At 34.9% G+C, this 144,179-nt stretch overlaps 5 protein-coding genes across 6 annotated transcripts; 3 read left to right on the top strand and 2 right to left on the bottom strand.

Annotated features, from left to right (window-relative positions):
* The first annotated feature begins 15,036 nt into the window (after positions 1-15,036).
* On the top strand, positions 15,037-16,945 carry JMJD4 (jumonji domain containing 4). The gene is made up of 7 exons (XM_090159641.1): positions 15,037-15,424; positions 15,493-15,661; positions 15,732-15,863; positions 15,929-16,014; positions 16,074-16,267; positions 16,333-16,476; positions 16,536-16,945. The coding sequence occupies exons 1-7, from the start codon at positions 15,151-15,153 to the stop codon at positions 16,797-16,799; spliced, it is 1,263 nt and encodes a 420-aa protein (XP_090015767.1). The 5' UTR covers positions 15,037-15,150; the 3' UTR covers positions 16,800-16,945.
* beta'COP (coatomer subunit beta') lies at positions 16,922-21,821 on the bottom strand. The gene is made up of 15 exons (XM_090159640.1): positions 21,676-21,821; positions 21,201-21,425; positions 20,859-21,134; positions 20,648-20,794; positions 20,122-20,364; positions 19,847-20,046; positions 19,577-19,776; positions 19,255-19,505; positions 19,068-19,198; positions 18,797-19,004; positions 18,626-18,736; positions 18,338-18,552; positions 17,986-18,259; positions 17,640-17,924; positions 16,922-17,054 (listed from the first exon to the last, which is right to left on the bottom strand). The coding sequence occupies exons 1-15, from the start codon at positions 21,676-21,678 to the stop codon at positions 17,016-17,018; spliced, it is 2,808 nt and encodes a 935-aa protein (XP_090015766.1). The 5' UTR covers positions 21,679-21,821; the 3' UTR covers positions 16,922-17,015.
* Positions 21,822-22,070: 249 nt separating this feature from the next.
* Positions 22,071-30,564, top strand: Alg3 (Alg3, alpha-1,3- mannosyltransferase). Its single transcript, XM_090160999.1, has 9 exons — positions 22,071-22,340; positions 22,401-22,500; positions 22,569-22,716; positions 22,784-22,944; positions 23,011-23,131; positions 25,377-25,579; positions 29,094-29,149; positions 29,245-29,380; positions 30,275-30,564. The coding sequence occupies exons 1-9, from the start codon at positions 22,118-22,120 to the stop codon at positions 30,420-30,422; spliced, it is 1,296 nt and encodes a 431-aa protein (XP_090017125.1). The 5' UTR covers positions 22,071-22,117; the 3' UTR covers positions 30,423-30,564.
* Positions 30,565-65,745: 35,181 nt separating this feature from the next.
* On the top strand, positions 65,746-90,692 carry AstC (Allatostatin C). Of its 2 annotated transcripts, XM_090160663.1 has the most exons (3): positions 65,746-65,866; positions 65,947-66,176; positions 90,015-90,692. In XM_090160663.1, the coding sequence occupies exons 2-3, from the start codon at positions 65,952-65,954 to the stop codon at positions 90,213-90,215; spliced, it is 426 nt and encodes a 141-aa protein (XP_090016789.1). In that variant the 5' UTR covers positions 65,746-65,866; positions 65,947-65,951; the 3' UTR covers positions 90,216-90,692. The 2 variants fall into 2 exon arrangements, with proteins under 2 accessions (XP_090016789.1, XP_090016788.1); XM_090160662.1 differs by having other exon boundaries at positions 65,746-66,176; positions 90,015-90,691.
* A 16,941-nt stretch (positions 90,693-107,633) lies between these two features.
* AstCC (Allatostatin double C) lies at positions 107,634-128,243 on the bottom strand. Its single transcript, XM_090160819.1, has 3 exons — positions 128,150-128,243; positions 125,305-125,509; positions 107,634-108,094 (listed from the first exon to the last, which is right to left on the bottom strand). Exons 2-3 carry the CDS (start codon positions 125,437-125,439, stop codon positions 107,921-107,923), a joined length of 309 nt encoding a protein of 102 aa, XP_090016945.1. The 5' UTR covers positions 125,440-125,509; positions 128,150-128,243; the 3' UTR covers positions 107,634-107,920.
* Positions 128,244-144,179: the final 15,936 nt, after the last annotated feature.

Below are 144,179 nucleotides of genomic sequence, written 5' to 3'. Positions count from 1 at the left end.
TTCCCACAGCATGAAGGGATTCAAGGAGACGCGCATGGGGAATCGAGTTGAAGGCTTTTGAAAAGTCTAAGTAGATAACATCTACGCTAAAACCCTCATCGAGCCACATAGACCACAAGTTAGTGGCCTCCAGGAGATTGGTAAGACATGACCGCTTGGGCAGAAAACCGTGCTGGCGCCGAGAGAAGAAGTTGATTTTAGCCAAGTGATTGGCAACCTGATCGTACACAAGGCGTTCACTCAATTTGGGGGTATGATTAAGGTTGCTAATCGGACGGTATTTAGTACGGTCGGTACGGGAGCCGGACTTGTGAATTGGCGTGATGATCGCTTTTTTCCAGGAGGCTGGTAGTTCACAATGGGAGAAAGAGGGAGATATTATTAGGTAACCGGGAAAAGCAAAAACATCCACAAGCGAATTTAGTAAGAAAGGGTGAAGGTCATCCGGACCAGGCGACTAAGTAATTTTTGAAGTAGTGAGGAGTCTGAATAAGTCCCAAGGTTCACCGGAGAATCGAGTTAGCCTCGCTTGTGAAGCAGGTAGGGGTGGAAGGTCAGCTGTAGTCATATGGCATTCAGGTAAGATACCAGGGCCCGGGGTGCTGACAGTACTAGCAAAGAAATCGTTCAGGAGGGATGTAGCTTCCCCAGTGGTGGCAGGGCCGGCTCAAGAAATATTTTTCCCCGGGCAAGGGGAATTTTTGGCGCCCCTCTTATTTTGAGACTAAATAAATTATAAATTTACCGTTTTCCTAACAATAAATAATCCCTTTAATCCCTTTCTAAATACTTTGTGTAAACGTATTTAATACCTTCTTTATGGTACAGGGTCATTTTACATGGAGCTTGAAACACTAGGTAAGGTGGCAAGACTAGTATACCTTAAGTACATTAATTATAATGTCCATACTGAATAGTATGACGGTTAATATGTGAAATAAAAGAATTAAGTTTACGAAGAACCCGTGAGTTAAAGATAAAAATAATCCCTGGATATTTTTATTTTTAACTCACGGGTTGTTCTTAGTAAACTTAATTATTTTATTCATTACATTAATTGCTTTAACAACTTAATTAAGAAACTTTTTACGGGTTTTTTTAAGGCCTACACTTATGAACTTTTTAAAAGCTGTCGCTTGCTTTTCTGCTTTAACGGCTTCTCTTAATTTACTTTTTTTTTATAAAAAGAACCAGAATGCTTCTATTTCTCGGACATCTTAATTCAATTCAACGTGACTCTAATTAATATCTATCTAACAAAAACTATTTAACTGAAAGTAATAAATGGCTTTCTGCGCGTGCGCGTAAAATAGAAGAGACTAACGGTAACCACGAACACACGACAGATTAAATCGTACCGATAGACTGCTTAAGAACTAGCCATCGAAAACGATTTAAATGCATTTTAGAATATTAAATGCAGGTTCATAATAGTCTAAGAAACAAATAGAATTCTTGAAAATGGCCTGCTAGTTTATTTATCATAAAGCTGGATAAATGACTACGAAATAGCAAGCAAGTACATAGAAGTACTGTATTACTTTGGGCTTCCTTCTATTCTTGTGGCCCTAAATTGGTTAGAGTGTGCAATAACTGGTGGGTTTACCGGAGAGTCGGGGTCCGGCTCTTGTAACCCATAAGGGCGGTGGCGCACTGAGAGATGTTAGCTCTGATCAAATGGTCCTATCTTAACCTCCGACTTCGGCCAGGTTTGGCAGGAAACTGAGCTTCGACTCCGGCTAACGGAGAGGGTCCGTGTAAACTAGCCGCCTCGGTTGATTGGGTAGCCTGCTGTGGGGTGGCGGGCCTCCGTGTGAGGGCACGTTGGTCCTGTTTCCCGGCCTTAAGGAGTCACACCGCGATCTCCGTGGCCAGCTGTGCCGGGTTATGTGGACCGCTGTGTCCCGTCGTTCCCCTTTAGGAGCTCTCTACAAAGGGTATGACTCTTTACCTACGTTGGTAGGGTGTCGGAAGGAGTTGCTATAGCATCCACTCTTACTCGCACGGCTGTGTGCGAAGTGAGAATTGGTCCACCCATTGCTGCACCTTCTGCTGGGTTGAGTGGCTTGCGTCAAAGGTCCGACCATAAGTAGTAGGGTACTACTACCCTAGGGGCTATCGTAATCGGTGTACACCCTAACTGTAATGATTACGTATTCTTCTGTAATCTTTTGTACTTATTTTTAATCCCGTTATCATTTGTAATCTTCGTACTCATCTGTAATCACCGTAATCATTATGAAATAACGCGTACTCATCTGTAATCACGTGTAATCATCTGTAAAGTGCGTAATCATCTGTAATCACGCTTATTCATTGGAATTATCCTGTACTCAATTACTCATCTGTAACAATTTTAAAGTTTTGGGTTGCCTGTGTACTCATCCTAATCATTATCTTCTCATCATAATCATTCTGTACTCATCGTAATCATCTGAACTCATTAATGATTACGTAATCGGTGTACAGGCAAATTCTTACTGGCTAGCCCCACGCTACTACCCATGCTGGATTTGTCACCTGTCCGGGCTTGGGGACGATGGCGTAGGGCACTATGAGGAGAGGCCTCCGGTGGTATGCCCCCTGTTGCTAAAAATTCTGACACACTTCTATTCTTGTATCGCCCAACCACTTTTTCTTCTTCATATTATATGCCCTGGTTTATAATGAAAATCCCAGGAAAATGCTTTATCCGTCAGAACTATGCACCGTCATTTTATGGTTTATTTACTATTTTAAAATAAATAGTCGCAAAAAAAAACGATCATCGACGATGTTGGACATTTTGGTTGGGAAAACGGTTTGTATTTCTAATTAGCTCAAGATTTTTCAAATTATGTTATGCTTTCTTTAAAAATTTTATAAACAAATCCAATTCTTGTTAAACTAAAAAGGCGCACAATTCAATTTTGGCGCCCCTCTCAAAACGGCGCCCCGGGCAGTTGCCCGGGTTGCCCGGCCCTTAAGCCGCCCCTGAGTGGTGGTAGTGAATGTTCCATCAGGCCGCTTAAGTTCGGTGATACCCACTCTAGTTGAACGGAACCCGTTAATGTGAGACCAAAAGCCTTCTTGATATTGGAAATCAAGGTCTGCTCAAATTTTCGCCGAACGTTCCGGCAGTGATTAGTGTGGGCGTTTCTAGCCCGGAGAAAACGTTCGTGGACCGAGGACAGAGCTGGCAGGGGGACAGATCGCTTTTCAGCTGACATGAGTTTAGTCCACGCGGAATTTTTGAATGCCCAACTACGAATAGTATGTGAGTCGGGCTTAGGGGAAGACGGCGGTTTACGCAACGGGACATAGAGGTCAATACACGATTTCACGACAATATATGAAGGAAGAAAACATTTTATTTATAATTTTAAAAGAAATATTTTATCGGAAATTAACTTAACATTCGGTTTTCTCTGAAATTCATTTTCGTCCACAAAAATATCATAATGTTTATTTTCTTCAGCATCAAGTAAACTGATTAGAATATTAGCTGCCATTTTTATTTTTTAAATCCCCCCTTTTTGACCAAGACAGTGAGAATGCTCGGAGGCATTCTCACTCTTCTCAAGAGAACTCGTGAGAAGAGATTACTTCACCTCCTGTGAGAAGGACCGTCAAAATTTTGAGAAGTGAGAATTTTCACAATCAAGGGAAGAATTCTTAGAATTTTGACGCGCCTTTGGTATCAGTTTCTATTGTACAAAGAGTAACGTTCAAACCTAGGAAGATGAAAACTACGGTGCCCGCTTTCATCCTCCTAGTTCAAACCATTGGGAATAAATAGAGGTACAATTGAAATCTGGACGGTAGTCGCGGGACAAAAATTGTGCTTCAAATCTGAAACGTTATCACTCCACGATGTTGCCATCTATCTCTAGCGGTAGGAATCATTAAAACCTGAAAGCAAAATCCATGTATATCATTCTGATTTGCGTATTTAGTTACGTGGATTTTACTTTCAGACGACGTTGGTTCGAGCGAAATTGACGCAAAATTTTAAACGGAGAATTAGGCAAACTAAACGCGTCTCGAAGTTTCAGTGATTTATTAGACAAAGTAAATTAATGTAAAAAGACTATTTTTAATAGGCTATTGTAACTGTTTAATAAGCTATTGTAATTTTTTAATAAACACCATAATGTTTCGAAACGTTTTAGCGGTGCCTCCGATATTATCAAAAGTAGCATAAGACCCAAAAGTGTGTCAGCTGTACCTTCGTGCCTATTAAATTTTCTAGTGACACCTAGTCACACTATAGACTACATAACCTACTAGTTGGAATAGTACTAGCAAACTTATATTTAGTCTATAGTCTGGCGCAATTTTCTCTGTTCGATTTTCTCGCCCGTAGACATACGTTCTAAAACACCACACTCGGCGGCGCTGGAATAACTCGGTTTTGATGACGTATTTTCCGACCCCCCTCGTTTCCCCTTTTTACTTTGCGATAAACTCTCATTAACTTCTATACCGTTCTGACACACTTTTGGGCCTTATGCTACTTTTGATATTATCATACGTAACATAATTACTCATAAGTGTGCCAGAAAGAACGTTTTCGCAATGAGACCTTGTTGCAAGGATATGACGTAATTGACGTCACTTACCAGTCGATGACGGTTTTATCGTCATCAAAACTAGTTCTGGCGGTTCGTTCACAATGTATCTTTTAAGTAGGTGAAAATTTTAAGGCGGTGAATCTTGCCCCTCTGTTTAATCTACCACGTATTTTGAAACAGAAAAACCCGATTACTATCGTTAAATGATGGCGAACGCTAATTGTAACACGAAACAAATAACGAAATCACGTGGGATTTTTGTCGTTAATGGGACTTAATATTTTAGAGAATCTACGTATAGAAAAGGTCAAGCTCATTTGGTAGGCAATCGTATATTTAACGCAGTGGCGGCCTAAGGGGGGGGGGGGGGCGGTCCGCCCCGGGTACCAGGGCAGCAGGGGGTGCCATCGGCGAAGCTCGAGGGGGGGGGGGTGCAAATCAGAACGATTAAACTTGAAGAAGACGGACCCGTGAACACTTCTGCACGGTCCTGTGGGGGTCACAAAACACTGCCGCCGCCCCGGGGACCCAGCCTTCTTAAAGGGGCTCTAAGGTTCGGTGGCAAAAAAAAAAAGAAAATTGAGTATGCTTTTCCTTCCCCCCAACCAATCACTCGGCCTTGGCAAAGGCGGGCAGAGTTAACCGTAAATTTCGCACTTTACTGACTTTACACACATTTTGCTACCGAACTTTGGAGCCCCTTTAAGCCGCCACTGATTTAACGTTAGGGAAACAGTTAACGAAGACAGCTCAGTAGTTCAAGGGTAATGCATACGAGAGACGTTGGTGACTAAAAAGGTCTACGATATAACAATTAATGTAAGTAATTAATTTTAATTGTCATATAATTTCTATAAAATATTACTCTAGGTTGTACAAGATAGAAGTATTTAAAGGGGCTCCAAAGTTCGGTGGCAAAAAAAAAGAAAATTGAGCATGCTTTTCTTCCCCCAACCCCTCACTCAGAGTCAACCGTAAATTTCGCACTTTACTGACTTTACACACATTTTGCCACCGAACTTTGGAGCCCCTTTAAATTCACCAGGAATCACCGCTCTCTCCCTAGATGTATATCTAGGCATACGCATGAACTTTGAGCCCGCCTATTTCGAAAATAAAATGATAAAATATATCTTAAAGGCTTTTTTTTTGGGTTTCTTTTAAATTCATTTATTATGGAAAAAAGTTAATCAAATATTTTTTCTAAAAACGATTTGTTAATTTACTTTAAAAGTTTAAATCATCACTACATTTACATTAGCGCCAACGGGAATTGTAGTTTATTTTTAACCTAGTTACGCGAGCTTGCCCCTAGAGGCGCTGCACGTCAATCGCTCGTACTCTATAGAAGCGATTTATCTGATAATCTGAAGCAATGATTTAATATTTAGATTCCCAATTAAAGACAGACTTTAATAAAGAAATAGCTTGAGGCTATAAGGCAACTTGATGCGACACCTGGTCCACAACAGGAAGACGCGATTTGCGGGGTTTCATACTGTTCATTTTGATCAGTCTGCTTATCGTGAAAACGCGAAAATAAGAGTACTCTCAGGTAAAATGCCGTGCCAACTTTGAAATTTTATTTATTTAATGTTAAGACGTTCCCGGCTTGTGTACAAACATAACAAAAAGATACAACATAATAATACATTCATAAAGGAAATCAAACTGAAAGAAAAATAATGTTGATACATGAAAATTGCAACAAAAAATGCAAAGTAGATTTTGAAAAATAGTAAAGCACGGGGCAAAGGAATCCAAAATACAATTAAAATATAAACCAAATTACAAAACCTGGGAAAAATTAAAATTAAATTAAATGGAAAATTTATAAATTAAACTTACATTTAAGGATATACTTTGGTCATTGGTAATGTTGCTTGAGCTGGTGCAGGAAGAAAGGATAAATATCGCCAACATGATTATTGATTAACAACGAAAGGCCTAATAATCCTACGGAATCATGAAGGGTTATTTTATCCATCTGAGAGTGTTATTAAAATTCTGCAAATAAAGGAAAAATTCATAAGAAGTATTAAACTGGAAAATCAAGGGGCCTCAAATAAACGCCTTACTTTAAAAATTCAGTTACTGGTTCGAAGGTGCCTCAACCATGATCATATTTGACCTTGATGAAACACTTCTCCCAGAAGAATATTAATTAGGAAAATAATAAATTGATATTGTTCAAAGGTCAAAAGTTATTTTCATTCCAACAGTTTGGAGGTATGTTAGAATAATACAATATTTACTTTTTATTATAATCCGAATATTAAACGTTATTTTGAGTTTCTTCCCAGTAATTTAAATATCTAAATACAAATTACCACATGAACACGTGCAAAAAAGTATATAAACAGACGATATTTGCAAAAATATAGTTTTTTGAAAAAGATAGAAGGCGCCACCGCGAATGATAAAGTTTACAGTCAGTGAAGAATTTGTCCCGCGAAACCCCGATTTCTGAAGCCGTAATTGTATCTCTAGTTATATATTCCCAACTCAATGGTTTAAACTTACAAGGAGACTACCCGAGGTGTAACTCATCGATTTTGTTTAAATTCAGGAATTAAGTAGATCTTCATGTAACTTAAACAAGTTGGCAAGCCAAAATATACCTCTCCTCGGAAGAATTGTCCCTAGTGGTATTAATCTCTCGAGATGACCCTTAAAGATATATCCGCAATTCAGAGTTATTTACTAAAAACGTAATCCCGGTTCAATCCCGCCCGGTATAAAATTTGTATTTTTCTCACCCAGGAAATCAACGACAGCATTAGGAATCGACGGGGGTGTGCAAATACCTTTTTTTGGGGACCAAATCAAATATCAAATATTTTTTTTTAAGATCATCAAATACCAAATCAAATATTTGAAAAGTCAAATAATTTGGTCAAATAGTATTTGGTTAAAATATTTGATCAAATACCAAATAGTATTCAAATATCAAATACTAGATCAAATATCAAATAATTTGGTTTTCAAATAGTGTCAAATAGTTGTCTACAACCAGTTTCAATTTAAATAAGTAAAATAACTTAAAGGGGCTACAAAGTTCGGTGGCAAAAAAAAAAGAAAATTGAGCATGCTTTTCATTCCCCCCACCCCTCACTCGCTTGGCAGAGACGGGCAGAGTCAACCGTAAATTTCGCACTTTACTGACTTTACGCACATTTTGCCACCGCACTTTGGAGCCCCTTTAACCTCCATTTCATTTATATTTAACAATAAGTCAATTACTCAATGAAACTATCTTAATTATCATTAATCAATTAATCATCAAACTATTCAGTTTAACTATTTATTATTATAGATAATAAAATTACGATCCATGGTTTTAAAATTTAAGTAATAGAAATTAAAAAGACCGATACTTTATTACCAAGTCATAAAAAAGGTAGCTTTCGGCCCAAATGTTAACAATACTAGCACTTACAATATTTACAATTACATCGCTGACAATAAAAAATAATATCATCCCTTTTTTATATTTTTTTTATACAACCTATTTATAGGTTGTTAATTATAAAGTGATTCCATTGTAATATCCAATAACTAATTTTATAGGTTTAATTTCCTTTATCTAGATTTATAAGTATTAAGTGACAATTAAGTCTAATAGAAATGGAATTTTAAATTGTTTCTTACCATTAGTGTAAGTTGTTCAAGTCTTAATCTTGAACTTTTCTAATTAACTTAAGTCTCAAACTATTTAAATAAAAGCATTTATTAATGCCGGTTTAACATAAATAAATTTAAATAATAATAAATTTAACTAAAACAATAGACTAACTAGTAGTAAAGAACCAAGTTTCTTTTACACTGGTCCAGCTTATAATGCTTCTTGATTTGTGTTTTAGTTTCGCTTTCATATTTCAATTGTTCAGTCAATGGCCAAAGCGCGCGAGCTTTAAAATTTTTGGCGGGAAAACCCAGACAACTTCTAGCGGTTAATTGATTATTTGACTAATTTATCTAATTATAAATACTAAAATTTTGTTCCATGGTCGAATATCTTAATGTAAAATTTAATAAAAGTTCTGCTACTGCATGGAGGTCAAATAAAAAAAAATACATTTTATTTTATTTGACCTCCATGTAGTAGCAGAACTTTTATTAAATTTTACATTAATTTATCTAATATTTGAAATCAACAAATTCTATTTGAAGACACCAAATTATTTGATTTTGGAACTATTTGACCAAATACCAAACTATTTGATATTATCAAATACTTTTTATAGCTATTTTCAAATATCAAATATTTGGTCAAGAAATAAAATATTTGACAAATAGTTTTAAACACTATTTGATTTGGAAAACCGGTTATTTGATTTGGTATTTGGTCCAAATAATTTGGTGGTTCCAAATATTTTGCACACCCCTAGGAATCGTAGATATCCAAATTTCCACACCAAATGTATTAACAAGAAGCAAAAACCTTACCATCAACAATGCACAGAGAGCCACTTGACGAAACGACCGCTCTTACATCAATACACGTTAAATAAACGCTTTTGCATTATTACAACTTTTTTAAAGACGATAATAGAACTCGTAAATAAATAATAAAAAACCCACAGGTTCTACCCTTTAACCCTTTTATCTCTGCTGACTGCGCTAAAACAAGATTTGACCTTTAAAATTTCATACGTAACAAATGTAGACTTTAACAAGTTGGCAAGCCAAAATATACCTCTCCTCGGTAGAATTGTCCCTAGTGGTATTAATTTCTCGAGATAACCCTTAAAGATATATCTCCGCAATTTAGAGTTATTTGTTAAAAATATTAACCCATTTCTATCCCGCCCGGTATAAAATTTTAATTATAATTAAAATAATTGAGACGAAACGACCAATTTTAATTTATTCAGAATATCATAAGTTAAGTAGTTACAACAGTAAGTTAGACGTACTATAACAATGCACAATTGAATTAAACCCTTTTACAGAACAAGTTTATCAGTTAAATATAATACGAAGCAAATTTTAATGAAAGAAATATCTACAGAGGCTTTTCGGAATTACTCGCTTACGAAATACTTGCCGCATCTTTAACGCTCATTTTATTTCAACACTCGCCCTTGATGAAGATACCGTAGATATCTGGTAGTGGACGACTCGTTCACTTCCTGTTGACGTTGTGACGCATACCACATGAAAAAGACCAATGCCGTCCAATTTCCAATATCATATAATGACTCGCACACCCAAGAAATCATTGACTGCGTTAGAAATCGTAGATATCCAAATATCCACACCAAATGTATTTACAAGAAGCAAAAACCTTACCATCAACAAAGCACAGAGAGCCACTTGACTAACCGCCACCTCTTAAAGCAATTAACGTTAAATTATCTCCTTTGAATTAACAGAACTATATATAGGTCGTTAAGAAAGTGGACCACCCACAGGGTCTACCCTTTAACCCTCTAATCTCGGCTGACTGCGCTAAAACAAGATTTAACCTTTAAAAAATACCAGATTAGGCCTTCATAAATTCATTAATAAAAAAAGACTTTATTACCTATTATGCTTACGATGCCTGTCTTAATTTCAGTGAATCTAAGCAGCTATCGGTGGTTCTGTGGTAGAGCGCTCGACTGCCAAGCCGAATGGTCTGGGTTCGAAACCTGGGTGGCGCATTTGTTTTTAATCAATAGAGAAACGCTAAATTAGAATTTCTTCGATGCAATAATTTCAATTTCAATTCTATTTCAATTAAACCAAAATTTCGTACTCTATTAAATACGCTTCCGATAAAACTGAAGGTCTAATTTTCAATAAGGCGTAACAAGTGTCGGTGGTTCTGTGGTAGAACGTCCGCCTGTCAATCAGGAGGTCTCGGGTTCAAATCCCGCCCGATGCGATCGCAAATTGATACTAAGACGAATACCGTGTACAACTGGTGGAAACCCTGCCATTGGACGTTGAGAGGTAGCATTACACTCAGCACTCGGTCCGTCCCAAAGTCATTAAGAAGAAGTTGGAGAGAAAACGCCCATATAAACACAACAGACTCAACATGCACAACCATCAGAACGCAAACACAACAAATTCAACACTCACAACCTACGCATAAACATTACAAAAACGTAATACACCAAACCGTCACGACGGTGAGCGAAAAAACACCATCCAAACCAAACCGCAAATGCATCCGTTAACGCTCACCGTCACCCGGTGGTTTTGCCAACCCTTTGAGAAACTGCGTACGCAGTGATTACACTTTGCACCGAAAATGCGAACGCGTTCGCAGTCCTGACAGACAGACACACCCACAGACCCACCCACAGACCCACCCACAGACCCACAGACAGACACGGTCGTTGTATAACCCCTCCTAGGGGACTTTGTCCCCTCGGAGAGGTAAAAACCATTAATATACTCTTCCGCTAAGCTGAGTTTATAATTTTCAAATAAATGTTACATGTATCGGGTAGAACATTCGCCTGCCATGTAGAAGGGTTCGGGTTCTAAACTTGGGCGGCGCATTCTTTTTAATCAACAGAGAAGACGCTACATTATAATATCTCCGATGCAATAATTTAAATGGAACACGAAATTTCGTTCTATTTTAATAAAAACCGAAATTTAATACTCTGTTAATTTGTAATAAACGCTTCCGCTTAAAGGGGCTCCAAAGTTCAGTGGCAAAAAAGAAAAAGAAAATTGAGCATGCTTTTCCTTCCCCCCAACCCCTCACTCGGCCTTGGCAAAGGCGGGCAGAGTTAACCGTAAATTTCGCACTTTACTGACTTTACACACATTTTGCCACCGAACTTTCGAGCCCCTTTAAGCTGAGCTTATAATTTTCTGTGAACTGTAACATGTATCGGTGGTTCTGTCGTAGAACACTCGCCTGTCATGCAGGAGGGCCCGGGTTCGATCCCAGCTTGTGGCACTGGGTGAGAACTCGGAACAACTCCTTCTGCGTTGAGTTTGCAAGTTCTCCCCCCACTGGTTTAAGGGGTTTTCCCCCGAGCTCTTCGGTTTCCCCTTCCATAAAAACTTGTTGAGGTTAACGGTAATAGTTAGTGTAGGGAGCTGTTGGCTCGATCGCGTGGCATGCAGGGCTTGCCACCACCCTCCTACGCATTGTAACCCGGCCACCTGAATTAAAGGCTATAAAAGTCGCTTGATGACTTCGGCCTAAGGTGCCTTGGGTATTAGCCTAGCTGATTATTATTTTATTATTATTATCCCGCTCGATGCTATCGCAAATTGAAACTAAGACGATTACCGTAAACAATTAGTGGAAACCCTGCCATTGGAAGTTGAGAGGTTGCCATAACACTCAGCACTCGGTTTGTCCCAAAAGTCAATAAGAAGGAGTTGGAGAATACGCACTTATAACAAACGTAGCGACCGTCACACGGTGGTTTTGCCAATCTTTAAACTGCTGAAACGGTTGTTCGACTGCGTACGCAGTGATTACCCTTTGCCCCGAAAATGCGAACGCGTTTGCAGGCCACACACACACCCACAGATGGACACGCTGGTTGTATAACCCCTCCTAGGAAACAATGCGATGGGCTTTAGTTTTACCATGGCAACCGAAAACGTTTTTGACAACTAAAATAATATATTTATCTATGTAAATTAACATGGCAAAATCGAAGATTCTTATGAAATTATTTAAAACAAAGGTGGTTAAATTTGGGTAAATATCTAATTTTGGGTAAATATCTAATTTTGGGTAAATATCTAATTTTGGATAAATATCTAATTTTGGGTAAATATCTAATTTTGGGTAAATATCTAATTTTGGGTAAATATCTAATTTTGGGTAAATATCTAATTTTGGGTAAATATCTAATTTTGGGTAAATATTTAATTTTGAGTAAATATCTAATTTTGGGTAAATATCTAATTTTGGGAAAATATCTAATTTTGGGTAAATATCTAATTTTGGGTAAATATCTAATTTTGGGTAAATATCTAATTTTGGGTAAATATCTAATTTTGGGTAAATATCTAATTTTGGGTAAATATCTAATTTTGGGTAAATATCTAATTTTGGGTAAATATCTAATTTTGGGTAAATATCTAATTTTGAGTAAATATCTAATTTTGGGTAAATATCTAATTTTGGGTAAATATCTAATTTTGGGTAAATATCTAATTTTGGGTAAATATCTAATTTTGCGTAAATATCTAATATTTCGGGTAAATATCTAATTTTGCGTAAATATCTAATTTTGGGTAAATGTCTAATTTTGGGTAAATGTCTAATTTTTGGTCAATGTGTAATTTTTGGTAACTATCTTTTTTGGGTAACTATCTTTTTTGGGTAACTATCTTTTTTGGGTAACTATCTTTTTTGGGTAACTATCTTTTTTGGGTAACTATCTTTTTTGGGTAACTATCTTTTTTGGGTAACTATCTTTTTTGGGTAACTATCTAAATTTGGTTATTTAAAATTGGGTATTTAAATTTGGATAAGTATTTACATTTGAGTAATAAATTTTGTAAATATCTAAATTTTGTAAATATTTTAATTCAGGTTAATATGCAAATTTGGTAAATATCTAAATTTTGTAAATATTTAAATTTTGGTATATATTTTAATTTAAATATTGAAATTGCATTTAGGTAAGTATTTTAATTTCGGTAAGAATTTAAATTTGGGTAAGTATTTAAATTTGAGTAAGTATTTAAATTTGGGTAAATATTTTAATTGAAAATATCTGAATTTGGGTAAATATCTAAATTGTGTAAATATCTAAATTTTGGTAAACTTCTAAATTTGGGGTCATTCCACGACAAATCGATCAAATTTTTTGGAATTTACCACCGTACCGTACCTTTTTAGATTTGGATAAAAATTAGTCTTAAGGGTTATTCTGGTCAATAAAGTCGAATAAATTTGGGTAAAAATCTAAACTCAAATGGGTAAATTGGGTAAATTTACTATAAATAACTAAATTTAGGTAAATTGGTAAAATTCATATCAAATGTCTAAATTTGGGTAGTTCAGGTACTGTAAATTGGGTAAATTCATATCTAATGTCTAAATTTGTTTAGATTTATCAGGTACCGTAAATTGGATAAAATTTTCATCAGCTACTGTAAATTGGATGAAATTTTATCAAGTTTTTAAATTGAATAAAATTTGAGCAGGTTATGTAAATTTAATTCGAAAAGCTTTATTAAAGGGGCTCCAAAGTTCTGTGACAAAATGTGTGTAAAGTCAGTAAAGTGCGAAATTTACGGTTGACTCTGCCCGCCTCTGCCAAGGCCGAGTGAGGGGTTGGGGGAATGAAAAGCATGCTCAATTTCTTTTGCCACCGAAATTCATATAATTTAGATAGTGAAACCATTTTTAAAACAAATATTATATTTAAAGTTAAACCATATTGTTTCAGATAATTTTTAATTGAAGTGAAATATTAGAATGTATTTATTATTAAATAGAAATAAATTTAGACATTGACCAGAAATTAGATATTTACGCAAAATTAGATATATACGCCAAATTATATATATACCCAAAATTAGATATTTACCCAAAATTAGATATTTACAAAAAATTAGATATTTACCCAAAATTGGATATATACCCAAAATTATATATTTACCCAAAATTATATATTTACCCAAAATTAGATATTTATCCAAAATTAGATATTTATCCAAAATTAGATATTTACAAAAAATTAGATATTTACCCAAAATTAGATATTTACCCAAAATTAGATATTTACCCAAAATTAGATATTTACCCAAAATTAGATATTTACCCAAATTTAGATATTTACCCAAAATTAGATATTTACCCAAAATTAGATATTTATCCAAAATTACATATTTACCCAAAATTAGATATTTTCCCAAAATTAGATATTTTCCCAAAATTAGATATTTACCCAAAATTAGATATTTACCCAAAATTAGATATTTACCCAAAATTAGATATTTACCCAAAATTAGATATTTACCCAAAATTAGATATTTACCCAAAATTAGATATTTACCCAAAATTAGATATTTACCCAAAATTAGATATTTACCCAAAATTAGATATTTATCCAAAATTAGATATTTTCCCAAAATTAGATATTTTCCCAAAATAAGATATTTTCCCAAAATAAGATATTTACCCAAAATTAGATATTTACCCAAAATTAGATATTTACCCAAAATTAGATATTTACCCAAATTTAAAGGGGCTCCAAAGTTCGGGGCCAAAATGTGTGTAAAGTCAGTAAAGTGCGAAATTTACGGTTAACTCTGCCCGCCTCTGCCAAATTTTTTTAATTATTTTTTTGAATTTTGCCATGTTAATTTACATAGAGAAATATAATATTTTAGTTGTCAAAAACGTTTTCGGTTGCCATGGTAAAACTAAAGCCCAATTCATTTTTCCCTTTGAGGTTATTTAAGTTACATGAAGTCCTACTTTAATCCCTGAATTTAAACAAAATCGATAAGTTACACCTCGGGTAGTCTCCTGGTAAGTGCACAGTGTTGCACACTGATACTCCAGCATAGTAGTAGAATAACTCCAAACGGGAGCTTTAATTCATTCATACTATTTATTGTTTAACTCTTCTTTTTAGGCAGGCTATTTATTTAAATCCCTATTTTCAGTATGGCTAATGTAACTGAGATTTCTGTAGAATCCAGCAAATTGGCAGAATTTTCACATTGCAGAATTAATTACAAAACATATGAAGACGATAAAATCCACAAACTTTCAATGAATGAATTAAGTTATCTAGATTTTTTTAAAAAGTTCATGATAACAAATAAGCCTTGCGTAGTTAGACAGAATGGGAATGCACAAAGCCAAATAGACTGGGAAATTAAAAAATGGGTGACAGATGAAGGAACACCGAATTGGAGGGCAATTTTGGAACAATTTGGTTTGAAAATACTAATACTATAATAAATGAATGAAAAACACAAATTATAAAGCATGTAAACACTTTAGGGCAAGCAATTGTACCTGTTGCAGACTGTTCGGTAAAGGAATACAACTCTCAGAAAAAGGAATATGTACTTCTTTCTCAGTATATCAAATACTGTCAGAAACTCGTTGAAGGAAATTACGATTTTTCCAAAATGCCTTGCTTATACCTGAAAGATTGGCATTTACGGCGGTAAATATATTCTGCAAAGATAATACCCACTTTTTACTTCATAAAAATTAAATTCAATCAAGATTAACAGAACTCACCCTGACTTTAATGCTTACAAAACACCAGAGTACTTTGAATCGGATTGGTTAAATTCTTTCTACATATCTCAAATGGATTTGCAAGATGATTATCGTTTTGTATACATTGGGCCAAAAGGAACTTGGTACAAAATTTCTATAAAAGTTACTTAAAATTAAATAATGAATAAAACCTATTCGGTAAATATAGGACTCCTTTTCACACTGATGTTTTTGGTTCGTACAGTTGGTCAGCAAATGTTTGTGGTCGGAAACGGTGGCTACTATTTCCTCCTGGTATTTTTTTTAACACACCTTTTTTTCACCAAATCAACCCAATTTTTTTGTTTTCACAGGAGCAGAAAAGTTTTTCTTAGATGTAAACGGTAAACTAGTTTTTGATATTCAGTCACCTGACCTAGAAGATCTTTCAAAATTCCCTAAAGCGCAAGAATATTTTGAAAAATATGGAAAAGGAATCGAAGTAATTCAAGAAGCTGATGAAATTATATTTGTCCCAAGTGGTTGGCATCACCAAGTTTGGAATTTAGTAAAAATACGATATGCCAATTTTTACATTATAAAGTGACTTACTAAATAATCGGAAAATTATAGGAAGATACTATATCTGTGAATCACAACTGGTTTAACGGATGCAACATAGATTTAATATGGAGGAACATGTGCTTCGCTTTGAAAGAAGTAAAGGATGAATTAGAAGACTGCAAAAACGATGATCACTGGAATGTCACTTGTCAAGTAAGATGTTATTGGTATTAAAATTAAAACCAATTAACATTGAATTTTGTCCTCCGTAGTTAGTTCTTCACGCTCACCATGGAATGAACTTTGCAGAATTCATATCATTATTAGACTTCGTAATCAATGAATGTAAGGAAACCTTGATCCAAATGAAATGTCAGAAAAGGATATTTGATTTGGAATGTATATTGTTTATGACAAAATTGTTAAGAGAAAATCACGAAGAAGAACTCGGAGATTTAAACCTACTAGTGCGGGTAGTTGAAATGGAAAATAGTACAAATTCCTTCCTATCAGAAAAGGGAATTATAATTACGTAACACCAACCAATTTATGCAATTTATTTACCTTGTTTGACTCATAGCCAAAGTAAATTTTGGTTTAAAAAACTACTTAAAACTAATTTTAACCTAATAAAAGCCAGTAAAAAACGTTTCCTAAATAAATCGTGTTTAAATTATTTATTTCTGCAACTTGTATCCTCCAGAAATATTAATTTGTATAATATAAATTTTGAAAATAAAAAAAAACCTCAATTAGTCATCACTTAAAAGATCTTCATCCAAATTTAATTCCTAAAGATAAGTAAATTTTGTGAATATACTATTTTGAAATAGGACTTACAAGTTTATCTCCGATTTTGTTCAAACTCTGGTGATAAGTAGACCTTGGTGTAACTTCCTAAAAGGCTGGACAAGAATGGCCTTTCATTTTGCCATGGCAAACCAAAATGTTTTTTACAACTTAAAACCTGAGTTTCTCTACGAAAATTTACATGGGAAAACCAAAAATTTTAATATTTCTCCAAAATTTAAAAGATTAATTAATTAGAAACATAATTCAGAACATGGATAAATTGTGGTAAATACACATTCAATGGTAAATTTGGGTAAATAATAAATATACTTAAATTGGGCGCAGGTTTGGCTAAATAATAAATATTGGTAAATTTTTTTAAATATGCGTAAATTAGTACACGTAATTTCCGTAGAGAAAATTTGTCTAAAAAATTTACAGTTATCACGGCAAAACTAAAGCCCATTCTTGTCCACCCTTTTTGAGATTTTCAAGTTACACTAAGGTCTACTTACCACCGGAGTTTGAACGAAATCGAATATAAACACCTCGGGTAGTCTTCTTGTTAGTTTTAAGTGTCTTACTGATATATCAATATTGTCATCAAAAGCAACGTTGTTCATTTCGAAGTCCAGTTCATCCTCCAAATTGGAGTCTTCAATGGCGGTTGCGGTAATGGAAGAAGCTACGCTTTCAATTGTTTCTCCTAAGTTTTGAGGAACCAATGGCTCGCTTTGAAGAGGAAACAATGGCTCACTTTGAAGAGGGCCCATTGACACTGAAGGAGATTGAATTAATTCAGTTTCAAAACTTAAAGATGATGGATCAGCATTTTTCATTTCTTCAACAGGGTTTCTTTCATGAGCAGCCTAAGTTAATAAATTAATTTTTATGAAAAATAAACGATGAAAAAATAAATACAATACGTACTGGCACTTTAGTATAATCGGAAGCTGGCAATTTTCCGAGACGTTCAGCTTTTAAATACTCCTCAGTTTTTAAAGCATCATTCATTCCAGGAAACAAGTTCTCGTATTCTTCAGGGTCAGCTAAAGCTTGAGCGGTTTTTTCATTCACTTTAGCAACGCTACTTTTCCATAACTTGACCACTCGCGATACTTGACTGGGTAGGTAGGTACGGGCAAAAAAGGCTGCCTCTGGTATACGTCCCGTACTTATTAAGACTTCCAAAGCCTTTTCACTTCTGAAGTGTTAAAAATATAGTATAAAGTACATTATATTTATAAAATTTTAATTGTGCGCAAAAAAATTTGAAGCTTACTCTCCAAGAAGGAAGTAAGAAAGAAACGAAACGTTGTTCTTTCCACTGGCTTCGGCACTTTGACCCAAACGGTGAACCATTTGCGCATCACCGGAAGAAGTTGCCAAAAGTAAAAGCCCACCGTAATCCTGGGCATTATGTAAACATTCCTGTGCTAATTGAAATTCGCAACGAGACATGGCCAATTCCGCTATTTGTTTCCATTTTTGTTCAGTCTATTTTGGGAAAAAATAAAGTTAATAAATCTGTTTTTCCTTTCCTATAAGTTTCCCAATGTAAAAGAAGTACCTGAGCTTCCTGCGCTAACTGATACGAAGTTTTTAAATCTCCTAGCTGAAGAGACAATTCGAATCGGTGCTCCGGATCAGTAGATACGGCCAAAGCTTGAGCTTTGAAACCCTAAGTTCAGGAAAATAGTGGTTAGAATTTAAAAACAAATAATATTTAAAAATATCCTACTTGTTTTTCCAGAAAATGGGCCACCCTGGTCCTTTGCTCTTTTGGAATGGTAGGTAAAACTTTATCGGCAGTTTCAAAGTCTCTTCTCATGACTGCAGTTTGATATTCCAGAACAGATAGGAGCAAAGAAAATGACACAACGTTCAATTCTTTGTCACCCAAATACAGTCTGTTTTCTTTGGGAATGTAACCCAAAAGATACATTGTTCTATGAAAGATAAAACATTGGTCACTGCAATGTTAATAATAGACGCAAACGTGAAATAATTACCTGTCCAAATGGGCTATGGTAACAATTTCTCCTCCAACATAATAATTTAAACGATTAACGCTATTAGTATAAATAAAACAATCTCCGATCCAAAGACCAGTCTTAACACATTCTTGCACTTCACCCAGTACCTATATTTTAAATATACTTAGTTAAATAAACAAAAAATTTAAATAAAATAATTTACATCGAAAGATTCCTCAATGCCATCTTCCGTTATTCCTTCTTTAGTCTCCTTGCTTTTGTTAACAGCTTCCGCTGAATATTTCAAAATGTAGAAAGAATCTTCCGTAGAAATGCAAGCCAGTTCACCATTTTCGGACCAAAAAACGTGTTTTGGTGTTATTTCAATTCTTCGAATAAGCTCTAACGAGTCCCACTCGTAAAAGGCTAAACCACTAACGGATTTTACACCCAGCATGAAACCACCATAGATACCTACAATAAAAACAAACAATTTCATTATTAGTGGATTGAAACTATCATAACTTCTTGAATTTTATCCTTACTTTCAGCCCCAAATTCAGGCTTGAACGCCTTTTTTTCTTTAAAGTTCTTGAAAATTTTTATTGAAGTTCCATTTTCCCGGACAGCGTACTCCGAAGAATCTAACGCCCAAACAAATTCTTGGGCCGAACCAAAACTTTTATTCCTCAATGCCATTGCGGTGTAAATAATGTATTCTCCATCTCCACAAACAACCACAAATCTTAGGTAAAAACATAATTTTCAATTAACATCACTTCTCTCGAGTATCTAAGGTCGCAAAAAAAGAATACCTTCCATTTGGATTATGAGAGATAGTTTGCGGGTAAATTTCGCAACTGCCCATATCCTTCACTTGCAATGGGAGTCGTTCTCCATCTTTGATATCAGCATCCGACATTGCTTTTAAGTTAGCCTGTTGAATTTCAGAATGTTTGGCCCAAATAATTTTCCCAGAAACATCCATGGACATGGCTGGTTCTTCTCTACCCAACTGGAAACAGATTTAAAAAATAATAATAAATTTAAAACTAATATTACTCTAAAACTAATATTACTCTAATTTCACCTTAATAATAATGCTTCCTTCGTCGTAACCAAGGGCAATGCTGTTTGAACCTTTCAAACAAGAAATGGTCCAAACTCTTTCTAATCCATAATTCAGAGTACTTTCGAGTCTATATGTATTGGCATGCCAAATTTTGACAGTTCCATCTTCAGAACCAGTCATAATTATGGGTAATTCCGGGTGAAATGTCACGGATGATATATTCTGAGCATGGCCTTCCAGGGTTTGAACGCAAGTTTTATTCTATAATTAGAAATAAATTAATATTCCAACACCGGATCTCTTTCGGAACAAAGCTTCCAGTTATATACATGGCAAACACTTGGGGCCCTCTAATCTCAATTTAGTTTTAATTTCTGCTCTTGTTTTATAAAATATTAAAATATAATTACTTGGCATTAGTTATCTCATTACTTTTTTTGTATTTTGTACCTGTTCATATCATTCTGTACCGATGCTCAAACATAAGCCGTGTTATGTCTTTTTGAGCTTCTCTCTTGCAATAAATAAAATAAATAATAATTACCTGATAATCCCATATTTTTACGAGTCTGTCATCAGCTCCCGAAATCAAATAAGGTTTTTCACCACCGTGATAATAATCAACGCAATTGACACCTTTCTCATGGCCATCTAATGTGAAATTGGGACTACTCGAACCAAGTTGCCAAACCTCAAGATAAAAGAGGTAAGATTAGAAAACAAAAATTTCACCAAAAAGTGACTAACAAATTCACCTTGACAGTCCTGTCTAATGAAGCACTGGCAAATGTATTGTTATCTTTTGGATTAATAATTATTTGCATGACATAATGGGTATGGCCGTCAAAGACTTGACTGCAGACCCACTGACGCTCCCAATTCCAGAGTTTAATCAGCATGTCATCACTTGACGTTAAAATAAATGGTTGGGTAGGATGTACCGCTATGGAACGTATATAATCTGAATGGGCTTCAAATACGTGAACTCTCTCTAGAGTGTTATAATTAAAAACTCTAATTTGCATATCATCCTAAGAAAGCAACATTACATAGTTTAGTTAAAAAATATGGGTTATTTCTAAAGATTCAATACTAACCGAACCCGATATCACCCAGTTTTTCCTCGGAACAAATTTTGCAGCTCTGACTGGTAGATCACACACTTCAAAGGTTTTGACTAATTGCTGGGTTTCATGGTTCCAAACATGAATATTGCCATTGTATAAACTAGCCAACATCCATGGTTCTGTAGGATGAAGATCTACACACTTTACACGATCAGATCGCGCAAGAAGCTTTCTTTTGACATCAAGTTTCAAGGGCTGTAAATGTAGAGTGTGACTTGATTTGACAATTGATTTACAAAATTAAATTTAATAATGAATATTATTATTCTTAGTTAAATTGCTTAGGTTTACATTACATTAAGGTATCAAGTCAAGTAGGCTTACATGACAGGTACTACATTAATTTTAGTATTAAATAAACACAAATGGCTTTGAAATACCATTTTTTAGAAGAGTACGTATTTAAAAAATATCTATAATATATTTAATTATGAAAAATACTTACCATTTTCAAAGTTAACCCTATTTAAAGCCAACTAACAATTAATTAACTCTCAGGCATTCAATCATTGACACGCTAACACTAGTGACGAGCCACTTAATTTAGTGTTGCCAACTGTTTCAACTAAATAGCCCAATTTTAAAGAAATGTAGCCCAAATTAAAATAAAGTGTAGGTTTTTTGCAGGTCAGTACAATTCTCATACCTTATAAATTGAATTGAAAGTTATTAGAAGAGAAGCTTTTCAAAACTTAAAAAAATAGGCAAAGAAAAAACATGTTTCGTAATTTTTTTATATTTAAAATCTAAGTTTTGGTGTTTAATAGCCAATGGGCGGTTAAGGGGCGAGCGATAGCCCGGCGATGGCTCGCGAAGAATCGTCTGAAGATCGGTCTGCTCGATTCATTCTCTTTGCGTACACCTACTTTTAGTGTGCGCCAGTCGGCATGGCTCCTGGTGGTGGAAAACGTGGTATATCAACTTCGAAACAAACGAAAATTGGGAAATTAAAAAAATCTTTAAATTCTTATTGGAAAAAATTTAAGATTTTAGGTACCACATATTCCCCCACCAACCTCCTTTGCAAACCACAACATACATGGCTTGTCGGAGCAATTTTACTTCTTTCAGAATTGTTTCTCAACTTCATAATCATTAAAAAAGTGCCATGTAAAACTAATACACACTCACATTTATAGATTCGATTAAAATAAAGCATTTCTAATTTAGACACTGAAATTGACTGGAATGCGTATATGCAACAAGTTCAGGGCTTTGTAAATGGCACACACAACTACTCCCAACTGGAAGGTGGCACTGGACCATTGGTGTAATTACGATTAATAGTCGCAGAATACAATGGATACAGCAGACCCTACATTCAAACCTATTTCTTAGATATCCAGCTGGACACGTCTACATTTTCACAGCCCTTTACTATCTCACCAACCATGGCGGAGATTTACTTCGAGCTCAGTACTGTTTCGTCTTATTCTACCTACTAACTCTAATTTTAGTGTTCAGGATATACATAAAGAGTAAAAATGCAAGTTTATCCAGCCCACCTTTACATGAGAATTCAATCAGTTAAAAACGGCTATTCTTCTTTGTAGATACCACCATATTGCTTGGTTCTCATGTGTTGTACATCGTACAGAATTCATTCCATATTTCTACTCAGACTATTTAATGATCCTATAGCAACATTGCTCCTTTTGGGTGCAATAAACTTATTTATTTCCCAGAAGTGGACACTTGGATGTGCATTATATAGGTTGGTACTTGGTTGTTTGTTTATTCTTAAATCATAGCAAAAGTTTTAATCCGGAATGTTTTTTAGTTTCGCAGTGTCTGTGAAAATGAACATCTTGCTGTTTGCTCCAGCGTTATATTTTGTTCTTTTAAGTGCACAGGGTTTCAAAACAACAGTCCAACACATACTTCTCTGTGGATTTATTCAAGTAGGAAATTATTACATTTATCAAATATTATTTATCACACCATTTTTTAACATTACATAATTATAACTATAAGTTCCATAAGTGCGTCAGTTAGTTGAAAATATTAATGAATAATGGCGTACGTCAAATGGACAAGATTTCTTGAGATCTCGTGAGCTTGACGGAGAGTAAAAACTACGGACATCAAAGTAATAAAAATTACTGCACGTACGTTTGCGGGGTAACAATACAATTTTATTTAAATGTACTAAATTGTTTATTAAAATTAACGGTACTTTGGTCAAGTGAATTCTTTTAAAATATTCAAGACTTGGGTCTAATAACTTAGTCCAAAGTTTACTATAAATTTGAAAATATTTAACATTTGGAAGATAGGGAACTGACGCACTTATGTGAAGTATTCGCGACTGAAAACTATGACTACGCCCTCTTTATTTTGCCATTGAAACCTAGATAGGTATCGGCTAAAGCAGACACTATTAGTTTTTCCTCATTGTTAATTCATAAATTTGACTTAATAAATAATGGTACTTGCGTTTTAACATAATTTTTGCATTGTTCGATTAGATTTTGATATAATATATAAGTATATTTAAGAAAAAACGTTCTTATGACTTTTTAAATTGTAGCAGATGCTAGATCATAGGCGCAACCTCGGAGAAGCTAGCGCCGTTAAGCCACCTAGACTCGTTTCAGTCGCTATATAGTCTTCGTGCTTACTTAAAATTTTGGTTACAAGTATGGCTGCCTTCAGAAGTTCTGACCCAGTTTTAAATTGAATGTATGAAAGCTGTCTCCTTGTTCAAAATTCTCTCTGTTCAACCTAAAAACATTGAAATTCAAAAGTCGTCTGTTATTTCTTCACATATTTAGTTGACGTATATTAAAGCAGATGGCGCTATATTTCCTAAGACACGAAAAAGAGTTGACGCTAAACAGCGACGAAGCACGCTATATAGTCTTTGTAGAGTCTTGGTGAATAACCCTCAGTAAAAATTGGGCATGGGTAGAATGTGAATAACGACCAGTTACCAAATAACCAAATACGACAATTATAACAAGCCGTTAAAGGGAGTAGAAACTTAATCTAAAACCCGTAACGATTTATTTTGAACGTAATTACCGCCAATCACCGCTATCTTCTAATAAACATGGTGGCAGAAGTGTGAATTTCGTTAGGTGGCGTAACGGTGCTAGCTTCTCTGAGGTAGCGCCTATGATGTAGCGTCTGCTGCCGACAAATTAAAAAACAAACTTATCAAAATATAAGCAAACGATGCAAACATTATATTAAAATGCTAGTCTCATTATTTATGCAGTCAAATTTACTAATAACGACGAGGAAAAATCTTGGAGGAATAAAACAAGTATACAGGAGTTGCGGAGAGCTGCGAAATCGGTTTCGTCAGTGACCGTGAACTCGCGCGAGACGGAGGGGTTCAAACGCGACTAGCGCCAACTGCATACGGAATTTTGGAACTATTCTCATTTTATATCATTGTTTTCGCGTCGTCTGGTTTGTTTTGAAACATTTCTAAATTTTTTGCGCCTTTTTCCAAAATGACTCGTATTTGTTTGGAGGAATAAAACAAACCAGACAACGCGAAAACAATGCAAAAAAATGAGAATAGTTGCAAAATTCCGTGTGCAGTTGGCGCTAGTCGCGTTTGAACCCCTCCGACTCGCGCGAGTTCACGGTCACTGACGAAACCGATTTCGCAGCTCTCCGCAACTCCTGTATACTTGTTTTATTCCTCCAAGGAAAAATTAATAGCGTCTGCATTACCGCTATCTATCTACTTACCTTTTCGAGAGGAGAGCAGGGCCGTGCAGAGGGGGAAAAGGCTCATAATCATGCTTTTTAGGGGCCCTGTACCATAGCGCACTATGCCTTGCCTTTGGAAATTTCATATAGAAGGGCCCGCGATGGAATAATTTGCCCAGGGCCCAAAATATCTCTGTACGGGCCTGAAGGAGACTACCTCATTTGTCCGAATAATGAACTATTTTACGAAAATTTTGTTATTTTTGGAATCTGAATCATATTAACGGCATATGACTATAGGCTTCGAGCTTAGGAATTATCCTTGGTTGAAACTTTCAGCTGTTGTGCAGAGATAATTTTGAACGAGCAGACGGCTTTCATATATTTAATTTAAAACTCGGTCGGTAGGCGGCGATACTTATGAAAAAAAAAAACTTCGCACGAAGCCTATAATATTATCGAACAACTTCTTTGACACAGATTATATTGGCTTTACCATTCTTACTGTCCGATCCGGTGGCCTACGTCAGCAGGGCGTTTAACTTTGGACGTGTTTTCCTATTTCAATGGACTGTCAATTGGCGTTTCTTACCCGAGGACATCTTCACCAACCGTTATTTCCATGTCTCCTTACTCGCCTTCCATTTGCTTCTATTGCTCATCTTTCTTTTCAAATGGAAAAAGTAAAAAAAAAACCAATTTTTTTTTAATTAAGTCTATCTGTGCAACAATACTCCAACGCGTTTTAAGCCAATGAGGAGTGAAAGTGAACTGGCCACCGAATATCTTTGGTATCGTATCGCTATGAATATTCAACTGGAATACCCTAGGTCACCTCCGGCGACGCGTGAGGCGGAGCCAATTAATAGTAACGTAGTCGAAGTAGGGCTGCGTTCAATAACTCTAAGGCCGCGTTCAGTGACGCTCAACGGAGGGGAAATGGTTAATTGACCGTTGATCTCCGTTACCAATCGTGACGCCACGTCTGTTGAACGCTTTTTTACGATTGTTGTAAATTTTATAAAATATCGTCTGCAACTAGCCTTCCCGCGTGCTGTGACGTCACGATTGCGTTTATCAACAAAAAAAGCGGCTCTTCCAGACGCTTATTTCGTTGACTCTCCGTTTGCAAACGTGACGCCAATCCCGGAAGTGAAAAAAGTTGTACAGTAGCGAATGCGCATTCAACGGTCCAACCGTTTGCTGTTACTGAACGCGGCCTAAAAAATCTCAGCGCTGAGCTCAACGGTCAGCGATTTTTTACTGAACCGGTTTTTGGACTTCCGGTTTTGACGTCACGTTGCCCGTCCGTTGAGCAACGAAGTCATCGGCTGTAAGAGCAGGGGTACGTTCAGCAGAGCTAATCGGACTCACCGATCTCTAATCGGTGACATCGGTTTCCTACTGTACGCTTTGTCGCGTTTCCGGTTTTGACTCACGATAGTCATCGGTTACTCACTGAAGTCATCGGCTGGAGGAGTCGGTTTTTCCGATGACTGACGTCATTTCTGACGTAAAACTACTATAAAAGCTACGACATTTTAAAAAACACCGATGACTGATAGCGTTTTCCATTTGACTGCTCTCGAGCACTCTAGATCACTCTGATCAACATTTTATGTTCCATTAGCGTGCTCGGATCTGCCCCGATCAAGTTTCGCGTGTTCCATTTCGCGCTCTCGGGTACTCCGAGATCGCCCAAAACCGATCTGCCAATTTCGACAGATCAACGGATCGAGATCGAGATCGGAGCAAATTTTCGCGTGTTCCTTTAGATTTTTTGGCAAAATGGCAGACCAAGACGCGAAAATTCAAATTACTAGCAGACGAAAAACAACAAAGTGCGGGAATATGTTCATGGAATGTTCCATTTGCGGTTTTACTCTAGTCGATTGGGGCGAGATCTATGACGTCAGAGACAGATTCAGAGCGAATCTTGAGCAATCAAATGGAAAACGCCATGAATAAAAGCGTTCAGCAACTTACGACGTCATAATGACGAAAAAGCTCATCGGTGGAAAATATCAAATCCATCGGGTTTTTTTCCGTTGACTGCTGCTGAACGTAGCCCAAGTTTTTCAGTTTCTCAATGGTCACGTGACGCCGCAACCATGCCGCAACAAACGATATTTTACAAAATTTACAACAAGCGTGAAAAGCGTTCAACAAGATCCAGTCGTAGCGTTAGTTCCTAAAATGGGCATGGCGCGTTATGGTTAGCTTTCCTTTTTACAGTATGTATAATTAATCTATTGAATTGAATTATTTAATTAATAATATGGCAAACACTGATTCAGGTTTTCTTCCAAAGTATCACCGAGGCTTAGCTTATCAGAGAGAGTTTGTATGTTTAACCTCACAGGCACTCGATAGAATCGCTTTCAAAAGATCGGAGTTACATTCCTTCATTTTATATTTTTATTATAGAAATGTTTATAACTTTAAACCTTATTTTTCACAAAATAACGCGGTAATTCTGCCCTCGTGAACCATGGATTAAACACCGTGAATTATCTTGCGTTAGAATGACATCATTTCCGAATTCGTTCTTATTGGCTTAAAAAAGTAAATCATTTGTGTCACGCGAAAATAGGCTCCGCCCTACGTTATCTCCGAGTATACCGTGGCTAATGATAGAATTGAATATTCATGGGTTAAATCATAAGCCTATCATAAGGTCCCCATAAGCAAAGGTCTACCATAGGGGCCCATGTTAACGGCGTTGTCCTGGAGATAAAAAAATTTACGTACGACGATAGGGTAGTAGCGCCATCTTCGTTTTCAAAATTTCAAAATCTAAAATATTATCTTACTTGGTAGAGCAGCCACGCTCTTGTTGATAAATGCCACACAAAACGCGTCTAAATCTCAAATTTGGAAAATAAATACCTTCAGAAACAAATTCTCTTATTTCTAAAAGCCAGTTTTAGGTTCCGATGAATCATTTTGCAACGATGAGTGTTAATTTTAAGTTTGAAAGTGATAAAATTGTGAATAAGCCTTGGCTACGGTGTTAAGGGCTAGCGGCGGAGATTTTCTCCCGCGTGGTTCCAAGTTTAAAAACGTTCGCGCACGCCTTCTGCGCATTCATCATGCAACGCGCGAAATTCATTTTGGGAAATGCCTAGTTGATGATGTGGCCACTAGGAGGCGCAGATTTTGAATACCTATCTCTTAATAACGGGTATGTGATCGTCAAAAATTTGACCTAGACCTTTGCTTATGGGGACCTTATGATAGGCTTATGTTTAAATAGATTCATGGTATATCCCTATCGGGGAAAATGGCCGTAACAATGTCTGCGCAAGTGCAAAGGAGTAGCGGCCATTTATAAAAAACAGTACACGCTATTATAGCTTCTCGTTTTATAAACATGGCCGCTCCTTGTTATACCTTCGCACATGCGCAGAGTGAGTTACGCATTTTATAGCCATTGGGATTCCAAGCGTCAACCGACGAAGAATATTATTCGTATTTCTGATAAAAAATACCCATTCAAATGCGAAATTTGTTAATTATCATTAACAAAGGTGCGTAATATTAATATTTTCAATTATTTTTCTTCAATCCAAAAAGATTCGAGTTATAATTTAACGAAATAAAATTTAACGCTAAGCCTTGCCAATAAAAATAATCAGGTTGAAATCATTGAGTTGGGAATATTAATCTAGAGATCCAATCAAAACGTCGGATTTCAATATTTCGCGAAACAAGTTTTTAAAAATAAGAATACTGTCGTCTGCTCCCAAATGACGAGAAAACGTTATCATTCTACCCGTGGCGCCGTCTATCTCTCAATGGTTCTTTCAAATAAGACGCGTTTTCCAGCAAAAAGATTTTTTTTAAATAATGGATGGCGCCACGGGTCATATGATAACCTTTTCTCGTCATTTTAGAGGAGACGACACATTCGTAATTTTCAAAAACTTGTTTCGCGGGGAGCAGATTTGATTGGATCTCTAGATTAATATTCCCAACTCAATGGTTGAAATAAAATCGTTTGGGAAGGCGATACGTTACCATCGTTACAACAAACAAGCCCCGCCCATGTCTGACTCAGTGGTCAGACTACCTAATGTAGTGAGATATTCGTGGTAGTTTGTGCTTATACGTAATCTTCGTCTCAGACCACTTACGTTACACGAACCTCTCAGTTGGAGGTTGAAAGCCTTTCTAATATTTTCCTTGACATCGAAGGTTACTACAACTGAGAAGCTGGTTTCCAGTAGAGACCAATGACTTGAGCGTCAACCGTATCCTCATTTTAATTTAATACTCGCGTTCATTTCAGTTAACATTTACCATTCATCCTTGGCGTTTTTTAATCCTTAATTTTAAATATGTAAAGAAATTGTATGGCCCATGTTCACTGCGAATTTAATAGGAGTCGCTTGTAGCCGTTCTTTGCATTACCAGTTTTACATTTGGTACTATCACTCTTTGGCCTACTTGATTTGGTCAGTTCCGATGTCTTTAACCACGAGGTACAACGCATTCATTTTCCTCTCTTTAACATCTAAGCTTGGTATCTCGGACATTCGTAATTAAATACACTTGGAAAAATTTAGAAATATAGAAAACACTTTGAAAGTCTTAAAATCTGGACGAATATAGATTCATAATCTCAAAATCACTATGAAAATTCGAAATTTGGGCGAAAATAAGTGATACAAACACTTTGAAAATAAGAAAAACAGTTCGAAATTAAGTGATAAAATCTCAAAATCACTTTGAAAATCCGACAATCTGCGTTAAAAAATGTTCTAAAATCTCTAAATCACTTTGAAAATTCGACAATATCCGTTAAAATTTTTTCTAAAATCTCTAAATCACTTTGAAAATTCGAAAATACGAGCGTATGCGTTAAAAGAATTTCTAAAATCTCATAATAACTTTAAAAATTCGACAATCTGCGTTAAAAATGTTCTAAAATATCAAAACCACTTTGAAAATCTGACAATCTGCGTTTAAATATTTTTCTAAAATCTCAAAATCACATTGAAAATCCAACAATCGGCGTTATATTATGTTCTAAATTATCAAAATCACTTTGAAAATCCGACAATCTGCGTTAAAAAATGTACTAAAATCTCAAAACGACTTTGAAAATCAGACAATCTACGTTATAATAAGTTCTAATATTATCTTTGAAAATCCAACAATCTGCGTTAAAAAATGTTTTAAAATCACAAAATTATTATAAAAAACAGGAAATCAGTATGAAAATCATACTTTGAAGTATGAAAAATCAGATCCGGATTTCGTAAAACACTTTCAGATTCAAAATTGCGTGTGCAAAATTGACGAATGTTCGAGCCTTCGATTTTAAGATGGATTATTTTTAATAAACGTTTCTTTCGTTATTCCCGAAATATTAGATTTTGCATTTTGGGCCTGATCGAGTTGGCTTGGAACACTTATCCGTCCACCGTTTGGAGCAGCAGTTTGTTGCATTTGAGTCATATTATTCTATTATTTCGTTTATATTTGAGGCCTGATTCTCAAGATGCCAAAAAGGTTTCTTAATAAAAATGACTCCCTCCCCATCGGCCATTTCCAAAGAAAAAACCCCCAAAGAAAGGCTTAAACCTATTTGGTTGAATGTTTGGTTCTGATTTTACTCTCTCCTTGGATTGAAATAAAAACATGATTGTTGCTAAAAAACTAACTACGCTGCAGTTTCACTTTCCTCTTTTGGTACATTTAATGGAAGCAGAAATAAATAAACCGAAGTTATCAGCCCGCGAACTCTCTCATACTAATTAAGTGCATTAGTCTAAAAATCAGAAAAATGTCAGGGCATTTTAAAACCTAGTCTTAAAATCAGGGAAATGTCAGGGCATTTTAAAAATTAGTCTTAAAATCATTGAAATGTCAGGGCATTTTAAAAATTAGTCTTAAAATCATTGAAATGTCAGGGTATTTTAAAACCTAGTCTAATAATCAGGTAATTGTTTTAAATTAGTCTTAAAGTCAGGGCATTTTAAAAATTAGGGAAATGTCAGGTCACTTTAAAAATTAGTCTAAAAATTAGGGAAATGTCAGGTCACTTTAAAAATTAGTCTAAAAATCAGGGAAATGTCAGGGCTTTTTAAAACCGAGTCTAATAATCATGGAAATATCAGATCATTTTAAAAATTAGTCTAAAAATCAGGAAAATGTCACGGCATTTTAGTACCTAGTCTAATAATCAGGGAAATGTCAGGTCATTTTAAAAATTAGTCTAAAAATCAGGAAAATGTCAGGGCATTTTAAAACCTAGTATAATAATCAGGAAATTTTAAAAATTTGTCTAAAAATCAGGGTAATGTCAGGGCATTTTAAAAATTAGTCGAAAAATCAGGGTAATGTCAGGGCATTTTGAAAATTAGTTTAAAAATCAGGGAAATTTCTGGGCATTTTAAAAATTAGTTTAAAAATCAGGAAATTTTAAAAATTAGTTAAAATCCAGGAAATGTCTGGGAATTTTAAAAATTAGTCTAAAAATCAGGGAAATGTCAGGGCATTTTAATAATAAGTTTAAAAATCAGGGAAATGTCAGGGAATTTTAAAAATTAGTCTAAAAATGAAGGAATCGTCAGGGCATTTTAAAAATTAGTCTAAAATCAGAGAAATGTCAGGAAATTTTAAAAATTAGTCTAAAATCAGAGAAATGTCAGGGGATTTTAAAAATCAGGGAAATGTCAGGGGATTTTAAAAATCAGGGAAATGTCTGGAAATTTAAAAAATTAGTCTAAAATCAGGGAAATGTCAGGGAATTTTAAAAATTAGTTTAAATATCAGGGAATTTTAAAAAATAGTCTAAAACCAGAGAAATGTCGAGGGATTTTAAAAATTAGTCTAAAATCAGAGAAATGTCAGGGAATTTTAAAAATCAGGGAAATGTCTGGAAATTTTAAAAATTAGTCTAACATCAGGGAAATGTCAGGGAATTTTAAAAATTAGTCTAAAAATTAAGGAAATGTCAGGGCATTTTAAAAATTAGTCTAATAATCAGGGAAATGTCAGGTCATTTTAAAAAAATCTAAAAATCATGAAAATGTCAGGGCATTTTAAAACCTAAGTCTAATAATCAGGTAAATGTCAGGGAATTTTAAAAAGTAGTCTTAAAATCAGGGAAATGTCAGGGCATTTTAAAAATTAGTCTTTAAATCAGGGAAATGTCAGGGCATTTTAAAACCTAATCTAAAAATTAGGGAAATGTCAGGTCACTTTAAAAATTAGTCTAAAAATTAGGGAAATGTCAGGTCACTTTAAAAATTAGGGAAATGTCAGGTCACTTTTAAAATTAGTCTAAAAATCAGGGAAATGTCAGGGCTTTTTAAAACCGAGTCTAATAATCATGGAAATATCAGATCATTTTAAAAATTAGTCTAAAAATCAGGAAAATGTCACGGCATTTTAGTACCTAGTCTAATAATCAGGGAAATGTCAGGTCATTTTAAAAATTAGTCTAAAAATCAGGAAAATGTCAGGGCATTTTAAAACCTAGTATAATAATCAGGAAATTTTAAAAATTTGTCTAAAAATCAGGGTAATGTCAGGGTATTTTAAAAATTAGTCTAAAAATCAGAGTAATGTCAGGGCATTTTGAAAATTAGTTTAAAAATCAGGGAAATTTCTGGGCATTTTAAAAATTAGTTTAAAAATCAGGAAATTTTAAAAATTAGTTAAAATCCAGGAAATGTCTGGGAATTTTAAAAATTAGTCTAAAAATCAGGGAAATGTCAGGGCATTTTAATAATAAGTTTAAAAATCAGGGAAATGTCAGGGAATTTTAAAAATTAGTCTAAAAATGAAGGAATCGTCAGGGCATTTTAAAAATTAGTCTAAAATCAGAGAAACGTCAGGGAATTTTAAAAATTAGTCTAAAATCAGAGAAATGTCAGGGGATTTTAAAAATCAGGGAAATGTCAGGGAATTTAAAAAATTAGTTTAAATATCAGGGAATTTTAAAAATTAGTTTAAATATCAGGGAATTTTAAAAAATAGTCTAAAACCAGAGAAATGTCGAGGGATTTTAAAAATTAGTCTAAAATCAGGGAATTTTAAAAATTAGTCTAAAAATGAAGGAAACGTCAGGTAATTTTAAAAATTAGTCATAAAACCAGGGAAATGTCAGGGAATTTTAAAAATTAGTCTTTAACAATCAGGGAAATGACAGGGAATTTTAAAAATTAGTCTAAGAATCAGGGAAATGTCAAGGAATTTCAATTACAAAATATTGGTACAAAATAAGTCTGTAAAGGTCAGGAAATTTGAATGTGAAAAAATGTGTCCAATGAGATACCGGTTTGATTTGAGGGGGAAGGAGCTTATACTCTTCGGGCGTGAGGGGGGATTATGAACAACGCTCAAAATTGTCTCCACATAGTCCCAAAGTTGAAATAAAACATTCTTGAAGATACAAGGAAAATAGGCATATTTTAATGTACGTTTAGGCTCAGTGGTGTAGTCGGGGCAGGGCGTCGCCCCCGTGCTTTTTTCGAAGGCCTTGGTTTTTCCATTTTTCCAGGGCGCGCCCTGCCTCTTTTTTTCAACTTGCCAGGGCGCGATTTGCTTCTATTTCGTAAATTATTTTTCTCGAATAAAGGGTGTGTGAATATATTATAAATTTTGCCCGCAGGAAAATACCATAACAATTTCACCTAGGTACGGCCAGCTTCGAACACTCTAAAAATCGAAGTTGTATGTACATTTATAACGGCCGGTACAGCCAACTTCGATTACGCGTGAAATCGAAGTTTGCTGTACCAAGGTAGCGCCCCGGTTCTTTTTTTTAGGACTACACCACAGTGACTGTTTAGGCATCATAATTTATCCTGACTTTAATTAATAAAACAAAGATAAATATTCTGTTGGCGTATAATGATTGAGAAATTGTTAAGGGAGACGAGATATAGGCATGTCATGAGTATAGGAAGGGCAACTCAATAGAAAAAGGGGGATATTAGGCCACCTGTTATTCAGATCTGGTACTACAAAATCATATACAATAATTGTAATTTTTTGATTGGCCGGAGGCAGATTTGGGCTTTAAAATGGCGGACTCCATATCGCCCACGAAATTGAATACGCAAAGATGCGCGGCTCATTCTTGCGAAAATTCTAGAATTAATTACAACTATTGTATATGATTTTGTAGTACCAGATCTGAATAACAGGTGGCCTAGTCTCCCACTTTTTCTATTAAGTTGCCCTTCCTATACTCATGTCATCCTTCTTCCATGATATAGGACCAAGTGTGTGAGGCTAGCGCAAAGATTTACCCCGTCCAAGGCCTAATGTTTCAACCTCCAGAATTGAAAATACTAAACTGGCAAATAATTTTATTCGAAAACATTGTTAAATCTAAAATATCAACGTCAAACTCTCGGAAACTAACCCCGTTCTTTTCTCCATAATAAATAATTTAAGCTAAGCCTAAAACCCTGGGTGCGTTGGTCGTGAGCTAAGGAAATTGAAAAATTCGCGAATGAGAGCGAAATTGCACCGCGTCGCTACACCAATGAGAATAAGGTTTTCGCGCGGTATAAAATCCTCCTTGCAAAACCAACTTACTACTTGTAGAAGAAAACATAGTTCCAAATCGAGCCACTTACATGGCCACTTGCGTTACCCTTTAATTAACCATACTATTTCAGCAACCTTTTATTCCGCCGGTGACGTCACGATAGGTATCGGAAGGGGTATCAAATTAACCTTTTCTATGAGCAAGTTTTCTGATATGTATAATTCTGCTTGCCGCCATTTTTATTTATTCATTGTAAACGTGTTTTTAAGAGTTTTGCCGTTCAACAACCATTAAGCAATCGAACCGAACGGTAATGCAACTGGTTATTCTGATATGTTTAATAAATGTATGATTGTTGAGCGCTCAGGAAGAAAATTTCTGCTTGCCCCCATTTTCATTTTTTCGTTTTTAGTGTGTATTCTTGTGACTTATTAGTCAAAGCCACGCCTTATACGAATGACATTTGATGACGATGAACGACCGAATTTTTTTATCGCGAGTTGTGCCGGTGGCCATTTTGTCTAACACAATTTTGGAAGTTTAGCTGTGTTTCTAAGCCTTGGCAGATAACTGGTGAAAATGTTTAAATGTGCAATACAAGGTTGTGGTAATAGAAATATTTTTCGCATATACCTAATTTTATCACTCCCAGAAATGCCTTCGGCATATCCAGCACAAAATTTATCCTTCTCGTTATTTAAATTCATTTTAACATTAATAGCATTAGCACCACGATTAGCGACTAGGAGATATCACAGACAATATGGCCGCCCGACGTTTTTTAAAACCATTCCGATCCGAGATGGCGGTTTGGTCTTTACGCGGGAAATTCGAAATTGGGACTAATCTCCGCGTCGTGAATACACGCAATCAGAAATATAGGATTATGGTACGATTTCAGTTATTGAAGGTAGCCATAATTACCTCAAGATATGAAGAAATTAGGTGGTTTGTTTTCGCTTGTTCCGGGATATAGGAGTAGGGTAAAACTATGACGTCAATTTACTCCGACTGTCTGATGGTGAATAGTTTGAGTCGGAGTAAAAACTATTTGGTGACCTTTTTCGGCTTTTTTTAGCGGATAAATTCTGGCTAGCAGATGAAAAAATCCTATTTACTCCTTTGTACCTCCTTTTCTAGTGCTCGGAATTGTTTATTCATTATCCACAAACTTTTCGCTTTATTTAAAAAACGTTGGTAAAAAGAATATCATTTTAACTTATTTAATTATGTTTTTTACGCAACCAAGCATGTATTTGAATAAAAGTGGCATTTATTTAAATAATTGTTTGTTTTATTTAGATAATAGGCTTATTCAATTTCGATTATTTAAACATTTTACAATTTTTATTCAACTATTGGTTATTTAAATAATTATTATTTAAGTATCATCCCCGGAACAGGCGAATAAAACGTTTTAGGGTAAAAAGAGTACACTTTTAGTCCGAGAACAAGTGAATAAAACGTTTTAGGGTAAAAAGAGTACACTTTTAGTCCGAGAACAAGTGAATTAAACGTTTTAGGGTAAAAAGAGTACACTTTTAGTCTGAGAACAGGCGAAAAGAAACCACGGATCCAAAAATTGATTTGAATTTCTCTTATAATAATCAGCTAGGCTATTACCCAAGGCACAACCTTAGGCCCCAAGTCATCTAGCCACTTTTAAAGTCTTTATACAGGTGGCCGGGTTAAGTTGCGTAGGAGGGTGGTGGCAAGCCCTTCATTCCACGCGAGCCAACAGCTCCGTACACTTACTATTACCATATGTAACATAATTACTCATAAGTGTGCCTCTGTTTGACATCTCTGTATTAAAAATTTAAATGAGACCTTGTTTCAAAGCCACCAAAGAAAATACGGACTAACGTCGCGTAAAACTGGTTTTAACTTCCATCCCTCCCCGCCAGAACTAGTTTTGATGACGAGAAAACCGTCATCGACTGGGAAGTGACGTCAATTACGTCATATCCTTGCAACAAGGTCTCTTTCTCCCCGAGGGGCAGGTCACTTCCTTGATTAACGACGCACCCCTCAAAAGATTAAATCTGATTTAATCGTGATTATTTTGATTAAATCTGATTTAATCGTGGTTATTTTGATTAAATTCAATTTAATCACGATTAATTTGATTAAATCACGTTTAATCATGATTAGAATGTTTAAATCTGATTTAATCATGATTAGAATGTTTAAATCTGATTTAATCATGATTAAATGATTAAATCTGATTTAATCATGATTAAATGATTAAATCTGATTAAAATGATTAAATCCTGATTAAAAAAATTATATCGTGATTAGTATGATTAAATCGTACTTTAGTTTTGATTTTAATGATAAATTCTCTATTCGACCGATTGTATTGATTAAATCGTGATTAAAATGATTTAATCTAATTAAAATGATTAAATCTGATTAGAATGATTAAATCTAATTAAAAAGATTAGATCATGATTAGAATGATTAAATCTCGTTTAAATTATTAAATCCTGATTAAAAAGATTAGATAATGATTAGAATGATTAATCTCGTTTAAATCGTGATTAGATTTTCTAATTTAGATTTTCTAATCTTGATTAGATTTTTTAATCTTGATTACCCTGATTTAATCATTTTACTATGATTAAGACGCACCCAAAATGGAAGTGACCTGCACCTCGTTTCTCCCACACTTATGAGTAATTATGTTACATATGCTATTACCGTTCACCTCAACAAGTTTTTATGGAAAGGGAAACCGAAGAACGTGGTTGAAAAACCCCTTTAACCAGTGGGGAGAGAATCGGCAAACTCAACGCGGAAGGAGTAGTTCCGAGTTTTCACCCAGTGCCACAAGCATGAATTGAACCCGGCTCCTCTTGCTGCGAGGCGAAAGTGCCAAAATAAAACGCTTAAACGTATCAGGCCGCTGTGCTGATTACGTCTGTACGGAACTGTTCAATAAGTAGCGGTTTTTGGGGGGACACCAGCCGTTTTATTACTTGTCACGCCACGGAGCAAACAAGGAAGCCAGCGATTTTTTGTTTGACTTGGGGAGCGGATCTTCATTAAGAAGAGAGCCAAATAAAAATTGTTGACAGCCTAAACAGGCTCGTAACAGTGAACCTCGCCTTTTTGTCTCACGGAAGAAGCGAAAAACGTGACGTTAAGATTACGTCAATATTTTTTTCAACCACAAATAATGAAACGCCAAAGAACGATTTCAAATTTCGCTATATCAAAAGTAACGTATTCACTCGCAAGGAGAGTACCCGAGGTGTGTATTGCCGATTTTGTTCCAAGTCGGGCGTAATGTAGACCTAGATGAGATATGAAGTTTCCCAAAAGGAGACGTTGCACTACCCATTCGATTTGACATGGCGACCGAAAATGTTTTTGACCTGCACTTAAAACAAAAAAATCTCCATTTTCTCGGTTTCGCAGGGTCCTAGCTACGAATTTTTTTAAATTTTAAAATCACGAAATGTGTAATTTGGACCACATTTAGGTAAATTTCATCAAGTTTGGGTAAATTGGAACATTTTTGGGGTAAAATTGAAACATTTTTGGGTAAAATAAGGAAAAAATCTTATTTTTGTTTTATAATAATCAGCTAGGCTAATACCCAAGACAAAAGCATTTTCGGTTGCCATGGCAAATTGAATGTGTAGTGCAACGTCTCCTTTTGGAAAATTTCATATCAAATATAGGTCTACATTACACCCGACTTTGAACAAAATCGACAATAAACACTTCGGCTACTCTCCTTGTCAGTGTGAAATACTTGGACGCCATTAACCAACCCTAATATTTTGTCCTAATGTTTTTCGATTTTATCTCAAGCATTGTTTTTTGCAAGCTTACAATGGTCATGGATCAAGAATCTAAGGGGACATCACTGTTCCCGATATTTTGACACGGTAGGCGTGGCCTAAATCGGAAGGCTTACTGAGGTACACTTTCCGCTTTGAATCGCCTCTAGAATTCGGTTCAACCATAGACCAATAAAAGATTCTGCAGGACAGCTATCCTTTTCAAAACGCGTCTTCTCAACGTAACCCTCGACTACTAGCGCCACCTTTCGAAAAAATGGTGAAAGCGTAGAATTAGTTTAGTATTGAAATGGATTCCAGTTAATTTGATAAAAAAACTCAGCCATACGTGACTTACTGTTAATTTTTATTTAACACAATGGTTAATTACCATTACTTATACTTTTAAAGAACCAATTTCAAAAATAAACGGTCTAAAACTTACTAAGCTTCATCATTTAACCGACAACAACGGCGCCATTTTGTCAAAATTGAACGTAGTCTCTACAAAATTACGCCGGAAATCGACTTTAGCGACGCCAATTAGTTTGTCCACATTGAACTAAAATGACCCGGGATTTTCCTATTCCCAGTATTCTCGAACTAAAAGGGCACTCTTTTTAATCTAAACCGTTTTGTTCACCTGTTCCGGGGATAATAATTACTCCGGCCCATAAACTATTCGCTGGTTCCGGAATATTAGGGCTACTCTTTTTACTCCTTCTGAAAAGGAGATGTAAAAGAGTAAATCGGATTTTGTCGTCGGCTACTCCGACTCAAACTATTCGCCACCACAGAATCGGAGTAAAATGATGTCCTAGCGTTACTCTTCATGGGGTGGCGGAGTTGGTTAGCACTTTCGCCTCGCAGCAAGAGGATAGAGGAGCCGGCTTCGTTCCCAGTTTGTGGCAGTGGGTGAAACCACTCCTTCCGCGTTGAGTCTGCAAGTTCTCTCCCCACTAGTTTAAGGGGTTTCCCCCCGAGCTCTTTGGTTTCCCCGTCCATAAAAACCTGTTGAGGTTAACGGTAATAGTGAGTGTTGCGAGCTGTTGGCTCGCGTGGCATGAAGGGCCTGCCTCCACCCTCCTACGCATTGTAACCTGGCCACCTGAATTAAAGGCTTTAAAAGTCGCTTGATGACTTAGGCCTAAGGTGGTGCCATGGGTATTAGCCTAGCTGATTATTCTTATTATTATTCATACCCTACTTCGAGATCCCCGAACAAGCGAAAAGAAACCACCTATAGATTCTTGGTCCATGCAATGGTTTATCGCTGTTAAAACGACCTCAGACCTGTTGCAATGCCAGTTATAAACATAGCTTATTATTGTGGGTGTGATTTGTGTTCTTTGCCATGGTAACGCGTATAGGTCGGCCCTGAAATTAAGACGCCCATGGCGGTCACGTGAATATTTCTCAGGATAGTGTGGCGTTTTAACTCGTGACCTTTGAAGTCAAATTTATATCATGACGGCCGTTTCAAGGCGGAGCTTGGCTACGACGAGTAAGCTTTCAACAAGGCTGCCATTAATTTTTCGTTCTAATTTATTTATTTCACATTGAAAATGTACGATAAAGGGATTGGTTATTTATTCTGTTAAATAAAGCGTTATTTTTATTTTTGAATGCCTATAATTTGCCAGTTAGCCTAGGCGGATCGGTCCAACCGTCTAGCTGCGGTGATTTTCCCGGCAATCTTATCTGAGATTTATATAGACTAATACAATGTATGTCCTTATCCACTTAATGATTTATATGGCCATTTGGCGAAACTGATAGGTTAAACCCGCGTAAGATTAAAGCAAAGAATATAAAGCCCCAGGAATGGAAGGATTGATATTATTGGCCGCGTGTTTTGGTTGCGCTAGAAACTTCCGAAAATCAGAGTAACAGGAAACGGTTAACGCAACCCGGTCTCTCTTTAAAAACGAGAGACGCAAAAGTTCCAATAGACGGAGCTACACCTTCCATTCCTTGGGCTTTATATTCTTTGATTAAAGTTAGCCTTTATCAAGCACAGACTGTTTACCCTACGCGTTTTCTAGCGCTGGCTTAACCGGTCTTTTGAGTAAGAAGTGTCTTAATTGGTAATTATTTTTTACACAGTGGTGAAGTCATCCTTGTAGCATTACCAGTGTTTTCCTTACGTAGGAATAACAGGGGTGACGTCAGTCAGAGAGAGATTGAATTATGTTTTCAATCTATTTTTACGAAGAATGTATTTATTTATGGTCAGGGGTAATGATGATGTTGAGCCAATTTTTTAGCTTGGCTTCCAATTCCCTCAAGGCGCGTTCACACTTTGAATTGATGCCCCGTTCACCCTTTGCATAATTAATCAAAATTAATCCGATTAAATGTATTAAATCGTGTTAGTCGCGATTAAATTTGTAATCTGATTTAATCACGATTTAATATTTTGACCTCTTAATCTTGATTTAATCTCTTAATCTTGATTTAATCTCTTAATTTTGATTTAATCTCTTAATCTTGATTTAATCTCTTAATCTTGATTTAATCTCTTAATCTTGATTTAATCTTTTAATTATTAATCTTGATTTAATCTCTTAATCTTGATTTAATCTTTTAATTATTAATCTTGATTTAATCTCTTAATCTTGATTTAATCTTTTAATTATTAATCTTGATTTAATCTCTTAATCTTGATTTAATCTTTTAATCTCTTAATCTAGATTTAATCTCTTAATCTAGATATAATCTTTTAATCTCTTAATCTTGATTTAATCTTTTCAATCTTGATTTAATCTTTTCAATCTTGATTTAATCTTTTCAATCTTGATTTAATCTTTTCAATCTTGATTTAATCTTTTCAATCTTGATTTAATCTTTTCAATCTTGATTTAATCTTTTCAATCTTGATTTAATCTTTTCAATCTTGATTTGATCTTTTCAATCTTGATTTGATCTTTTCAATCTTGATTTAATCTTTTCAATCTTGATTTAATCTTTTCAATCTTGATTTAATCTTTTCAATCTTGATTTAATCTTTTCAATCTTGATTTAATCTTTTCAATCTTGATTTAATCTTTTCAATCTTGATTTAATCTTTTCAATCTTGATTTAATCTTTTCAATCTTGATTTAATCTTTTCAATCTTGATTTAATCTTTTCAATCTTGATTTAATCTTTTCAATCTTTTTAATCTTGATTTAATCTTTTCAATCTTGATTTAATCTTTTCAATCTTGATTTAATATTTTCAATCTTTTTAATCTTGATTTAATCTGTTCAATCTTTTTAATCTTGACTTAGTCACAAACTAATGTGTTTAATCACGATTTAATCAACTTAATCGTTATTAAATCGATTTAATTGACTTAATCGTGATTGAATCGATTTAATTGACTTAATCGTGATTAGATCGATTTAATTGACTTAATCGTGATTGAATCGATTTAATTGACATAATCGTGATTTAATTGGCTTAATCGTGATTTAATCGGCTTAATCACTAACTCAATTTAATCGTGATATAATCATGATTTAATCCATTATTTTAATCATCTTAATCATGATATAATCGATCAAGAGTGCATACTTAATCATTGAAGTGAACTGCCCCTCGTACAACCTGACTCAAACCACTTAACAGCAGTGGCGTAGCCAGGGGGGGGCACCGGGGACACATTCTACCCCCGAAACGAAGGGTCGTACGTACAAATATTTTTATTTTTTTACTTTTTTTTCAATGGTGTGCCCCCCCCCCCCCGAAACAAAATCCTGGCTACGCCACTGCTTAACAGTAAGCTACTTCCACCTGAAGGCTAAACCAAATCAAATCAGCCAGCGGACTCATTAGGGTGGCAGAGTGGTTAGCACTTTCCCCTCGCAGCAAGAGGAACCGGGTTCGATCTCAGCTGGAGACACTAGGTGAAAACTTCGAACCAGGGGCGGATTAACCCTTTCGGCGCCTCTAGGCACAAAAACATTTGGCACCTATATAGGCTTCGAGCTTAGGAAATATAGCGCCATATGTTTTCATACCCGTAAACTAAATATGTCAAGAAATTAGCAGACACCTTTTGAATTTCAAGGTTTTTCCGGTTGAGCTTTCAGCTGTTATGCAAAGATAATTTTGAACGAGCAGGCAGCTTTCATATATTTAATTTAAAACTCGGTCGGTAGGCGGCGATACTTATGACCAAAATTTGAACTACGCACGAAGCCTATTGGAATTGTCTAACGGGTTGGTCAGTTAAGTAGGGGCAAGCCAAGTACTTGGACCGTGGGGCTTTATCAAGGTTTTGGTGCCCCTAGAAAAATGCCGCCCTAGGCACGTGCCTACTCTGCTAATGGTTAATACGCCCCTGCTTGGAACAGCTCCTTCCGTGTAGGGAGCTGTTGCACGAAGGGCTATAAGTCGCACGAAGACTTGGCCCTCTAATATCTAAGAAAACCAAAAAACAATAAAAAATATATGATTTGATTTGATTTGACCCTTCTACGCAATTTAACCCGGCCACCTGAAGTAAAGAAAATAAAATGTCACTAGATGACTTGGACCTAGTATGGTGCCTTGGGTATTAGCCTAGCTGATTATTATTGGTACCCTAAAAACCGACGTCTTCCAACTCGATTGAAGCACAAGCTGATGACGTGAAAAATTATCCTTAAAGGGGAATTGTCACCAGCCTAAAATTGGTTAAAAACCATTTAAATGGATAGAGGATGTCCGAAAATGGTTATACAAAAAATTTCATGTTAATATTTCCAGTATTTGATTTATTATTAGCAACCAAATTTCGTGTTTTATCCCCCCGACTCGAGAATCTCAGAACCGCTTGGTTGAACCTACCTGCAGTGCCATCTCGTGAACGAAATATTATTTTTCTGGTTTTATCGTTTTTCGGTCGGAACTGCCGTCTGCTACGACATCCTCCTTGGCTTTTTAATTAATAAATATTCGTAGATTGTAGTTTATCGTGTTTTTAAAATGCCTTACACGCCGCACTTTCTCAAATTTTTGCCGCTTCATTCTTTTGGCGCTGCATGTAGGTTCAACCGCTGTTTCTGAAATTTTTGGAGCCGTTTGATGTAGGTTGCGGAAAAAGTAGCGTAACTTTTTAATTACTTTTCCAATAACTATAAAATTTCAGGGACATAATCATTAATATATTTTCTATCATTCTGTAAAAAAACCTCGGAAATTTTGGTTTTGGTGACCCTTTAAGAAACTACATTATTATTTTCATTGAAGTGGCTGACCAACTATTTCAGGACTTCAATTCCTGGTTTTACTGCCTATACGAAACCTTGGATTCCTCACACGTTCGGAATGGCTGCAAGATTTCCAATCTATATACTATTGGAGCGAAGTGAATTTAAATAAATAAGGCGTAATTTGGAGCGTATTGGTAAGAAAATACGGAACAGGCTAAATCGTCCGAGGTAAACGAGTTTCATTTGGCTTATTAGAAAGTGGTGGTTTGGGGATAGAAAAAGCATCTTCTATCGCTAAAGAGAGAATTAGTCTCTGCCCATAAATACGGTGCCGTCGCTAGAGAGCCAGTGTGCAAATTGTAATCGGCTTCTTTGAAGCAGCTCCCGCCCTAAACTATAGAATGTCGTCTGGCCCCTACTTAGTCTAACAAGATTTTGCAGTTTACGTCTTTCGGGAGGACGCGAAGCCGTATGTTAACCGCTCTCCCCATTCATTAAGCCTTGCCATTCTCCAATGAGTAATGAGTCCCTCCCCAGGCATTATGAAAGTGGAAGCGACGTTTGTCGTCGCTGGAGATTCGAATTAACCGTCCGTATCGCCTCCAAAAGCTGTTTTCTAAGAAGAAATTTTCCTACTCTCCAAAACAAGCTTCTATAGAAATTTATCTACGGCGGAAAAACACGCTCGCTAGTTTTAAATCGAATAATAGAATATACGGCGGAAAGTAGGATGGGGAAATGAATTCACGATCTCCCAAGAAGCGCGTTCAAATCGACCTTTTTCGCGAACACAATCGCGTTTCTTGATAAATCGAAATGTTGTTTGCTAGTTTACTCAGATTCAGAGGTCTGTCGAATTAAATTCAGGCACGCGTCTAACGTAACGCGAAAGATGACTATTTTAATGGACTGACTTAATCGATGGGCTAACCGCTAGTGACAAATCTGTACGGATATTACGAAGATTACAGCTCAATCGTAATCGGTAATTACGCCTTATTACAATTGGACCAAAAATAAATGACATCGAATAAATTGAAACGTTTACTCAACCAGGCTAAGTTCCGAAGTCTAGAAATTTCAAAAATACCAAAGTATATGTGCAAATTATTCGTCACGAAAATAATGAACAACTCTACACGAATTGTTTTTTGGCACGTTTAATATTCCGAAAGACAAACTTCAAAAGATATTTCAAGAAAAATTGCCAATGACACAATTTAATTCGTTCAATTTTTTGCGTTTCAAAAGCAGAAGGGTTTAACCACGAAAACGACCGATTTTGAAATGTTCCCGCGAAAGATGGAAATAATAATTCAGATTGTTCAAAAAATTAAAATTATAATTCGGGTTATCTGAAACGGGCAATAATTTAGATTATTCGAAAAATAAAAATTATAACCTAGATTTTTCCAAAAAACCAATATTAATCTAGATTATTCGAAAAATACAAATAAAAATAAGATTATTCGATAAATACAAATAATAATCTAGATTTTTCGAAAAAGGCAATAATTCGGATTATTAAAAAATACAAATAATAATTAAGATTATTCCAAATTTCATATAATAATCTAGATTATTCGAAAGACATTAATTTATATTATTCGAAAAATACAAATAAAAATTATGATTGTTCCAAAATTCAAATAATAATCTAGATTATTTGAGAAGTACAAATAATAATTAAGATTATTCGTAAAATACAAATAATAATTAAGGTTATTCGAAAAAGACAAATAAAAATTATGATTATTCGAATTATACCAATAAGAATTAAAATTATGTGAAAAATAGAAATTATAGCTTAGATTATTCCAAAATTCAAATAATACTCTAGATTATTCGAAAATGCAAATAAATATTAAGATTATTCGAAAATTACCAATAAAAATTAAGATTATTTGAAAAATACAAATAAATATTAAGATTAGTCGAAAAATACAAATATATATTAAGATTATTCGAAAAATACAAATAATAATCTAAATTATTCGAAAACGACCAATAATTCAGATTTTTCGAAAAATACACATAAAAATTAAGATTATTCCCAAAATATCAATACTTATCTAGATTATTCAAAAAATACCAATAATAATCTAGATTATTCCAAAAATACCAATAATAATCTAGATTATTCCAAAAATACCAATAATAATCTAGATTATTCCAAAAATACCAATAATAATCTAGATTATTCCAAAAATACCAATAATAATCTAGATTATTCCAAAAATACCAATAATAATCTAGATTATTCCAAAAATACCAATAATAATCTAGATTATTCCAAAAATACCAATAATAATCTAGATTATTCCAAAAATACCAATAATAATCTAGATTATTCCAAAAATACCAATAATAATCTAGACTATTCCAAAAATACCAATAATAATCTAGACTATTCCAAAAATACCAATAATAATCTAGATTATTCCAAAAATACCAATAATAATCTAGATTATTCCAAAAATACCAATAATAATCTAGACTATTCCAAAAATACCGATAATAATCTAGATTATTCCAAAAATACCAATAATAATCTAGACTATTCCAAAAATACCAATAATAATCTAGACTATTCCAAAAATACCAATAATAATCTAGATTATTCCAAAAATACCAATAATAATCTAGATTATTCAAAAAATACCAATAATAATCTAGACTATTCCAAAAATACCGATAATAATCTAGATTATTCCAAAAATACCAATAATAATCTAGATTATTCCAAAAATACCAATAATAATCTAGACTATTCCAAAAATACCGATAATAATCTAGATTATTCCAAAAATACCAATAATAATCTCGATTATTCCAAAAATACCAATAATAATCTAGATTATTCCAAAAATACCAATAATAATCTAGATTATTCCAAAAATACCAATAATAATCTAGACTATTCCAAAAATACCAATAATAATCTAGATTATTCAAAAAATACCAATAATAATCTAGACTATTCCAAAAATACCGATAATAATCTAGATTATTCCAAAAATATCAATAATAATCTAGACTATTCCAAAAATACCGATAATAATCTAGACTATTCCAAAAATACCAATAATAATCTAGATTATTCAAAAAATACCAATAATAATCTAGACTATTCCAAAAATACCGATAATAATCTAGATTATTCCAAAAATACCAATAATAATCTAGATTATTCCAAAAATATCAATAATAATCTAGATTATTCCAAAAATATCAATAATAATCTAGATTTTTCCAAAAATACCAATAATAATCTAGATTATTCCAAAAATACCAATAATAATCTAGACTATTCCAAAAATACCGATAATAATCTAGATTATTCCAAAAATACCAATAATAATCTAGATTATTCCAAAAATACCAATAATAATCTAGATTATTCCAAAAATACCAATAATAATCTAGACTATTCCAAAAATACCGATAATAATCTAGATTATTCCAAAAATACCAATAATAATCTAGACTATTCCAAAAATACCAATAATAATCTAGATTATTCAAAAAATACCAATAATAATCTAGACTATTCCAAAAATACCGATAATAATCTAGATTATTCCAAAAATACCAATAATAATCTAGATTATTCCAAAAATATCAATAATAATCTAGATTTTTCCAAAAATACCAATAATAATCTAGATTATTCCAAAAATACCAATAATAATCTAGATTATTCCAAAAATACCAATAATAATCTAGATTTTTCCAAAAATACCAATAATAATCTAGATTATTCCAAAAATACCAATAATAATCTAAATTATTCAAAAAATACCAATAATAATCTAGATTATTCCAAAAATACCAATAATAATCTAGATTATTCCAAAAATACCAATAATAATCTAGACTATTCCAAAAATACCGATAATAATCTAGATTATTCCAAAAATACCAATAATAATCTAGACTATTCCAAAAATACCGATAATAATCTAGATTATTCCAAAAATACCAATAATAATCTAGATTATTCCAAAAATATCAATAATAATCTAGATTTTTCCAAAAATACCAATAATAATCTAGATTATTCCAAAAATACCAATAATAATCTAGATTATTCAAAAAATACCAATAATAATCTAGACTATTCCAAAAATACCGATAATAATCTAGATTATTCAAAAAATATCAATAATAATCTAGACTATTCCAAAAATACCGATAATAATCTAGATTATTCAAAAAATACCAATAATAATCTAGATTATTCCAAAAATACCAATAATAATCTAGATTATTCCAAAAATACCAATAATAATCTAGACTATTCCAAAAATACCGATAATAATCTAGATTATTCCAAAAATACCAATAATAATCTAGATTATTCCAAAAATACCAATAATAATCTAGATTATTCAAAAAATACCAATAATAATCTAGACTATTCCAAAAATACCGATAATAATCTAGATTATTCCAAAAATACCAATAATAATCTAGATTATTCCAAAAATACCAATAATAATCTAGACTATTCCAAAAATACCGATAATAATCTAGATTATTCCAAAAATACCAATAATAATCTAGATTATTCCAAAAATATCAATAATAATCTAGATTTTTCCAAAAATACCAATAATAATCTAGATTATTCCAAAAATACCAATAATAATCTAGATTATTCCAAAAATACCAATAATAATCTAGATTATTCCAAAAATACCAATAATAATCTAGATTATTCCAAAAATACCAATAATAATCTAGACTATTCCAAAAATACCGATAATAATCTAGATTATTCCAAAAATACCAATAATAATCTAGATTATTCCAAAAATATCAATAATAATCTAGATTATTCCAAAAATACCAATAATAATCTAGATTATTCCAAAAATACCAATAATAATCTAGACTATTCCAAAAATACCAATAATAATCTAGATTATTCAAAAAATACCAATAATAATCTAGACTATTCCAAAAATACCGATAATAATCTAGATTATTCCAAAAATATCAATAATAATCTAGACTATTCCAAAAATACCGATAATAATCTAGACTATTCCAAAAATACCAATAATAATCTAGATTATTCAAAAAATACCAATAATAATCTAGACTATTCCAAAAATACCGATAATAATCTAGATTATTCCAAAAATACCAATAATAATCTAGATTATTCCAAAAATATCAATAATAATCTAGATTTTTCCAAAAATACCAATAATAATCTAGATTATTCCAAAAATACCAATAATAATCTAGACTATTCCAAAAATACCGATAATAATCTAGATTATTCCAAAAATACCAATAATAATCTAGATTATTCCAAAAATACCAATAATAATCTAGATTATTCCAAAAATACCAATAATAATCTAGATTATTCCAAAAATACCAATAATAATCTAGACTATTCCAAAAATACCGATAATAATCTAGATTATTCCAAAAATACCAATAATAATCTAGACTATTCCAAAAATACCAATAATAATCTAGATTATTCAAAAAATACCAATAATAATCTAGACTATTCCAAAAATACCGATAATAATCTAGATTATTCCAAAAATACCAATAATAATCTAGATTATTCCAAAAATATCAATAATAATCTAGATTTTTCCAAAAATACCAATAATAATCTAGATTTTTCCAAAAATACCAATAATAATCTAGATTATTCCAAAAATACCAATAATAATCTAGATTTTTCCAAAAATACCAATAATAATCTAGATTATTCCAAAAATACCAATAATAATCTAAATTATTCAAAAAATACCAATAATAATCTAGATTATTCCAAAAATACCAATAATAATCTAGATTATTCCAAAAATACCAATAATAATCTAGACTATTCCAAAAATACCGATAATAATCTAGATTATTCCAAAAATACCAATAATAATCTAGACTATTCCAAAAATACCGATAATAATCTAGATTATTCCAAAAATACCAATAATAATCTAGATTATTCCAAAAATATCAATAATAATCTAGATTTTTCCAAAAATACCAATAATAATCTAGATTATTCCAAAAATACCAATAATAATCTAGATTATTCAAAAAATACCAATAATAATCTAGACTATTCCAAAAATACCGATAATAATCTAGATTATTCAAAAAATATCAATAATAATCTAGACTATTCCAAAAATACCGATAATAATCTAGATTATTCAAAAAATACCAATAATAATCTAGATTATTCCAAAAATACCAATAATAATCTAGATTATTCCAAAAATACCAATAATAATCTAGACTATTCCAAAAATACCGATAATAATCTAGATTATTCCAAAAATACCAATAATAATCTAGATTATTCCAAAAATACCAATAATAATCTAGATTATTCCAAAAATACCAATAATAATCTAGACTATTCCAAAAATACCGATAATAATCTAGATTATTCCAAAAATACCAATAATAATCTAGACTATTCCAAAAATACCAATAATAATCTAGATTATTCCAAAAATATCAATAATAATCTAGATTTTTCCAAAAATACCAATAATAATCTAGATTATTCCAAAAATACCAATAATAATCTAGATTATTCCAAAAATACCAATAATAATCTAGATTTTTCCAAAAATACCAATAATAATCTAGATTATTCCAAAAATACCAATAATAATCTAGATTATTCCAAAAATACCAATAATAATCTAGATTATTCAAAAAATACCAATAATAATCTAGACTATTCCAAAAATACCGATAATAATCTAGATTATTCCAAAAATACCAATAATAATCTAGATTATTCCAAAAATACCAATAATAATCTAGACTATTCCAAAAATACCGATAATAATCTAGATTATTCCAAAAATACCAATAATAATCTAGATTATTCCAAAAATATCAATAATAATCTAGATTTTTCCAAAAATACCAATAATAATCTAGATTATTCCAAAAATACCAATAATAATCTAGATTATTCCAAAAATACCAATAATAATCTAGATTATTCCAAAAATACCAATAATAATCTAGATTATTCCAAAAATACCAATAATAATCTAGACTATTCCAAAAATACCGATAATAATCTAGATTATTCCAAAAATACCAATAATAATCTAGATTATTCCAAAAATATCAATAATAATCTAGATTATTCCAAAAATACCAATAATAATCTAGATTATTCCAAAAATACCAATAATAATCTAGATTATTCCAAAAATACCAATAATAATCTAGATTATTCCAAAAATACCAATAATAATCTAGATTATTCCAAAAATACCAATAATAATCTAGATTTTTCCAAAAATACCAATAATAATCTAGATTATTCCAAAAATACCAATAATAATCTAGATTATTCCAAAAATACCAATAATAATCTAGATTATTCAAAAAATACCAATAATAATCTAGACTATTCCAAAAATACCGATAATAATCTAGATTATTCCAAAAATACCAATAATAATCTAGATTATTCCAAAAATACCAATAATAATCTAGACTATTCCAAAAATACCGATAATAATCTAGATTATTCCAAAAATACCAATAATAATCTAGATTATTCCAAAAATATCAATAATAATCTAGATTTTTCCAAAAATACCAATAATAATCTAGATTATTCCAAAAATACCAATAATAATCTAGATTATTCCAAAAATACCAATAATAATCTAGATTATTCCAAAAATACCAATAATAATCTAGATTATTCCAAAAATACCAATAATAATCTAGACTATTCCAAAAATACCGATAATAATCTAGATTATTCCAAAAATACCAATAATAATCTAGATTATTCCAAAAATATCAATAATAATCTAGATTATTCCAAAAATACCAATAATAATCTAGATTATTCCAAAAATACCAATAATAATCTAGATTATTCCAAAAATACCAATAATAATCTAGATTTTTCCAAAAATACCAATAATAATCTAGATTATTCCAAAAATACCAATAATAATCTAGATTATTCAAAAAATACCAATAATAATCTAGACTATTCCAAAAATACCAATAATAATCTAGAATATTCCAAAAATATCAATAATAATCTAGATTATTCAAAAAATACCAATAATAATCTAGATTATTCAAAAAATACCAATAATAATCTAGATTATTCCAAAAATACCAATAATAATCTAGATTATTCCAAAAATACCAATAATCTAGATTATTCAAAAAATACCAATAATAATCTAGACTATTCCAAAAATACCAATAATAATCTAGATTATTCCAAAAATATCAATAATAATCTAGATTATTCAAAAAATACCAATAATAATCTAGATTATTCAAAAAATACCAATAATAATCTAGATTATTCCAAAATACCAATAATAATCTAGATTATACAAAAAATACTAATAATAATCTAGATTATTCAAAAAATACCAATAATAATCTAGATTATTCAAAAAATACCAATAATAATCTAGATTATTCCAAAAATACCAATAATAATCTAGATTATTCAAAAAATACCAATAATAATCTAGATTATTCAAAAAATACCAATAATAATCTAGATTATTCCAAAAATACCAATAATAATCTAGATTATTCCAAAATACCAATAATAATCTAGATTATTCAAAAAATACTAATAATAACATTTTAGAATTTTGGGAAAATACTACTACTAATAGTAGCTTAGGGGAGCTCGTGTGAAAAAAAGAGCGTCCACCTGTTGGATGTATCCAATATTCGCGAATGCTTCTCAATAAGAAATAGACTGAACCCTACGGGCGGCAGTAGCGAGTTAGCTTGACGAATCGTTGGCGAAGTTCAAACGTCTGCGCATTGTTTTTAGGGAGTGGGCGCCATTCCCGGCCTTTATTGGGACTCGGAGTAAAGTAGAAAGTTGTGTCCAATGGACACAATTCAATTACCTCCGGAGCCCGCCATATTTGGATAATGCCCTGTCAACGGCTGAAATATTTATCGCCGGATAATAACGCGTTCTTCCTTCGGGACAATTGACCCATTCCAACCCTCGAGGAATATCTTCCGAACCCGGAGACGCGATTGTTTTCGTGGTCGCTCATAAATAAAGATCAGAGGATTCGCCCTCCAGAAAATAACGCGACTCTCAAATCCAGACTAAGGCTATCACTCCCAGATGGAATCCATTTTGAATTTTGAGCAAAGTCCTATCTCGCAATGTTAAAAACAAGATGTCAAGGACATTTAAGTACACACAATCACACGATGTATTAATATATTTTAACAGGAATCTTTACCTTTACTTGGAATGATTATCCTGGCGTATCGCGTATGGTAAGATCACTCTGACGGCATTGACCCCGCCTACGATAGAAAAAATCCCCTCTGCGCGCGCTCCCCTCGCACGTTGTTGTTTGTTAAGTTAACATAGTGACGTCAAAAAACCGTCAGCCACATCGAGACGAAAATCTGCCGCGATAAGCATTTCAAGTAGAGGTATGGATTCCTGATTTTAAATATTAAATTTAAATTTGAACAAATTTTCCATCCACTTTTACATTAACTTAATAAACCCAAGAGGAATTTTAACGAAAATGAATTTTTTTAGTTACTTAGTTTTGGAAATAAAGTAGTGAAACGCAAATGTTTTTTGGAGTTAGATGGCGTCTGTACAAATTGGTATGAAATTCAAATATCACAATAGTGCGTATGTGGGTTTGGGGTCCCGCGAATTGGCTAGACATCTCATATAAAATTAAAATTTCTTAATGCGAACGACAAAGTAGTTCAGAAATTATCAGTACTAACTAAAAATATAATTTTCAATTAAGTCGGTTCTAATTTAAAAAGTATGTAGATTTAAAAAGCGCTAGAATGGGAAATGACCAACTTCAAGACCCCGATCAACCAACTTGTGGACCCACGAGCACCAAAATTCATAGCGACCTACCGGGGGCATGCTATTTCCTTTCGATTAAGATATTACAGGCCCTTCTAAACCTAATTCTAGGAGAGTTATGTGGAATACGGCGTCGGCGGCATCGGCTACACTGTACGTGAACCCAGTACACACAATCCCTTCGGATTGTATGTAACAACATTTTATAATTCTACATAAATTCATTTTAGTTTATTAATTATTAGTTATTTAATAGGGTTCCCATTAGTGTATTGAAGATATTTTCTAAGATGACGTTAGAGTGTAACCTGGATGCTGTGACGAGTAAGGATAAAACATTTCCACAACGTGTTGGCCACCGAAACGCTGAATTTTTGAGGACGGTCACTTTTCTGACCGAGGCGTATAGTTCCAATATTTCAATCTAATAATTTTCGTAGTCGTTCTTTTGATTGAATAAAACGAAATGAAAATATTAATGGTTTTAGAATTACGAACAATTTGGTCAAAATGATGGTCAAAGTTCAACCGAGGTAGCTTTTTACTACAGAGATAACTAAAATGTACGTGTTTAAAAGTGTGTAAATTGAAATTTTAAGTCTAAATGTGTTTTACCCGATGCAAAACACCATGATGAAATCCTTTCAAACTGTATTCATTTCTCATGAGTTAAAGGTCATCCGAGTTTTCAAATTCTAAAGACACCATACCAAATGAGTATGTCTATCAAATTTTGATACTCTAGCATGAGTATTATTCGAGTTATTAGCCCTTCAATTTGGCCTCTGGTACATTATTTTCATCACGATCTTCATGTTTTTGTCCTAATTCTGTCGACTTGTCATTGGTCAAATAAGGAAGAATCAAAGTTATTTACACCTAAAATGTGAAGGGGAACACTTTTCTAATTGAAAGCAATTTTGTACCTCTAATGGTTCTCGAGATAAATTTTAAATGACCTTGAAGACATGGTTCAAGGTCATGGAAATTTCCGTTGTCAAGTTTCTAGCTTAAATACACTTGGAGTTATTGGCCTTGTATCGTTTTTTAGTTAACACCCAGCCTATTCACACGGACAAACAATTTATGACGTAAATTAGGTCACTCTCATCTCAGTGACGAAAAACGCGTCATCACCTTTATAAACGGAAAACGGCAAAACGCTACCTGAGAGCAAAAGTCAAGTAAGTCGAGATACGTGACTATTGAAAGAAATACAAAATAAGAATCCTTGAGTGTTTTTAAATTAAGGTGACTCACAAGTCAGTACAAAATTTTCAATATATATTTTCACTCTATTTTTATCAATTTTCATTATTAGATTATCATTGTTATTATGCTAGATTTAGAACTTAAAACTGGTTTTTGGACTTGCTCGACTCTTGCTCTAAGGTAGAGAAGCTGATTTTTAAAACGTACGTGTAGAATTCCTCGCTAAATGCAGTCTTTGACAATATTTTTAGTTTAGCTCGAACCTCGCGATCACGAGATTTTGTTTCCGTGGTAACAACTTCTAAAACCAAGGATGTTGGGTGTGATACCCTTTCATAATGAAAATAATGAGAAATTATAGAATAGGAACGTAATATTGACTATTTAAAACACTAGTTACGTATTTAAAGTTATTTATTTGAAAATAAAATTAGATATAATATCAATCGGTATATTTTGTACAAGTACAGGCGAATGAGTGGTTTTCTTGAGTGGTCCGACATTGGCAAATTTCGCGTACTGAATTAGCAATCTCAAAGTTATTTCAGAAATCAGAAACTGATTTTGAGATTTCTGAGCACGATTTTTGTGTTGCATAATGGCTTTTTAGACTGATTTTGAGATTTCTGAGCACGATTTTTGTGTTGCATAATGGCTTTTTAGACTGATTTTGAGATTTCTGAGCACGATTTTTGTGTTGCATAATGGCTTTTTAGACTGATTTTGAGATTTCTGAGCACGATTTTTGTGTTGCATGATGGCTTTTTAGACTGATTTCGAGATTTTGGAATTGGTTTTCGCCCAGATTTGGGGTTTTTTACACACAATCCTCAAGGGATTTTTGTGTACTCAAGTGGCTCACGTATAGTGTAGCCGGTGACGCCAATGTTGATGCCACCGTATTCCAAGAATTTTGGAGATCGGGGACCCACAAGTTGGTCATTTGCCCATTTTAGTGCTTTCTGGTGATATTCGACTTTATATCTACATATATTTTTTTAATTAAGACCGACTTGGTTGAAAATTATATTTTTAGTTAGTACTTATCATTTCTGAACTACGTTTTCGGTTTAAGGGAGATTTCTGGCCAATTCGCGGAATCCCCAATACCGCGTACACACTAGGGTCATATTTGAATTTAGTACCAATTGATACAGGTACCATCTAACTCCAAAAAAAAATTGCGTTTCCAAAAATTAATTTTCGATAAAATTCCACTTGGGTTTATTAAGTTAATGTACAATTGGATTGAAAATTTGTTCAAACTTAAATTTAATATTTAAAATCAGGAATCCATACCTCTACTTGGAATGCTTATCGCGGCAGATTTTCGTCTCCATGTGGCTGACGGTTTTTTTTTGACGTCATTATGTTAACTTAACAAACAACAACATGAGAAGGGAGTGAGCGCGAAGGGGATTTTTCTCTCGTAGGCGGGGCCAAAGCCGTCAGAGAGATCTTACCATACGCGATACGCCAGGATAAGCATTCCAAGTAGATTCCTGTTAAAATATATTAATACATCGGGTGATTGTGTGTACTGAAATGTCCGTGACATCTTGTTTTTAACATTACGAGATAGGGCTTTGCTATAATGGTTTGCTCCAAAAATTATATTTTTAGTTGGTACTGATCATTTGTGAACTACCTTTTCGGTTGCATTAAGTAATTTTAATTTTAAGTGAGATTTCTGGCCAATCCGCGGAACCCCACAACCCGCGTCCGCACTATTGTCATCTTTGAATTTCTTACTAATAGGCGAAATTGTAAAGTAAATTTGGTCTTAGACAACTTGTTAAAATGGGGAAACAAAATCACGTGACTACTATATCACAGCCAACTTCGATTCGGTAAATTATGTTCATAGTTGGCCGTGCGACGGTAAAGTAAAAAATATTCCTTTCAGATACTGCAGACAGCTAATTAATCGACACCTTCCTATTACAAAATGTTTTAAATAATAATAATAATTAGATAATTTAGATGAATCGATCAAAATTTAAACTGCTATTAGCAAAATAAAATTAATAATAGTTCGTATTTCTTAAGATGGATGGGGCTGCAGTTCTCCACAAAGTCACGTGACTACTATATTTCCAGCGACCCCTGGACTTTATAGTTTCGCCTATTGATACAGGCGCCATATTACTCGTTCGCGTTTCGCTACCTTATTTCCAAAATAAAGTAACTCGAAAAATTCATTTTTGATCAAATGTACAAGATAATTGAAAATTTGTTTTCATTTAAATTTAATATTTTAATATATTTAATACATCGGGGGGATTGTGCACTTAAATGTCCGTGACATCTTGTTTATTTCCAGATTTCTAATATCATTTATCATCTAGACGCCGTGCTCTACGATGTACGTGAAACCTAGGAGCAACAAACACAGCAACTCACACAAGGAGAACGCAGCTAGCCTTTAAGCACGCTAACGTAGTGTTGTGTACAAATTTCATTGGACGAACCTTTACGCTGAACGTTTTACTGGTCGGGGGGGGGGAAGACAATTTCCGAATTTTCCCCTTCCACCGGCAGCAGGCGCTAAAGCGTCTAACCAATGAAAATTGTACGCAAGAAAATCCACGACTTTTGACGGGTTGCGTTCTCCTGGTGTGAGCAGTGCTGCGTTTGTTGTTCCTAGGTGAAACTTATACACTCAAATCCCCAATAGTTTTTTTTATAAATTCAGCTACGCTTGCCGAACTTGTTTTTATGTGGCTCCTACGTCACGATGTCGTCGCTTTATTTGAATAGTTTTGACACGCGCGGTTGGCACGCGCACGTGAAAAGTTAAAGTTGTGACGCGGTAAATTACCCTGGTAACAGTAATTTACCATTTTCTCAGGTAAATTACGAAAATGGTAATTACCCTGGTAATTACCAGGGTAATTTACTGTGGTAAATTACCATTACCGCGTAATTTACTGATTTCCTAAATTACGGTAATTTAAGAACTATAAAAATAATGGTGTTGGTCCATTTGATCGAAAAATATGTGATCGACAGTCGATCATTATACGTTGCAATTGATCGAAATTCCATTTGATCGAATCCCATTTGTCATTTGTTTCATAAGATCGAACCTTCAAATGATCGAATACTATTTTATCGAATTCAAAAGTATTTATAGTACCAGTTGGTATGTTTTTATTTTACCGAATGTCAATATGAAGTGCAGAAGGAATAATGATGGAATAATTCATTGCTTAAGTGCAGAAGGAATAATTCATTGCTTTAACTGTATTAAGCCACAAAGATGAAGAGATTTTTACTTTATACACTATATGATGGAATTTTTTATGACATCGACGATAACGGACCGTTGTTTTTGATATATATAAATATGTTCAGGTTAGGTTAGGTTAGATTAGGTTGATGTACGCGCGCCGTAGGCGCGTATGCACCGTTGCCTTTTCGATTTACTCCCAAAAACTAGTAGTTTTACCCTACAGTAGCTTTCGATCAAATTTCGTTCGATCAAATGCCATTCGATCAAATGCAATTCGATGAAATGGAAATTCGATCAAATGGGACCCGTTCGATCATTTGGGAATTGATCAAATAGACTCAAACCAAAATAATATATACGCTTACATGTATAAAAAGTGTTATTTTTTGGAGCGTGTGCTTCCTAATATTTCCTTGTTTAGATGGTCTCGCGCGTTTTCGCGCGAGCTCAACAAAAAAACAAAATATGCGCGCGCTCTCTAACTTAATCACGTGACCTCGCGTATTTTATATAAAGAGCTATTGGGATTGGGTATGGAAATTAGGCTCAAGCTTCAGGTTAATGAATTTTCGAGCGCCTTTTGAATAGTTTTCAATAACAAAAATCCATTCTTGATAAAGTTTTTAAATTAAATAATAACATAATTAGTATTATACTCTGCTAATTTTGGATTCTGCCTTTAATAGTTTTATAGAAAAATGCCGGATTAAATTATTTCTTGGAGCGTGTGAATGAAAAATCATAAAAATTATTATTGCGCATTTATATAATTTCGATAAGACTAATAACTCAATTTAAAACCATTGATATTAAAGAGAAGGGAAAATTAATCTACTTTTATATCACACGGGGTTGAAAACGTGTCATCATTTTCGCAGCTCAATCGATATATTACAGACCAATGGACTATATATTTTATTTCTCGACAAAAGTCCGACCCTTAATTTCGTATACAGGGTGGAAACCTCAGTCGTGGTCCAGCCTCGCTACTTCGCCTAGTACACCAGAGTGCTGCGAGTCGAACACTTCTACAGGCGATGGTATTCCACAAATAGACCAATGGGATAATTATAAGCGCATCTTTATCCAATCACCCGAAAAAGCATTTGGAAGATGCGCTTCTAATTCTTCCATTGATCTATTTTTAAACTAGGAAAAGTACCGAGGCTGGACCACGGCTGAGGCTTCCAATTCTAGCATTGGTCTATTTTTGGCCTACCAGCGCCTGTAGAAGTGTTCCACCCGCAGTACTCTGGTGTACTAGGAGAAGTACCGAGGGTGGACCACGGCTGAGGATTCCACCCTGTATACACAGGCTCGCGGAGGGCGGCTGTATCGTGACAAAACCCTCTTGACATTTGGACACAATAACGCGAAACATCGTCCGGTTGTGGTCAGGTCGACCCTTCAGTTACATTTATAGACTGGCCACAACAATAGGGGCAATCGGTCAACGCTAGACATTTATTGAAAAATTCTGATCGACTCGGATTGAAAATCGAATTTCTTCAAAGTGAAACGTAAGTTCTTTATTTTTAAAATAACGGGATTTAGAAATTATAATTAGTCTTTTATATCGGGTCTACGTAGAGGATGTATTTGTAATTTGACCTTTTCAATCAAGATGAAACTTAATTTCTTGCCGGGTATATTTACTCGGGACGGGGTTATCTAAGCGCGAAAATATTGTAACTCCATAATGTCACTTTCGAGGGCTTCGAACCGTTGCAAATTTTGCGCACGGAATTTTAGGTCTTAAAGGGATTTCAGAAACCAGAAACTGATTTTGTGATTTCAGAGCACGGTTTTCTTGTTGAATTTTGGTATTTTAGGCTGATTTCGACATTTTTGGACTATAATTGTTCGTCTAGATTTCGCAATTTTCCAGTTGATTCCAAGATTTCAAAAATAATTTTTCGTCTAGATTTCGCAATTTTACAGTTGATTCCAAGATTTCAAAAATAATTTTTCGTCTAGATTTCGCAATTTTCCAGTTGATTCCAAGATTTCAAAAATAATTTTTCGTCTAGATTTCGCAATTTTCCAGTTGATTCCAAGATTTCAAAAATAATTTTTCGTCTAGATTTCGCAATTTTCCAGTTGATTCCAAGATTTAAAAAAATAATTTTTCGCCTAGATTTCGCAATTTTACAGTTGATTCCAAGATTTCAAAAATAATTTTTCGTCTAGATTTCGCAATTTAACAGTTGATTCCAAGATTTCAAAAATAATTTTTCACCTAGATTTCGCAATTTTAAAGTTGATTCCAATATTTCAAAAATAATTTTTCGTCTAGATTTCGCAATTTTCCAGTTGATTCCAAGATTTCAAAAATAATGTTCGTCTAGATTTCGCAATTTTCCAGTTGATTCCAAGATTTAAAAAAATAATTTTTCGCCTAGATTTCGCAATTTTACAGTTGATTCCAAGATTTCAAAAATAATTTTTCGTCTAGATTTCGCAATTTTACAGTTGATTCCAAGATTTCAAAAATAATTTTTCACCTAGATTTCGCAATTTTACAGTTGATTCCAAGATTTCAAAAATAATTTTTCGTCTAGATTTCGCAATTTTCCAGTTGATTCCAAGATTTCAAAAATAATATTTCGTCTAGATTTCGCAATTTTACAGTTGATTCCAAGATTTCAAAAATAATTTTTCGTCTAGATTTCGCAATTTTACAGTTGATTCCAATATTTCAAAAATAATATTTCGTCTAGATTTCGCAATTTTCCAGTTGATTCCAAGATTTCAAAAATAATGTTCGTCTAGATTTCGCAATTTTACAGTTGATTCCAAGATTTCAAAAATAATTTTTCACCTAGATTTCGCAATTTTACAGTTGATTCCAAGATTTCAAAAATAATTTTTCACCTAGATTTCGCAATTTTCCAGTTGATTCCAAGATTTCAAAAATAATTTTTCACCTAGATTTCGCAATTTTCCAGTTGATTCCAAGATTTCAAAAATAATTTTTCGTCTAGATTTCGCAATTTTCCAGTTGATTCCAAGATTTCAAAAATAATTTTTCATCTAGATTTCGCAATTTTCCAGTTGAATCCAATATTTCAAAAATAATTTTTCGTCTGGATTTCGCAATTTTCCAGTTGATTCCAAGATTTCAAAAATAATTTTTCGTCTGGATTTCGCAATTTTCCAGTTGATTCCAAGATTTCAAAAATAATTTTTCGTCTCGATTTCGCAATTTTCCAGTTGATTCCAAGATTTCAAAAATAATTTTCCGTCTGGATTTCGCAATTTTCCAGTTGATTCCAAGATTTCAAAAATAATTTTTCGTCTGGATTTCGCAATTTTCCAGTTGATTCCAAGATTTCAAAAATAATTTTTCGTCTAGATTTCGCAATTTTCCAGTTGATTCCAAGATTTCAAAAATCATTTTTCGTCTGGATTTCGCAATTTTCCAGTTGATTCCAAGATTTCAAAAATAATTTTTCGTCTAGATTTCGCAATTTTACAGTTGATTCCAAGATTTCAAAAATAATTTTTCACCTGGATTTCGCAATTTTCCAGTTGATTCCAAGATTTCAAAAATAATTTTTCGTCTAGATTTCGCAATTTTCCAGTTGATTCCAAGATTTCAAAAATAATTTTTCGTCTGGATTTCGCAATTTTCCAGTTGATTCCAAGATTTCAAAAATAATTTTTCGTCTGGATTTCGCAATTTTCCAGTTGATTCCAAGATTTCAAAAATAATTTTTCGTCTAGATTTCGCAATTTTCCAGTTGATTCCAAGATTTCAAAAATAATTTTTCGTCTGGATTTCGCAATTTTACAGTTGATTCCAAGATTTCAAAAATAATTTTTCGTCTGGATTTCGCAATTTTACAGTTGATTCCAAGATTTCAAAAATAATTTTTCGTCTGGATTTCGCAATTTTCCAGTTGAATCCAATATTTCAAAAATAATTTTTCGACTATATTTCGCAACTTTCCAGTTGATTACAAGATTTCAAAAGTAAATTTTTCTTCAGAGTGTACGGGATTTGTACGAATGTCGGACTTTTGAGATTATTCGAATTGTATGATTTTTCAATTACAGGCCTTCGATAGGTGATTTCGTGATTTTAACTAAAGCTATGGTTTATTTATTAAAAAATGTATTGTCTCAAAGTTTTTTATTTATATTTCGCGGCTCAAAATATGATAAATTATAGTGACAATATTTTAAGTTACTCTCTTTGAGACATTTGTTAACTTCAAGTTACCATAACGTAAATATGTCCGAAACTACAAAATAAATGTTTTAATAGTTAGTTCGCCTATCCTTTAGTGTTTAAAATAGTTTCGGTATTTAAAATTATATAGTTAATTAGCTATAACATAAACTATCCTTAGAAATGACGCTGCAAGACCTATAGACCTTTATTAAAATCAAATATGTAGGTTTGGCTATACGAAGATTAAAATTAATTAAATCATGATTACATGTTTTAATCTTAATTTTTAGAACATCCAGTAACAGACAGATTTGCCCCTCGCTTCATATTAACTATTTAACTAATAACGACCAAATATATTTTAAACATGAGATCAACAAAAGTTTAATCTACTTCCATAAAGAAAGATTTTAAGTGTTAATATTTAATCAGTAGGACTAAAATTCGATTTTGTAAAATAATAAAATTTTCGTATCTGAGAGACATAACGTTTTAACTGAAATTTGCGAATGACGCGAGTTACGACATTATTGCAGTCGAGTAGGCAAATGTTGAGCGCCTGTACACGGTAAAAGCTCTTTGTTTACTATAAACGCTCGTACACAAACACTAAAAAACGACGTAATATTGCAGAGATTGAGCCAGCGTGTTGTACAACCTTGTAAACGTAGCGTATCGGCCCAAGTATAGCCTCAGTACGCGTTCTACGTACACGTTTATCCACGAGCTTAATTTTCTCTATTTTGTGATTTAACGTTTAGACCCTTTCAATAAAAGTTCTGTCAATATTACGATGATATAATTTCGGGAAAATAGTCCCTACTTCGAAAGGGCTTTCCGGAACCGTTTTAAAATACCAAATACCATAGCGTAAAGTCCGAGGGGCAGGTCACTTCCATTTTGGGTGCGTCTTAATCATAGTAAAATGTTTAAATCAGGGTAATCGACTAATCGTGATTAAATCAGGGTAATCAAGATTAAAAAATCTAATCAAGATTAGAAAATCTAATCACGATTTCAACGAGATTTAATCATTCTAATCATGATCTAAGATTTAATCATTTTAATTATATTTAATCATTTTAATTATATTTAATCATTTTAATTAGATTTAATCATTTTAATTAGATTTAATCATTTTAATTAGATTTAATCATTTTAATTAGATTTAATCATTTTAATTAGATTTAATCATTTTAATTAGATTGGATCATTTTAATCACGATTTAATCAATATAATCGGTCGCATCGAGAATTTATCATTAAAATCAAAACTAAAGTACGATTTAATCATACTAATCACGATATAATTTTTTAATCAGGATTTAATCATTTTAAACAGATTTAATCATTTTAATCAAATTTAATCATTTAATCATAATTAAATCAGATTTAAACATTCTAATCATGATTAAACGTGATTTAATCAACTTAATCGTGATTAAATTGAAATTAATCAAAATAATCACGATTAAATCGGATTTAATCGTTTGAGGGGTGCGTCGTTAATCAAGGAAGTGACCTGCCCCTCGGTAAAATCCCCTTTTATGTAAGGAGAGAGGATTCAATGACAAAAAAACTGACCGTCAGCAAAAATAAAATCACGAGCAAAAGGAATTCTCATTAGATTTGAGATTTTTTTTGTTTGCGAAAGCTGTCGGGGAGGTCAATAGCACACTGACCCCTGCGGTCAATTTATTTCCCCCCTCCAATTCATCTTCCCCCCTTATCTCCGATATCCTTATTGCGCACCAGCCCACCACTTCGGGTTGGGTTTTGATCGGGGTTTTGGTCAATATGGGGGACAAAGCGATATATTTGATCACAGAGTCGAGGGGAACGGGCCCGGGCCTCTTTAAAACAATAATTCCGGGCCCCAAGGGAGACGATATTATTGGAGACGATGTTACTAAAAATCATAATAATAATCAGCTAGGCTAATACCCAAGGCACCACCCTAGGCCTAAGTCATCGAGCGAATTTTAAAGCCTTTAAATCAGGTGGTCGGGTTACAATGCGTAGGAGGGTGGTGGCAAGCCCTGCAAGCAACGCGGGCCAACAGCTTCCTACACTAACTATTACCGTTAACCTCAACAAGTTTTTAGCAGAAGCACGTATCTCCCTAATTTGAGAAGGTTATTCGCTTGCAGGCTTCCGCTGATTTAAAAAATAAAATTTTGGAACAAAATAAATGAGGGATAAATTCGTGATTATTGTGATTCTCTGAAAATATTAAAACGGGAAAATTATAATTTAGAAATAAATAAATTATCCTAATATTTTACATCGTCAGTTGGAGCAAAAAAAAAGACCATTGGAACGTCTCGTAGAATAGATATTAACTTTTGCTATACACTCTTTTACGAAGTCGGCCATTTCATTACAGGCCTAATTTAAAATAGTACAGGCAAGGGCGCCTGCACGTGCTCATCAGCTCAAGACGTCGCATGCACTTTTTGAAATCAGACCTGTAACAAAATGGCAGCTCTCACAAATGCGGATATAAATGAGTGTATAAGGTCAAAGTAGTGGCGTCATCAGAAAAAAAGGTACTTACCAACTCTAACACAGAACTACTTTTATCCTACCCGGTGTAACCCTTAGCCGCAACTCGGCGTGCGTGGTTAATGGAACCAAACGAAAAGTACAAAAAGTGACGATTTAAAACTAAAAGAATTCGTTGGAATGCGCAATTTAATTAAATTGAATCCGGGTCTCTTTAGCTAAGCCAGCGTTTTACGAGTATTTGAATCGACGTACAGTGAAATCGAGTGAAAAATTAAAACATTCCGTGACCTTAAGTCAGCGAGAGGTCGGACATTCACCTTTTGTTTTGTTGATGGACAGGCTTAAGAATCCGAAATCGGACATTAATTTTTAACTATATAATAATTAGTTTTAATCGAATGTTCTTTCAAGGCGATATGTCAAGATTACGCCCATATTCGTCAATATATTCTCCTGGAGTGATTTTTTTAGTCATTGCCCAAATCCCAAACGAAATATGGCGAGTATCAATATTAAATATTAAATATTATTATTAATAATGGTATATACACTTCTGATATCATTAATTAATTAATTACAAATATGTACATTTATGATTCTATTTCGCTGCGATTCGAAATTTTTGGGACTAAATTTAGAGATATCTTCGGCGAATTTTATGATTTTGTATCGAGGGGGTATACACTCGTAAATATTTTGATTTTCGTACAATTTTCGGTGATTACCAGTGATTTCTAATAATTTTTCTGTGATGACCAGTGATTGCTCATGAGTTTTCGATGATTTCCCGTGATTATTTTAAGTGAATTCCCGTGATTACTTATGATTAGTACACCTGGTTACTTAAGTCACTACCCCCTCGTTTTGTATTGGAATAATTTTAAGTTGAAATCACGATTACCACAAATTTATAGACCAATATGTATACGAAGCAATTAATATTATTACGAAAAATCTTTTTTTCCCTGTATTAGAGATGAATATTTAAGGTTAATTAAATACCCTTTGAGCCACGACCAGCATCTTGAGCAAATATCTCACGAACACATCTATTTTTTTGGCAATGCCTCGGATAAAGGTGGCAAGGCGTTATAAATCTCGCACCCCATTATCGCCATATAGGATTAAGCAAACGAATACCGGGTTTACAGGATACAATCACAGAGTCATATTATATTTATAGTAATTGTCCTTCGGAAATGAGGGGCCTACGAACCAAAAGGAAAAGCCCACATTAAAGAAGCTGACGGATATGATTGGCCGCGAGGTGGCGAGGGCGTCGCCCGTGGCGGTGACGTCAGCCACTCCGACTCTACTATAACCCGAATGATCCGAGCCGAAACCCGAAGAGTTTCAAAAAGAAACTTGAGGACTACGAACTAGCTCTCTCTCTCTCTCTTTGAGTCCGACTGGGAAGACTCGTCAGTTCTGTCGCTCTCTCCGCGAGCACTTTCAGAATATTCTGCCCCAGTTGACAGTTAAAAAGTATAGTAAACTCTTACGTTTTAAACTAAGAAATAATTGACGATAAATTGGAATTAATTTAAAAAAGTTATTTATCGAAGTAGAGATGCAAAGCTTAGTCAGCGTCGTATTATTGACTTTCGTCTCGTTAGCGTTAACATGCGCCTCGTCCGAGAACAGGAGGAGCGGGCAAGGTTGGAGAGGGGGTCCTCCGCCGCCCCCCTCGTCCGCCCTGCAGCTGCCCATCCCCATCGTCGACGGAGCGGTGGCCGCCTCCGGGCCAGGCACCTCCGAAAACGAACCCGATCTCAAGTACTTTTGGGACGCCCAGGTAAATTACACCTCCTTTTTTTATGTCATTTTTACTCACTTTTCCGCGGGTTGAAGCTAAATGCTTGCTTAGAGTAATACCAGATGCCAGGCTTTTTACCGTTGGGAAAATTTACGCTAATCATCTCGGTCTCTAAAGCCAGGTTCACACTTGCCCATAAAAAATGGCTTCGTTTTAGATAACTAGTTTTTAAAACCAACGTGAGATATCGCTTCGTGTTGGTTCGGGAAGCAACTCGTCCAAGTCGGTTCGCTTAGAATCGCTTTCAAAACGACAAGGTGGGGAAGTCAAATTGCTCGTATTTTCAAAAATAATGGGGATAAAATTCTAAATAATGTCAAATAATATTACTGTATGTATAGTAAACATGATAAACTAATTGTTTTGGGATATGTTTTAGTATTTTAAAAATTATATTAATAATTTGAAATGACGTTAAGCCTCGGCTATAAGCGAACAAAGTGGAAACGATTTCGCACGTGTGAACCAAGAATTATCGTCGGCGGTCAAAACTGGCATTCGAACCGACTGAAAAAGTCCCATATTTATGGTATATCAACTAATTCCTCATTCTGCCACCATGTTTAATATAAGCTAGGGTCAACTGGCGCTAGTTACCTTAAAAATAAGTCGTTATTAATAATAATAATTTTAACATAGACCACCATTATATAAGGTTATTCTCAATAAAGCTTACTTAGTGTCAAAAATAAATGTTTAAATATTAAGCTTAACGGCTCTAACTCTATATATAAGAAGTTAATAAGTGTTGGTCATTTCATTTGATGAATATATAGGAAGTTTTGCGTACGGAATTTTGAACCACCAAGTTATTTCAGAAGTCAGAAACTGATTTTGAGATTACAGAGCATGATTATCATTGGTCAAAATTGGTATTCAAACCAAATTAAACTGAGATTTAAGCTCTAGTGTGAAAGCTAGAAATCAATTTTTAAGATAAGGGTTTTTTTTAAATGTTTAATGACTAACTTCCAACAGTCACGGCTAAAGTTAATTTGAAATTAAAGAAGTGATTACTAAAGTAAAAAGAAATGTTTCTTTAAATTTAATGGATTGAAGAAAAATAAATAAAAGGACGATAATCCATTTGCCAATTTTACACATTTTAAAATTAAAACAATAAAAATAATTTTCCGAATAAATCAGCTATACGGATTAGAAATCCAATCACAGAAAAATTAGACAGAAAAATGTTAAAAGAAATAATTTCACTTTCTCAATTTTCTTGGTCAGGCAAAAGGCAGAGTTCATAAGTTATCGAAGTATAATATAATTTAATTTGAAAATTTTATAAAGTATGGAATACAAATTAATTTTTTTTAGAAAACTATTCAAAAGGCGCCTAATTTTTATTGATACATCAATTAAAAATAAATTTCCTAGGGGACCGACTCTAGAGAAAAATTATTTTATACATCTTGAAATCAACTTGAAAAACCTGAAATCTCACCGAAAATTAGTTCCAAAATATCTCAATGAGCCAAAAAAAAAACCCCTAGAAATCAACACGAAAATCGTGCCCTAAAATCTCAAAATTAGTTTCTGATTTCTTAAATAACTTTGAGATTCAAAAGAGTGTACGCGAAATTTACAAATGTTACACCTTTCGAAAATTTGTGATTTATCAATTTTCAACAAGCAGTCTACGTTCATTTCATAAATTATAAGTTCGATTTTGACCTTCGTTTAAAATTACATTTATTAATTTTAGGTATCTATCATAACAGTTTGCTTGAGTTAAACAGTGAAAAAACCGTTTCCGTGATATTTTCCAATATTAACAAGTCCCGTTTAAGACATAGCCAGATTTTTTAAATATGAAACACGATTACAACTTTATTATTCTTTAGTCTATCCTCATTTAATTATTTGCGTTTCAATTTGGGGAAATACTTCCGAGCGTAATTTAAATCGATTGCTTATACTCCAGAAATGCGCTGTTAGAATTTTTGATAATAAACCATATCTATCGCGCACTGCACAAATTTTTACTTCCCTAAATATATTAATAATATATCTATGACAACTCGGTCCTAATATTGGTTTTTAAAATCTTTGGAATCAAAGTTAATTTGAATATACCTTCTCGGCACAATTTGCGACCGGACCAAATATTATAGATTCGGTTCGGACGTCTCCTAAACATAACTCAATATTTTACAAAACGATTAATCAATTCAATAAACTTAATCTCGATTTAAATATTAACTTAGGTTTTTTCAAAAAAACCGATAAATTTAATCTTAAACTTATCGTCCGATTTTAAATAGTGTTTTAAGTCGGAAAATTTTCCCGAAAATGACCGAGGTCTTCTTCCAGAAACTTGTACGTATATTTCCGAAAAAAATAAAAAAAGTTTTCATTCCATGATTAGTCTATAATACTGTTAGCAAATTTAAATGAAGCGGCATTTTCGCCTAATTTTTTCGAATCTAAAAGTAAAATTAAGCCTCTAGACTAGTTTAAACTGATTAACAATGTAACGCTATCAGGCCCGTAGCCAGCGAGGGGGCCTGAGGGGGCCTGGCCCCCTCAAAAATAATTTGTGCCCCCTCAAAAAATATCCGTGAGTGCCCCATCGTGCCCCCTCAAAATGTTTCTGTGCCCCCTTACAATATCGTTGTGCCCCGATTAATATCGGAAAAGATTGGGAGAAGCCGATGTAAATGCTTATAAATCCACTAAATTTATCATGTTTAAATCATTTCTTTTTCAATATTTAGGAATATTTGTTCCTAATTTACTTTAGTTGTGACATATATTAGGGCGATATATACACATTTTGAACCGGACGCCACAAACTCTCTGTAAGGAACGGAACGTGCCCCCTTAGGAATTTGCTGGGCCCCCTCAACTGAAAACTCCTGGCTACGGGCCTCAACGCTATTAATGTTTTGTAGTATTTTTACTGTTATTAGACATTTTATATCGATAAAAAGCTGCTTGGTTTTGCGCTTGTAGCAGCCTACTTCCAGGGGCTAGTAGGCCACACTTTGAAGCTCTCTGGCGCTCTTTTAACTCATCGCAGGAAAATGGGGGAAAAACAGGCATACTTCTCAAATCCCCCCTACAAAACCTGGAAATATTTGCATACACTTTTGAAACACCCTGTATTATATCCCTAATTAATTTTAATTTAAAATGACGTTTTTAGTGCACTTGAAATACGGTGGTATTATTTCATGACATTTTGAATTGGAACCGTATAAAATTGTTTAGTCCATCGCAATGCGAGTTGAATTTTTTAAAGGATAAACACTTTTTCTGCGATATATTTCATTCGGTGTTCAGACCGTACATTTAGTTGCACAAATGTTTTCTATTGGAAAAGGGATTTTTTGACCTCGTTTGACGCGAGTGATTTGCTGAACTGAATCAAATATTTTCTAAGGTTTTCAATGATCCTCTCCACAAATTACGTACGTCATACGCTGTTGATCTTGGACCTAGTTCTGGGAAAATAATTTAAATTTGCTCCTTTGGTAATAACAGAAGTCATGAAGTACACATAATTCAGTGATTTTAGTCTCAAGTGACACGACGTCATCCATGCTATTTTGCATAGAGAAAAAATGGCGACATTTTCGTGTACGTCTTTTCCGAGAACACGACAATTCAAAGCGAACACAATTAATGACGTTTTACAGTTAATATATTTTAATATTAGCATAAGGAACGTAATAACCATAAGTATGGCACTTCTCATTGATTCAATGTTAATATTCTAACCGAACCTTTTTTTGAACACTGTCACTCCCAACCAAAGTTTTGCAAATATTTTGGCTAGTACGAATACTTCTTGAGTCTTCCATCCGTTTTACCAATGAATTGACTACACTGACTCTTCCGAGCAATTGTCATAGATAAGAACGTATCTTTAATTATAATAATATATGGTCAATGGAGGTAAGTGTGGTCAGGGGTAAGTGTTATCACCCCCTATTATTAAAATAAAATATTTGAGGAATGGATATGGAAATAAAGTTAATTACACACATTTTGTATATTTTCAATATTAATTTAAATTTAGTTTTTAAAACTTTTAGTTGAAAAAACGTTATACTCTTCTACTTGCGTTTAGAGATTTTATGCCCAAAAGAAAAGTTCTGTAACGTTTTTCCTAACTGGCAAACCGGTTTCATATTTGGTATTTTGTAGTCTGCTTATCTTTTTACGTGCTGGGAACCTTTGTAATTTTGCTAATAATTTGTGGATTCCAAAATTTAATCTGAAGGATTATTTATAAATTTGCAGTGTGGGGTAAGTGTGATTAGTTAATCAATTCTAAATTTTGATAAAATAATTGATGGTTTATAAGACAACGTTTTATAATTTTCGTGATGTAAACTTACTAAAAAAGGAAAGGTTAAGCTTTAGTTTAAAAAGATATTATTTTAAAATATAGTTTTATTGGGACACCATATGTAACCTCTGTATGTAATTTCATTGCGATTGGTCAAGGATTTCACACTTGCCCCGCATTTTGGAGCTAAGTGTGATGTGATCAGTAACAGATTTAAATTAAATAATTAATACTTAAATAACTATTTATTTGATATTAAATTTGATTGCGTAGTTGTGTAGTATAAAATGGCCATATTAATGGTACCAATTCTTATAGCCCATTAAAAACTAAAATTTAAGGCGAAAACCGCATCAAAAAATATTGAGTGGGTAATTTTTAATAAAATAAAGAAATTTCGGGAAATTTTAAAAGCGCGCGTCCGCCGCGACACCTGGTGAGAAGTCGGTGAGACAGAAAAACAACGTAAAAGCGCGTGCGAAAAATTTGTTTTGCACGCGCGGCACGTTCCAGTTATACGAGAGCTAAGCCTAAATTGCGCGATTTTAAAAGTTAGCAAATCGCTCATACGGGGTTAGGGGCGCTGGCGGCAGCCCCTAAAATGGCGGCTAAAATTCAAACCCAAACACCTGTTGTTATTTTTCGTTTCAACTTTTTGGGCCAAAAGCTATTTTTTCAAGACAAAAAAGGTACGTGTTAGACTGTTAGTATATTGAACGTCTTGTTAATCTTTTGATACGGAAATAAGGCTATATTTGGAAAAGCTTGGCCGTTCCCCTTTAAGAGGGTGCTATTATTAGTTTAGGAGTCATTTCAATTAAAATCCCAAAAACAAAAAATTGATAACACTCACCTCCTTTGACTCTACTTCTGGTAATAATGGAAAATCAAAGCTAAGTAAGCGCAATGTACTGCTTGAACGCGGAAGTTGAAGATGCTCATTGTCCGCGAACCAGCTGATCAGAGAATTAAAATAAAAACAATTAACGTTTTCCTTCTCGACTTTTAATGGAGGAATAGAGTTGAGTGTTATTCGCGGTCATTAATTAACTTAATGACTTCCTTACTGTTTTTTTTTCTTTCCCTCTCTACGAACTACGATCGAAGGAATTTTAATTAAATTTAATTTATCGTTAGATTTCGAGTTAATTGAAGGGATTTCATCTGCGCCGACCATTACGAAACAATCGATCAGTTGGGATGCAAATTAGTTAGTCAGCTTGAATCCGATAGTTCCGAATTTAATATTTTAGATCAAATGTAGACTAATCTTACATACCAAAATCCAAATTTCTTATCTAAATTAAATATTATAAGTTTAGTTCTCCATATTTTAAAATGTTGACTTACAAGGAGACATCCCGAAGTGTAACCCACCGATTTTGTTCAAACTCGGGGGTTTGGTAGACGTTCATGAATCATGAAAAATCCTAAAGGGAATTTATTCAATGGGCAACCGTTTTGCCATGGCAACGAGAAATGTTTTTTACAACACAAAATATTAAATTTTCCCGTTTAAAATAGCATGGGATTTTGACCTCACATTGATCAAAGGTTGATCAGTTTTGATGTTTTTTTTGTAAATTTTTATCTATTTTTTCTATTTTTGGCATTTTCGAAATTTTGAAATTTGTTAAAATTTTTCACAGGGGGGTCCTAGGAATCGGTCAGAATCCCATGTTATTTTCAATGGGAAAATTTCCATTTGTTGTTGACAAAAACATTTTTCGTTGCCATGGCCAAACGGTTGCCCATTGAATAAATTCCCTTTAGGATTTTTCAAAGTTACATGAAGGTCTACCAATCCCCCGAGTTTGAACAAATCGGTGGGTTACACTTCGGGATGTCTCCTTGTTAGTCAGGTTGAATCCGATAGTTCCGAATTTAATATTTTAGATCAAATGTAGACTAATCTTATATACCAAAATCCAAATTTCTTATCTAAATTAAATATTTTAAGTTTAGTTCTCCATATTTTAAAATGTAGACTTAGTGTATGAAGTGACAAAGGCTTGTCTATATTTTAAATATGTATATTTAACATTTATAGGTTGAGCCTTTTTTAAAACAAATAAATAATAAATAATATTGTGTTATTTTTCATTTATAACGTTAATATATTTTTAAAAATATTTTATTATCATAGGCCACCTAACCCTTATATTAGTCAGAAAATACCAAATTAAATTGTCCTTTTCTTACTGTAACATTTATACTTAGAAACAACTACAATATTTTACCTTTGAAAATAAATTTTGAATTTATCGCGTAAGACAACGTAGATTCGTAGAATATTCAAACATATTTAGGAAACTTTAATTTGTAATAATTATTTCAGTATTGTGGATTCATTTGAAATGTAAAGGATACTACGACCAAGATAGTAACATTACCTCCTGCTACCATGCACGCAGACCAACTGGAGGTGCAAAACTAGAATATTTTTGTAGCTAAACCAGGGTTCGAAAACAAAAAACCCACTTTAAAAACCCACCTGAGAAAAACCCACTTTGAAATTTCATATTTTAATGAAAAGGCATTTTTTCAAGGTGCAATGACCACTTATATTTAGTAATTTACAAAGTTAACCGGCTTGTTAACTTAATAGTTGAGACTTGAGACTTATGACTTCAGATTTCTACCAGTCCTTTGGTTCAGCTTTGCTGCCTTTGCAGTATCTGTACACTTTTACAAGCTTTTCAGCTTTTCCTGACACAAAAAAAGTGAAGCAGTCTACCTAGCAGACGATATCTAGTCCCTACAATCTTTTTTAGCAGGGCTCGACATAAGACATTTCTAATTTCTCTTGATTTGGGTTTTTTTTGACATATTATGTAATACAAATATGGAAATAGTATATACTAAAATAAAAAACCCACCCGAATAAAAAAAACCCGCGAAAAACCTACGTCATTTGTGAACGTTCCTTTACGGATAACTGATAGCCTGCTTTGAAATTGACTGTCGACGCATGTTGTTAATCCAGCAAACTTTACATAGTTTTTGGTGGTCGCTTAGAACCAAAAAGTCGTTCAAAGTCTCAGAGAGACGATTTTAAGAAATACTTAAGCGAATGTTTTGTGCCTCTCAAATTCATTAAAAGATGGGAAAAATCGATAGTAAAATCAGGTAGAAGAAACCAGCTTGTAGCCTACGTTTATCCAACGTTCCAAGAAGCTTAGGACTAAATCTCCCTTAAAACAGTCTTTGCAGCTAAACCTAAAAAGAAACGTAACGAAGAATCCAAAAGCAAAGTTTACCCTAAATTTTCGCGTTTAAAGACGAGTAATTGATTTAAAATTCAAGACGTCAAGCGTTCGCTGTACAAAGACAAGTAACGTTTTTTTTCAAACATTTGGTTTGTCTTGGCCAGAAGTTTGAGCTTCTTCGTTATTTGAAAGACTTGACGCGCCCGAGAAAACAAGAGCCAATATTCGGGAAATTTGGAAACATTTTGACACCTTTAGATTCAAATAGCGACGGAAGACGTGTCAATTTTTAGAATTGAAAATTTAAATTAATTTCGTTGAAGACAAGTACCCCTGTTTGGTCGTTATTGGTCCTCAAATCTGACACGCTCCTCCTATTTAGGTCACAGTCGAAGTTTCTAACATAGACAACTTCGTCTTCAATATGACCCCTTGGAATATGTGTAAAGTTTTGGATATACTTTCCCATTGCAAGTTTTGGTTTAGTGTTTCCAACTGCTTATCCTATTATTCAGATCGTTATATTCAAATTTCTCAAGGTAATCAGTAAGTCAGATTGTGGGGTGGCGGAGTGGTTAGCACTGGCGCCTCATAGTTTGTGGCACTGGGTGAAAAATTGGAACAACTCCTTCCGCGTTGAGTTTTCAAGTTCTCTCCCACTAGTTTAAGCGGTTTTCCCCCGAGATCTCCGGTTTCCCTTTCCATAAAAACTTGTTGAGGTTAACGGTAATATTGAGTGTAGGTAGCTGTTGGCTCGCGTGGCATGAAGGGTTTTGCCACCACCCTCCTACACATTGTAACCCGGCCACCTGAATTAATGGCTTTCAAAGTCGCTAAATGACTTTGGCCTAAGGCATTAGCCTAGCTGATTATTATTATTATATTCCCCTTACCAAGCAATCAGATCTCAAATTGTATACGATTCATTCTCACGCGCAACTGATTTGAACTGAACCACTATAACTTATCTCACCAGATTCGGTTAGCTGAACAGTTTTCTGACATGTACGTTTAGTACATGAGTATAATCTTGCAACTCAAATTGGTTTATAATGAATTCAGATTAGTTTCGGGTTTAAACTATCCGCTTTGCATTTTGACCCGTATCAACTGATCTGATAATATCTGAGCGTAATCTTTTATCTGATAAATCATAATTATTTGCACTAAACGGTTATCTGAAAAACGATTGGAAGCACTATTTTGACTCTTGACCCTGGAAGTCATGCCGAAAAGGGTTTTATCTAATAATTCTGAATTAATTAAAGTTTATTGAGAAAGTCTGAGGAACTTTAAAACGAAATTGGTCAAATTCTTTATTGAACAATTGCAAACGAAACTTTGAAGATATATATTTAAAAAATACCCCAATCCACATCATTACAGCAATACGATATTAACGGGCGAAATTATTGCGAAACCAAATAACCACGGGAAGTCATAAATGCTGATGACAGTAGATCAATATTAAGTTTAAACCTAACAAGTCCGTTCACAGAGCTGGAAAAAACACCGCTTCTGATCCATTGAAGATCCGAAATTAACCATTTAGAGTAGTGCTTCCATTTCTATCCGTTAGGGAAGATCTGTATCTACTTCTTATACTCTTGTTTTACTCTTGTATCTGATCAGATACAATTTGTTAGCCTTATCCGAATATATTAGCTGATATGTTTTTTAAGTTAAAAATCCGTTATAATCAAACCGCTATCCACTATATATATATATTCAATCTTATAGCAAAAGTTTCATCAAAATATTAAACGTCAAGATAAATTGAAAAATGAAAACTTCGTTAACGAGAAGAATTAATTACTAACTAACAATAAATGAAAATTCGGGTAAAATGCAAAGCCAAAATAATGGACGGTTTTCGAGTATTTTAACGCCTACTTATTGTAATTATGGACTCGCCAAACGAAACGAATGATATAAAATTTTATTTTCCGCGAATTTCGTTCGAGTGAAAATGAGTCATTCATACGAAATGATAGTTTATGGGCCCCCTCGAATCAACGACGGGGGCACTTTTCAAATAGGATCGCGGGGCCGAACACGAAAACCCTTTCAGGGCTTTGGACCCTGATGGAGAAGTCGAGACCGCCGACCGCTAAAAAGCCCAATTCGTTTAAAGAGATCTCAAAGCGGGAAAATATTTCCCGATCAAGTTTAACCCAAATGTATCGAGCTTTCTATTTGGCAGATTAAAAAACAAATTAGCCACTTTGAACAGTTGGCGGGAAAATAAATTGCCAATAAACGGAACAATGGCAACGTTACTCTACTGATAATAAACAATAACCCGAGGGGCAGGTCACTTCCTTGATTAACGACGCACCCCTCAAAAGATTAAATCCGATTTAATCCTGATTATTTTGATTAAATCTAATTAAAATGATTAAATCTAATTCAAATGATTAAATCTAATTAAAATGATTAAATCTAATTAAAATGATTAAATCTAATTCAAATGATTAAATCTAATTAAAATGATTAAATCTAATTAAAGTGATTACATCTAATTAAAATGATTAAATCTAATTAAAATGATTAAATCTAATTAAAATGATTAAATCTAATTAAAATGATTAAATCTAATTAAAATGATTAAATCTAATTAAAATGATTAAATCTAATTAAAATGATTAAATCTAATTAAAATGATTAAATCTAATTAAAATGATTAAATCTAATTAAAATGATTAAATCTAATTAAAATGATTAAATCTAATTAAAAGATTAGATCATGATTATAATGATTAAATCTCGTTTAAATCGTGATTAGATTATCTAATCTTGATTAGATTTTTAAATCTTGATTAATCTGATTTAATCACGATTACCCTGATTTAATCATTTTACTATGATTAAGACGCACCCAAAATGGAAGTGACCTGCCCCTCGCAATAACACGTCAGATAGCCCGAAATTTATGAATAAATTCCACGAAAGCTTATTGCGTACTTAAAGGTAATATAACCTCAGGCATTTGGTGTGGAACACCAACGTTTGCAGCTCTGGCCGTTCTTGCCTTTGGCTTTTAAAATGTTTGGCGCCACTGTACAGGGAAATTTGAAAAATTGAAGGGATCTTCCATAAAGATTGCTTTGCAGGTTATATTCCCTTTAATTTTTTTTTTCTCGCGTGTTACGAAATTTAACCTCGAATATATAAGACCACGATTGGAAATTGAAAATTAGTACTCCTCGCTAAATCCAGCTTTGTTAAGAATTTCATTGAAATCGGTGACTTTACATAATCCTACCGCAACCCCACTTAATCCTGTCGTAACCATACATAATCCTACCCCAATCCTACATAATCCTAACGCAATCCTACATAATCCCACCTCAATCCTACATAATCATACAGTTACTCTACATTATCCTGTCGCAATCCTACATAATCCTTCCGCGATCCTACATTCTTTTTGTCCCCCAGATTTAAATATTTAACTACGATACTTCGGTTTATTTAAAAACCATTATGATAAAATTAAGCAATAGGGGAAAATTAAAAAAACAACAGTTTAATATGATTACGCAACTATATTTAAATATAACTATAACATTAAAGAGAGAAACACATGGCGATTAAAATAATTGTATTTAGGGCGAAAAAGAATCCAAAATCTAATTATTAATTAGCCTAGCTGTTATTATTTTTCTTATTACCCGAAGTAAAATTAATTTAATCGTCATTCTTTTATATTATTGGTATACTTAAAAATCCATGGCCACAATTTACGCGATGATATTTTTGGTCGTAACTTTATACTAATTGTACAAAATGTATTGATATATACTAATATATAATGAGGGCTTACAAGTCGCCAGCTGACTTAGCCCTCTAATCTTTCATGTAAATAACTTACTTAATAAATAAATAACTGAAAAATTGAATTGAATTGAAATTGAAGGTATTAGCCACTAACAAATTACTATGATACAGTGTTGCCCGTCGTGTTTTGTCCACGTTTTGGGTGCCTAATAATAATAAAAATACTGGTCGTCAAAAGAAAATAGATAACTTGCACTTTTCGATTTCGAAAACAAAATATCTAGTCAAAACAAGAAATCATAAACTTATTGAAAAACGTTGACACTCCGTGCAGAAACGCGATCGGCATTTCAAGTTGGATTTTTATCGTTAAATTCGTTTTAGCGAAAGAAGTAAACACATCGGTACGTGGAATTCGAAACTCGAGAAACGAAGACGAACCAAACATTTATTAAAAATCGGGCGTTTTCTTTTCAAGAGATTGTCGCTTTGGTGAAATACATTTTACAGTAGGTTATTATCAATTGATGCTATCGCTGACAGACTCAACTTCTTCCACAAAGGCAGTCACGTGGTGTGGCCACTATATCAACTTCGCTTTATCTAACTCTGCCATAGGATCGAAAGGAATTTCCTTTAACACTTTCGTAGGTTCGAAGGGAATTTCCTTTAACTCTGATATAGGATAGAAGGGAATTTCCTTTAACGCTGCCATAGGATAGAAGGGAATTTCCTTTAACGCTGCCATAGGATAGAAGGGAATTTCCTTTAACGCTGCCATAGGATAGAAGGGAATTTCCTTTAACGCTGCCATAGGATCGAAGGGAATTTCCTTTAACGCTGCCATAGGATCGAAGGGAATTTCATTTAACGCTGCCATAGGATAGAAGGGAATTTCATTTAACGCTGCCATAGGATAGAAGGGAATTTCCTTTAACTCTGATATAGGATCGAAGGGAATTTCCTTTAACGCTGCCATAGGATAGAAGGGAATTTCCTTTAACGCTGCCATAGGATAGAAGGGAATTTCCTTTAACGCTGCCATAGGATAGAAGGGAATTTCCTTTAACGCTGCCATAGGATAGAAGGGAATTTCCTTTAACGCTGCCATAGGATAGAAGGGAATTTCCTTTAAAGCTGCCATAGGATAGAAGGGAATTTCCTTTAACTCTGATATAGGATCGAAGGGAATTTCCTTTAACGCTGCCATAGGATAGAAGGGAATTTCCTTTAACGCTGCCATAGGATAGAAGCGAATTTCCTTTAACGCTGCCATAGGATAGAAGGGAATTTCCTTTAACGCTGCCATAGGATAGAAGGGAATTTCCTTTAAAGCTGCCATAGGATAGAAGGGAATTTCCTTTAACGCTGCCATAGGATAGAAGGGAATTTCCTTTAACGCTGCCATAGGATCGAAGGGAATTTCCTTTAACGCTGCCATAGGATCGAAGGGAATTTCCTTTAACGCTGCCATAGGATAGAAGGGAATTTCCTTTAACGCTGCCATAGGATAGAAGGGAATTTCCTTTAAAGCTGCCATAGGATCGAAGGGAATTTCCTTTAACGCTGCCATAGGATCGAAGGGAATTTCCTTTAAATCTGCCATAGGATCGAAGGGAATTTCCTTTAACGCTGCCATAGGATAGAAGGGAATTTCCTTTAACGCTGCCATAGGATCGAAGGGAATTTCCTTTAAATCTGCCATAGGATCGAAGGGAATTTCCTTTAAATCTGCCATAGGATCGAAGGGAATTTCCTCTAACTCTGGCATTGAATCGAGCTTAGCTCTAACTTAGACATATGACCGAGGGGAATTTCCTCTAACTTAGGCATAGGATTGCAATGCCGTGATACCAGATCGAGAGATATCCCGCATCAAGGAAATTTTAACCCCCAGTAAAACAGAGAAAATACGCGAAATATAGGAAATTCGAGATGGGGATGATTTCAATAATTTTGCAATGAATCTTAAGGTTAATAGCAAAAAATATACCTAATTAGCCTTTGTAGAATATTCACTTTACTGTTTTTAAGCCCTCATTAAAGAACCAAACTAAAAACTAAAAAAGTAAACAATATTAATAAAATAGATAAATTAATATTACATTGTTCAATATTTAGACTTTAGGTGGTACTATATTTTCTTTAATAAGATCCTACAATGATTTCAATAACAATGAATACCACCTTTCCCAGGATAAATATTTGCAAAAAAATTATTATCTTTATGGTTTTGGAAAATCAATGAAATTTGTGATCCGAAAAGGGAAATTTCATGCTTGAGATCTGGCATCACTGATACAATATCGTCACTAAGGCAGTCCTCTGTATCAATCGCTAAACCTTCTTTCTACATAAAATCCCGTAGTTTATTGGAACTTACAAACGTTCCCATAGTGTAAGCCGTTATTTGACATTGTAGCTCCAATGGACTTCTCAATAAATGGTTGGTGTACTTTATAGTTAGGTCTACTTGTTCGCGTTTCAATCACACTGAGCACCTTGCAAGATCACTAATTTCAAACATTTAAGATCCATATGGAGCATTAGAAGTCGATTTTGATCTTTGAAACCTTAAAACCAATTAAGTATTACAATATAAATGAGGCTTGATTATGGAAAATATATTCCATTTAAATTTTAAAGGAACGTAGCTTTCCCGAGCTATATAGGGTCTGGAAATGGGGCTAGAAAAATGCCAGAATTTGATTAGTCGAATATACAATCATGAGGTATGAAAGGGGAGGAGTTATTTGAAATTCGTCCTTAATTTTTCAAACGATTCTTGGGTCCTTTATCCAAAAGCATACTCTTTCCCCGAGTGACTTTGCCCAATTAAGTGTTTGTCAATAAAAGGTTTTAGTTCCCAAAAGTGCCTTTTCCTAATAAAGTTTAATAGGCTATATATTTGGGCCTCTTTCAGCGTCCTCTCGCGGGAATTTGCCCTTTCAAAGTCATTTTTCTAAAGGAAATTAGATTTCTACGCCGATTTCATACACTGCGGCGGAGAGCGTACAAAATTTACATTTCGAAACCTGAGAATAATTTTATCTTCAACATTTTATACGCTAAAATGCGGATCATTCCCATAATACACGCAATTTCACAGTGGTGGACTGACCATAGAGTGAGCCTGCCCGATGGCCAGTGGGCCCCACGGACCGTTCATGAAGTGGGCCCCCTTAAACGTGATAGCGTTATAGTTGTTAAGGCTGGGGCATTTTGTCTCCTGTCAACCAATAATATTACACCCAGTCCACCACTGCAATTTCATTATACCAGAAGTTTAAATATATCTACAGGGCAACAGAGAGCGGGCCCGGGCCTTGGTAAAAATATAAATTTCGGGTCACAATAGAGCCGTAACTATTGGAGATAGTCCACAATGGCACGTATACCCAATATTCAACCTTTCCCACAAAATTGGACGATATTGGAACCTAAGTTCCATATTTAACTCTTTGAACGATTTTGCGTTCAAATCTTTATACTATTACCAGTTAAAGCCTTTAAGGTACAAATATTACTTTTAATCTAATTTTATATCTTCGTTTATTTAGTAATGTAGTCAACCATACATTCAGTCTTTCAAATGACAAATACAATATTTCTGAGACCGATGTATATGGCCATAGACCATTCTATAATTTTTCACGAACCAGGGAGGCTCAAAACAGTGTTATCTGGCAAACCTGCCAACCTAGTTGACTGAATAAATAGTTGATGTTTGATCAAAATCCTACTCATTTAACGGTTTTAGTTTTATACAGACCATTATATATAGTTAAATAGTTCAGTTATGGACGTACTTTATTTTGAAATATACTATCTTATCGTAGGCTACCTTAGCTATATTTTGAAAATGTACTTCGTGGAGTACGTTTAAAAATATACTAATCAAATAGGAATAAGCATGAGCAGAATTTTTTAAACCAAAGAATAAATAAGTTTGCCATTCCTACTGAAGTAGCACTATGTGGTCTTTGCGAAAGTGTTTCGCCTGTTTAGCTAGGAATTTATAGAAAGGTCTATCGATATTTAACGCTTTAGTATCCTTTTTTGGCCCAAAATTCCCTCGCTATTGCACATTTAAACAACTGATCATAAGCGTACTATACATTAATAAAGAGATATGCCTTGATCCCGATGAAATCGCAAAGAATTTTGCACAAAAAAACCAAGAAGAATGGAGCTCGGTGACTAGTCGCATGTATGAAATAACTTGTATATTAAAAAAAAATTAATAAAATTAAAACTTAATTTCTCTTTTCACATATAAGATGTATCGCCCCCCCCCCCCTCGTTGGCTAATCCTAGATCCGCGCCTGCAACTGATATTGAACGCTTTAGTATCCGTTATTATGAAACAAAAACGCTTAAATTTTTCCAAAAAAAGTCATGCAATTATAGACTTGAGGAGGATCGAATGTTTGCACATACTTTGTTCGCGCAATATTGGTTTCAGTGTCAGCACTTTGAATCAATTTTGGTTCAATTATGTACAAATTGTTAGAACTAAGAGTGTAATAACTTGTTTTCAGTAGTTGAAGTAGTGTTTCATCTACGTAGACGAGGATGTGTAGGGTCTTAAAGAGCTGAATTTGGAATGGTAAGCCATCCGCGGACGCAAACAGTCTATAAATAATGAACCACCAGGCAATTGCTAGAAAAAAAAGACTATTTCGAAAAGAACTATTAACTTCCATATTATATCGGCCTGGAATTGACGCGGAACGGAGCCAACACGAGCGTGGAGTGACCAACGACGCTAAATAGCCGTATATCGGTTTCCTTTTCATTCCAGGCGGAAAAACCGCCATTGTTCGTACGAGGAAGCTTAATTAGAAGTGAGCGCGATATCGCCTCCATCTTGACCCCCCGTTGATTGGTCTTGTTGGGAAGGGCCCTCGAAATCCGGGTGAGCCGGCCGAGATGACCGCCGAATGACCATTACATTCTGCAGATTAAGAAACGTAACCCCGGTGACCCTCCGGGATACCGTCACCCATCGGCCCACCCCTCGTTTCTTTTAAACGCAAAAGTTCCTAATGCAATTCGGCCCCCGTTCCCCGCCCCACCGCGAAAGCCAGGATCAACGGGTGGTTTCGTCTTTCCCCGCGTGATTTCGAACTTGCTCAGATTTTCAATAGCTTTCATATACGCTCTACGGAACTAACCTCATCAACTCCCATTCGTAGCTAGGACCCTTTGGGAGTTAGGATTTCAAGTATAAGCCTTCGCGTATCTTCCCATACTAAGCTTTTGTCCGAAGGTATATATATATATATAGTATGGGTGTTGTGAAGGACTAACCATTTTTATACTCGCAACAGTAGGACATAATACAGCTTAACGGGAGATTTGAAAATTTTACACAAAAATTGGAAACTTACAATCGATTTATAACCTATATAACCTACAGGAGTGTTTCCGAAAATAATGAAATTATAGGATTGAAAATAATGAAGGACATAGGGTTGAGAATAATGAAGTACATAGGATTGAGAATAACGTAAAAACTAAAATATAGGATTGATAAGATTGAAAAATATAGGATTGAGAATAACGAAAAATATAGAACTGAGAATAATGAAAAATATAGGATTGAGAATATTGAAAAATATAGGATTGAGAATAAATAAAAATATAGAACTGAGAATAATGAAAAATATAGGATTGAGAATATTGAAAAATATAGGATTGAGAATATTGAAAAATATAGGATTTAGAATAACTAAAAATATAGAACTGAGAATAATTAAAAATAAAGGATTGAGAATAACGACAAATAGAGGATAGATGATTGAATGAAGGATATATGATTGATAATAATGAGGATATAGGATTGGGAAAAATTAAGGAAATGGGATGGAGAATAATGAAGGATATGGGTTTGAGAATAATGAAGGATATAGGATTGATAATAATTAAGGATATAGGATTGTTAATAATGAAGGATATAGGATTGATAATAATGAAGGATATAGGATTGATAATAAAGAAGGCGATAGGATTGAAAAATATAGAATTGCGATCAATGAAAAATATATGATCGAGAATAATGAAAGTATAGGATTGAAGGATAAAGGATCAATAACAATGAAAAACATATGATAGTATACCCCGCTACAAATTGTAAATTATAGTTAATTGGTGCTGAATTGATGCAAATTTTAATTAAGCTGTCATTTCAAAAGTAGGAGTTAGTTAAAGATAATTCGATCATTTTTTTTAAAACACTAATTCGGGAAAGATTACGTCAAATTGTATTGTAAAGGGTTATTATGATTCTCGGGGGGGGGGGGAAAGCCACGCCCCTCGCGTAATCTTCAGACTCCACCTATAGGTAACGGCAATTAACGAGACCTAATGAGGGGCGTGTTCGCCAGTTTGGCTGGAATGCATGCGGGTCCGAGCAATTAAACTACACTTAACCTTCCCGGACCGGCTTCTGTGTCTCCACAATCGCCACCTGTCTCTTACGCCGCCAATAGTGAAGTTAAGAAACCGAATAAACGTATAGAAATACGTAGAAAATATCGGACTTTTATACCAACATTTTCTAAGCCTAATGATTTTTAACTATCGACGTTGTTAGGTTTAAAATATTACTAGGATAAACGCTGATATGGTCGAAGGATTACAATACGAATTTTTGGCTTCTTAACCTCACTAGGAACGAAACGTTACGATACCCTAGATGAAATAAAACCACATTATTTACATTTTACAAAGGAAATTAGGAAGATTTACGGTAATGCGCGTAACTCTTCGCGGTATATTATTAAAACCTTCAAAGGGTATTGACCTATGAAATGGCATACTTATTCAAATTAATTTACAAATTTATTTAGTCCATGCCAAAGCTTATTGAAAAGTAATAATCTTTCAAAAGTAAAAATAATTAACAATTAGTAATTAACTGAATACAGGGTGTTTCAAAAGGTTATGAAAAAAAATTCAAGGAGTTTTACGGGGTGAGTTGAGAAGTATGCCTGTTTTTTCCCCATTTTCCAACGATGAGTTAAAAGAGCGCCAGAGAGCTTCAAAGTGTGACATACTAGCCCCTGGGAGTAGGCTGCTGCAAGCGCAAAACCAAGCAGCAGGGACTTTAAATACTGTTTAAGTTTCCTTTTTTACGCTGGTTACCTCAATTTGTTTACAAAGTCCTTTTTTATCTATCATGGTTTTGCCATAGACTAAGAAAGGTTTACACATCTTAGTTTATGGTTTTGCGCTTGTTGCAGCCTACTTGCAGGGGCTAGTAGGCCACACTTTGAAGCTCTCTGGCGCTCTTTTAACTCATCGTAGGAAAATGGGGAAAAAACAGGCATACTTCTCAACTCACCCCCTACAACTCCTTAAAATATTTGCATAACCTTTTGAAACACCCTGTATAATCGAGATAAATGGTAAAATAGGTTTTTAATATCCGAATAATTTAATCTTGACTACTGAATTTATTATTTCTTTCAGTGGAAAACTTTAGTTCCCAAAACCCAGATACAGTGATAAAAATTAAATTTCAAAGTACATAATTTTGGAATAAATAAATACGTGTATATCGCATAATAGTAAATAGAAATTACCTCGCGCAATATATAAAGTCAAGATATTTATTATATAAAATGATGGTGCTTCTTTGACAACGGCCGCCCGGATTATAGGGTACTTGAAAATCCAAATAACCCTTAATGGACCTTACGTTTCCGGATATCCGTTCGAAGGGAATCCGCTTTCCAGCAAACCACTTCCGGGAGAGTGTCAATTCGCTAGTTACTAAGGAGTTTGGCAATAAATTTGGTCAATATGGCGGCCACCGATTAAAGGCAGAGCGTGATGGGGGAGATATGATGAAAACTATAAAGCTATAATCGATCTTTTATTTTTGAAGCAACACGATATTCCACTTCCAAATGCATTTTTTCCTCCGCTTCCAATCTCCCCGCTAGAGGGCGTCAACGATAATAAATATGAATATTTATAACGACAATATAAAAAAGGGATTTTGTTCAGAGAAGATTCCTCAAAAGCATTGTACGAAATTCGAACGATTCGCGCATTCATCGCGATTTACATCTTCGAAATCCACGCGTTGGCGGCGTCTCATCTTCAACGCCTTTGTAAAGAACTAGCGGCCAATTTCGATCATAAGTTCGATATATGCCGTGATTTTATCGGATTGTCTCGTAGAAATTTGTAGAAAATTACCTCCACCAAATATATCGCATTTTCGTGGGAAAAAAATGAAATTGAGTCCTGATTTTCGGCGATAAGTATCAGATTTGAAGTTTATTTGAGTTAAGAATATTGTAGGTGGGTCGTGATTTTTGATAGGACAATTTTAACAGCTCAATTTCCGAGCAAATCGAAAAGGACACTGTGATGAGACTCAATTTGAATAATGTTAATATGGTCAAATAGTCGTCGCAAATATAGTCTATAAATTATTATTTAATATTATTATTTATTGTTATTATTTTATAATTCATAATTAAAAATAATTTGACTATTCAAATATTACAATTTTGAATTTTCTAGATGGTGCTACCTAGAAACCACAAACACAGCACTGCCCACACAAGGAGAACGCAACCCGTCAAAAGTGCATTTTCATGTGTACAATTTTCATTGCTTAGACGCATTATCACCTGTTGCCGTCGGAAGGGGAAAATTCGGAAATTGTCTTCTCCCTTTCCGTAAAACGTTCAGCGTAAAGGCTCGTCCAATGAAATTTGTACACAACACTGCGTTAGCGTGTTTAAGGCTAGATGCGTTTGTTTCTTGCTCCTAGGTGCTACAAACAGCAGGGAACAATGTTAACGAGTTCTTAGTTACTTATACGTCTTCTTGATATTGCTCAGCAGATGGGTGGTATATTTACTAAATTAGTCAATAAAATTTTAGTTTTATTTTTCCATTGCCCTATTGTGTGTTATAAATTATTTTAATTAATTAAAATAGCTCCTTTAAGTTACAAATTTTAAGTTACAAATTTTAAGTTACAAATTTTAAGTTACAAATTTTAAGTCACAAATTTTAAGTTACAAATTTTAAGTTACAAATTTTATGTTACAAATTTTATGTTACAAATTTTAAGTTACAAATTTTATGTTACAAATTTTATGTTACAAATTTTAAGTTACAAATTTTATGTTACAAATTTTATGTTACAAATTTTAAGTACCAAATTTTATGTTACAAATTTTAAGTTATAAATTTTAAGTTATAAATTTTTTAAGTAGTAACGTAATAGGTTACCAGACCAAGACCCAATATGCTTTTAAAATTTTACCCTATAAAATTATTTTTTCCAGCCAAACATTTACTTCATAAATCTCTAATTTTAATCGCCGTCAAATATAAGAGGCTATTATAATTACCGGAAGAATAATTACTCTTAACTTTTTGAAAATAATTGAATTATATGCAAAGAAAAACTAGCTAATTTTTGACGAGATCAAAATCCTCGCTTCTTTTTCGTAAGCCTCGTTAAAACCGTAATTTGAGATGGGAAATCAAGGCGGGGAAATTTTACGATATGAAGTCAGCTTCAAATAATACGACTACTTTCTACTGCTCGAGGAAAATTGCCATCTGGTCCGTTGTGCCAATTTAAACTGACTCTTAAGGCTTTCGTCAGCCGCGCGTTAATTAATAAAAACTCGTAAATTTTCTCGGGAAACCATAATTACAGTTTAAGCCTCACCAAGGCTTAACTCTAAGACTTGGCGAGCTGAGATGTCTTGGAAGGTGGAAAAAAACAACGTTGAAAAATGAATCCCCCAAAAAATAAGCAGAAATGGAGAGTTTGGTAATAAAAACAAGTTAGCCATCGGCATAATTGACTTCTCACGGTGTACAGATTAGTAATTTCCGGATACTTTTTTAGGCTTTGACATTTTTCAGAATCTTATAGACATAGAATATGAGCACCTCGGAGTTCGTCTGAGCACGAACGTATTTGAGTTTACTTAGAATAAACTAATAGCCTCGCACTTTCGCCTCGCAGCAAGAGGAGCCGGGTTCGATCCCAGCTTGTGGCACTGGGTGAAAACTCGGAACAACTCCTTCTGCGTTGAGTTTACAAGTTCTCTCCCCACTGGTTTAAGGGGTTTTCCCCCGAGTTCTTCGGTTTCCCCTTCCATAAAAACTTGTCTAGGTTAATGGTAATAGTTAGTGTAGGGAGCTGTTGGCTCGATCTCGTGGCATGCAGGGCTTGCCACCACCCTCCTACGCATTGTAACCCGGCTACCTGAATTAAGGGCTTCAAAAGTCGCATGATGACTTAGGCCTAAGGTGGTGCCAAGGGTATTAGCCTAGCTGATTATTATTATTTTTTATGTTTAAACTGCCATCTAGTTTCGTTTTAAGTACAACCTTCCTAATTTAAATTGCGCAACTCCAATTAAAGCAGAATTTCATTGTTTAAAAAATTAATTAATCAGAAATTTCCCATTTTTAACAAGCTTTTAAATAAGCGAATGAAAAAACCTTTTTAAAACATGATCCTAATATAAACCTACAGATGGCGATAGTATATCGGGTATAAGCTCTACTCAGATAGGTCGACTCGTTAGGTTCTCAGTTATCTTAAATATGTTCTTGGTACTAGATATTCCTTTTAACTTTACCATTCCTGCCCATTCCCGTTATGAACTCTACTCAGATAGTCCGATTCCATGAGTTCTCTATAACCCTAAATATGTTCTTGGTTCTAGATATTCCTTTTAACTTTACCATTCTCGCCCATTCCCGTTATGAACTCTACTCAGATAGGCCGATTCCATGGGTTCTCTATAATCCTAAATATGTTCTTGGTACTAGATATTCCCTTTAAGGTTACCATTCCAGTTAAAATATTTGTTTTCCAGCCATATACCTGATTGTTCATTCCAAGTCATTGAATATCGAATAATGATTTGGGTAAAGCTTATAATATAATTCATAAAAATAATTCCATAAAAATATTTCATTTTCCATCCATTCCCTAAACGAATTCGAGAAAATATCTCATTTCACATTTTCCCGCTGGAATCCCGTGCGTATACTGTGGAAAAAATGGTTAAAATTCTTTACCATGGAGATCTCTAAAACATACGCCATTCAGCTTTGTATATTTTCGATGCGTATCGTTCACACTTTGATATCATTAACCCGTTAGAAATTATAAGTATATTATTTTTTTTTAAATGATACATTTCGAGGCTTAAGAAAAGATGGGTAAAAACTTCTGAAAACCTTTTTCTCTATTTCCTGAGCTGTAAGAAAATGTAACCCCGGTGATAGCCCCCTTTTGGCCGGACGGCGAAGCCTGATCTTACAAATCGAAAAAATATATATAAGCAGATCGCTGGAATCTTTTTTTCATCCATTCGGTAAGAAGATTCCGGCGATCCTATTCTCTGGCTATAGTTCCCGTTCCTCCCACTAGATGGGGTTGGGGGTCGTGCCAACTTTAACGCGTTTTTTCACCTCTCTCTCTTTCACACAGACTCTCTTTTTCGTTGTCGTCATCATATTTGATCCGGAGTCATGCAGGAAATACAACGCCCGCTCTTATACCCCCAAAAAAATCCTAAATCCTAATTTTTTTTTTCCTCTTTTTAATGCAAGTTTAATGGTACTCGCCGCTCGAGAATTCGCGCCTTTGAATTATGAATCTAAATAAGCTCTTACGATCTCGGAGCGACATCTATAGGCTGGTACTTTCTTTGAGCCGCCGATGCTAGAATTTTTTTATTCGATATACGGGTTAAACCAATCGCTGACTCAAAGAATATTTATCAATCCAGGTATTATGAGGTATAGAATAAATTTTAACTTTTTTTTACTGTCTTATTTTGGTTCGTAGTAGTCGTCAACTTGTTGGTTAGTCGTGAAACCCACAAACGTTGTAGTTTCTGTTTTAGTAGCGGAAGAATACGCTTACGAAATAGTAATATAACAAAATTAAGAGATAAAAAACGATAAAAATACGAAGTGGGAAAATTAAGGGATGAAATCCAAGGGAAAAACACCCAGTGACTAAAACTAAGAGATAAAATTCGAGAAAAACTCACAATGACTAAACTAAGGGATAAAATTCGAGAAAAACACAAAGTGACTAAATTAAGATATAAAATTCGAGAAAAACTTACAAAGACTAAACTAAGGGATAAAATTCGAGAAAAACACAAAGTGACTAAATTAAGATATAAAATTCGACTAAAACACCCAGTGATTAAACTAAGAGATAAGACTTTAGAAAAACACGGTGATTAAACTAAGAGATAAAAATCGATAAAAACACGACGTGGGAAAACTAAGGGATACAATTCGAAAAAAACACCGAGTGACTATACTAATGGATTAAATTCGAGAAAAACACCCAGTGACTAAACTAAGAGATAAAATTCGAGGAAAGCACCTACGTCACAAACAGAACAGTAGCGAATCCCACTAGAAATATATTTATCCATTTTGAAGGGAAACCAAAAAAAAAATCCAGTCGATAATAATTCCTTCGTAAATCTGTCTTTTCAGGAACAGCCGCAAGTGCAACGACTACTGATGGACCGTCTGGTAGCCCTGCTGCAGGGGCGTCCTATAACGGGATCAACCAATGGCAACAACAACTTGTACGAGAGGCTAGAGGGTGAGGATTTGGTCATGCCTAACAAGCGGCAAATCCGCTACCACCAATGCTACTTCAATCCCATTTCCTGCTTCCGAAGACGGAAGTAAACGAAAATCGTCTAACTTCTCCAAAAAAATAAAACAAAGAAGTACAGGAAAGAGCGCTTTGAGGGGACAACGCGATTGGTTCAAAGAAGAAGTCGAACTGTCGTTATTTCGGGATTTATAGTAATTGGTCGTCTCTATATTATCATCATTATTATTAATTTTTATTTATTTTCACTTTTCGACACGACGTCATTGGCTACAGCCAATCAGAGTGCGTCAAAATGTGTTTCCTTTTAAAGCGGCAAAATCATCGACGTGATCTTACCATCTTAAAAAAAGCGCGTTTCAAGTACATTTTTAATCTTTGTAGTACTTTAAGTAAAATAGGAATCCTGTATTTATGGTCATTCCACTCGTATCATTATCTCCTTTGCCAGTGTTTTTGTCAAAAAAGAAACCGTACACAATTTATGTCATTTAGGTCTTTCACAAACAAGCGGATTTAATCAAAAACGGTTATCAAAGATATCATATGTAAAAGGTTGGAAATATTTTGTATCGTGAATGTCAATAAATTGGAGGTAGTAACCGAGTTGTTTCTTTAAATTTCAGATCCTTATAGGAGTCTCTAAAAGACTCTAATTAATTAGTGTTTCAACCTATATTCAGAAATTGGTTGCATTATTTGATTCGAGAAAATTATTACGATATATCAGATATCAGATTATTAATCAGTTGATACGGGTAAAAAATTAATCTGCATTTATTGCTAGCTGATTTCCGATGCCTCAAACTTACCGATATATGTATATTTATAAATCTGATCTGATTAAGTGATTATCTTTACATATCTGATAATTATGACCTGAATAACCTGATAAGTTGACCGTTGGAAGCACCGCAATAGACATAGTTCCAGATGTTGAATGTAATAATAATAATAAAAATGCTTTTATTGGGTTTCACCTTCAGTACATGACTGATTTACAAGGAGGCCCTCATATTTTAGTACAACTTATACAATTCGATTTTCAGATTCAGAAAGTGTAAATTTAAATATCAATAATTTAATTTAATTATCATTAAACAGCGTTCAACAATCTTCCCAAAAATTACAAAATTTAAATCAGCCAATGGATAATTTTCATCTTATGACGTTTTGAGATGACCTGTAGAGTCAACTAAAATTAGGTATTTAAGTACTAGCATAAGTAACATAATAACAATAAGTATGACAATTAAAGAAATTTACAACCACACTGATTTGCATAGTTATTGCGTAATCGAGATGTTTTCTCGGCACAGAGCCCTCTAGTGTCTAAAATACGCGAGACTTCCGCTAAGCCGAAATATCTGGTTTCCGATAGATAGGCGGATTATTGGGCTCCACGAGTTCATGTTTTTTATCACGCGGGCTTCAAAACAAAGCCAAAGCCCCTCGCGACTCCAGAAAGTGCTCTCCGATATTAGGCTTAAATTTTTATCAATACGAAATCATCCAAAACGGTAAGTCGCGAGTCCAAGTCACAGCTTGTCGTGCATTTTCTCGTGTACATTTTTCATTGGTTGCCTGTTGTCGTCGGAGGGGGAAATTCGGAAATTGTCTTCCCCCCGCTCGTAAAACGTGCAGCGTAAAGGTTCGTCCAATGAAATGTTTAAAGGCTAGTTGCGTTCTCCTTGTGTGTGTTGCTCCTAGGTGTGAATAAATTAATAATGTAATGCTAAATTAGAACGTTTTTTTTTATTGAAATTTTATTCCAACTTTTTATTTCAGTTTAATAATATACTCTGGAAAGCCCCCTAGTGTTGTGTAGCGCCATCTTTAGTCGGAGTAAAAATATTCCTCATTGGGAAGTCTGAGTAAATTTAAAATAAATTAAATTAGAAATTAAAAATAGTTAGCAAATCATTATTTTTCAGTGTAAGGTAAAATAAATATTAATAAATGGATTTAAGAAAGCTCATATTTTTTTAATCACGTTTATCAGAAGTATATAATATATATCTAACGATAGGCTATGAAAATGAAATATGTATTTTCGCAAGTTCGATACAGTTTTCATTGAACGATAATATACCTAATGATGTAGAAATTAAACTGAATAGGAATATTAACTTATTTATACACAATTGTTTTCCGTTTTGAATAGTTCTAGAATTTCACTATACTATATAATTCGCTCACGATACTTTTGCTTCTGACAAGTCTTTTGAATAGTTAGTGGGTACATAATTCAAGTAGTGTTGTTAATTTTCCGGAAAAATAAAATGCGGAAAAATTTCCAGAAAATTTTCCGGAAATCGGAAAAAAAAAAATTGGAACATAACTTACTTTTTAAGGGTTTTTAATGTTTTTAAATTTTTATCGATATAAAATGTCTAATACAAAACATTAATAATTGTTAATCAGTTTAAACTAGTCTAGAGGTTTAGTCAGCGGCGGCCCTAGGGCGGTGCGAACGGTGATCAGGACGACGGGACCAATAACTTTTGACCGCAAGACCGAAACCCCTGACCTCGCAGCACCAGAAAAACTTGCTGGGGCCGCTACTGGGTTTAGTTTTACTTTCAGATTCGAAAAAATTAAGCGAAAATGTCGCTTTATTTAAATTTGCAAACAATATATTAGACTAATCATGGAATGAAACCATGGAAAAAAGGCCTCGGTCATTTTCCGCGGAACATTTTCCGACTTACAACACTAATTCAAACGAATAACAGGTGGTCGGATACTTCTCCTTAAGATAAATATAATGAGCTTCTGCTTTTACCTAAATTCTAATTTCCCGCTTAATCCAGTCCTAATTAGGGGGAGAGGCGAAATTACCTTCTCACAAATCCTCATTAGAAATGTCAGAGACTAGGATCAGTTACCCAAAAGAATTGATTCCTCTTACATAGCTACTGCATAAACTACGTATAATTTATCCAAAATCCAATTTACAACGACAAATTAATAACAACGAATATAAAAAGTAATTATATTTATAAAGTCTATCAAAAACCAAGTCACCGCCCCGTCTTTATTGGTGTCTGGAATTCTGCGTTCGTGGAAAAGTAAAGCGCTACCCGAATGCTAAAATGTGTTAACTCAAATCTTTGGAAAAATTTCATTTAGCAGTGTTTCTTTGTTTCTTACGCTAAAATTGACGTTGCAATTAATTTAAAAAAAGTGTATTTACACTGCTACGATATTGAAAAAAACATAGTTATCAAATGATTAAAATAAATAAATTTAATGTCAATTTTCAATATTTTATTCTCGGTGTCACTGTTACCTTTGACCGCTATTAAAGGCCGGGATTTTTTGACCTCCACCGGAAATATAGGCCGCTAAATTAGGAAATCTATGTTAAATATTTGAGTTAGGTGAAATTTATTGTCTGACACTAATACGAAGTGAGAGCTTGAAAGGGCTTGTAAAATAATTAGTATTTTCTTTAAAATATTTTCCCACTTAACAATTGAATTTAAAGCAAGTACCTCCACCACCGTCTTTCGTAGCAACATCCGCTTCTATATTAATAAGATCATGGCAACCCTGTTTTAAACAGAAAACGACCAATTTGTCTACGTAAATAAACATAATTTTTCCAAGCCCAGTTTGATTGCCAAGTCTGTGGGTGCTCTTATTTGAAAATTGCGTCTTTAAAACCGGAAGGTAACTATGGCCATCTATTGGTCAGATAATGAAGTTACTCGGATAATTATGAATGTTAAATGCCGACCGCTTTAGTGGTCTCAGATAACATTGATTTCGAGTTTAGGTATTTTGAATGTATGTTTTAAGGGGGAAGAATACCGTAAAAGCCTCTTTTTCGTTCAAGCTGAACGTTTCTATTTTAACAATTACATCATTGAATTATATTTTTCTTATTAGGGTGAACCTTCCTCTAGTGCTTAAGATAATTTTGATAATTATAATATTAATAGTTAACGAGATATAAGGTCCTAACTAAAGGGCAGTTTGGGTACTTGCCCAACTAGTTTAGCTCCGGGGGTCCGAATTAAAACGTAATAACTTAATTACTTTTAAATATAAAATTGTCAAAATTATTTAAGTCACTAAACAAGAGACTGTTCTACACTTAAATATTAATTTTATAAGTTAAAATACAAAATTAAAAGGGTTCAGCTTGAAATAGCGCGAAAGTAGACAATGGCCACTGTAGTCTTCCCCCTTAAGATCTAGACGTTTGAAGTTAATCTAAAAAATTTCGAACCAATATTTTTTAGAATATATCCATTTCAGGTAATAAATGTTTATAATAAAATTGGAAGTATTTCGGTATTTTGAATAAGTTTTAAGGTATAAAGGTTTCAAATTAGGCTTAAAATGTTTCTGACAAACATTTTCAAAGTGACGTTTTGGAGATAACACAGTTTTGCAGCGAGGGAGTGAAAAGCGTAGAATGAGAGATGAAGCAACCCAGATAGCGGATAAAAAGGTATAATAATGGAAAGGTTAAGCAAACCCCAGAGAAGTTCAATCGGGAACTTGACCACTTTTTGACAACGCTCGCGAGCAAACTTGACGAAACGCGTTCAAAACACTTACGAAGAATGGACTTTTGCCTTCATCACGGCGGCTGCTTAACCTCTCTTCAGATTCGCCGGCAGAGCGGTACAGGTACGCAGAAACCACATTCGGAGGCCATCCAATATTAAAGCGAGCTCAACAGGTTGCCCAAACAGCCGAGATTACTCAGCCAAATTCCATTACAGCATCTCTTTAAATGGAGGGATTCCATGTACCGAGTGCTACGGCAGTATTGGACCACGAAGAAAAAGCGAACACGAATTGTAGGCAATGGGAATCGAAGAAAAAAACCTTACAGCTAGTGGCGTAACCGTGACAGAGGTCCTCTAAGCAGACGACGCCTGATTATTCCATTGTAGTTTTGACAACAACTAATTATGCCATGGGTAGTTTTGACAACAAGTTATTATTCCATGTGTAGTTTTGACAACAATTAATTATGACATGGGTAGTTTTGACAACAAGTAATTATTCCATTGGTAGCTTTAACGACAACTAATTATATCATTGGGTAGTTTTGACAACAAGTAATTATTCACGGATAGTTTTGACAACAAGAAATTATTCCACGGATAGTTTTGACAACCAGTAATTATTCCACGGGTAGTTTTGACAACAACTAATTATGCCACGGGTAGTTTTGACAACAACTAATTATTTCATTGGAGGTTTTGACAACAAGTAATTATCTCATGGGTAGTTTTGGCAACAAGTAATTATTCCATGGGTAATTTTAACAACTATTATTTCATTGGTGGTTTTGACAACAATTAATTATTTCATTGGTAATTTGGACAACAAGTAATTATTCCATGGTTAGTTTTGACAACCGGTAATTATTTCATTGGTGGTTTTGACAACCGGTAATTATTCCATGCCCAATTTTGACAACAAATATTTATTCCATTAGCGTGTTTTTAAAAGGGAAGCGACGCGTCGACTGCTTAGAAGCCCTTTAGTTATGTCACGCCTCTAGTCTAAACCGTTGAGTAGCCTATTTAAAATCAACTATAGTTAATTTGTCGTCAGCGGTAATCATAGAAAGGATAACTACTTTCCGTTTGGAGGTTTTACGCCGTGATTTCGTCATGTTTCCGCAAAAGCCAAGAAATAAAGCGTTTCTACAAAAAGGACGAACAATGTGGAAAACGGAAAACTAAAAAAAAGCACAAAAAATGTAATGAAAAATAAATAAAGGGGGGGTAAAGTCTGTAGAATAAGAAAAATAAATAAAGTGAGGGTAAAGTCTGTAGAATAAGAAAAATAAATAAAGTGAGGGTAAAGTCTGTAGAATAAGAAAAATAAATAAAGGGGGGGTAAAGTCTGTATAATAAGAAAAATAAATAAAGTGAGGGTAAAGTCTGTAGAATAAGAAAAATAAATAAAGTGAGGGTAAAGTCTGTAGAATAAGAAAAATAAATAAAGTAAGGGTAAAGTCTGTATAATAAGAAAAATAAATAAAGTGAGGGTAAAGTCTGTATAATAAGAAAAATAAATAAAGTGAGGGTAAAGTCTGTATAATAAGAAAAATAAATAAAGTGAGAGTAAAGTCTGTATAATAAGAAAAATAAATAAAGTGAGAGTAAAGTCTGTATAATAATAAAAATAAATAAAGTGAGAGTAAAGTCTGTATAATAAGAAAAATAAATAAAGTGAGGGTAAAGTCTGTATAATAAGAAAAATAAATAAAGTGAGGGTAAAGTCTGTATAATAAGAAAAATAAATAAAGTGAGGGTAAAGTCTGTAGAATAAGAAAAATAAATAAAGTGAGGGTAAAGTCTGTAGAATAAGAAAAATAAATAAAGTGAGGGTAAAGTCTGTAGAATAAGAAAAATAAATAAAGGGGGGGTAAAGTCTGTAGAATAAGAAAAATAAATAAAGTGAGGGTAAAGTCTGTAGAATAAGAAAAATAAATAAAGTGAGGGTAAAGTCTGTAGAATAAGAAAAATAAATAAAGTAAGGGTAAAGTCTGTATAATAAGAAAAATAAATAAAGTGAGGGTAAAGTCTGTATAATAAGAAAAATAAATAAAGTGAGGGTAAAGTCTGTATAATAAGAAAAATAAATAAAGTGAGAGTAAAGTCTGTATAATAAGAAAAATAAATAAAGTGAGAGTAAAGTCTGTATAATAATAAAAATAAATAAAGTGAGAGTAAAGTCTGTATAATAAGAAAAATAAATAAAGTGAGGGTAAAGTCTGTATAATAAGAAAAATAAATAAAGTGAGGGTAAAGTCTGTATAATAAGAAAAATAAATAAAGTGAGGGTAAAGTCTGTAGAATAAGAAAAATAAATAAAGTGAGGGTAAAGTCTGTAGAATAAGAAAAATAAATAAAGTGAGGGTAAAGTCTGTAGAATAAGAAAAATAAATAAAGTAAGGGTAAAGTCTGTATAATAAGAAAAATAAATAAAGTGAGGGTAAAGTCTGTATAATAAGAAAAATAAATAAAGTGAGGGTAAAGTCTGTATAATAAGAAAAATAAATAAAGTGAGAGTAAAGTCTGTATAATAAGAAAAATAAATAAAGTGAGAGTAAAGTCTGTATAATAATAAAAATAAATAAAGTGAGAGTAAAGTCTGTATAATAAGAAAAATAAATAAAGTGAGGGTAAAGTCTGTATAATAAGAAAAATAAATAAAGTGAGGGTAAAGTCTGTATAATAAGAAAAATAAATAAAGTGAGGGTAAAGTCTGTAGAATAAGAAAAATAAATAAAGTGAGGGTAAAGTCTGTAGAATAAGAAAAATAAATAAAGTGAGGGTAAAGTCTGTAGAATAAGAAAAATAAATAAAGTAAGGGTAAAGTCTGTATAATAAGAAAAATAAATAAAGTGAGGGTAAAGTCTGTATAATAAGAAAAATAAATAAAGTGAGGGTAAAGTCTGTATAATAAGAAAAATAAATAAAGTGAGGGTAAAGTCTGTATAATAAGAAAAATAAATAAAGTGAGGGTAAAGTCTGTATAATAAGAGAAATAAATAAAGTGAGAGTAAAGTCTGTATAATAAGAGAAATAAATAAAGTGAGAGTAAAGTCTGTATAATAAGAAAAATAAATAAAGTGAGGGTAAAGTCTGTATAATCATTTTAAGAAGATTGCGAGGCGCGTAACAGTATAGCCTCTGACCAATGAACGTTGATTAGTGAGGTTAAATTCGCGAAATACTACTTAGTAAGCCTTGGCCGCGGATGAGACGTACTCGAGCGGCACTTCCTAAGCCTAACGACTTTTAGCTCTACAAGCGATAGGCTTAAGAAATGTCTTTAAAAGTTCGGATACTCTCGAGATATTATGTAGACGTATGTGGTTTTCCTTAACCTCTTTAATAAAGAAGTGGGGATTAAGGTTGAGGTTTGACGTTTGTGGTCAAGAAGAGAGAGTGGGAAGAGGCTTTAAGTAGGATAAGACCTTTGCCAAAGAAGCCACCGAAGTTGGGAGGACGTAATAAGAGTGACAAAGAGGGGGCAAACCCCCCCCCCCCCCGTCGTGTACCCCTACGCAATCTCATTTTGGGGTCCACTGTGGAGGGAAGCCAGCCCGCTTTTTCCACGCCGCCATTTGGGGCAATGGACTCCAGTCCTCCGGGGACAAGGCCAGCTTTCTATTAAGAAAGAGATGTCTCCTTGTCCCGCTGCTCATAGACGCGAAATTGTTATTTAGGCGAATGGCTATTCCTCAAAGAGTAGTGGACGGAGCCATCGTGTTTGGTCTTTCATGGCCCTCGCGTGAATGATGACATCACGCGTGAAATTTATTTGATTTGAGTGGGTATAGATGCATTCACATATTGCCCACAGGGAAATATTCAAAAAGGGGCGAAATCCACCCGAGGTACCTTCCTATTTAATAATGTTTGAGGTAGATGGCGACACTCTAAAGTTTATGAAAAATAAACTTTTTAAAAAGTTATTAATTAATTACTAAATTATAGTACTTTAAATTCTTATTAAAATTATATATAATTTTTTGTAATTTAAATTAACAATTAATTTTAACAGTAGTTAACACTCTCCGCCATAGATGGCAGTATAATACAATTTTAAACTATCCAATCAGGGAAGAGAATTTTATATTTTAAATTTCGACAAAACCGTTCTCCACTAAAAACTGAAAACTTTCAACCAATCGTTGAAAATCAAACTTATGACGTCATGTTGCTATCAGAGCGCCATCTACTAACAGATAACGCCATCACCTCGTTACCTTGGCCTACCACCAGGATATTTGCGCGGCGGGAAGAAAACTTAAAGGAAAACAGGCAGAAGAAATACTAAGCCTTTAAGGGGTATTTTAACAACCAAAGATTCTATTGAAACTCGTTGATCCTTTGTGCTCCCTTAAGCCGTTTTCACGTGACGTTATTCATGTTGTGTCCAGTGGCGTAGCTGAGAACTCAGAGGCCAGCCCGCAAAAATCTCTATGAGGCCCCCCTTTTTAATTTTTTTATGGTTAGCGCCCCCCCCCCGAAGCTCGAGCCCCCCCGCACCGCTAACCATCAGCTACGCCACTGGTTGTGTCCTTCACAATGTTTTTATGAATAAAAATTAAATTTTTAAACGTTTTAATTAATTTTGCTGCCCTCTTCCCGGACATTGTCCCTACACCCTTAGTCGTGAAATAGAGAAAAACAGTAGAAGAACCTTAAAACAATCTTTATTTAAGCTAGCTTCAAATGGACGATTTTCGTATACTTGAGATGTGCAAGTTCCAATTTTTGGGGATCGAATCGAATACCAAATATTTAAAGGGAATATAACCTGCAAAGAAATCTTTATGGAAGACCCCTTCAATTTTTTAAATTACCCTGTACAGTGGCGCCTAACATTTTTAACACAAAATACCCGAGGTTATATTCCCTTGTATAGTGAGTTGCAGGCTAAGAAAGACAAAATATATAGTACAATCGGCGCAAGGATGCCTCAGATCGTTTCCGGTCATTCCACCGCGCGAAATTTGAATTTGGCCATTTTACGGTCAAATTCGAATTTTGCTCTTTTTGTCGTCTTTTAGCGCCATCTAGAGACCGAAATTTGAATCTTTATTTTTTAATTTCATAATTGTGGCGGCGAGCAAATTTAAAAGATAAGGCATTCCTATCATTCTTAAATTTAAAATAGTATGTATAATTATTTAATTTTGTAAATTTATTTCTACGTCTTACCAGTTAAATCGGCAGTTTCTTTTAAAATAGTTACCACGCTTTCTTGGGGGTAACGTTGTCTTAATGAGCTATAGACGTTTAAAATTATATTTTTATCTTTATCATGCTTTTTATAGAAACCTCTTGGGCTATTTAAAATATTTGGAGCTTCAATTATCGAACCTTCTTTAGCTGCATTCAGTAATGAAACTCATGACAACATGAAATTAAAAAATAGATTCCTATTTCGGTTCCTAGATGGCGCGAAAAAACGATGAAACTCACGAAATTTGAAATTGACCGTAAAGTGGTCAAATTTAAATTACGCGCGGTCGACTGGCCGGAAATGGTCTGAGGTATCCTTGCGCCGACTGTACTATATATTTTGTCTTTCTTAGCCTGCAACTGACTATAGAATGATTTGGTCGAATATTTTTAACTGATGGAATACCAAAAAGTCTTAATTTTTAACTTCACCTTGAAGGTCCATCGGCCGAAGTACCGCGTATCGGTTTAATTTAATAAATAAATATATTTTAGTTTCCGCAAACGTTGTTGGTCTTGTTTACCTCTTCGACCAACAGTGGTTCTCGTTTTCTAACAAAACGTATGTTTAATGCTAATTCATTTGATTATTTGGTTTTATATTTCCGTTTTAGCGAAATTCCAAAACATCGCCGCTAATCCACTAGTTTTACAAACTATTTGAAATACCCAATAGTTTCTACGGACCTTTTTTTTATTCGGGATTTTAGTGTCGGGTTTTTTTTGTCGCGATATTTTATGTCGAGATTCTGTCACCTTTGCGAATATTCGATTAATTTATTAAGAAAATCTAATATTCGCTAACATTATCATTGTATATTCGATTTGGTATTCCATATAACTATTTGTTGTAACCAAATATCTTTCACACCCCTATTGTACGCGCTCAGTCTTCCCTCCATTCTCGGACCACGCAGTTTGTAGAGGGACTAAAGTGTTTCCATTCGAATCGGCTAAAAAAAAAGATATCGCAACGTTTTACTTCAGTTCCAGAAAACGAGACGGTACTGTAGTCGAATGCCACAACCCTTGGATAAAATACTTTATAGAGTGTCAAGCGACTTAAATTGTGGCAGCAGTTGCTCTTGAGGTTTAATGACAAGCGTACACCGTGTCGAAAACCTTTACTTTTGAGTCCATCTATATATTTTTTGGTCCAGGCAACGAGCCGACACAATGTAATACCGTGATGACAATTCCTTACTGTCTTCAGACCAAGGTTTCAAAACGGTGGGTACCAGTGATTTACTTTTGCCAGTGGTCGATTAATTTTTAAAGCTAAATTGAGTCTACTGTCTTGATAAATTTCAATAAGCGAGTTTCTATAACCGGACCGCCATCTATAGGCTTTAAAGCAAGTGGCTGCTCTATCATTGCCACCTGTATTATGAAAAGGCCCCTGTTATTAGAGATGGCCATGAATTCATCCGATTCTTCGAAAAACGCGTCTTTACTGAAGAGCGTGGTGCCATCTATTTATGTCAAAGGAAGCTAAAATTAAAAATAGCCAAATGATAACGTCGTCAGAGAGCCATTGTAGAGTATTATAGTTAGACAACCTATGCTCTATTTAGTATACATTAACCTAAATTATATATCCCATGTAAAAATATTGTTTATATTTGCTGTAATTTATGTTATTGACCGATTTACAAACAATCCAATCAACGCGAGGGGTACCTATATGTACCACCTTTTGGATTTCGATGCTAGCGACATCTATTGAAAGAGCTACTTCACGTCGAGCCGCCACAAAATTTAGTAAATTAAGTAGACAACTAGAATTAATTTTTAGAACATGAAAACTCTCCGAAATACTTGTCTCTCTATCTAGTCCTCAGGGAAAACATTATCTAAAATAATTAGAATTTAACCTTTTTAATTAAGCGAAAGAAATTATTATGTTTCTAAAATTTTTATTACAAAATCATTAATAATTGACGATTTTGAGTTTAAACATGTTTGCTCGTAAAGCAAATAAAAAAGACCACCACAAAGTTTTTTGAATGATGATACTTTTAGGTACAAAGTGAAAGCCCAGGCTGACGTCATAGTTCACAGAGGTCATGCACGATATTGAAACTCGCTCATTGTCATAACCGTGTGAGATCGAGAGACCTTAGTGATTCCGACTCCTGATTTTTTCCTCCATGGCAACAAGTACAGACAATTGAAAGTAGAAAAATCGACGCCAGTGGCCGTTACGCCATCTAGCGAAAGTGAAATTGACTAAAAAAATTAACACTTCAGTTAATAAGTTAATTTCAAAAATATAAATATCGTATTATTTGGAGATGAAAAATGTACTTATTTTAAGATAAATGTAGTGGTTTGAATAATAGAATTGTCGGCGTTTTCATATGAACCAATCAATAACTTAATAATACCATTCAAGACACGATTTTTGAAAGACATTAAATGAATGAATTAATAATGAATTAAATTAATTGGAAATAATATACTAATAATTTATGAATTAAGTCAAACCCCTGTACAACAGCCCTACTTATTAGAATCTTTGTTTAAAAACTTGAAGTTGTCGTATACGATGTTTCTCCGTATTATTTTTAATTGAAAAAATCCAATATAACATTTAATAGTTCTTTCTATAACATGGCCTTCTTGTTATAATGTAGCTCTTACGTCAATATATTCACCTTATACAACACTACGAGCGCCCATGCAAATCGAGCGTGCTAAGATAATTCTACCTTGGACCAAGAATGTAAAGGGACTCACTGTTCAGTATTTAAAAAGCGCGAGTGAATACTGGGAATAAGAAAATCCCGGGACAAACTTGGCGTCGCTGAAGTCGATTTCCGGCGTAATTTCGTAGAGAAGCTAGAGCGTTCACGTTCAATTTTGACCAAATGGCCGTTGTTGTCGGTTAAATGATTAGGCTTAACAAATCTTAGACCTTTTATTTTTGAAATTGGTTTTTTACAAGTTTAAGTAATGGTAATTAACCAAATTGTGTTAAGTAAAAATAACCAGTAAGCCGCGTATGGCTGAGGTTTTTAAACTAATTAACTGGAATCTATTTCATTTCTAAACTTAATGAACTAACTTACTAAGCCTAACCTAACTTTCTCGTACGTCCGGTCATCTAAGCCCCGACTAAGATTCTCGTTGGGATAGTTGAACAGAATTCTTGAGGCGCTTCAAAGCGGTTGATGTACCTCAGTAAGCCTTCCGATTTAGGCCACGCCTACCGTGTCAAAATATCGGGAACAGTGAGTCCCCTTAAATTCTTGGTCCATGATTCTACCAAAGCTCAGTCTTGTGCCGTAAGAGCAACATGTTATACACTTCTACTTTTAACAAGTTGGATTTATATAACTATTGTAATGAGTTTTTTATAATTTCCCAAAATCAACGTCAAATAACGAATTTTTTTTTCAATCAATAAGCCTTTCTATAAAGTCATTACGCTTGCCGAACTTGTTTTAATGTATCGCTTTCGTCACGAGATACGTGGGAGTTCAGTTCAGTTTTGAAGGTTAGATCTTCATAAAAAGGGCGACTCGTCGAAATTTAATTCGTGTCCTGTTCAACTTGTTAAAATGTTCAACGTTATCTTTCATATTTTCGCGTAAAAGGCTCGCGCATATTTTTATTTCCGGTAGCACGCGCGAAATCGCTCGAGCTCATTTACGCTAAAATATCAAGACGCGCGTGGAACTTTTTAACAAGTTGAATAAGACATAAATAGCGTTTATGCTAGCGTCTATTGGCTATGATAGTTGAACGTCACTTCTACGTCACGAGTGACGCGCTCGATAAATCTAAACAAGAAGGCCAATGTTACTTTATAGAAAGGCCTATTAAAATTTATATTTTGCACTATTTTCTATCGAAAAGTTAATTCACTTGATAGCCCTAATGCACCCGAAGTTTTCTAACCCAATAAAATCACAAACCCATTTTGAATAGATGTTTCTTCATACGAAATACGCGCTGAATGAAATAATAAAAGTTAAAATTGTTTGAATATTTAAGGGCAAAAACTTAATTTTGCAATCTATTTTGTTCACGTTTGCATTGAAATAGAAATAAACGCAATATTTATTAAATTTACGTTGTGTGATAAAAGTTTCGTTTATTTTTATTACATAAATATTAGACGAGAATAAAAAATAAAGAAAATTTTAAATTTTAGACCTAAATATTTTAAAACGCGTTCGTTACCTGAAAAAATTATGTTTTTAAATTACAAATAACGCGTTCAACATTTCTAAAAATGTTCCAATCATTTTATTTTAATAGACCATTCTATAAAATGCTACTTCTGTGGTTATTTACTTTTGTGTATAGAGAGGCAGAAGGCTTGGCCTGATTGTTCATGAACCAGGGAGGCTCAGAAAAGGATTCTCCGGCAAACCTGCCAACCTAGTTGTCTGGATAAATAGTGGATTATTGTACCAAATCATACTCATTTAACGGATATATTTTTATACAAACCATTATAAATAGTTAATTAACTATATCTTATTGATTTTGTAAATAGTTCAGTTATAGACTTACTTTATTTTGAAATATATTATCTTAATGTAGGCTACCTTAGCTACATTCTGAAGATTGATTTTGTGTGTGTGTGTGACTATTATAATAATTTTTCACAGACTGGTGTTTTCAGTACCTTTAAGTAATTGTGGAAGGAGGTTTTTGTTAATAATATCGTTCCTAGCTTGTTAGGATGGTGTCAAAAATCAGTGGCGTCACCAGGATTTCAAAACTGGCGCCCCTTAAGTCATAAGCCCTGGTCCAAAGAAGTTTGGAAAGTTGACTTGGAAAAATTAAGTTGTTGATGAGTATTTTGAAGGAAGCATTTCTAAGAAACTTTTCGCCACTTGAGGTCTTGAGTGAATTGGAAAAATTCTGAATTTTAGGAGGCACTTTTCGGAAATTTTAGGTGGCACTTTAGAAATGATACAGGTGGCTCAAGCGCCGCCTTAAATACCCGAGCGACGCCACTGTCAAAAATTATATCAGCTATAGCTATAATCGCCCATTTCAAGTTCTATAAACTAAAGATAGAAAAGTGCAACTTGTTTAGTTCCTGCCATGAATACTACGTGGCGCTAGGAGTTAAATTGTCAACCTTTCTACGACACAGAGACGCCAGTCTATGTAGCGATAGCTTATATAGTCTCTGAAATGAGCGTAAGTAGAATTTTTAAAACCAAAGAATAAATAAAATGGCAAGTCCTACTGAAGTAGTGCTATTTTGTCTTTGTGAAAGTGTTTAGCCTGTTTAGATAGGAAATTATAGAAAAATCTATTTGGTTTCTTTACGATGGATATATGAATTAAATAATGAATTAAGATTTAAAAAAGTACAGTTTTAACGGACAGATTTTAATTCCTCCTAACCATGGATTAACAATAATTATTGTTAATCCATGTCCTAACACTGCACGAATCTGATGGAGTTCTTACCACATCTAGAGTCATAAGCTAGTGTTCAAAATTCGCAGGGTTCCACAATAATACAGGCTATATTATTAGGCAGGAATCCAAACCTCTACTTGGAATGCTTATCCTGGCGTATCGCGGATGGTAAGATCACTCTGACGGCTTTGGCCCCGCCTACGAGACAAAAAATCCCCTCTGCGCGCGCTCCCCTCTCACGTTGTTGTTCGTTAAGTTATCATAGTGACGTCAAAAAACCGTCAGCCACATCGAGACGGAAATCTGCCGCGATAAGCATTCCTGTATTAGGTTTATGAAGCTTGGCAGTAATACATCATTTATCTGGATGATACTCAGTTGATTTCATCTAGGAGCAACAAACACAAGGAGAACGCAGCTAGCCTTTAAACACGCTAACGAAGGGTTGTGTAAGAATTTCATTGGACGAGCGTCACGAGCCTTTACGCTGAACGTTTTCGGGCGGGGGAGAAGACAATTTCCGAATTTTCCCCTTCCGACGGCAGCAGGCGCTAAAGCGTCTAGCCCGACTTTTGACGGGTTGCCTTCTCCTTGTGTGTGGTGCTGTGTGTGTTGCTCCTAGATTTCATCCACTAGGAAAATGTTTAAATAAAATTATCCCGGATTAATATTAGGAAATTTTATTCAAAGAAAAACAATTCAAGTTAGTTATTTATTGAAAAAATAGACGGGTGAAGTCGTCCTGTAAAATGGTGTTGAGGGAAATTGTAGGGGAATAGTTTGTCTAAACGTCTTCTACATGATGTAAATACCGTCATTTCCCAGCACGTCATCAACTTTATCATAAGCCTATCAACCCTAAGTTTGAATCGAAAGGCAGTGTTTGTTCAAGCTAACGACTGTCGAAAGTACAGCGCTAAATCCACCCGGTGGCGGAAAAGAGAAACGTAACGCGTCTCGCAATGCATGATGCCAGCTGCTTTAGTAAGAGAGAGGTGCGTAGAGAGAGACAGGGGGAAGGAAGAAGCTTCAATTTATCCCTACCAGGTGCCGATACTATCGCCTGATTTCTTCTTTTTCGCCCGTCCAGTGGTGGTACAAGGGCGCTATGCGCGTTTCAAACTTAGGGTTGATAGTCTTATGACTTTATAGATAGAAAATGGAAATTATAGTGAAGCGGATTTTGGAAACGCGCAGAATTTGATTACGATATTTCGTTTCCATGGTAACCTTTTCAAATGCACAGAGATTAAAAGAATTGTATATTTGCAGTCCATTAAAAGAATGTCCCGTGCAAGGTCTCGTTTCATCTTGTTTCTATGGAAATCTTATACAAAGGCATAATTATGTTGGTTTTAAAGTAAAGTTAAAATAATTTATACTTGCACTAGACATTTAATAAGATAAATACTAATTATAAGACATATGTGCTAAATACATTTCATTTATTACAAAGATATTTTAGATAATACGAATTCCACAACAGTTAGCACGGATGATGACCGTCATTTCATGGTTCAAACAATTCAGGACGAAATTATCCCTCTTAAAGGGGAACGGCCAAGCTTTTCCAAATATGGCCTTATTTCCGTATCAAAAGATTAACAAGACGTTCAATATTCTAACACGTACCTTTTTTTGTCTTGAAAAAATAGCTTTTGGCCCAAAAAGTTGAAACGAAAAATAACGCCAGGTGTTTGGGTTTGAATTTTCGCCGCCATCTTAGCGGCTGACGCCAGCGCCCCTAACCCCGTATGAGCGATTTGCGAACTATCCTAACTTTTAAAATCGCGCAATTTAGGCTTAAGTCTCTTATAACTGGAACGCGCCGCGCGTGCAAAACCTATTTTTTGGGTCTTCAGCAGCGCGCGCTTTTACGTTGTTTTTCTGTCTCACCGACTTCTCACCAGGTGTCGCGGCGGACGCGCGCTTTTCGATTTCCCGAAATTTCTTTATTTTGTTAAAAATTAATCACTCAATATTTTTTGATGCGGTTTTCGCCATAAATTTTAGTTTTTAAAGGGCTATTGGGCTATCTAACTGGTTAAAGCTTGACCGTTCCCCTTTAAATATAATCTATCTAGACAAATTTAGCGAGCAATATTTTCAATCCACGCGAAACTTTTCAGTCTTCGACGTCACAGTCTTACGTCATTTAGAGCCAACCAACTAAGTCTTAAGATCAAATATTATTGAGGATACGTGTTAATGACCCATATCTCGTGCTACGAAAACTTGAATTTGAATCACTCGTGGGAAATTGACGTATCTATAAATACGTGCAAGCGCCATTTTCGTGGATGATAGAAAAGATATAAATTGTGAAAATGAAAAAGACGTTAGTAGTCATTTATTGTTAACAGTATACGTGGAAAATATAATTTCCGAATTCAAAGTCCCGAAATAAAAACAGTTTAGACATACAAATTACAAAACGGGACGACTATGAAATTTAAGTTTAAACGAAATCAAAGTGTAGACGGAACTCCGGCGTCAAACGATAATTCGGAAGGGAAATAAAAGTTGCCGTTACCCGGTAGATGGGGACACCGTACGAGAGCGAAGAAAAGAGTCGCGGTTGCGACGCCAACCAATGAGAACATCGAAAGAAGAGCCACTAAGCTGTAGGGCTGAACGAAGAAGGGGTTTCGTCACTTCCGGCGGAAGCAAGAGACGGCGTTGAAGTAGCATCTCCAGAACATCTTTCCCTCTCCACGCCGGTGCAGCTCCATCTGTTGGCCCATGGCACCCTCCGTCCGCAGCGCCTTGTGCAAGGCGTGCATTAACTTGTTTAACAACATCGTCGACCGTTTGCCGAATTCCAGCTGAAACGTTACGGTGTTAAACATTAACACTTTTCAAAACATTGAAAACAACACAACGGTCAACAAAGCATCATACAACGATATACAATGAAAACGGATAACACTTTACGAGTCCTTGTGGATGGGTAGATGGTTCATAAAGCTAGTACTCGAGTGGTCCGACATACCTACACTCTAGAGAAAAATGATTTTGGAAATCTTGAAATCAACTTGAAAATCCCGAAATCTGGGAGAAAATCAGTTCCCGAATCTCAAAATCAGTCTATTAGTTCTACAAATGTATAGGCCCCCAAGGTCCCCAATTGGCATGACTATCCAGAAAACTTTATACCTCATGAATCAACGTATCATTTACATATGTGGTCTCAGCGGTTTCCAAGAAATCAAGTTCCCAAATTTAAGGGCCCCCGAGGGCCCCAATGGGTATCGCGATAGAGATAAAATTTAATAACCCATAAATGTACCTATCGTTTATAGTTGTGAACTCAGCGGTTGCCGAGAAATCAAGGACCCAAAATTACGGCCTATACCACCGCAACTAACTCGCGAGGTGTAGTCATTTACAAAGGCGTATGCGTGTATATTGATTGTCCTTGCACGCTAGACTATGATAGAGTCGTGGAATATATTGAAAATTAATTTCCAAAGTTCTGTGGCCGTGAGCGTCCGTCTCGCGCGCGGAGAGTCCCGTTTAAAAAATATATAATGCTGTCGCGGCATTAGACTACAACTACTACTACATTTCGGTAATTGCAATAGTGCTGGAACTAAAAACCAAAAATCGTACTCTGAAATCTCAAAATCAGTTCAGTTACTGATTTTTCAAATCACTTCGTAGTTAATCGACTTAAACTGAAATTTAGTCGTATTCACACTAAACACTTTGGCAACGTTTTGAAATGGTTTCGAAAGATCAAATTGAACATTTTCGGTGTCAACTGTATTAATAGGTATACGATAAATACATTCGATCCCAAAATTTTACAATTTGATCTTTCAAAATCGTTTCAAAACGTTGACAAAGTGTCTAATGTAGTGCTCGGAATTGTTTATTCATTATCCAAAAAATTTCCGATTTATTTAAAAAACGTTGGTAAAAAGAATATCATTTATTCCTTTTAACTTATTTAATTATTTTTTTTACGCAACCAAGCATTTATTTGAATAAAAGTGGCATTTATTTGAATAAAAGTGGCATTTATTTGAATAAAAGTGGCATTTATTTGAATAAAAGTGGCATTTATTTAAATAATTGTTTGTTTTATAAATAATAGGCTTATTCTCTTTCGATTATTCAAACATTTTACAATTTTTATTCAACTATTGGTTATTTAAATAAATATTATTTAAATATCGCCGAGCTTATTTTATTCATGGATAAAAATTAATCGAATGCTGAGCACTAGTCTAGTGTGAACGCGGCTTATAAGGTCTTGATTGACCCTGGCTTTATTTGGGGATAGGAAGTGGTGCCATTTCCAAAAAACTGTCCAAGAAGAGGTTAAGCCACGAGTGAGGACCCCAGCTGTGAAACTTCTGCATTGACGTCATCACGAGCAAAAAAAAAAAACGACCCGGTGTCAATCAACTTTTTTGCTGTAACGGTTACGCGTTAAAATTGTTTTACTTAAAGACTCCTAACATTTCCTCCATGAAACATTCCAGTAGCGGCGCTAAGGGTGGGCTGAAGTGGGCTTTAGCCCCCCTGCATTTCTGAGAGGGGCCACATATTTATATTAAAAGGGCCACATATTCATAATTAAGAGGCCACATATTTTAATTTATGAATTTTCATTATCTCTAGAAATTTGTTTTATTGCCAAGAAACCTTTTTTCTGGAAAAAATCTTTCCAAATCAATTTGTTTACTCAAAAAGGTAGTAGACATATGGATTCGGGAGGAAGGTAGCGGAAATTGAGAGAAAGTTGAAAATAAAGGGGCTTATGGGAATTTAGGGAAATATACCAGGCATGCACGTGTCCCCTCCAGGTCAGATACAAGGTCAGTAGGGGGTCCACAAAACGCGACGAGAGCCGCAACAATAAAACGACCTTGCTCTTCTCGCTTCCTGGAAAATTTTGTGTTTTTTCGATTTCACCACTTTTCCGAAATATGGTCAATCCAAGGTTCCCGCTAAGGGCCACAAAATAATTAGCCCACCTGTGAAAAAACCTTAGCGCCGCTACTGAAACATTCCTCGCGTAATATTTTGTCGACGGGATTCTGAGCGGGAAAATACCATCATACGATCTGGTTATATTAATTTATTGGGATTGCATCAAGGCTTCGAACAGTGGGGTGGCGGAGTGGTTAGCACTTTCGCCTCGCAGCAAGAGGAGCCGAGTTCTATCCCAGCTGTTGGCTCGGTCACGTGACATGCAGGGCTTGCCACCACCCTCCTACTCATTGTAACCCGGCCACCTGATTTAATGGCTTCAAAAGTCGCTTGACGACTTAGGTCAAAGGTGGTGCCAAGGCTATTAGCCTAGCTGATTATTATTATTATTATTAGATGGGCAACACCATTTTGAGCGAAATTGAACCTCAAACCATCGTTTTTAGAAAAAGTGAATCAATTAGAGGAGAGACAATTTTTCCACCAATATTCCCCGCCCAAAAAGGAGTTAAAAAGACGAGCTCCTATTTTTCTTCTCGAAAAAGAGCGAGCGTTAGTGGTTATTGAGCTAAGGAGCGCTATCGGTGCTTGAGTTTTTTCCCCAGAGTGCCTATCAATGCCTTCGATTGTAGGTTCTTCTTTATTTCCAGGAAGAAGTGAAAATTATGACGAAAGCGGAGAAATGAAAAGTTTTTCGGAACTAGTAACGACGATATTGTTCGAATTTCTCTAGAATTCCCCGCGTCCCAATCTCGCCTACTTCCAGCCGACTCGACAATTTTTTTGCCTCACTTATTTTAGATTCTTTCGCGGTTGCTCCCAATAAGAACTTTCGTCATAAATGCTCAAAACTGTCGCCCGTTATTCGAATCGATACGCGCATAATTTCAGACCAAACTTATCCAAACTATTATTTAGAATTATTTGATTTGAAATCTTTTTCTATTTAGCACTCGATTCTAATTTAAAGTTGGTCTACCAGAGACAAGCCTTCTGAAGTTTTACAAAAGGTTTTACTTGGTTCTGAAAAAGGCCTTTACCTTTACTTTACTTGGTTTTGAAAAAGGTCGCTGCCTTTACTTTACTTGTTTTTGAAAAAAGGTATCTACCTTTACTTTACTTTACTTGGTTTTGAAAAAGGTCTCTACCTTTACTTTACTTGTTTTTGAAAAAGGTCTCTACCTTTACTTTACTTGTTTTTGAAAAGTATCTACCTTTACTTTACTTGGTTTTGAAAAAGTATCTACCTTTACTTTACTTGGTTTTGAAAAAGTATCTACCTTTACTTTACTTGGTTTCGCCAAAGTTCGCTGCCTTTCCTTTACTTGGTTTTGAAAAAGGCATCGGCCCTTACTTTACTTGTTTTTGAAAAAGGTCGCTGCCTTTCTTTACTTGATTTCGCGAAAAGTATCTGCCTTTACTTTACTTGGTTTCGCGAAAGCTCGCTGCCTTTACTTTACTTGGTTTTGAAAAAGGTATCTGCCTTTACTTTACTTGGTTTCGCCAAAGTTCGCTGCCTTTACTTTACTTGGTTTTGAAAAAGGTCTCTACCTTTACTTTACTAGGTTTTGAAAAAGGTCTCTGCCTTTACTTTACTTGGTTTCGCCAAAGGTCGCTGCCTTTACTTTACTTGGTTTTCAAAAAGGTCTCTGCCTTTACTTTACTTGGTTTCGCCAAAGTTCGCGGCCTTTACTTTACTTGGTTTTGAAAAAGGTATCTACCTTTACTTTACTTTACTTGGTTTTGAAAAAGGTCTCTACCTTTACTTTACTTGTTTTTGAAAAAGTATCTGCCTTTACTTTACTTGGTTTTGAAAATGGTATCTACCTTTACTTTTCTTGGTTTTAAAAAAGTATCTACCTTTACTTTACTTGGTTTTGAAAAAGGTCCCTGCCATTATTTTACTTGGTTTCGCCAAAGTTCGCTGCCTTTACTTTACTTGGTTTTGAAAAAGGTCTCTGCCTTTACTTTACTTGGTTTCGCCAAAGTTCGCTGCCTTTACTTTACTTGGTTTTGAAAAAGGTCTCTACCTTTACTTTACTTGGTTTCGCCAAAGTTCGCTGCCTTTACTTTACTTGGTTTTGAAAAAGGTCTCTATCTTTACTTTACTTGGTTTCGCCAAAGTTCGCTGCCTTTACTTTACTTGGTTTTGAAAAAGGTCTCTACCTTTACTTTACTTGGTTTCGCCAAAGTTCGCTGCATTTACTTTACTTGGTTTTGAAAAAGGTCTCTACCTTTACTTTACTTGGTTTCGCCAAAGTTCGCTGCCTTTACTTTACTTGGTTTTGAAAAAGGTCTCTGCCTTTACTTTACTTGGTTTAGCCAAAGTTCGCTGCCTTTACTTTACTTGGTTTTGAAAAAGGTCTCTACCTTTACTTTACTTGGTTTCGCCAAAGTTCGCTGCCTTTACTTTACTTGGTTTTGAAAAAGGTCTCTACCTTTACTTTACTTGGTTTCGCCAAAGTTCGCTGCCTTTACTTTACTTGGTTTTGAAAAAGGTATCTACCTTTACTTTACTTGGTTTCGCCAAAGTTCGCTGCCTTTACTTTACTTGGTTTTGAAAAAGGTCTCTACCTTTACTTTACTTGGTTTCGCCAAAGTTCGCTGCCTTTACTTTACTTGGTTTTGAAAAAGGTCTCTGCCTTTACTTTACTTGGTTTCGCCAAAGTTCGCTGCATTTACTTTACTTGGTTTTGAAAAAGGTCTCTACCTTTACTTTACTTGGTTTCGCCAAAGTTCGCTGCCTTTACTTTACTTGGTTTTGAAAAAGGTCTCTGCCTTTACTTTACTTGGTTTCGCCAAAGTTCGCTGCCTTTACTTTACTTGGTTTTGAAAAAGGTCTCTGCCTTTACTTTACTTGGTTTCGCCAAAGTTCGCTGCCTTTACTTTACTTGGTTTTGAAAAAGGTCTCTGCCTTTACTTTACTTGGTTTCGCCAAAGTTCGCTGCCTTTACTTTACTTGGTTTTGAAAAAGGTCTCTGCCTTTACTTTACTTGGTTTCGCCAAAGTTCGCTGCCTTTACTTTACTTGGTTTTGAAAAAGGTCACTGCCTTTACTTTACTTGGTTTCGCCAAAGTTCGCTGCCTTTACTTTACTTGGTTTTGAAAAAGGTCTCTGCCTTTACTTTACTTGGTTTCGCCAAAGTTCGCTGCCTTTACTTTACTTGGTTTTGAAAAAGGTCTCTGCCTTTACTTTACTTGGTTTCGCCAAAGTTCGCTGCCTTTACTTTACTTGGTTTTGAAAAAGGTCTCTGCCTTTACTTTACTTGGTTTCGCCAAAGTTCGCTGCCTTTACTTTACTTGGTTTTGAAAAAGGTCTCTGCCTTTACTTTACTTGGTTTCGCCAAAGTTCGCTGCCTTTACTTTACTTGGTTTTGAAAAAGGTCACTGCCTTTACTTTACTTGGTTTCGCCAAAGTTCGCTGCCTTTACTTTACTTGGTTTTGAAAAAGGTCGCTGCCTTTCTTTACTTGATTTCGCGAAAAGTATCTGCCTTTACTTTACTTGGTTTCGCGAAAGCTCGCTGCCTTTACTTTACTTGGTTTTGAAAAAGGTATCTGCCTTTACTTTACTTGGTTTCGCCAAAGTTCGCTGCCTTTACTTTACTTGGTTTTGAAAAAGGTCTCTACCTTTACTTTACTAGGTTTTGAAAAGGGTCTCTGCCTTTACTTTACTTGGTTTCGCCAAAGGTCGCTGCCTTTACTTTACTTGGTTTTCAAAAAGGTCTCTGCCTTTACTTTACTTGGTTTCGCCAAAGTTCGCGGCCTTTACTTTACTTGGTTTTGAAAAAGGTATCTACCTTTACTTTACTTTACTTGGTTTTGAAAAAGGTCTCTACCTTTACTTTACTTGTTTTTGAAAAAGTATCTGCCTTTACTTTACTTGGTTTTGAAAATGGTATCTACCTTTACTTTTCTTGGTTTTAAAAAAGTATCTACCTTTACTTTACTTGGTTTTGAAAAAAGTCCCTGCCATTATTTTACTTGGTTTCGCCAAAGTTCGCTGCCTTTACTTTACTTGGTTTTGAAAAAGGTCTCTGCCTTTACTTTACTTGGTTTCGCCAAAGTTCGCTGCCTTTACTTTACTTGGTTTTGAAAAAGGTCTCTACCTTTACTTTACTTGGTTTCGCCAAAGTTCGCTGCCTTTACTTTACTTGGTTTTGAAAAAGGTCTCTATCTTTACTTTACTTGGTTTCGCCAAAGTTCGCTGCCTTTACTTTACTTGGTTTTGAAAAAGGTCTCTACCTTTACTTTACTTGGTTTCGCCAAAGTTCGCTGCATTTACTTTACTTGGTTTTGAAAAAGGTCTCTACCTTTACTTTACTTGGTTTCGCCAAAGTTCGCTGCCTTTACTTTACTTGGTTTTGAAAAAGGTCTCTGCCTTTACTTTACTTGGTTTAGCCAAAGTTCGCTGCCTTTACTTTACTTGGTTTTGAAAAAGGTCTCTACCTTTACTTTACTTGGTTTCGCCAAAGTTCGCTGCCTTTACTTTACTTGGTTTTGAAAAAGGTCTCTACCTTTACTTTACTTGGTTTCGCCAAAGTTCGCTGCCTTTACTTTACTTGGTTTTGAAAAAGGTCTCTACCTTTACTTTACTTGGTTTCGCCAAAGTTCGCTGCCTTTACTTTACTTGGTTTTGAAAAAGGTCTCTACCTTTACTTTACTAGGTTTTGAAAAAGGTCTCTGCCTTTACTTTACTTGGTTTCGCCAAAGGTCGCTGCCTTTACTTTACTTGGTTTTCAAAAAGGTCTCTGCCTTTACTTTACTTGGTTTCGCCAAAGTTCGCGGCCTTTACTTTACTTGGTTTTGAAAAAGGTATCTACCTTTACTTTACTTTACTTGGTTTTGAAAAAGGTCTCTACCTTTACTTTACTTGTTTTTGAAAAAGTATCTGCCTTTACTTTACTTGGTTTTGAAAATGGTATCTACCTTTACTTTTCTTGGTTTTAAAAAAGTATCTACCTTTACTTTACTTGGTTTTGAAAAAGGTCCCTGCCATTATTTTACTTGGTTTCGCCAAAGTTCGCTGCCTTTACTTTACTTGGTTTTGAAAAAGGTCTCTGCCTTTACTTTACTTGGTTTCGCCAAAGTTCGCTGCCTTTACTTTACTTGGTTTTGAAAAAGGTCTCTACCTTTACTTTACTTGGTTTCGCCAAAGTTCGCTGCCTTTACTTTACTTGGTTTTGAAAAAGGTCTCTATCTTTACTTTACTTGGTTTCGCCAAAGTTCGCTGCCTTTACTTTACTTGGTTTTGAAAAAGGTCTCTACCTTTACTTTACTTGGTTTCGCCAAAGTTCGCTGCATTTACTTTACTTGGTTTTGAAAAAGGTCTCTACCTTTACTTTACTTGGTTTCGCCAAAGTTCGCTGCCTTTACTTTACTTGGTTTTGAAAAAGGTCTCTGCCTTTACTTTACTTGGTTTAGCCAAAGTTCGCTGCCTTTACTTTACTTGGTTTTGAAAAAGGTCTCTACCTTTACTTTACTTGGTTTCGCCAAAGTTCGCTGCCTTTACTTTACTTGGTTTTGAAAAAGGTCTCTACCTTTACTTTACTTGGTTTCGCCAAAGTTCGCTGCCTTTACTTTACTTGGTTTTGAAAAAGGTATCTACCTTTACTTTACTTGGTTTCGCCAAAGTTCGCTGCCTTTACTTTACTTGGTTTTGAAAAAGGTCTCTACCTTTACTTTACTTGGTTTCGCCAAAGTTCGCTGCCTTTACTTTACTTGGTTTTGAAAAAGGTCTCTGCCTTTACTTTACTTGGTTTCGCCAAAGTTCGCTGCATTTACTTTACTTGGTTTTGAAAAAGGTCTCTACCTTTACTTTACTTGGTTTCGCCAAAGTTCGCTGCCTTTACTTTACTTGGTTTTGAAAAAGGTCTCTGCCTTTACTTTACTTGGTTTCGCCAAAGTTCGCTGCCTTTACTTTACTTGGTTTTGAAAAAGGTCTCTGCCTTTACTTTACTTGGTTTCGCCAAAGTTCGCTGCCTTTACTTTACTTGGTTTTGAAAAAGGTCTCTGCCTTTACTTTACTTGGTTTCGCCAAAGTTCGCTGCCTTTACTTTACTTGGTTTTGAAAAAGGTCTCTGCCTTTACTTTACTTGGTTTCGCCAAAGTTCGCTGCCTTTACTTTACTTGGTTTTGAAAAAGGTCACTGCCTTTACTTTACTTGGTTTCGCCAAAGTTCGCTGCCTTTACTTTACTTGGTTTTGAAAAAGGTCTCTGCCTTTACTTTACTTGGTTTCGCCAAAGTTCGCTGCCTTTACTTTACTTGGTTTTGAAAAAGGTCTCTGCCTTTACTTTACTTGGTTTCGCCAAAGTTCGCTGCCTTTACTTTACTTGGTTTTGAAAAAGGTCTCTGCCTTTACTTTACTTGGTTTCGCCAAAGTTCGCTGCCTTTACTTTACTTGGTTTTGAAAAAGGTCTCTGCCTTTACTTTACTTGGTTTCGCCAAAGTTCGCTGCCTTTACTTTACTTGGTTTTGAAAAAGGTCACTGCCTTTACTTTACTTGGTTTCGCCAAAGTTCGCTGCCTTTACTTTACTTGGTTTTGAAAAAGGTCGCTGCCTTTCTTTACTTGATTTCGCGAAAAGTATCTGCCTTTACTTTACTTGGTTTCGCGAAAGCTCGCTGCCTTTACTTTACTTGGTTTTGAAAAAGGTATCTGCCTTTACTTTACTTGGTTTCGCCAAAGTTCGCTGCCTTTACTTTACTTGGTTTTGAAAAAGGTCTCTACCTTTACTTTACTAGGTTTTGAAAAGGGTCTCTGCCTTTACTTTACTTGGTTTCGCCAAAGGTCGCTGCCTTTACTTTACTTGGTTTTCAAAAAGGTCTCTGCCTTTACTTTACTTGGTTTCGCCAAAGTTCGCGGCCTTTACTTTACTTGGTTTTGAAAAAGGTATCTACCTTTACTTTACTTTACTTGGTTTTGAAAAAGGTCTCTACCTTTACTTTACTTGTTTTTGAAAAAGTATCTGCCTTTACTTTACTTGGTTTTGAAAATGGTATCTACCTTTACTTTTCTTGGTTTTAAAAAAGTATCTACCTTTACTTTACTTGGTTTTGAAAAAAGTCCCTGCCATTATTTTACTTGGTTTCGCCAAAGTTCGCTGCCTTTACTTTACTTGGTTTTGAAAAAGGTCTCTGCCTTTACTTTACTTGGTTTCGCCAAAGTTCGCTGCCTTTACTTTACTTGGTTTTGAAAAAGGTCTCTACCTTTACTTTACTTGGTTTCGCCAAAGTTCGCTGCCTTTACTTTACTTGGTTTTGAAAAAGGTCTCTATCTTTACTTTACTTGGTTTCGCCAAAGTTCGCTGCCTTTACTTTACTTGGTTTTGAAAAAGGTCTCTACCTTTACTTTACTTGGTTTCGCCAAAGTTCGCTGCATTTACTTTACTTGGTTTTGAAAAAGGTCTCTACCTTTACTTTACTTGGTTTCGCCAAAGTTCGCTGCCTTTACTTTACTTGGTTTTGAAAAAGGTCTCTGCCTTTACTTTACTTGGTTTAGCCAAAGTTCGCTGCCTTTACTTTACTTGGTTTTGAAAAAGGTCTCTACCTTTACTTTACTTGGTTTCGCCAAAGTTCGCTGCCTTTACTTTACTTGGTTTTGAAAAAGGTCTCTACCTTTACTTTACTTGGTTTCGCCAAAGTTCGCTGCCTTTACTTTACTTGGTTTTGAAAAAGGTCTCTACCTTTACTTTACTTGGTTTCGCCAAAGTTCGCTGCCTTTACTTTACTTGGTTTTGAAAAAGGTCTCTACCTTTACTTTACTTGGTTTCGCCAAAGTTCGCTGCCTTTACTTTACTTGGTTTTGAAAAAGGTCTCTGCCTTTACTTTACTTGGTTTCGCCAAAGTTCGCTGCATTTACTTTACTTGGTTTTGAAAAAGGTCTCTACCTTTACTTTACTTGGTTTCGCCAAAGTTCGCTGCCTTTACTTTACTTGGTTTTGAAAAAGGTCTCTGCCTTTACTTTACTTGGTTTCGCCAAAGTTCGCTGCCTTTACTTTACTTGGTTTTGAAAAAGGTCTCTGCCTTTACTTTACTTGGTTTCGCCAAAGTTCGCTGCCTTTACTTTACTTGGTTTTGAAAAAGGTCTCTGCCTTTACTTTACTTGGTTTCGCCAAAGTTCGCTGCCTTTACTTTACTTGGTTTTGAAAAAGGTCTCTGCCTTTACTTTACTTGGTTTCGCCAAAGTTCGCTGCCTTTACTTTACTTGGTTTTGAAAAAGGTCACTGCCTTTACTTTACTTGGTTTCGCCAAAGTTCGCTGCCTTTACTTTACTTGGTTTTGAAAAAGGTCTCTGCCTTTACTTTACTTGGTTTCGCCAAAGTTCGCTGCCTTTACTTTACTTGGTTTTGAAAAAGGTCTCTGCCTTTACTTTACTTGGTTTCGCCAAAGTTCGCTGCCTTTACTTTACTTGGTTTTGAAAAAGGTCTCTGCCTTTACTTTACTTGGTTTCGCCAAAGTTCGCTGCCTTTACTTTACTTGGTTTTGAAAAAGGTCTCTGCCTTTACTTTACTTGGTTTCGCCAAAGTTCGCTGCCTTTACTTTACTTGGTTTTGAAAAAGGTCACTACCTTTACTTTACTTGGTTTCGCCAAAGTTCGCTGCCTTTACTTTACTTGGTTTTGAAAAAGGTCTCTGCCTTTACTTTACTTGGTTTCGCCAAAGTTCGCTGCCTTTACTTTACTTGGTTTTGAAAAAGGTCTCTGCCTTTACTTTACTTGGTTTCGCCAAAGTTCGCTGCCTTTACTTTACTTGGTTTTGAAAAAGGTCACTGCCTTTACTTTACTTGGTTTCGCCAAAGTTCGCTGCCTTTACTTTACTTGGTTTTGAAAAAGGTCTCTGCCTTTACTTTACTTGTTTTTGAAAAAGGTATCTCATCTTTACTTTACTTGGTTTTGACAAATGTAGTACAGTTATTGTTTAGCGGAAAAATGAACGTTACATATCATTGACTTAATTAATTAATATGAATTATATTATAAAAACAATCTTGGTTTAACAATGGTCAGAAGGAATGAACTGATATATACTAGCGGAGGTCGAAAGTTGACCTTCACCGTCAACCTACTGATAAAAGTGAAATATTTTGTTTTTCAGAAGCGTTTAGCGGAAGTGGCCATAGATGGAAGATTAACAACAATAAGTTCATCCAGATAAATTACGCCTAGTACGTCTTGGGCTATTCAAAGTTTTAAGCATTCTTGAAGCTGCCGGGGCACGAAGCGAAACACTGATACTGTATACGCCACAACTTTAATCTTTCATAATAATCACGGGATTGGTATTCATTGGCCGTTCCACACAGCGCGCTATTGCGCGAAGAAAGATTTTCTACTTCAAAATAGAGAGGTTAAGAACAGCACTCTAAAAGTATGAACAACAACGTCAGGAGTCACTTGAACGTTTTAGACGTTTCATTTTCCTGGTTGAACTTTGGAATCGAATATTTAGCAACTTCCAGACGACGCCATATTTTTTTGTCGTAATACAGGGTGTTTCAAAAGGTGATGCAAAATTTTTTAAGGAGTTGTAGGGGGTGAGTTGAGAAGTATGCCTGTTTTTCCACATTTTCCTACGATGAGATAAAAGAGCGCCAAAGAGCTTCAAAATGTGGCCTACTAGCCCCTGGAAGTAGGCTGCAACAAGCACAAACCAAGCAGCAGGGACTTTAAATACTGTAAGTTTACTTTTACCCTTCGGAATATGAAAACTCGCGTGCAAGTAAAGCACTTAAATAACTTGCGCTCGTGAAGCAGATAAAAACATTTTATACTTCTAATTTTTATGGTTTTATTTTATAGAAGCACCAATTAACGCGAGGGTGAAATAAAAGATTGGAAACTGCCTAGTGTTGTGTAGCGCCATCTTGTGTAGAAATAGTCTTCATTATTTAAAATCACAATATCACGAAGTTCCATCTAATATCTAATCCAATATGCACCAGAATTTGCTATGATATGCTCTAGAGAGCTGCATTGGAAGCAGAAACGTTACCATTACCACCAGGAATTCATTTTTTATCTCGTAGGCGGTGCTAAAGCCGTCAGAGTGATCTTACCATACGCGATACGCCAGCATAAACATTCCAAGTAGAGGTATGGATTCCTGATCAATACGATTCCCACCCATTTCCGCGGTAAATGGTAAAAACCGTTTACACGTAGCTCTCTTAATCAGCAGATTATAGCTTTGTCCGTACATAACGTGTTTTTGTAATCGGACAGTCCCTCTACATAGTTGGTCGTTCCCTGTCGCCGCAGCTGTTTGCTCAGGCCCTGGGTTTCTTCGGCAGGCTACCCTAACCTTGACCTATACACCGTTTGTTCCATACAATCTTCAACATCATTTTCTACTCCACTAAAAAACCTTCGCAAAAACGTAGTATATTGTACTTAGGAATTTCTTAAGAAAATGTCCCCGAAAGGCTTATGAATGTATGGTCTATTTAGGTTTGATAATAAAATCTCTAAATATTTTAAACCAAGCTTTTACGAGAAGAGTGCCGTTCTCAGTATCGTAGCCCACCGTTCGAGGCCGCCACAAAGGTTTATTTTTCTCCCCCAGAGACGAGGAAATACTACCTTTTTTAGAGCGTCATCTAGCGCAATTTCGCGTACTCAAATACGGGAAATCTTTTAAGGGATATGGTCGCTCTATATATAAAGTAGTCCTCCAAGGTTAAATTAAATCTGAAATTGCGTATTTGTGGTGTAGGTTGTGTATAAACATTTGAAGGTATTTGATCTTCTCTTCGCCTGTCCCGAACTATAGCAATTTTTGCTTTTCACGTTTCAGCAAAGGCGTCGCTCTAAATTGGCCGCAAACCAGTATTCCACTTCAAAAGGCTGGATGAAATGGAATTCTATTAGGCTTGATCATGGACAGTAAATTAAGAGGAGAGGTTTTCGATACCCTTCCACCTAGGAGCAACAAACACAACACCCCACAAGGAGAACGCAACCCGTCAAAAGTCGTGGAGTTTCTTGCGTACCTTTTTCATTGGCTAGACGCTTTAGCGCCTGCTGCCGTCGGAAGGGGAAAATTCGGAAATTGTCTCCACCCCCCTGCCCGTAAAACGTTCAGCGTAAAGGCTCGTGACGCTCGTCCAATGAAATTCGTACACAACCCTTCGTTAGCGTGTTTAAAGGCTAGCTGCGTTCTCCTTGTGTTTGTTGCTCCTAGCTTCCACAGTGCATTTTATTTCTCCCCGCGTATCAATCAGCTCGAGAGACTCCGAGGGAGTCTTGCAAGGTCGTTTGTACCACGTGATCTTCAAATTTCAAAATGGCAATCTAACGCGGTTGATATTGTTACGTAATTTTTTGCGCTTTATATTTTAGTAATTTTTAATTTGGGTTTTTTAATTCAATAAAAACTATCAACTGATATTTAGTATATCATATTTAATCTATAAAAAAACCTTTTGGCGTAAAAATGGACTTCGTGTTTATCTTTTTTCTTTTTCGAACAGTACCGTCCACTCTTAGCGATACTTGTTTTTTTTTTCAAATAACCTTGGCTAAAAACCAGGCTTTTTACTAATCCTCTAAAATCTACTATCTATGGCTTGATGTTGGTTTCTTTAACTAATATTAAATCGATTATTTTCTGTTGTGGTAAGAAACAAAAGACTTCGAAAGGGCGGGGTCTAAAGTTTGTTTTCCAAAAACATAACCAGTTTAACCACTCACAAGCGTGTCATTATGGTAGTTTTCTTAATGAAACCTTGTTCTAGGGATGTGGTGAAATACGCGACATCAAATTTTAGAAAGTACCAGGTATTTAGTGCCACGTCATAACTGGGAAAGTGACGCTGGGTCAAATTTTAGATTCACTCGCAGAATGCCAATTTTTTCATCATTTTTTAGCGTTATCGGTTATTCGAGCTGTAGTTTTTCAAAATGTTAGAACTTTTGAGGGGTTTTGGTTATTCGAGCTGTATTTTTACCAAATGTTTGAGCGGTTTGGGTTATTCGAGCTGTATTTTTACCAAATTTTTTAGCGGTTTTGGTTATTCGAGCTTTATTTTTACCAAATGTTTGAGCGGTTTGGGTTATTCGAGCTGTATTTTTACCAAATGTTTGAGCGGTTTGGGTTATTCGAGCTGTATTTTTACCAAATTTTTTAGCGGTTTTGGTTATTCGAGCTGTATTTTTACCAAATGTTTGAGCGGTTTGGGTTATTCGAGCTGTATTTTTACCAAATGTTTGAGCGGTTTGGGTTATTCGAGCTGTGTACTTTTACCAAATGTTTGAGCGGTTTTGGTTATTCGAGCTGTACTTTTACCAAATGTTTGAGCGGTTTGGTTTATTCGAGCTGTACTTTTACCAAATGTTTGAGCGGTTTGGTTTATTCGAGCTGTATCTTTCGAAAATACGTGAGCGTTTTTGGTTATACGAGCTGTACCTTTCAAGCATTTTTGATTTTTGAGCGGATACGGACATTCAAATTGTATTTTTCTAGAATTTTTGAGTGGTTTTGGTTATTCGAGCTGTACCTTTCTAGAATTTCGGAATTTTGTAGTGGTTTTGGTTATTCGAGCTGTACTTTTCTAGAATTTCGGAATTTTTGAGTGGTTTCATTTAATAGAGTTTCAATTTTTCATTTTAAAAACTGAACGAATTTAAGCAAACTGAATTGATTCTAGAATCCATAGATAGTAACATCGCTTTCGTTCATTTAAATGATAGGTAAAAAAGGACTTAGTAAACAAATCGAGGTAACCAGCGTAAAAAAGTAAACTTAAACAGTATTTAAAGTCCCTGCTGCTTGGTTTTGCGCTTGTTGCAGCCTACTTCCAGGGGCTAGTAGGCCATATTTTGAAGCTCCTTGGCGCTCTTTTAACTCATCGTAGGAAAATGTGGAAAAACAGGCATACTTCTCAACTTACTCCCTACAATCCCTTAAAAACTATTGCATAAACTATTGAAACACCCTGTATAGATAACAGTTATTTCCGGATATCAAACAATTAAAGAATATCACTTGTAATTCTTGAAAGAAAAGTACCCATAAAAACTTGCTGAGGTTAACGGTAATAGTTAGTGTAGGGAGCTGTTGGCTCGCGTGGCATGAAGGGCTTGCCACCACCCTCCTACGCATTGTAACCCGGCCACCTGTTACTTGATCACGCACAAGCAACATTGCTTATGTGGTCGAAGGTGGTGCCTTGGGTATTAGCTCTATTTAAAAAAAAACTAATCTGTCGATAATCATAAAGATATTTGCCAATCATATTTTCACGTATTTTGGTTCAATCGGAATTTTACAAAATAAAATTTATCACTAAGCCTTAGTCAAAACGTCATTTACCAAATTCAGTTCACAACGTGAATGGCAAATATAAATTCAAAATTTAAATAGTAACTTAAGTAAAATTTGCTCAATACCCTCGTGAAACCAGTAGGCCCAAAACTCCGCGAAAAATCCTATTTAGGCCTAATAGATATTTTTTCATCGAAGCCCGTCGTCACGGAGTTTTTGGCCTAGTTAAAACCATTCTTAAGCTTTAAGAAAGAGATGACATAATCCTAATCATCACGAAACTGAGAAATTGGGTTTGTTCGGTGTAGAGGAAAAAGATATGCTGGAAATTAGGTTCTTTCCATAGGAAGCACTTGCAAGTATTCCCACATCTAAACAAACTATAGACGGCTTCAACACAATGCCCCGAACAAAACGCGTTTGAATGTCGATTATGATGATATGGTTTTATAATTTATACAGCTATAAAATATACGCTTTAAAATATCCCCAGAATTATTATACGTAACCATAACCAATAATGTTTTATATTTATTTATCTACATTGTAGTCGTTCAAGATGTTATTGTGAAGAATTATATATCAGCCATCTTTTTGGTCTATTCCCAACGGTATCTTCCCATTGCGCCGAATCCCATTCGACCGAATTCCCATTAGATCGAATTCCGCCAATGTTTTTGATGAAATTAGCCCAAAGGCGGGTTTTGTATTTTTCTAATCGACCGACGCAATATTCAATTTTTACGCTAAATTTTTATGTCAAAAATAAATTGCTTAAAATTTGTATTTGTATCTAATAAAATTTAATAAAATAGCATAATGTAAAAACTGGGTGTCTAAATAATAACAATTTTTAGTTTTCATCTGCTTTAAAAAATTTAGTGGAAATAGTTTGGCTTAGGAAAGGAAAGGAAATTGTGGTGGTAGTGGGCAAATGAGTTGACCACTTTAAAAATTGCCTGGTTAAGTTAGGTTAGGTAACACTGCATGCTGTTCTGACAGATGCTGAAACGGATAAAACCGAATCCTAAACCCGGAGAAGTGCGGGTTTTTCGATCGAATGGGATTCGGCGCAATGGAACAGATTTTTTCCAACTACTTTTACTTCACGTCCAACAAGCATATGGTACACCTCGAAATTGTAATGGTTATAACGTTTTTTTTATTGAAAACTGTTCGAAAATCCTATAATAAAGAATTTACAAAAGGTGGATCTTTCCTTTAGGATAAAACCTATAACAATATCAGAGGTCTTTCATCGCTATTTAACTATAAAACTTAATACTATTTTTTTTGGATAAACTAGTTGGTGTCTTTCGTAAATAACGATAGGTACCCATTTCAAACGGAAAAGTAAAGAAACAAACATTGCGTTACTTGAGAGCGAAATTCTAAGTCCTATTATTTGAGAAAAACAAGGTTTTGACTTTAAATCTTCAAGTATGACATTAGTAAATTTAAAATGAGGAGATTAGGTGGAAAATACTCTGGAAAACATTAAGCAATTAGGCAGCCTAACTTAAAAAACACCCGAAGATTTGTTTTCGAATTTATTTCAAAAATCAGGTATCTAGACTCGCTTGACTTTAGCTCTCAGGTATTTGTAACTCGACAAAAACTGGAATTTGAGTCAAAATGACCAATTTAGGATTAGTAATACACGGACAAGAGACAAATGTTCGTGACCAGTGGCGTAAATAGAGCTCCCGCAGACCTCGCTGTGAGGGGTTCCTACCCATCTAAGGGCTCGATACCAGCTAAAACCATCGTGAAAGTTTCGCGGAGATTTAAGGTTCACCACTGGTCGTAACAGTCGGGAACGAACGGCAAACATACCCTGGAGACTCCTCCGGTTCTGGTTTCGGGGTTCATGTAGTTGTCAGGATCGACGGGCCCACCGTGGAGGGTGGACGTAACTGCCCCGAGCAAGAACAGACACGCGAAGGTGATCGTCCACAGCGAAGTCGTCATCGTCCCAGAGACGGAAAGGATGAATCGGCGAATGAGAGGGAAAAAACTGCGTCCCGACTGTAGGTTTCTCCTGCGAAGGGAAAAAGGACAATGCTCTAACCGACTACGCTTGGACGGAGAAGAACTGGTGGCAGTTCCAGCGAAGGGATGCCCATATGCCCCCGCACCAACGCAGTGACTCGGAATCGGGGGGCCGGCGACGGAGGACTTCGACAGCCAATCAACAGGTTACCCGAAATCACGACGAGCCAAGTGTCCGACTTTCGAGGTCCGCGGGTTTATGCGATGTAATAATATGATCGCGCCAGAGAGAGGGAGAGAGAACGTCAGAGGAAGCGGTGCACGCGCCGAAAGCCCTCGTGCGTCTGAGGTAAAAACCTCGAGACTTGGCCCTTATTTATTTTTTTTTGTGATCGAAGGGCGCTCTCCGCGGGAGGCGATTCGATTCGGGTCCTAGCTAACCCCCCGGGGCAAATGTACGGTAACTCCATTTTTTTCTAAAATTGAAGGTGTACATTTGGAAGAGTAATGATTTTGAAAATTAATATATCGATTGAGAAAATTATCTAACCTCGATTTAGATTCGCTTTCTCTACGTCATAATGTCATCTGATCTGCCCTCAAACTTGGGAGAGGAGAACGACGTTATGACGTAGGGGAAGTAAGTCTTCACAACAGGGGGAAGGGAATTTTTATCCTCGAATTTTCGAAATCGATCTATTATAGTTAGCCAACGAAAAACAAATATTATTATAATTTGAGTAGAATTTAATTACTTTAAAACAAGAAGCACCTTAACTGTTGTAACTGCACTAAATATTCATTCTTTAACCATCAAATTTTGATTATAATAAGGTGTCGTTCCCCCCTAAACAAAATCAAATCAGCCGGGTGTCTCCAGTGCCGGATTAAAGACTAGGCCTACTAGGCACAGTCCTATGGGCCCCCACCAACAGAAGGGCCCCACCACTGATGAAATCAGTGGATTTTTCACTGATTCGGTTTAAAAGAAAAACATACCAGGCTTGTTGCTTTATTATTTGAAAAAGCATTATTCTCGTGACATAAGCTCAGCTTCGGGACACGCGAGTTTTGCGTTTTTACGCTGTCCTTACATAGGCCCCCACCAAGATCTGCCTAGGGCCCCACCTTCAGTAAATCCGCTACTGGGCGTCTCATTGATGATTATTTTTAGGTGTCAACAAAAGATTTAATTATTTTTACTCTGGGAAAATGACTGTGTTGAGCTGATTTTTAAAGTTGCTCGAAATCCACTAATAGTCTACAATAAATAAAATATTGGTAAAACATGCTATAGCTGTTGAAAACATTATGAAACGGGCATTTTCTCAAATCAAACATTTTTGAGATACAACATTTTTGTCGTGAGGTAGCGAAATGATATTTGTTGGACGCCCCAAAAAAAAAGTGAGTTTTCCCGCTTCCGAAACTTGGGTTCAGCGCATATTTTGAGCAACTTCGTAGGATTATCTCGTTAAGCTTAATTAAAATCGATATGATTTTCGGATGATCCCCGCATAGTCCGATGTCAGGATAATGCACCCTGTGCTACGCCGCCGATGACGAACTATTACCGAGGTTTTGATACGTGGGTGATTAATGGCTGTGCTCGTATTTCCGGATTACGGTTCCAACTATTCGATTCAATCAGGATTCAATTAATTTTCTTCGGAATTATTCGAGTGGGTATTTATCAGAATTTGCTGATGCTGAACACGTTCTTGGTGGTATTCTGCAGAAAATAGGCGACGTCACTAGCGATGACGCCAAGTAACTCTTTTTTCAACAGATGTCGCTAGCGTCAAAATCCAAACAAGATGCTTACGCTACATTTTGACCCAAAATTCGGGACTTAAAAGTACCCTTCGCGTTGATTGGCGATATGGGATATATAATTTAGATTAAAGTCCACTAAGTAGAGTATAAGTTGCCTAATTAAAATATTCTACAATGGTTCTCTGACGACGTTATTGTCTCACTATTTTGAATTTTAGCTTCCTTTGCCATTAATAGATGGCACCACGCTCCCCACTAAAGTCGTTTTTTCGAAGAATCAGATAGAGACATTGCCATCTCTAATAAAAAGGGCCTTGCCATAATACAGGTGGCAATGATAGAGCTGGCGCTTGCTTTAGTAGGCAGGCGCAATGAACATATTTTCAGATCACATAGTCGACGCCGGGGGTCATGTGATGAAAGAAAATTCAATGACCTTGAACCATGTCTTCAAGGGTCATTCGAAATTTATCTCGAGAACCGTTGAATTTAGAAACTCGGTTTCAATTAGAAAAATGTGCGCCGTCACATTTTGGCGTTGACCAAAAGGAAGGCTAGAAAATTAACAAAAAAAACCAATGTCATTAAGTAAAAATGTTCAAGATATCACGCTTAGGTGTTAAAAATTTAGAAAATACTTGTGCTACGGCATTGAAAATTTAACGACAAACTCACTGTATCTAAAAATTGTTGTCGCACACTTTTTGATTTTGAACCGATCTTCTAAACCCAACGGTTTTCCGAATAAATATTGAATTACCTTAAAGGCATGGTTCAAGGTCAAGTTAAAAGGAACCACCTATATACTGCATTGTAAAGGATGATAAAATTAGCGAATAAGTAGATTAGTCCATTATGAAAAGGGATACTAAAGCTAAACCCTAAACAAATTTGAAGAAATTTAAAAACTTACTAATAGCTCGTACCAATAGGTCTTCGAGCAAACAAAAAGACGCGAAACTCGGACCAAATAGATCTTCGAATGAAAAATTAAATTAAATAAAATAGCCAGAAAATCCAACGGTAGACCGGTTTCGTCCTATTTGGGACTCGTCAGTACCGTGCGGGAAATCTGGCTCGCGACTATAAAACCGAATAGAGAAACTATAAGCCTAAATATTAAAAATTTCAAAACGAGTTGCATAGCAACGGAAAGCCGAATAGGGGGAGAGTGGTGGAGATTAGTATATACGCAATGTTAAGTTAAAAGGAACCACCTATGTCATGCATTGTTAAGGATGACAAAATTAGCGAATAAGTAGATTAGTCCATTATGAAAAGGGATACTAAAGCTAAACCCTAAACAAATTTGAAGACATTTAAAAACTTACTAATAGCTCGTACCGATAGGTCTTCGAGCAAACAAAAAGGCGCACTTCCATAGCCAAAGCCCTCTTACCACGGTGAGTTTGTCGTGAATTTTTCAATATCTACACCCCATTATCAGAATGATTTAATTATTATTATTTAATTGAGAGAAGTGCAATTGAAGCGAAAAGTCCCATTCCATTTCCGTTGAAATATTTGTTACCAGTTCGTTACCATTCGATTTCCGAGGCAAAGAAATTCTATAATGATCATAAGGATTTCGGTATAGCTTATAAATTATAAAACCAAAATTTTCGTGTCCGTGTGCAATAGAAGATAATGCTTCCAACTAATGTTTTTATTCAGGTTGTAATTCTCAAATATCAGAAGGTATTCAGTAGCTCAGACCAAGTTAACCATTTACATCCCCCTCTTCCAGAATTATGATTTCAAATTGTACCTGATTCATTATCCCAAGTAACCGGTTTGATCAGATCCGCTAAAATTCATCTCACCAGATTCAGTTCGGTGAAGTTATCTAACTTAAACGTTTCGTCCATGTATGAATTAAAATAAACAGTAATTAAAATTTCGAAAATAATTGAATCGTAAGATATTGTCAAATCGATAACCGTGAGGCATGACTCACCTTATGTTTGTCGGTTTGCAGTTAATTCAGATTAGTTTCGGGTTTAAACTATCTGGTTTGCATTTTAACCTATATCAACTGATCAGATAAGATCTGAACGTAAATGCGGATAATCTGATATCTGATAATTATTTTCTCGGGGAAAAACCCGATTCTACAAGGCTCTTTATTTTCACTGTTTAAAATTGAATATGACGCGCGTGAGGTTTTTGATTTCTATGGAACCATCTAGGCGTTCTCCCTACACGTTACATTGGACGGGCTTAATCTTTAATTACTTAGGTCGTCTATTATATAATAATTTGAATAATTTGAATAATGACATTAAAAACTCTATGAATATATATATATCTAAATTCGTGTAACTTTTTCTCCCTTATGTAAATTTTTCTTATATTTTTATTCTTTGTTTTATATCTGATCTCATAAATTGTACCAATTAATATTCCCCTCAAACCTAGTAAGTGAGAGTCCCCTGCCACGCAGTGGCGTAGCTGATGGTCCGCAGGGCCCGCGGTGCGGGGGGGCCTCGAGCTTCGGGGGGGGGGCGCCTCGAGCTTCGGGGGCGGGGCGCTAACCATAAAAAAATTAAAAGGGGGGGGGGCTCATAGAGATTTTTGCGGGGGGGGGTCTCTGACTTCTCAGCTACGCCACTGCTGCCACGCACAAGCCAACGGGCTTATGTGGCATATAGGGGCGATGCAATATTTTTCTTGATTTTCTTGTATTTAAACTCTCTGCATCAATAAATTAAAAAAATTAGGCTTTCCAATGGATTAAGCAAAAACAAGTAATATATATATATATATATATTTATATATATATATATCCAGGGTCAGCAGCTAGCTAACGAAGGGAGATCGAGCTTGAAAAGGCTCTTAGCTCATGGGGCTATTTGGTCACGCTCCGTCGATTTCGCGAACAAGCTCAAATAATCAGAGTCGAGGAGGGATAAATGTGGAAAGTAATACATTCGCTTCCTTTACTCGGTTCAAACACCCACTCGGTGGCAGCGACACTTAACAAACTAGCGGAAAATTTCCCAATTAAAAAAGAGGGATAGTCGATACCAAACAAAATTAAAATGGAGAAGGTTCGAGAACGATTTTCCGACCTTTTCCATTTAAAAAGGAATGCGGGGGACACTCAATACGAGCACCGGAAGTTGGAAGATGGTTGCCTATCGTTAACCTTAGACGTGAGTATAGGCTAAACAAAAAAATAACAATCTTTCAAGTAAAAATGTTAACGTTTTTTGACTATATTTTTTTGTAGTGAACGCGACGGAAGTCATTTCTTTAAACAAATTTCCTATCGCCATCTATCGGATAATCTCAACGCAATCTATTTCCATCCTGTAATTTCCCTCTAAAAAGTGTATGACACTAACGATCCAATTTAAAACGAGGGAAATGCCTTAGTGTCATTTATTTTGCTTATTTTTCTCCTACTATAGCAAACCGAACGTGGTTCGTAAAAGAAATTCACAAAGAATGTTACGAAAATTATGTTTGTTAAAGAAAATCTATTAAAATACATTTTTTAAGCCCACGCCATAACTAAACGCTCTTTAATGTCCATTCGCAGGCTACAACTATTTGAGTTAATTCCATTCGCAGGCTACAACTATTTGAGTTAATTCCATTATCAGGCTACAACTCTTTGAGTTAATTCCATTCTCAGGCTACAACTCTTTGAGTTAATTCCATTCTCAGGCTACAACTGTTTTAGTTAATTCCATTCGCATTCTACAACTGTTTGAGTTAATTCCATTCGCAGGCTACAACTATTTGAGTTAATTCCATTCGCAGGCTACAACTATTTGAGTTAATTCCATTCTCAGGCTACAACTGTTTGAGTTAATTCCATTCACAGGCTACACCTCTTTTTTAGTTAATTCCATTCACAGGCTACAACTGTTTGAGTTAATTCCATTCATAGGCTACAACTGTTTTAGTTAATTCCATTCGCATTCTACAACTGTTTGAGTTAATTCCATTCACAGGCTACAACTATTTGAGTTAAATTCATTCTCAGGCTACAACTATTTGAGTTAATTCCATTCGCAGGCTACAACTATTTGAGTTAATTCCATTCTCAGGCTACAACTGTTTTAGTTAATTCCATTCGCATTCTACAACTAGTTGAGTTAACTCTGACTTAATTATTTCGCTCGTGTTAAATTGAGTGAGATGAAATTTTATATCAACAACTGATACGATACAACGAATTGGGTAACTGGGGTAGATTTAATAAATCCTCAATTTCATATAAACGAATATTATTTAATTTTATTTATCTTATCACGAAATTCATTGGCTAGTTTTAAAGTAAGTTATTTCTATAACTATATGGTCTAATACAGAGCAACGTAGGGTAGGTAACCATCAGGTGTGAGTTTTGAAGTCAGTATTATCAAAACCGGTACATTACGAAGATGAATGTCAAGGAGGTAAGCCATATTCAACAGAATTATACAGGGTGCTGCTTTACTCCATGTACTAGCTCGTGTTTCCCCTTATCCTTCGATTGTATTGTAAGTTTGTGGTTAGGCGTGACTAAAAAACACCGACTAAATTCATAATTAATAATAATAATAATAATTCATAAGTATTTATTTTAAAATCCAACATTTTCGGGGAACTGTTCCTTCAATACTAGTACTTTCAATCGACTCTCAGAACCAAGAAAATAATTACGAAAGCTCAGATATCGGATTACCAGATAATATCAGATCAGTTGGTTTGGTCGTAAACCGGCAGTTTACGCAAGATACTTTAAACCCGAAACTAAACCGAATTAATGCCTAAAGTTCTCGATTTCACGTATCCACGAATTAATTTGGTTTAGAAATTTTAACGTAATGACTGTTTATTTTGATTTGCTAGCGTAAGATTATATATAAATACTAATGCTATAAGTCAGATAACAGTTCAGCTAACTCTGCTGAGATGAATTCCAAGTTCAGATCGGTAATTTGGGATAATGAATCGGGTACAATTTTAGATCCGTTTACCAGGTTCGGGAACTTGATTTGACTAACTGACTATCTTCAGATATTTGAAAATTGCGACCCGGATAACCTGAGCAGTTGGTCCATGGACTGTAAATTTTAGAGGACGAGTAGAATTTTGGTTTCCCCGAGCATCAATCACTTCGAACTAGAGAGAGAGAGTCCGTCAAGGTCATTTGTACCACGCATGGAGATAGACCCGCCCCCTCCCCGCATGTTATCTGGAAATCTGGCCGACCGAAAGACACGCGCTTTAGTTTTTTTATGACCTTGAGCGACTCCCGTCAGCCTGATCAGTGAACGGGGCGTAAAATACCTCTAGAATACCGGTCCTCTAAAATTTACAGTCCGTGGTTGGTCGTAGTATATATCGCTTGATCTGAAAAATTTACATTTGTCTAAATAACAGATATTTGTGGTAGAAAATATTAAATATTTTAAATTTTATATATATTAGAAAATATTAGTATTTAGAAGACATCTTAGAAACATTTCATTCAATTTAATCAAATTAAAATATGGATTCGTAAAAAATATTTTAAATTTCGAGAAGTAAATTTGATAATTTGGAATTTAGAAAAATAAGATGGATTCAGCTTAAACATTGTTTATCTTATGCAATATTTATTTAAAATTATGGTTTTTCAACTTTTTCTTAACGTTTTGAGATAGTTGGGAAATGGGTGGTAATAAATATCATAAACTAAAAACCTCAAATTTATGAACCTCATTCTCCCTAATTATAATTAAAAACATTCTTAAGGTATATCTATTTAGGAGTTGTTTTAAATTAACATTTTACAAATGATTATTATATTTTTCACATTCAGAACCAAGCTCTTTTGTTTCAAAAAATTGTTAAAATCTGAATCAATTCTATCGTATTAATAATAATACGAACATCCAGAGGGCTGGTACAAATACCGCACCCTGTATTTTCGTCTCCCAATTGCTTTTAACAATACAACTATTTTACATATAATTATGAAGAACAAACTGAGGACTGTTAGTATTCGATACACCCGTAAAGGTAAATTTACAGATCTACAATAGACAGTTTAAGCAAATCATCGGAAACGTGAACGGGGAACACGTTTTTGTGGAGTGGCTTCACATATTTATTTGCTTTAACCACAGGTTACCGCACTCACACTTTTCGGAGAAACTCTTTCGGACTTGATTCGGGCTCACCTCACACTTTTCCAACAAACTCTTATGGACTTGGCTAGGGCTCACCTCACACCTTTCAGCCAAACTCTTTCGGACTTAACTAGGGCTCACTTCACATTTTTCAGCCAAACTCTTTCGTACTCTTCTCGGGCTCACCTCACACTTTTCGGACAAACTATTTGGAACTTGACTCGGGCTCACCTCACACTTTTCGTACAAACTCTTTTGTACTTGACTCGGGCTAACCTCACACTTTTCGTACAAACTCTTTCGGACTTGTCTCGGGCTCACCTCACACTTTTCGGACAAACTTTTAGGTACTTGACTCGGGCTCACCTCACACTTTTCCGACAAACTCTTATGGACTTGGCTCGGGCTCACTTCACACTTTTCGGCAAAACTCTTTCGGACTTCACTCGGGCTAACCTCAAACTTTTCGTACAAATTCTTTGAGTCTTGACTCGGGCTCACCTCACACTTTTTGGACAAACTCTTTCGAACTTGACTCGAACTCACCTCACATTTTCCGGACAAACTCTTCACTAGGGTCGGAAAACGTAAAATTTGGATAACCAATGAGATACCGGTCTGATGGGATTTGATTTCAGGGGGAGGAGCTTACTGTAAGAGCGTGAAGGGGATTGGCAGAAACACTAAAAATCGATTTAAAATAGTCTTCTAGGACCAAAAGTCATAGTTGTGTACTATACTTTCTGGTGCTCAAGATTTATTGAATCCTTAACTGCAGCGTAAAAACATTACTGTAGACGGACTATGAATCTAACTGTATTTTTTACGGAAATTAAATACTTCACATTTTTACTATTTCCCGGAAATGTTCATTTGGCGCTAAAAAAAATAACAAAAAGTCTTTTACGGTTTTAAAAACCAATCCGCCATCTAGCGTCAAAACAGGTTCGTAAATTCACTTTAACATAAATTGTACTGATATTACCATAAGTAACATAAGACACATAAGTAGGACGCTGAAAGATTTCCTTTAATGATAGGTTTTAGAAAATCTACATGTATTGCGTAATGTTAAAGTTTGGGCCGAGGGGCATGTCACTTCCTTGATTAACGACGCACCCCTCAAAAGATTAAATCCGATTTAATCGTGATTATTTTGATTAAATTCAATTTAATCACGATTAAGTTGATTAAATCACGTTTAATCATAATTAAGTTGATTAAATCACGTTTAATCATAATTAAGTTGATTAAATCACGTTTAATCATAATTAAGTTGATTAAATCACGTTTAATCATAATTAGAATAATTAAATCTGATTTAATCATGATTAAATTATTAAATCTGTTTCAAATGATTAAATCTGTTTCAAATGATTAAATCCTGATTAAAATGATTAAATCCTGATTAAAATGATTAAATCCTGATTAAAATGATTAAATCTTGATTAAAAAAATTATATCGTGATTAGTATGATTAAATCGTGCTTTAGTTTTGATTTTAATGATAAATTATCGATTCGACCGATTATATTGATTAAATCGTGATTCAAATGATTAAATCTAATTAAAAAGATTAGATCATGATTAGAATGATTAAATCTCGTTTAAATCGTGATTAGATTTTCTAATCTTGATTAGATATTTTAATCTTGATTACCCTGATTTAATCACGATTACCCTGATTTAATCATTTTACTATGATTAAGACGCACCCAAAATGGAAGTGACCTGCCCCTCGGGTTGGGCTTCCTGTTCCTTTCGTTTTAAAATTACTACCTAGTACGTTTGATGGCGAATAATAAATTAAAAAATAACTACATTCAGAAACGAAAGTGACTGTTAAAAGTGTTCCGATTAATTAATTTATCATTATTATTAAAAAGTTCGCTTTATTTTTGATTTTAAATTTTTACTAAGTTTTGGTTCATCCGTTATAAGGCTTTTCAATAGTTCCAAAGTTAAGTAGCCACTCGCGGACAGTTGTCAGTCTACATTATTATTTATGTGGTTATTGAAGAAACAGATTATCATAAAACAATTAGTGTATGGAGAATTGGAAGTGTCATATTTAAATACAGTACTTCCCTTATGATATTCTCCAAAATCGTTTATTAAACGCAATGATTATTAGTTCAATTATTTAAGGTAATTTTCCATATAACCCTAATGAGTTTCACTGCTTCTAATAGTTCTTTCAATATTTCAAAACAGATAATTCCTCATTAAATACCTACCTTCCAATTATACGATCTATATTATCAATTTTGATCAATTTCCCACGAGGACATTCGTATGGATTTTGAAGGGTCCTTATTAGGAACACACTGCAAAAGAACTACATTATGTTACAATTTGTTCTAGGTATAATCCTAAATCACCCGTGTTAAATCCCTCTACAGTCGCATTTGTCCACGAATGGAGGGGGGGGGGAGGGAGGGAACAGCTTCCATTATTCCGACGACTGAGAGATAATTAAAAAATTTGACCGCTCGATCAGATGGCGCTGTATTCGGTATTTCCCTTTTCCAATTAAAGGTTATAGCTTGGGGGTTGGAACGGATTTAGTTAAACTAACCGCTAGCGGCTTGGCCAAGGCAATATTTACTTAACTACGATTCGTTAAACTTTCCTTACATTCTCCTTGAGAGACTGTGTAATTACTCCCATAGGCATTTTTTTAATTTGTACGCCCTCTGTGAAAATTCAGTAAAATGAAAAACTAAATAAATTTATTTTATGATTTTCGGCCACATTTCGAGGAAATTTTATTAATAATAATAATCAGCTAGGCTAATACCAAGAATGTATTTATTTATACTTAGGGAGAATGAATATGTCGAGATTATTTTTAGCGTCTCTCCAATTCCACCCGTTGGGCCCCCCGGTATGAACCTCCGCTTTAATAAAATCAAATAATACTGCAATCTCATTGGTTCTTAAAAATTACGTTTTTCGACGCGATTAACGCTGCAGCGAGGACGCAAAAAATAAGACCGCCTCCTTCCCCCCCCCCTTAGCGTGACGGGGTTAGGGCCTCAACGCGTCCGTCGATAGTCTCTACATATTCATTCTCCCTGAGTATAAATAAATACATTCTTGCTAATACCCAAGGCATCAACCTACCCATAGATAAAATAACTTCGTATATAGATAGGAAACTTCAGGTTGTAGAAGTGACGCCAGAATTTTGGCCGACATCTGGTGGCGGCACCCGAATAATATTTTTTGGTGAAGCTCGCACTACTCGAAGTACGTACTAGAACCTTGGTGTAACGCAATCCCAATTGCAAAGGCTTAAACGAGCTATATGTATTAAAAGTACTTTTTCTTGGACTGAGAGCAAATTTCAAAAAATAGCACTAAAGAAATAGCATTCAGTAAAGATTTCAAGTTTGTTTTAAACGCTATTTCTGGTATATTTGAAGACATTTACCTTGCAAAATACGTTTATTCCCAAAACTCCGACCTCAAATTTCTCAATACGTTCTACGCAGTCACTAGATGTCAGGGCAATCTCGTGAGAGTCAATTTGCCCCATTGAAGTTTCCTATCTACGAAGATATTTTATCTATGAACAACAGCTCCCTACACTAACTATTAACCTCAACAAGTTTTAATGGAAGAGGAAACCGAAGAAACCGAGGGGAAACCCCTCAAACCAGTGGGTAGAGAACTCGCAAACTCAACGCAGAAAGAGTTGTTCCGAGTTTTCACCCAGCGCCACAAGCTGGGATCGAACCCGGCTCCTCTTGCTCTGAGGCGAAAGTGCTAACCACTCCGCCACCCCACTATTTACTTCCTTGGTTTTAGCTAGGAGAATAACGATTCGCGGGCGAGTATAGTGAGTATCAATTTTTTCGAGTAATACTGAAGTCGAGTCGAGTAATCGAGTACTTGATTAAGGGGAAACTTTCTCTTTTTCGAGTCGAGTAACTAAAAAACCTCGAGTAATATTATTAACGAGTCGAGTTATCGAGTACTTGATTAGGAGCTGGTTTTATTCAAGAAATTATGAAATTCAATTTAAAAGGAGTATAAAGTAGCTTTCAATGCTGAAAAGTATTCCTTTCATTTAAATGAACCACAATTTCCACAACTTTGTAGGTACCGTTTATTTCCCCCCAAAAAGTGGTAAAAATCCCTCTTAGAACTTTGAAGCAACGAGAATAGAAAAAAAAATACTCGACGAGTTTAAAGAGCAGCTTATTCGAATAATCTGGTACCCGACTATGCAATTTTTAGGTACTCAGTAATCGACGAGTATTCTCCACTTACTTATTCGGGGTCGAGTTCGAGTACTTGACCTCAAAAAAGGCTGAGTACTCGAACAGCCTTATTAATTTCTTTATAAAAATTATATAAAATTGGCGTTTTAAGTTACTCTTATTTATGAAATTGTTGATTTTTGGTGGCAAAAAACGTTACTTAACATAAACACTTAAACAGAGTTTCTTCTTAAAATGGAACTGAAGGTTTTACATTGGAGAGATAGTGAATTTGAAAAGTAGAAGTTGAGAAGCGCTAGATAAAGCTAGCTGTATTATTGATTTTAGCCACTGGTCGCAAACGCCAGAGCCATCTATCCACAACGGACGTGAGAGTTGGTACATAGACCACTCTACTCTTTTAGGAGCTGGATCTCGGTAGAATCAATGGAAATTATAATTATAATTAGTTATAATTTAGTTGTACCGGCTCTAAACTTGGACCGAAAAATTATTGATTTCGTGTAAATTTACGCGCTGATTTTGGTTTGAATGAAAATTTCTTGTAATGTGAGATCGTTGTTAAAGCAAGTGGCTGCTCTATCATTGCCACCTGTATTATGAAAAGGCCCCTGTTATTAGAGATGGCCATGAATTCATCCGATTCTTCGAAAAACGCGTCTTTACTGAAGAGCGTGGTGCCATCTATTTATGGCAAAGGAAGCTAAAATTAAAAATAGCCAAATGATAACGTCGTCAGAGAGGCATTATAGAGTATTATAGTTCAACAACTTATACTCTATTTAGTGGACTTTAATTAACCTAAATTATATATCTCATGCAAAATTATTGCTGTAATTATGTTATTGACCAATTTCCAAACGATCCAATCATCGCGAGCGGTACTTATAAGTACCGCCTTTTATATTTCGACCATACCGACATCTATTGAAAAGAGAGCTAATAATAATAATAATAATCAGCTACGCTAATACCCAAGGCACCACCTTAGGCCTAAGTCATCCAGCGACTTTGAAAGCCATTAATTCAGGTGGCCGGGTTACAAGTCGTAGGAGGGTGGTGGCAAGCCACGCGAGCCAACAGCTCCCTACACTAACTATTACCGTTAACCTCCACAAGCTATTTCACGTCGAGCCACCACTTGCTTTAAACAAAATTTAGTTAATTAAGTCAGCGGTTCCCAATTTATTTTTGCTATGTAACCCTAAATTATCCACCTAATTCTGGTCATTATCTAAAATAATTAAAATTTAACCACTTTAGTTAAGCGAATAAAATTATTATATTCCAAAAATTGTAACTAAATATGTCTATTACAAATTCTTTAATAAATGACGATTTTGAGTTTTAACATATTTGCTCGTAAAGCGAATAAAAAATACCAACACAAAGTTATTTAAATGAAATTCTAAATTGCAAATAAATAATGGAGAAAATTATGTAAGATGTGACGATGCGCGTCCCAATAAACAGTGAGTGGTCTAAGAACGAAAAATCGATTTTTACACAAAATGTCGAAAAACGCGCCATCTATGAGATAAACATTATAGACAGCTAATTAAAAATATTTTTGCAAATTCCATAATTATTTTTTTCAAGCAGACACAACAATTACCGAATAAATTCTTACGATTAAATTTAAGTAATTAAAGTGTATTGTGATACTTTCTTACAGCTGATTATTATTATTATTATTATTAGTTAATGACGCCAAAAGCAAAAGTTAAAGTCGAACATATTACCCACCTTATAAGAAATTAATAGTTTTCGAGCGTGGAACAAATAGCGCCATCTGTTGCAATATTTGTAAACTAAATCTTGAACACGCGACTTTCCAAAATTCAGTTTAAAAACTCAGTCGATAGGCGACGCCACTTCTATCTAAATTACTGATTTAATTTATCTATATAATTTTAACATCCAACCCTATCATGGCGAATAGTGTGTGGCGAACGCAAAACTGACATAATCCGTCTGTTAAGTAGTAGCATATGTAACATAATGTCCCATAAGTATGCCATAAAAGCATTTTCTTCAATGGAAACTTTTCACGTATATGACGTAAATTACGTCACTTCCAACTCCGTGACGAAATATGCGTCATCAACTTTACAATAACTTTATAATATTGTTCCATAAGTTTGTCACTTTGGAGAAATATCTTACTGAGAGCTAGTAACGGAGTGACGTCATCACAAGAAGAAAATCTCCCCCTAGCGCGGCGCTGTCAAAGGCTACCTGTGACGCGTTAGCAAGCCGACGCAAAACGGGGACGAAGCCCGTAATGCAGTCTGTCTCGCGAATAGCTCTCAATAAAACAATGCCATGTGAAAAATAATAAGTGTCACACCTATGTAAAAATAATTATACACTTAAGACTTTACTGATGGGAATCGGATGCTAGTGAGAGCTGCTCGCGCATTTCTGGCTTTGCCAATCTAAAGTTTAGCTCGTGTCTTGCTATCACGTGATTTCGTTTCCATGGTAACCTTTTCAATAGTGCAAGGATTATAACAATTTTTGAATTTTTGGATCTGCTTGTTGTATGTTCCGCGTGAAACAAGGTCTCTTTGAAACTTTTTCTATGCCAATGTTATACAGAGGCATACTTATGAGTTATTATGTTATGGTAGTAGTTCAGCAATAAATGTAGAGATAGCTATAGCTAATTATAAACGTTCATCTACCACTAGTTTCGGCCGCATTATTTAAATTTTAAATTGTTTTTAAAATAAAACCATTTTCTTGTGCACTTTTTTCTTGTATTCCCCTTTTTTAACAAGTAATTTTGTGCAAGTCGCTAATAAAAACAACTATATATTGGGGCCTTATATGTGTCTTTGTTTTCTGCACATCATTTTTCGCGCATTCGGAGCCAAAGGGAGGCGATGTAAACAAACACTGACGTCCCATTTTTGAGAGTGTGTTTAGAAATTTTCGCAAATACGAATTATTAAGGCTTTAATAAAGACTGCTAGCTTGGATTAATAATAGAAGCTAACGCTAACTCATCATAGTCATCTGTACTCATTGCGTAATAATGTGTCTTCATCATAATCATATGTACTTATTGCGTAATAATGTGTCTTCATCATAATCATATGTACTTATTGCGTAATCATGTGCCCTCATCATAATCATCTGTACTCATTGCGTAATCATGTGTACTCATCATAATCATCTGAACTCATTGCGTAATCATGTGTACTCATCATAATCATCTGTACTCATTGCGTGATCATGTGTACTCATCATAATCTGAACTCATTGCGTAATCATGTGTACTCATCATAATCATCTGTACTCATTGCGTGATCATGTGTACTCATCATAATCATCTGAACTCATTGCGTAATCATGTGTACTCATCATAATCATCTGTACTCATTGCGTGATCATGTGTACTCATCATAATCATCTGAACTCATTGCGTAATCATGTGTACTAATCTGTACTCATCAATGATAATGTAATCGGTGTACAGTCAAATTCTTATTGGTTAGCCCCTCGCCAAAATTATTGAATTCTTGGCCAAATTATTTCACTAGCATTGTGTAGGCTTGTTTCGAGAATTTAGCGAGTTTTTAAAAATTAAAAGTTAATTAATTTTAAAGATCAATCCACCAAAAATGGCCTTTGTCCACGTCTGGATTTAATTTAAACCAAGTCGACTAATAATGAATGCAAAGTGATAGTGGGTTCGAAAATAATTGACAATATGGTAAGTCCTATCAGAATTATGGAAAATATGGTACGGTTTGTTAAAATGCTTGCAATAAGGCGTACCGTATGGTACACTGGTGAAATTATAATGGTACCTTCCAAATTCCTAGCTAGAAATATTGAATTGTACCATAATAGGCGCTTCAATAAATGCCGCTCTCTTTTTCTTCCCTACGCGCATGCGCGAGTCACTGAATAAAATAGTCGCGTGTTTATGTTAGTTTAATTTGAAAGGCTAAAGTTGATCGCGCGCATTTTTTTCTTTCTTACGCATTGTAACATGGGCTGCGTTCAACACTATCAACGGAGAAAAACCGTTGAGTTATCGTTGAGTTCTTTTAGTCAACGCTACGTCACAAAAATCTAAAAGTTGTTGTACGATTTATAGTTCGCTGACTTAACGAACAAAATATCGTCTGCTACCCCTCCTTTAACTTTGTCGACTGACGTCACGACACCGATGAGCAACGGAAAAACCAGCTTTAAGAGTCGCTGGATGACTTAGACCTCAGGTGGTGCCTTGGGTATTAGCCTAGGTTAGGCGGCGATACTACTAGGTACTAAGCCTATAGATTTAAAAAAAAACAGCACAAAATGGCGGGTATGGCATGATACTCTACACCTCATTTGAAGTAGTCCCCGACGCCGCAAATCGTTTATTTGCGCCGCCGACGCCGAACGATTTTGAACGGCGCGCCGCCGACGGTTTATAATATTTCTTAACAGGGCTACCAGATTTTCCGTTGATATCAGTCTCTTTGCAGCTTTAACAAAAATTTAGTTCTTTCTTTATCACGCTTCAATTATAAACGCCACGGGTGTCCCCACCCCTGTTCCCATGTATCCCACCGTTGGCGTGGCCGTTACACATATCTCGCCCTGATTAATCAGGTGGACGAGCGGAGTGAATTGTCCCACACTTTACAATCCCGAATAATAAAAAAATAACTATATTAAATAATTAAATTATTTTGATTTCTCCGTAGTTTTTGTTTATGACGCGTCGACCGAGTCACCGAACCTTTGAACTTTAAACCTACCCCTGTCCCCCTCAATTAGGGGCTAATTTGAACTCACTCTAATTTGTTTAAATATGAAACAAAAGCTAAACTAAATAAAGGCTATTATTTTAGTGAAATATTGTAAAAGTTTTTAAAAAACCAAAATATTTTAGATTTTTTTCAAGTGCTATAACCGGTTTTGAACAGGTGGCTATAACCGGTATGGATGGTCGGGGTCTACTACACCATTGAGTTGGGAATATTAATCTAGAGATCCAATCAAATCTGCTCCCCGCGAAACAAGTTTTTGAAAATTACGAATGTGTCGTCTCCTCTAAAATGACGAGAAAACGTTATCATATGACCCGTGGCGCCATCCATTATTTTTGAAAAACAAAATCTTTTTGCCGGAAAACGCGTCTTATTTGAACGGACCATCGAGAGATAGACGGCGCCACGGGTAGAATGATAACGTTTTCTCGTCATTTGGAAGCAGACGATGGTATGCTTATTTTTAAAAACTTGTTTCGCGAAATACTGAAATCCGACGTTTCGATTGGACCTCTAGATTAATATTCCCAACTCAATGTACTACACCCCATTTGAAGCAGAAAAAATCCCTAATAATGTAAAAAAACCTTCAAAGTGAAAATGCTGGTCAAATGCAAAGATTCACGCATGCGAGTCAACAACGCAAAAAATGAGGGAGGAGGGCAACAGTTGTCAGCGGGCAAAGTTCTTTGGTGGGGGAAGAAATGTCTAGTTCGGGGGGGGGGGAGAAAGGGTAAACGGAACTTTCGTAATTACGCCACCGTCGGACAGTTTGTTTGGTACGAGTCAGAAACTTCACGCGGTCGCCGCAGGGTGGCGTTCCAGTCGCCCTAATAAGATGAGAATTGGGGCTAAGCCCCCCTCGGTCCCTCCCTTCGCGAAAAGAAGTACGCAACTATTTGGTATCTAGTAGGCGGACGGAAAGACCTCATTTTCCCAGCGGTTCAAATTATAACGCGATTTGTGAAATCTCCTTTCAAAAATTATTTTCGGGATATGCCTAAAATATTCAAATATTTGACGTAATTTTTATTGAAAGTAAAACATGTGCCATGGCTAAAATGCTGATATGATGACGTCAAGTCAAAGCTTTCAATACACCACCTGTAAAATTGAAACTATGTTGCCATTGTTGTCAGGCCCGTAACCAGCCGCCAAAACTCGGGAGCACTCAAAATTGTTTAGGGAAGTTGTTATTTTTGCGGAAAAATAAAATGCGGAAAAATTTCCATAAAATTTTCCGCAAATCGGAAAACAAAATTGAAATATAAATTACTTTTTAAGGGTTTTAAATGTTTTTAACTTTTTACACACGTAGCCTTTGACAGCGCCTCGCTAGGGGGAGATTTTCTTCTTGTGATGACGTCACTCCGTTACTAGCTCTCAGTAAAATATTCCGAAATGTGACAAACTTATGGAACAATATTATAGACTTATGGTATCATTGATCGTGTTTCTAGTAGAATGCCGGTGTCATGTCGACCGTAGTGGACTCAAGACATACCTCAACCTTGTTTTTAAATTGAAATGTGTTAAAAAAAAATTTTAATCACATTTTTAAATCTTGTAGAAACTAAAATTGGGATTTGAGGCATTTGGGATTTGAGACTTGAACGGAATTGAGTAGAGCAACCGAGCAGAGTTTAAAGCTAGAACAGGTTGTTCTCAGTACAGCTAAGCAGGTTCTTGTTGGAAAATATATCATTCTGAACCCTCGGAAAATAAGCCCTTGGAATTTTATAACGTCCTAAGTCGGAAATCGTCAGAAACAATTGGACGTGCAACTTACGAAAAAAGATAGAAAGATATAAGTGACAAGGAAATACAAC

The sequence above is a fragment of the Leiobunum rupestre genome, chromosome 10, assembly GCF_980474605.1.
Source record: "Leiobunum rupestre chromosome 10, qqLeiRupe1.1.hap1, whole genome shotgun sequence".
NCBI lineage: Eukaryota > Metazoa > Arthropoda > Arachnida > Opiliones > Sclerosomatidae > Leiobunum > Leiobunum rupestre.
This window is presented reverse-complemented; position numbering and strand designations above follow the sequence as displayed.

What these genes read in the sequence shown, in the direction of transcription:
- JMJD4 (XM_090159641.1), top strand. Translation starts at nt 15,151, where the DNA reads ATGGCTAATGTAACTGAGATTTCTGTAGAATCCAGCAAATTGGCAGAA. An exon ending in GGCAATTTTGGAACAATTTG is followed by an intron (nt 15,425 to 15,492) that starts GTTTGAAAATAC and finishes TAAACACTTTAG; the next exon opens with GGCAAGCAATTGTACCTGTT. An exon ending in ACTGGAATGTCACTTGTCAA is followed by an intron (nt 16,477 to 16,535) that starts GTAAGATGTTAT and finishes TGTCCTCCGTAG; the next exon opens with TTAGTTCTTCACGCTCACCA.
- AstCC (XM_090160819.1), bottom strand. Translation starts at nt 125,439, where the DNA reads ATGACGACTTCGCTGTGGACGATCACCTTCGCGTGTCTGTTCTTGCTC. An exon ending in GAACCGGAGGAGTCTCCAGG is followed by an intron (nt 108,095 to 125,304) that starts GTATGTTTGCCG and finishes GTAACGTTTCAG; the next exon opens with CTGGAATTCGGCAAACGGTC.
- beta'COP (XM_090159640.1), bottom strand. An exon ending in AGTTAGCGCAGGAAGCTCAG is followed by an intron (nt 18,553 to 18,625) that starts GTACTTCTTTTA and finishes TTCCCAAAATAG; the next exon opens with ACTGAACAAAAATGGAAACA. An exon ending in ATGACAATATTGATATATCA is followed by an intron (nt 17,055 to 17,639) that starts GTAAGACACTTA and finishes ACTTATCTTTAG; the next exon opens with GAATTAAATTTGGATGAAGA.
- AstC (XM_090160663.1), top strand. Translation starts at nt 65,952, where the DNA reads ATGCAAAGCTTAGTCAGCGTCGTATTATTGACTTTCGTCTCGTTAGCG. An exon ending in AGTACTTTTGGGACGCCCAG is followed by an intron (nt 66,177 to 90,014) that starts GTAAATTACACC and finishes CTGTCTTTTCAG; the next exon opens with GAACAGCCGCAAGTGCAACG.
- Alg3 (XM_090160999.1), top strand. Translation starts at nt 22,118, where the DNA reads ATGGCTCCTGGTGGTGGAAAACGTGGTATATCAACTTCGAAACAAACG. An exon ending in AATCATTAAAAAAGTGCCAT is followed by an intron (nt 22,341 to 22,400) that starts GTAAAACTAATA and finishes TTTCTAATTTAG; the next exon opens with ACACTGAAATTGACTGGAAT. An exon ending in GGTGGCACTGGACCATTGGT is followed by an intron (nt 22,501 to 22,568) that starts GTAATTACGATT and finishes CCTATTTCTTAG; the next exon opens with ATATCCAGCTGGACACGTCT.